General features: G+C 41.7%; 2 protein-coding genes across 3 annotated transcripts in view; both read right to left on the reverse strand.

Annotated features, from left to right (window-relative positions):
- Positions 1–2,529, reverse strand: part of mims2 (mitochondrial inner membrane scaffold 2) — a 10,165-nt gene extending 7,636 nt beyond the window's left edge. The window contains exon 1 of the mRNA XM_085777654.1: positions 1,809–2,529. Within this exon, the coding sequence (XP_085633780.1) occupies positions 1,809–2,369 (561 nt within the window). The 5' untranslated portion in view covers positions 2,370–2,529. The remainder of the gene's footprint in view (positions 1–1,808) is intronic.
- A 9,730-nt stretch (positions 2,530–12,259) lies between these two features.
- ppp1r16b (protein phosphatase 1, regulatory subunit 16B) lies at positions 12,260–112,395 on the reverse strand. Of its 2 annotated transcripts, none has more exons than XM_085777655.1 (11): positions 112,228–112,395; positions 80,030–80,466; positions 48,437–48,507; positions 34,042–34,187; positions 31,774–31,877; positions 25,208–25,332; positions 17,032–17,157; positions 16,853–16,928; positions 15,600–15,729; positions 15,219–15,366; positions 12,260–14,432 (listed from the first exon to the last, which is right to left on the reverse strand). In XM_085777655.1, exons 2-11 carry the CDS (start codon positions 80,295–80,297, stop codon positions 13,956–13,958), a joined length of 1,671 nt encoding a protein of 556 aa, XP_085633781.1. In that variant the 5' UTR covers positions 80,298–80,466; positions 112,228–112,395; the 3' UTR covers positions 12,260–13,955. The 2 variants fall into 2 exon arrangements, with proteins under 2 accessions (XP_085633781.1, XP_085633782.1); XM_085777656.1 differs by having other exon boundaries at positions 13,890–14,432; positions 15,225–15,366.
- Positions 112,396–113,870: the final 1,475 nt, after the last annotated feature.

The following is a 113,870-nucleotide window of genomic DNA, read 5'->3' on the forward strand; positions in this document are numbered from 1 at the left end:
GCAGGCCGGCCAACAATGGACAATAGAAAAGGCCGGAGTGGGCGAGGGAGCAGGCCTCTGCCTTTCAGAGGCGAGTCAGGCCGAGCTAAAAGTAAAGGCGGGCAGCAGCATGGGAGGGTCATGTGAGCGAGCGGCCAAAGGGAGTTGTGCCAGGGAGGGTGTATAGGAGGGGAACAGTGCTACTGCTGTGTCTGATAACAGCTTTTCAGAGGCATGGGAAACACATGCACACATGCCGAGTAACAGTAGCACGCAAACACAAAGATGCACTCACGTGCGCACAGACTGAGCAAGAGGCAAATTGTGAAGTGCTGAATCCCTCCTGTTAAAGACTCGAGCTGAAGCTAAAAGCTGTCAAACTGAATACAACAGTAACCTGCTGCAGCAGTTTGCATCATGCATCATGCTACAGAGCTGTCTAATTATTTGTCTTGGTTAAGGACTAAGGACTTATAGAGACAATCAGCCTGACTGGATTGGCCCACTTCATAATGCTTCAGCTCCTTGCTTACATGGAGGATTTTAATTGACATTTACATGAGAAGAGAGTATCGAGCACAGGATTACAGACAGACTTGTGACCTTCTCCTCTTATTCTTTTCATATCCGAGGCGTCGAGACGTTACATTTTTTATTCCCACACAGCTTTAAGTGGGCCTGTATGCAGCTGTGGACCGCCAACTTTTATTCTTTGGTCTTGTGACCTCAAAGCTGCAGGTGTTCTTCTCTGTACTCCTCACATTTAATTCTATGGGTGATTCATAACGGCCCTAAATGAACTGCAGCACCCACAGGACACTACCTGTCTCCATTCTTGCCTGCCTGCTCTTCTCTGTTGGCAGGTAGCCAGAGTAACAAACTGGGCCTAGACCATGGTGACTAAGACGAAAAGACAAAATAAGTATTTATTTATAGCAACATTTTTCATGACGGAGTGACTGAAATAATTGTCCCACTTGCTATAAAATTTTGTACAGATATGTAGGAGGCCAGATATGGTCTGAGTTTTAACACATAGTCTAGGCCCATCATACCAACTACATACATGCTACATCAGCATATTAGCACTGTCACTGTGAGCATGTTAGCATGCTAATGTTAGCGTTTGGCTCCAGGCTGCCACTGTGCCTATTTACAGCCTCGCTGAGCAGCTAGCATGTCTGTAGATGTCAGCCCTGTGTAATTATCCACGGTAGCAACTCTGCACTTTGGAATACGCCTCATAAAATAAAGGGGAATGCAGAAGATACGGCTGTAGTAGTGTTTGTTGTTGTGCCTTTTAAGAAATGCTCCATGCATCTGCTGCTGCATCACTATAAATATAGCAGGTGTGCTGTATTTATAGTGATGTCATGATTTGAACTGAATGACTCATTCTTACTATTAGTGAAGAAGCCACAGCACAGCGAGGTGTGTGTGTATGTGAGTCAGTGAGTCAGCAAGTGCTCTCTCAGCTCTGTTAATGGCTCTAAGTTGAGAAGTCTTGAGGTCAGATCAATAATGCATGGACGAGGGGTAAATTCCTGCAAACAGCCCGCATACTGTAGCTGAGCGCGTCATACTGTGTTGTATAACAACCCCACATGGCTGCTGCTGCCATGGTGGCTGATAACTGCAGAGAGCCAGGCAGTCGGGCAGCTTATTGCATATTTCATGGTTTAGTTTTCAAGCCTGAGGCAATGAGGACTCAGACTCAGTGTGTTCACCACCAGTTGATCTCGGTCGCACACACTCGGACCTGTGCGCCCCTGTGCACCGGTCACTGAGGTTAGACAAACACTTGAGCTGGATAGTTTAGTTGTTGTTACCCCTTTGTCGGTGCCTGTCGCCCGCTCCTGCTCCCGCTCCTCCTCGCTCTTCTTGGCGGCCGCGGCTGTGGATGAAGCCCTGGTGTGCATGGTCCTGGCGAGGCAGCGCCGACCGGAAACCCCTCCGTTACCTGTAAACAAAACAAGCCCCCCCGGCTCCCCCCTCCTCCTCCTGCAGCGCCTGTCCTCCTGGTCGGGCGGCGGGCTGGTGATATCTATATTACCGCTTCTTCTGAAGAGATTCACCGCTACTGCTGCCACCGGGTCCCGGAGCCCCCAGTCCGTGTTTATAAAACCAGACGACAACGACGGCGACAGAGGAGACGACGACGACGACGACGACTGGACAGGATGCGGGTCCGCTAATTGTTTGCCCAGGTGTGTGAGCGCTGAGCGGGCACAGAGAGCCCGGCAGCACGCAGCCGTGTGGCCTCTGGGTGATAGTGTCACAGTGTCATGCTTCAGTCTGTTTGCTTTGACTCGCACCAGAAACAAGCCCGGCGACTTGAAAGCCGGATCCAGAGCCGCTGCAGAGAGCCTCCCGGCGCGGCACAGAAACATCCTCGTCGACGTCCTTCTTCAGAGCAGTTTTGTTGAGCGTTGACTGATAAAAAAAAAATCAGATAAAGCGAAGAGGTCGTTCACAACAGCTAATAAGACTGAGAGTAGGCTAAAAACATACTGCCCCGTGTGCCCTCCTGTCTCCCTCCGGTGCTCTGTTGCCCGATTAGCAGCAGCAGCCAATGAGCTGAGAGACGAGGCTGGAGTGGAGGGAGGGGGCATTTAAAGGTGTAACTGTGTTATGACTAATGTTACGACACGTCTCTGCTCTGGGATTACTATCACGTAACGGAGCCCGGCTTGTTATCGTGGTGTTTTATCCTGTCGACTCACAAGTTAAAATGTGTAAAATGTTCACTTGTTCTTCCTGTGCCAAATTTGACTGCGCAGTGGTTTTGGATGATCTGTGGTCATATCAACGTCTTCTGAATTTGCAGCGCATTTGCATATTTGCAAATGTCATTGTGGGTTGAGCTGTCGGGGCCACCGTAGTATCTCATCTTCGGCACAGGTAATAAAGGAGGAGGCGCTGAATTTTTTTTATTTTATTTTATCTAAGGGGCTGGTTTCACAAAGACACACTTTGAAGACATAATAATAAATGTCTAAATTCATCAGTCACATAGGAGCAGTTCTTTTACCAAGCCAGACTGTGCTACATTTATTTATTTATTTATTTATTTTTACTTTTTTTTTCAAAAGTAAAAAAAAATAAAAATGGCCGACCAAGGTATCCACCAAACTATGTTTAAAATATCCATAACAAATAACATAATTAGCAAACTGCAAACTCTCTCCTTCCTCTTGGGCTAGCCTTCACTGTGTGGTGTGATGTGGCCACATTGCTATTTGACCTAATAAGCCTAAACAAACTATGTTGGGATTAATTTATTGACTCAGAGCAGAGCAGCCTGATAAACTGTATCTTTTTAAACCAGCCCCAGTGTGTATGAGCAGAGATGAGCTGAACTCGTTGTGGACTTGAAAATGTCCACTCATCCAGACAAGTCTGTTAAGGATTATAGCCTACTCATTAACTTTATTTAGCTAACCACGTGAGTCCTTTAAAAATATATTGTTGTTGTTAAACCAAACAATTAGGCTACAAGTTTAAAGTTTAGGATGTAACCCATAAAACATACAAAGGTAACAGTAGAATAAACAGTGACCTACATGGTAGGATAAGGTGATATAATATATAGCCTACTTAAAATAGGTATATTAGATGTAGCACATACTGTATTTTTTATTGTTTTTATGTAGGCTACTATTTACAGTTGATTATCTCTATTAACTGTCAGCAGTCTGGTACATTGTTGGTGGTTATCTGCGTCTTGAGATGTTATGTACTGTATAGATAGGGCTGTTCAACCTAAAGCAACAGTAACTGTTACGATGTTAGATTATCACAGACCCCACCTCAAGTGAAAAGCTTCTATTTTGTTTCCCTCCTATCTTGTCCACTTTCATGTCTCTCATGAGCAAAACCAGATAGACACGTCTTCCCCAAAAAGGAAGTGGTGGGTAAGCACAAGATCAGGGATCTAATTCTACATGAGTTTTGATGTTAAAAAGTGTGGAGTAGTTCCTTAAATATTTCTTTGTTTTATGTCACAGTATGCTGAATCAACTCTGCGGTCAAGGTTGCATAACGTGATGAACTTGATCTGCTTTTGTGTAAGAGAGTCATTTTTTCCTTTTTCTTGTGACCTCTTTAGAAAGTAGGAAAAAATGCAAATAAACACACAGGCAGAGAAAGGCGGAGTAGGCGTTGAGATAAAGAAAGAGGGTGGGATGTTTCTGGCAGGAAGCCATGAAAAACAAACCCAAAAAACTGCCGACTGTCAGTGCAGCAACTGAGCTTTTCTCAGCGACGCCACAGAATCCACATGGTTGTCTGTGAAATTTAGGCCTCCTCTTCACATTTATTGTTTGGTGATATACTCTTTTATCAGTTAAGATTGAATTAAACATTCATTTGTCTGTAAGGGGGGCAGCCCTGAATGTAAGTTTCCATATTAAACGTGCACCTCTGCTGCCTCCCACAGAGGGGAAATTCATGTTGGTTGGTAGCTGAAGATGGTACAGGCAGACGAGATGGAAAAGATGAAACATTTCAGGTTAATAGAATTGATAGCATAACACCATAATGAACATCAGATTCAGACACAGCTCACAGAAAATTAACTAACTTGATTCAGTGGTTTTTGCAGTTAGAAGATATTCCCACGCTAAAGGTTAAAATTAGGCTAAACATGAGTGGTAAAATGAGTATAGTATATGTACATGAGTTTTACATAAAATTATTATTTGTTTCTACATTTCGTTAATTGTTTTCCTTGTTTTTCCTTGTTGTTTTGACCATTTCAGACCTAAAATTAAAATCCTTAAAATCAAACAACCTCGGATAGAAAAACTACTCAGAAGTGTTCATAACTGAAGTCTGCATTTGGGCCATAACTGACGATATGGGTCAACGAGAAGACGGTTTCTTTATGGGGTCGTAAATGTGGGAAGCACCCATGCTACTGTCTCTCAACTTCACTTTCACTTTTAACTAAATTTAGCCGAATGATAATTTGGTGGTTTCTTGCTCAGAGACTGAACGACTCACTTTGCTTTCAGGATGACACCTGTTTCAACCACAGCGAGACACCAGTCACTGCTTGACTTTACACACATAAACAACACAGTTAGTGTTAGTGGATACAAAGTTGATAGAATCTATATAAAGCATATGTTTAACTGTGACTGTGTCAGTGAACTATCACTTAATCACCATGGACTGGATGAGGTCGGATTGTAATGTTGAAGTGGATTGCATTAGACCATAAATGTCAGAAGGTGACAAATCAAAAAGTGCAAATCAGCTTTTTCCACTCACAATTTACTACACTCCACTTGATGTAACCTCTGCCCTAATTTTTCCTGGGTAGAGTGACTCGTCAGTGTGGAGATTTCATAACCAGTGCAGCGACGTAACACATGCAGTGTTATACTCATCACCCGCCCTTCCTTCCTCTAATTGAGAGCTATTTAGTAACTGCATTTGACCATCTTTCTAGTGAATGATTTTACGTCACTGTTTAATCTGGAGGTCGTTCTGATCGTGGACTGAGGCAGAAGGAAGAGGACATGTTGTGCTAAGAACCCCACACACTGATGCCGGGTTGTTTAATAGGACACTTAATAGGTGAATATTGTTTCCTCTTGAAGGAGGGAGGTGTTGCAGCTTTGTTGTTCTGTGGAAACCAGTCATTCAGGTTTACACAAGCGAGCCTATCTGTTTGTGGATGGTGAAATTCCCTCCTCTCTTACATGAAACTTTTTCTTTATGAATGAATAAAATACACATTTCCTCAAGTCAGGTGTGCAATAAGTGTTAGCTCATGGTGGCAAATCTAATTTAATCTCTCCTCTTTTTTTGTGCTACTATTATGCTACATTTTAGTGTTTATATCATGAACCCTCCTCTGTTTAAAGGTACATTGTGTAGGAATTCTCCCATCTAGCGTTGCGGTTGTATATCGCAAGCAACTCAATCATATTTTTCATGCTGCATTCACGTGAAATTGGGCAGACGGCAGACGGACGACAGCCGCTGCACGTAACGGCATAAACAAGCCTTTATGTAAACAAGTGGTCTGTCAGCACAAGGCAAAACAATACACGTGACAATATGTTGTCATGGCGATGTCGTATTGTTTACCTGACCCACGTTTTACCAGCTTTCTCTCGACTTCTGTGACTAAAATGACATCTGGTTTGTTACCGACGGCCGTCCGCCCGACTGCAAGTGAATGCAGCCAGCACTGAGCTTACCCGCTCCATATATGAATGATATGAATGTCAAATTCAGAGCTTACCAGAACACTTCAGTTTGTTGATGGGGTGATTACTGATTAATGAAAAACAGACTGTGAACCAAATAATCGATTTTAGTGAATAGATAACAGGAGAAGTTACACAATGTCTCAAATTTAAGAGTGGAGTTATGAGTGCCTCATACCTCACTTTCAAGTTTTGATAGTTGAGATGCTCATAGGTGATTCATCTGTGTAGTAGCTGACAGGGTTGTTTAATCAAGTTGACATGTTCACCTGATGGCGGCGCTAGATGAAAAGTTATAATTCATTATGAATATCTGTGCAAAATTTTGCGCCAGTCCGTCCAACAGAGCCAATCGTCTAACTAACAGAGCTAAAAATAATTCTCATCAGGACAATGATTGCAAGCACATTGCCCAGCCTTAGATCAAAGTGTCAGGAGCTGTTGGCTTGAAATGCTGCCTCATGCCTGAGTGTGAGTAAGTGACTTCGATCTCTGAGAGTAAATCCCTCGCTCGATACACTTTTATCAGCGGTTGGACAGTCAGACGTTGGCTCATCCCACTTAGTCTTCTTAAATTCAGGTCAAATAGGACACTGAAGCCCAGTTAAGTCCAGCGGATCCTGGGAACCGGGCAGAAGTTCTGACCCTTTGCCGAGCCATTCCCTTCATCCTTTTGTTCTTTTTGTGTCTCTTCAATCCTTTTTTTCTGACAAATTGGCAGGATGGTCAGTGGTTGTGGCTTCCTCCCAGCGCAGGCCTAACATCCACCCTTCATTTGCATGCCTTCTTCCTTTCATCGCTGCAAACATGTCCCTCCTTCCGTCGAGTGGTCAGTGTCTAAGCAACGCCTGGCATCGATTCATTTTCCCGCTTTATCTTCGGCGCTCTCGACTGTTCGTCAGTGTCTCCCTTCACCATCCCTCCATTTATATATTCAGCAGAATGGTCAGTATGTGTCTGCATGCTCTTTCTGGCACTCATCCACTTCGCCCTTCAGTGAAGAGGACTGGAGGACTGGGACTAAAGCCAGCTGGCTTCCACTCAGTGTAGCTCAGGCACAATAGCAAAGCCAGGCCGCGAAGATGAGGTTAATGCAGTCTGGATCATGTGTTTTCAGTACCATTGTCCTCCTCTCTGTCTGTATGCCTTAGACATACTGACACGGCCCAGGGAGCTTGAGCTGAAAGGGTGATTTCTCCTAACATTTGCTCAAGACACATGAAGGAGCAGGGCCTGATGTCGAAGTTTGACAAATTAGTTGATGTGTGCTCTGCTGGTTTGTTTTTCAAATCCCTGAGTACACATTTCAGCCAGTGGGTGCAGTTTTAAAAGTACTTAATGTACTGTAAATAAGTTTCTCCATAAAAGACAGATAACTGTTTCCATATAAATAAATCACTACCCTATCATCAACAGCAGTGAAACAGAGATAAAGATGAATAAGCAACCATGCGACTTTCTGTAGTCTTTCAGCAGAATCTAAACTGAGGCGGTACAGTACAAACTGAAGAATAAAAAAGAACTGACAGGTAAAAAAAAGAAACTGTAGCTCAATAAAAGTTGTAAAACATCAAATACAGCATCACTCTTTGTAAACTGTGGTGAACTTGACTCTCAAACCCAACTGCTGTGTGTCTGAGCAACAACTGCTTGCTGGGAGCAGCCTGGAGAAATATTGACCCCTGCTGACCCCAAAGCTTATGAATGAAAGGAAGTAAAGAAAAAAAGAGAAATAGAAAAAAAAAGGAAGGAAGGAAGCAGTTGAAGCTGGGCCAAGACCCTGACAGCTGTGTGGTGAAGGACGGTGCAGGCGCTGCCTGTCTCAGAACAGAGAGGAGTTGTAAAAGGACACAGGCCAGAGAGCACAGAGCATGAAAGAAACTGTTGGTAACCTTCATACAGCATCATGCAGACATGAGCTGACTTCAATATTCACCTGACTTCAGCTAAGTGTCTGAAAAGATCTTTGAGTGGTGCCTTATTTGCACCATATTTGTGTTTCCAGGTTTCAGCTCTGGATCTGTTTGTTCCTCTCCCACTCTCTGTGCTCATACAGTCAGATTTACATTTGTTCCAAGTTCCAAGTATGAAACAGTGACTATTAATACAGTTAACTTGCAACAAGTCAGTGCAAAGCTGCTGCTCTTCACTGCTAAAACCCTGATTTAAAGGGATAGTTCAACATTTTGGTAAATTGGCCCATTGCCAAATCCCTGTAGTCATAGCAGTAGGTTTGTTACCTTTATTTGTCGGTGCAAGCTATTTTTAGAACAGCAGAGCAGAGCCGCAACGGAGTTGTTTTGTGACTGCTTGCCGAAAAACTGCCCTTGACAAGAACGCGCATCAGCGGTTTTGCATGAATTTACCTCGAAAACAACTCTGTCTCATAATGTTCTGATATTACCTCATAGCGTGGTGAATGTGCAGGTCACAACTTGTCCACAAGAGAGTTTTGGAGTTGTTGGATTGTGTATTTGATGAGTTTGATGAGGGAAACCAAGAAATCCCATACAGTAACTCTGAGCAGCTCGCGGCTCTGCTCCGCCGTTCTAAAATAACTTGCACCGACAAATAAAGGTAACGAACCTACTGGGATTATGGCAATGGGCCAATTTGCCAAAAATGTTGAAATACCCCTTTAATAACTATGACATCATCTGATAAAATCATTCAGGCGTCAAGTGAACAGGAAAGTGCTTCCAGACCTTAAGTACTGTAAGTTAACCCGAGGCTGAGCTGTGATTCCAGTTTCATTTACTCGTTCACTCAGAGAGAAAGTATGAAGCAACAGAATCGTTGTTTTAAATCCATCTGGGTAACAAACTGTTGCCCTCCCTCGTAGTGGTAAGTCTTGTATTTTTTGGGAAAGAATGGTTTGTCCAATTAGTTACAAGATTTGTCAAACAAAAAACCCTTGATAAATGTGTTAAGCTGGTAAAGCTGCAGGCTCCTGCCCCCATGCCCCTGCTAATGTGTCTAATTTATTCTGAATGAGCGACGACCAGTGGGAAAACTCCATCACACGGCTGGCTGATCAGTGGTGAAGCTTGATCACTCAACTCTGTCACTCAGACATTTATCTTTCTGTAAGGCCTCTGTTCTGGTCCAGCCTGAGAGGCTTGTCCAATGAGAGCCTGTGTTTGTGCAAATGTTCTTCAGCTTCCCTGTGTTTGATTCTGGTGAGCAACATTAGCAGAGCTCAGCCTGTCTCAACATGCAGGTGATGCCACTTCATGGGCTATGAATATGCAGACTAAATAATAACAAAAATACAAGAAATCCAATGTATCATTCATTGTGCAACACAAAGAAGCTTTACTAATGTATAAAATTCTCAAAATATACAATTTATTCAAAATATGTTAATGCAACATCAATATATTCCAGTAATTACAAAATCAGTAGTTTTTCTTCTTTTATAATCTTATCCTTATAGACAGTGAGGCTCGTAGTCACGCACAAGCCTTGATTTATATACCATGAGAACACAGGTTACTTTTAACAGGTGACTGTCCCTTTCTGGCTAAAATACTGACCAAGTCATAGTTCAAAATTTACAATTCAGTCTGATTTGAATTTTACTACTCTGAAATTTAAAACTCACGTCGAACGCAGCGGCCGGAACAGACGTGAGCCGGGGTGAATTTCAGCTGACCCACAATATGATTATGTCACTGCTGTGGGCTCAAAAGAGGGAACCAAAACCAAGGGAAATGGCGAATTCCTTCACTTAATTTGTATTTCCTCAAATCGGGCAGAAAAACAAAACGGCCTCTTATGAGAGTGCAACAAAATGAAAAACTGACCTCCGCAGAAAAACTCCACCATTCAGACAGTGGTGAGGAAACACTCAGCATCGTGATGACACCGGGGTGCACTCAACTTTCCAGACTGACTGCTGAATACTGAGGCGGGTGGGGTTTTCCCCTGAACAACCCTATGTCTGCTAACACTGATCATTTGTGTGGGTAATTGTATTTTCCTCTATGTTCCTCAACAGTGACGACACAGACGTGAGAATGCAGTTCATGGGGACAGACGGGGGATACTAATACAAACATATTTACAAATGCATCTGTACAAATATTTGACACTGTACAGTTGATATTATGGGGATAACGGTGGTAGTGGCATTCTGGGTAATCACATCTTTGAGGGGTTGGTCATTAACAAACAATGACGGCCTTTAATTTTCAAATGTCTATAAATTGTCGCTGAAATCACGGAAGACTCTTTGGCACTCACAAGGAGGATCTGTTACTACATGAAATAAAAGGAATAGTTTAACGTTTGGAAAACAGCAGATTCACTTTCTTTGCTGAGAGTTCAATCAGGAGACTGAAACCATTCCCTCATATTTGTCTGTTTTAGCAATAGCAGTCTGATAACGTAGCACAAAGACTGGGAACACAAGGAAACTCCTTCTAATTGAAATGTTGTATTTTGTTTGTTTAATCTGTGTGTGGCGCTGGACTGCTGCTTGGCCCTGTCTTCCTGGAGCCTCCACCGGTTGCCAGGAAACAGCCTGGCACATTACACACACGCACGACACAGATTACACACACACAGATTAAGCAAATAAGATACAACGTGTTGATTAGTGAGCGTCAGAGGTGCTGCTCGGTGGATTCTGGTTTTGTTTGGACACAGCCAAGCTTTCCTGCTGATCCCAGTCTTTATGCTAAGCTAAACTAGCCAGCTGCTTGCTGCCGTGACAGCCACTGTACAGACATGAGAACAGCATCAATCTCATCTAAGTCGGACTCTTGAGAGAAAAGAAAAGCCAATAAGCTGATTTCCCATAAGGTTGAAATATTGTACTTATTTCAGGGCTACAGTCGGCTCCATAAGTATCTGGACAGTGACACCGTTTTGACAATTGTAGTTTACCTCAGTACAGAACCACGGTGGATTTGGAACAAAGCCAGGATGTGAGATGTGACTAAGATGAATTCTTTTAGCCTAAATAAATAAAAGAAACTGTGCCATGGAGGACTATTCAGGTTCCTGGGCTGCTTTCACAGTTTGTTCTGGTCATCACTGTGCAGCACCGTCCTGTCACAGTGTTTAGCTGAGTCTGAGCAGACACTTCTCTCACCAACACACACCTCTGACATAATAAAACCCCAGCTCCATTGGCAGCCATACATTTCCTGCCTTCACAGGACTCCAGACTGCAAATTTAAGACAGTGCAAGTAAATTTTTCATCTACTTGCACATGTGCAACCAGTAAATTTGCCTATTTTTTAACACTGGTGAAATGTGAAAGGGGCGACTCAAAGTATCTGGAATCTGTCAGGTGGCAGGCCAATGCGTGTGAGGAAAATGAATAAAAAGGAAATGTGAATATTTGCTTTGCAAGTGGATTTACAGTGTGCGCCCCTAAATTTTCTGCTTGTGCTCCTGAAATAAGTTAGGGGCCACACTGCTCCTAATAAAAAACTGAGTCCAGACTCGGAGCCCTGCATTACTCTGCCTCCTCTGTGTTTGACCAATGATGTGGATCATGAGCTGTCCTGTCCTTTTTATGTGTCCAATCTGTCCTTGTGTGCCTTACCCGTGGTTTGGCACTGGTAACACACTTTGTGTACTCTTTGTATACATTTATGATGGCCTGTTTTGATTACACATCTATCCCCTTGAGGCTGGAAAGACTTCAACAATCATCCACTAAACTTGTCCTCCACTGTCCTGCGGTCTGTTTGGTGTTGCTGAGCTCCTTCTCTTTTAAGAATGTACCAAATAGTTGATCTGGCTGCTCTTTGTTCTGCTCTCTCAGACTAATGATTGTCTCCTTTACTTGCATCGAAAGCCCTTTGGACCACATACTGCGAGTTCCCATGAACAGCTACCAAGTGCTGATTCAAAGCTTGGAATCAAATCCAGACCTTTTTTAATCTGCCTGATCTGTCATGAGATAATGAGGGAACAGGCCATGAAGCCATCTATCAACTGTCAACGCACTTTTGAGCCTCTGAAAATAAAGGGACCACGGATCCTTTTGTTAAACCTATTGAATTAAAGCTAAAAGTCTGAAAGGCAATAACATCTTGCTGGCTTCGCTTCAAACCTTTATGGTTATGTATGTACATAGGCAAAATTATGCAAACTGTGTCGCTATCCAAATATGTATAGACTCAACTGTATATTTTGTGTTTGTCAAACCGGTGCATTAAAGGGCATCTGACATAATACGGTGGACTTGCTGCTACATACCAAATCCAAGTCTGGATTAATGTTAAAAACAAAAGAAACAAAATAAAACAGAGGCAAGCATTGAGTCCATGTGTAACCTCAGAAAACTCATACTATACTTACAGTAATTCATTACATAACATTTACAGTTTCTGTTAATAAGACAAATACAGTGACTGGGAGAAGATAAAGCCACACAATGGCCACCAGGAAAAAAAAAAAAAAACGACAAAAAAAACAAATAACACTGTTATTTGTAGTGACACAAATGTGAGTCCACCCCAGAGGGACGGCCCCATTTGTGTTCTGAAAACCATGTACACTGAGCACACATTAACCCTTAATTCACTGTATCTGTTTGATTTTTTTCCATGTCAGAAGGTGCTTTGCTGGAAGATTCTCCAGCTCATCTCATATTGCATTCACACTCTTCACACATCATCCAAATAATAAATACACTCAACTTAAGGAACCATAATGTTTTTTTTTTTTTGTTTGTTTGTCTTTTTTTACACATTACATTAATATCATAAATAAAGAAACGTACAGGAATTACCAACCATGTTTGTTTAAATCATCTGTACGCGTGAGAACAAAGTGGATTATGCATAAAACAGTTAAGACCTGTCAGTTTAGGTTTGACATGGGAGTACGGTGAGGAAGTACAAGGTGACAGAATATAGTGACAGTTTCAAAACACAAGTGCAGTACTATACTCTTCTCTGTTATCTATGGTAGGAGAAGTACACTTCACTTCCTGAAGTACACTTCCTGTTAATATTTTAACACTGTTTTATGGCATTCCTTCCCTTTACTTACACAGGCAGCATTTCAACACGAAAGGAGCGGAGACTTCAGAAGAGACGCCTCAGATCTCTTCTTGCTACGGTTAGCTTTTTCTGATATGTTGTAATACAACACGATGTAACACGATACATCTGGGCCACACGGGGATGGCCTTCTGAAAAATCACGAGAATATGGCGCAAAAAGCACAACATTGTGGTTTTGACGAAGGAAATGTTTTAATTACAAGACCACCATCTGTTTTGTAGGCTTTTTTAAAAAAGAAACATCTTTTCCATCTTCGTCTCAGTGGGCAGATCATTGCAGTACCTTCAGATCCTGTCCGCTCTCCTTACTCATCAACACTTTTGACTAATTCCAGGCGAAAAGCTTGAAAAAACACTGCCCACCCCTCTGCGCTCTCCTTCTATCTGTTTGGCATGTCTTGTTAAGAGACTCCATGTATGAAAAGGAATTTTCCTCCAGTGACATCTGGAGGAAAAACGGTGGCGCTGCTCAGTTTCTTCTACACTTCAAACTTGCCTCCGTTTGTTTTTTGAGGGGGGGTTTCTTCAATTTTCTTCAACAGGAGTCACATGACGGGGAGGTGTGAGGAAAAGTTTCTAGACCTTCAGGCCACTCGTCTTCTCTGGAAGAAGTTTCTAAGAAGTGGAGGAACAGGACGTTAAAAGACAGGAGCTCTCCCTCCCTCCCTCCTACGGCACATTCCTCGGTTCCCTTCTCTTTGTGCAAACAGTCGCCGTCACCGCGACGCTACGACACACAGCAGCAGGTCCGCGTCTTCGGATGCTCGTCCTCCATTGGCTGTTTCAGTTTGAGCAGGGGCGGGTCGCCGCTGGCCGGTGTGTAGTAAACTGCGCTGCCATTGGAGGAGACCAGCGGCATGCGCGGGTCCTCCGAGTTGGTTTTGGCATCGGTGAAGGAGTCTGTGGAGCCGTTGCCTAGGTGACCGTTAAACAAGGGGTGATTCAACAGTTTGGCGGCGGCCCTCTGTTTCTTCAGCTCCGACAGAGTCTGAGCGCGCTCTCTGGGCCAGGCGTCGTCCTGGGCCGGCTGGGCGGTCACCACCCCGCCGTTGTCCGACGGTAGCGTGCTGCCGTTGGAGGGCGGCTGCGGCTGCGGCGGCACGGACGTCGTCGTGGAGATGAGGCCGTTCTGTTTGCTGCCGTCTTTGAGGATGGTGGGCAGCTTGGGCTTGTCTGGCAGCTCCACAGCCACGACTGGTTTGACCTGCAGGGGCATCAATAAGAGAGATGCTTCAACAACCAGTGTAAGGCTTCTCTGGTAGATAATAAAATACACAAAGGCCTGAATCAGATGTCTGTGCTCTGCTGCTCCGGCTTTCAAGCTAAAAAAAAAAAAAGAAAAGAAAGATGTGATGCTAATTTAGCTGCTAAAAGTCTCTCCTCATAAACTAATGTTCAGTTAAAGCAGAAGTAAGCGATCCGGTTGTTTTGGCTAACTTCTTGTCAGCCGATGGAGTTAGCAGTCCCCGCCCTCGTCCCTACGTCACCACATTCACGCGCATCCCTTGGCTGCACACACAGAGAGGACCGCCCCTTTATGCCGTTCTCTCTCCTCATTGGATAAAGGTTGTAGGATACAAGGAAAGTTTTCTCCTCCTCCTTCTCCTTACAGCAGAGCAGAGTGACTGACCAAACACTCTATATAAGTGATTGCTGTCGGAAGATATAACTATTTAAGACTTATATTAACACAAATACTCTGCTTACTTCTGCTTTAATCCCAGGATTAATTTGTGACAAAAAGCACAAATGTCCCAGAAAATCTGAAGATTATGTGTCTGAACCTGCTGTACTCAGTCTGTTGGAGCTACACGGTGTCAACAGTGGAGACTGCATAGTATGAGCTTTTTTTTTTTCTAGCAGCACTAACTTTCCCTCTACAAATACTATGTTGTATTGCAGTTTTCCTCCACAATCAGACACACACAACAGAGGAAAACTATAAGGCATTGGTTCAGTAAGAATGAAACATGATAATCAGAAGACTGACATTAACCACTTGGATATTCTCCTGATCCGACTCCTTCTCCTTGTCGTCCTCCTCCTCTCTCCCTCCCCTCCACACGATGGCCTCCGTCTCGTACTCTTTGCGACAAAGGTTGTGTCTGTCTGACAGGCTGGCTCGCCGCACCACTTTCCTGTGGACGCAGGTGGATAAAGCAAATGAGAAAAGAATCACAACAGCAAATATGAAGGAAGTCTTTTCTTTTCCAAACAGTATAACACCTCCTTTCTAAATGATTGTCTCTCACTTTAAACCCTTTAGTGTCAGTGTTTTTTTTTTTGTCACACATCACAGGAGGCTGATGACTCCTCTGTCTGTAAACACAGGATGTAGCTGCTTACAGCACCAGCAGGTGTCAGCACTCACCCACGACTGCCGGCGCTGGATGTTCGCCTACAGAGCGAGGTCTTGTGTTTGAGCTGTGACTTCATGATGATGTCGTGTTTGTGTTTCAGGTCCAGCAGGATGGCTCTGAACTCCTCATCCTCACACAGATCTTCAAGGGACAAGGATGAAGAACAGGGAATGTCAGCTCCTTTGCGTGCTTGTTGATCTTTTATATGAATGACCAATAATAATTAGTCTTATATTACCTGTTCGCACATTTATTTTTTAATATCTCATAATTAGCCAATAATGTAAACTTGATAACACCAATACAAGAGTGTTTGTTTCCCTTTAAAGGAGTCATCACCTGTTTTTTTAACGTATCCAATCCCCCTTGAATTGCTTTGAAAACTTATTAATATTTGTTTTTAATTTAATCAAACATAGAGCTTGTTCTGACACTTTTTCATACGGCAACTTTCTCTTGTGAGAGTAAGTGCGAGGTTTTGACTGGTCCAGATGTTCACTGTATTAATATGTAATGAGGCACGCATTGATTGGACGCAGGAAGGACAGAGCCGGAATGGTGGCTGGTCCAGTAGGCTACATGCAGGAATTGCTGTATTGGAAACCGCATACTATGCTGCTCTCCTGCCGTGTACCGTAACCATGTTATAAAACTTAATAAAATAAAACGAAATTTAATCGGTTCATTGTAAAACATGTATTTATAGATGCAAATGTGGTGATTTCTGTACGTAGGCTACAGCGCCCCGAACTTCTGAACAGCCGTCATTTGGATAAACTAACCGCACATTGGGGATCTAAACCCTTACTTTCTCGCATGAAAAAATATTAAAACTTAATAAAGTGAGGAAATAACAGCGCTACAGTGGGAAATAAAACAACAAGTAATGGCGGCGCCGCGGAAGTCGGGGTGGTGGAAGAGAGGTGGGTTTATGAAAGCAGGCTCCTGTGGTGACGTCAACACAGGAGCAGAGTCAAAATCTGGTCATTTACGGTGTGCAGCCTCACGAGTTACTCTGTCTTAAACAAAGAACTCATACGAAAAAACTCAGCCACTTTCAAACTCCAGATTTTCAGGCAAGTTTCCAACACCAATATACATGTTTTAACAAGGAAAAATGCAATTTCCGGGTGATGACTCCTTTTAAAGATTAAATCAGTTTTATGTTCAAACTAATTCTTGAGGTAAAACTTGACCTCAACAAGTTGAAAGGAAGACCCTGTCAAGATGAGACATTTGACTTCGTGTTGTGTTACAAACATACCGATGGGAGTCTCGTCCAGGAAGGTCTTGGCATTGAGACTGGCTCCGTGAGACACCAGCAGCTCTGCCACATGCATCTGAAAGGCGCAACAAACAGTGGGCCAAATGTAATAATTGTTTCTGAAGCCCTTTGTGCTCGTGCGCTTATCTGTTTCCTGCTTCCTGTTGTGTTTACCTTACCTGACCCCAGCACGCTGCAGCATGAAGAGGCTGCCATCCATCTGAGTCTCTCAGGTCCATGCGAGCTCCCCCTTCCAGAAGCAACTCTGCGGCCTGCACGTAGCCGTTGGCTGCTGTGATGTGGAGCTGCAGGGGCAGAGCAGGCACAGCCATCACATTTACTCTCTGTGCAAAGGTACAGTGTGGCGGTTTCACATGATGACTTCTATTTAGATGCCTAGGAGACGACGTACTGCACCAGATACATGCAGTTGCATCCAAGTTTGTCGCCGTGCTCCGTCAGTCACTAATACTTTGTCAAATTGAGTCCACAACCTGCTGCTGCTAAACTGAAGGTCAGAAACCCACTTTTATCAAAACCAATTATAACAGGAGCTTTTTTTCTTTTTCTAAATTCTATCTATACTATCAGGTTGCTAAACCTGGTCTTAACCTCATTAAGCTCAGAAAGCCAAACACAGATCAAATCCACAGCTCTTTACTTTAAATTCCACAGGCAGCAGCAGGAGTTCAATAAGAACCCAGCTGTCATCTTATACACGTCTAGAATACATCAATTTGACGGATGGTGCCGAGCGTCAACATGTTTCACATGTTTAATTAAGAGCTGCACAAGCTGAAGCAAAATATGTGTATATACTGCATCTTAACAGCCTCGAAGATACTTCTCTCCCTCCCCCCAACTTCAATTATACAACATTAAACAGATGTAATGAAAGCAATTAAAATAAGAAATAAGTAAACACATTTATAATATTTCTGTTCATGTTTGATATAAATTTGATGCATGGGTCTACTTAAAATAAAGTAGATTCTCCCCCACCCCCACACTCACACACACACACAGAATATGAAGGCAGAGCTGGTTGTTGCTTCATCCGGGTCAGTGATGAAGTCTGACGATTTGCCACGCAGGGCCTGGTTGCTGTGTCAGTACCCTTAGACCTCACTCAGGCTCCGACTGAGTGAGGATGCATAAGTTCTTGATCTGAACATAACCGGCCTAAAATAACAAGCAGGTCAGAAAGATTTCCATCCGAGCAGAAGAGCCAGTTTGAGCGACCGGTGGTAATCTCTCCATGTGAACATGAGGCCTTCTGTATTATTGTCAGCTGTGTTACACGTGGGACTGTTACTGAACAGAGGGAGAAAAGCACACAATGAGATCCAACACTATTGATCCTCATGTGGAAATGAGGATGGAGGAGAACCAGTGGAGCCCTGTGCACTGCAGGGGTTCACACACACACACACACACACACATTGAAACGCTGATGCCTTTTTATAAAACATATTTTGTAATCACTCACTGACATAAATGACCTTTCAGACCTCACCAATTTCTAAACCCTGGCTACGGCCCTGGTTGAATGTTATATTTTTTATTTGTATTATTTTGCATGGATGTCTGCTTATAACAGAACAAAATATTTACATTTATGTTTGGATATGATACAGTTTGTTTAAATTATCCCCAATTTCCAGTCAATTCCCATAAATTCCCCATAATTCCCATGTAAAGTTTCCAATTTAGAATATTTCCAAAATTCCCCAGCTTAACTTCCCATGGAAAGTTTCTGGATATTTACTGAATTTATTTGATTAAATTTACTTAAAGTTTCTGGAAATTTACTCCCTTTGCAACCCTAGACATAAATGTAGAGGTAAGTTTGTATGATAAACTCGACATAGCCGCTCCTTTTGTTAGAAGACAGGTGCATTGGTTACAGTTTATTCATAAATCTATTCACTCTAATTCCTTTACATCTTAACCTCTTACCGTTCCTATAAATTCTGTAATATTCGCATATCCAAGGCGTACCCAAAGTAAATTGAATGCTGTTCTTGAACTGTTTGGAGAATATGGATGGGCTTGGTCTCTTGTGAAAGTTATCACTCTCTCTTTTTCCCCAAACTGAAAGAATCACTGTAGTGCTACTACCATTGAGTAGTTGGAACACACTGAAGTAGAATGTTTTTATTCTCGCCTGAATTTTTTTTTTTGCAATCAGATGCCTGCAGATGAGTGTAGCTGGGAATCTTAAACAGTTCTTGACATCCTTTTCCACCAGTTATCATCTCAGACATTCAACACAGCTTTTTGTTTTTGTTCCAGCCGTGGCAAAGTCCATCGCTAAGAAAACCTTCATGTTACAGCTCCCTCTGCCTGGAGTAATTTACCTGCAAATATCCCATCCATATCCTCTTTCATTTATTTCATTTGACTGTACTTGTCAGATATAACACCCCCACAACACTGTTACAGCTTCTAATCTAACTGTCTTTGTCCATAATTCTGTTTGTTTGTTTCTGATTCGTTGACACTAGCATTAAAGCAGAAGTAAGCGGAATGTTTGTGTTAATATAAGTCTTAAATAGTTCTATCTTCCGACAGCAATCACTTATATAGAGTGTTTGGTCTGAAACACGGGTCTGTCAGTCACTCTGCTCTGCTGTAAGCCGAGGAGAAAACTTTCCTTGTATCCTACAACCTTTATCCAATGAGGAGAGAGAACGGCATAAAGGGGCGGTCCTCTCTGTGTGTGCAGCCAAAGGATGCGCGTGAATGTGGTGACGTAGGGACGAGGGCGGGGACTGCTAACTCCATCGGCTGACAAAAAGTTAGCCAAAACGACCGGATCGCTTACTTCTGCTTTAACATTAGTACTTTACTTTACTTTGTTTTATCTGATTGATTTGTCCATTTGTCCATTGTCTTGTCTATTTGTGACTCTTCCCCTCGAAAAATGAGTTAATAATGGATAATTTCAACAAGTAGTGAGAGAGCAACAGGAAAAGAGAAAGAAAGACCGAAGGGGAAAAAGAATAAACAAATGAAAAATAATTACTGGTGTCATTGTTTAACCAACCACAGTAGACATTTTGGAGTGGAGCCGGTGCTACAGGTGAGGGCTGAGCTCAGGTTTCACAGCACGTTGAAGGTTGGTAGGGTTCATCAGCTCCTGCAGGGCTCAGCTGTGTGTCGCTTTTATGCTTTTTTTTTGGTTGCTGCCGAATATGACTGAGACCCGCTGCTACAGTACAGGCCACCAGCTCCAGGAATAGACTTTTATCTAACAGGATTTGTTGTTTTTCTTTTGTTTGTTTTCCAAAAGCAAACACCTCGACAATTTCAGGGCTGTGTGATATTTGACCCAACACGGCCCCTTTAGCAGAATCAAAGCCTCCTCTCCGACTTACAGTACTTTTTCGAGGGGGAACTCCGACGATTTCACGCCTCAATCTGTTTACGGGTCTCGGTGAAAACAAGCGAATCACTGAGCTGTCAGTGGTGCGGTTGAGTTGCATCGTGGGAAATGTGAGCATGAGTCTACAGCGGCTCGTTCATGACCAAAGCAGGGCCTGTGAAGACGTCTGAGCCCCGACCCAGGACCTGAGTCTCTATTGTAATTATTACTATTAGACTGTTGTTCTTTTCCAGAGTGGCTGCTTGTGAACCGATGGTTTTAGCAGATCCGTATCACACTGCAGCCAGTGTTTACATTCTCTCTCTGTTCAGGTCAAGCACATTTGGGATAAAGTCTAATTATCCTCCACTTTATTTAAGTTGGGTCTGACTGCACTCCCTGGATCACGTCCCTCTTTCTTTTTTTTCCCGGAAAATTAATTTACAGGTCAGTCAGGTTCAGGTTGGTTTTCCACACACGTTTCAGAGGATCTCTACCGGCAGGCTGTACTTTGTTGAGTTAACATTACTAACATCAGGATGATAACTTCAGAAAAGGGGGCACTGAACAAAGAGGTTTTGCTCAAATGGACCTAAGAAGAGGATACAACATGTTTATTCACCTCAATGTTACTATAGGAAAAGTCAGGGGATCACCAAAGTTGCTGTTTTTGTTTTTTTTGTCTGGTGCTACATCACAAACTTCATTATCTCTCAGGGTTCCTACACATTTGAAATTTCCAAATTCCATACTTTTTCCAGACACTAATTTCCAGACTTCTCGGTAAAAAAAAATCAAATTATTTGTGATATTTGAGTAAATAGATGTGCATAATATTTAAAAACGCATGCAATTTATCATTTGTTTTCATTATTCTGAATGTGTATGCCATTATGTAACCAAATAATCTCCAGGAGATCGTATAGGTACCATAGCGCATACAAAATAATGAACCCAAATAACTTCAGATGAGACCAAACCCAGATAAATATATTTCTGTACAATAGTTTCCATTTTCCATACATTTCCAGACCTGGAAATGTATAAAATCAAATTCCATACTTTTCATACTTGCATAGGAAACCTGACTCTGCAGCCTCTCACTCCTCCTCAAACAATACAACTGGCAGCTTCTCTAGCATGTATTACAGTATGTAGCCCCCCTCTTGCTCAAAGCATGCTGGGATATCCTCTCTCTTTCTACACCAGTGTGAAGACATGCAGGTGAGGTGCTGTGGAAAGTTTTCCTTTTGGACACTGCTGAGTTCATTGTGGTTCCTGCATCTTTTCCAATATACAGTGGTGTTGGTGCAGGAGCCAGCTGTGGTGAATAAATCTTCTGTTTTCCTACAAATAATCTATCCTTTTTTTCAACCTTTTCATCATCTATGATTGTATTTAAAATATCTTTTATAATGGCTTCTATCCTATTGGGCTTTCAGTGTTTTATGCTGCGCTCCCTGTTTAAATTTTAATGCATTACATAAAGCTCTTTGAAATGCTTGAACAAGCTTACTGTTAAAGCTTATTATTAAAAGCCTTGCCAAAAAATGTTTATTAAATTGAAATGAATGCAAGAACTGGGACAACAGCATTACAGTAGGTTTCTACCATCATTGTTGCTGTTTTGTTTTTCTTTCTACTTTACCCTGACATCATTTCATCATTTGACGGTGCTTTGTTTATTTTCAAGTGAGAGCTGAAGGTCGCCTCCACTTTTCCTCTTGTTTGGTGTTTTTTCATCTGTTAAAATAAACTAAACTTTCACTTCACATGAATAAACCGTTTTTTTTTGTTCTCCTCATGTTTTATCAGCCAATGCAGATTCTAATCATTGTTCAGAATAAGGACACAAATGTATTCCAGTGGAAAACAAAAGATTAACTTTACATAACTTCCTACCAGTTCCAGGTCTCTTCCTCTCGTCTTTGGCAGCGTTTTTAATAAGGCATGCTCTAGTTTGCTTCATCATGCTCGAATGAAGATTAACAGGACACATAAAGCAGGGGGACAAGCAGCTCAATCAGACAATCTGTGGTAAGACTTTAAAGCTTAACAGGGTTATTTTGGGCTACTACCATGTAATGTCCCCTGGCTATTTTCATCCAGTGATCTGTCACTGTGTTTCCCCAGCGTTGTTAAATCCCTGATACATAATAAAGACTTCATTAAGCCATCTGACATTAGACGCTGGGCTCAGGAAATTATACGCTTACGATTTTTTTGCTGCACCAGTGATCTGCACATCTTAAGAAAACAAACTTGGTGACCACCTCCACATCAATAAACAACTTACACACAGAGGAATGTGGCTGTGAATAAACCGTTAGTCTTAGTCTTGTTTTCATATGTAGGCACATCTCTGTCCTGCCTGATGCATCGACACAACATGTAAAAATGAAAAGATGAAAGCAATTAGCTCAGCATTAATATTTAATAGCCTGGGTGATGGAAAGGTTTCAACAGTCCTTATTCTTCTTCTTATTGTTGCACTTCAAACAGTGCAACAATAAGAACTGAGAGGTTTTTATTTAGGTTACCCATAAACAGCCTGCTCTACCAAAAATCAAAGAGGTAACTGAGTTTGATGGACTTAGGTGCATCTTCACAGTCAGTGCTCAATGCACCCTAAATGTTGTTCTACATAGTACTACAGTGAGTCTATAAAACATAACTGACAGATAATTGTTTGGTTTTTGGCCAAGTAAGAGGAAGAAAACAGGGCCAAGGCTGTGGCTATTTCCTGGAGACACTATGCAACAGTGTAGACAGTTAGTTTTTTCTGCCTCGGTAGAAAGTGCTGTTAAATGATGACTTAAAGTTATACAGACGGCTGAGTCATGCAGAAAATGAACAGCTGTGTATCCCAACTTTTCGTGGACACAACATATGGTTCATGTCAAACTACAAGAACATTTCCATCAACTGTTTTTTTCTGTCTTACCTGTAAACCTGCAGAGGTGTGTGTAACATTGTGCAGATGAAGTATCCCCAGTTTATATAATTTGTAAATGTATGAATTTATGAAAGGATTTCATCTTTTGTATGAAAATTGAGGAGTTACTTCTTTCACACTTTGGTTTTTCTGTACTAGTGAGCTGTTAGAGAGATTGTATTTCATCTCAGATATCTTTGAGCAAATCAGTCACCAGTAATAAAACTATTCATTTGGGCTGATTTCTGTATTCCTAGGTGAAATTTAACTTCTATGAATCATGGTCACTTCACATAGTGTATTGTTTCCTTTTTCCCTATTGCAAACATATTTATCATTCTAATCTATTGACACAGCATGTTGAAATCAAGACTGCAGGTGACTTGGTGCTTATGAACAGATCAGTTTTCTATCTGCAGAGCATTAAAAAATCATATAGCTGATTTGCCTCGAAGAAGATTATAATGAGCTTCTAAACGCCTGATTAGCCTTTGCAGGTACTGTAGCCTCATGAGCCAGTGTTGCAGAGCACCTCATCTTTAAAAAGGTGAATCTATAATAAAGATGGCCCTCTGGATATTTGCACACCATTTCCTTTTGTTTACTGTGAAGCCTGATTATCTTTTACACGTGTCTGTGCAGCAATTTCCCAGATGTTGCACCTGTAACAGCTTATAGTGTTTTTTTGTGGCTTCATCTTATGGTTTGGAAGCAGCTATGAGGAAGCCACAGACTTGTTTCTAGACTGTTGAGTAACATTTCATCATCACTGTACATCAGACTTCTTGACAAGGCATAAAGGGTTCATTAAATAGTGTCTCTAGAACAGCAAACAATATTTGGATCATATTCACCCTTCTCACATCCCAGCAGTTGTGATTTTAAGGGGTAAAACCTAAAAATTATGATTCATTACAAAATATTGAGAGACTCAAATGCAGATATCAGAAGGCCTAGTTTTTCTTTTGTTACGTCACACCCTGTTCCCCATCAGCCAGACTCTATGGTGTTTTAAGAGACTGCCAGGGAAGGCAATATCATTCAATACAGTCTCTCTTTGAAGCACAGGTATGAATGTGTAAAGAATGGATAAAAAAGAAGCATGAGATAGAAGTTTAATTCTTTCTCAGCTCACCACCTTGACTGCGTGTCTGTGGGTTAAAAAGAAATTTAGAGCTTTCGCCGACCTTTTGAATACCACATAAATGACATTTAAGATGGTCAGAAATCTTCCCTCAAGTTTCAGCCAGTCCAGTATGAATGAAAATACCTCATTGCAAGTTCAAGTCCTGCATTAAAATTCATCCTAGTGGATAAGTACATACTGTAAGCATTAACAGCAAAATGTACTTCAAGCAATAGTTCAACATTTTGGCAAACTGGCCCATTGCCATAATCCCTATTGTTTTAGTAGTAGGTTGTAACCTTTAATTGTCGGTGCAAGCTATTTTTAGAACGGCAGAGCCGCGAGCTGCTCAGAGCTACGCTACGGAGAGGCTAATGAGATTTCTTGGTTTCCCTCATCAAATACACAATCTAACAACTCCAAAACGCTCTCGTGGACAAGTTATGACCTTCACATTCACCACGCTATGAGATAATAATGGAACGTTACGAGACTGCTTGCCAAAACCTGCCTCCGATGGCAACGCGCATCAGCAGTTTTGCATGAATTTACCTCGAAAACAACTCTGTCTCGTAACATTCAGTTATTATCTCATAGCGTGGTGAATGTGCAGGTCACAATTTGTCCACAGGGGGTTTTGGAGTTGTTGGATTGTGTATTTGATGAGTTTGATGAGGGAAACCAAGAAATTCCATGAGCCTCCGTAGCGTAGCTTTGAGCAGCTCGCGGCTCTGCTTCGCCGTTCTAAAAATAGCTTGCACCGACAATTAAAGGTAACAAACCTGCTCCTAAAACTATAGGGATTATGGCAATGGGTCAGTTTGCCACAATGTTAAATGTTTAAATCCCTTTAAAGAATAATTCTAGTTCAGCCCTTAAGACTGGAAGCTACAGCTACAAAACACACACACAAAATCAATCTCGTACCAGTGTTGCTCCCTGAGAGTCCTGCTGGTTGACCTCCTCTCCCTGCCTCAGCAGCTCCTGAATATCTCCCAGCATCTTCCTCTCTGTCGACGCTCTTGTCTCATTGATCATCTCCTGGGTGATGCCTGTCAATCACACATGTAGGAATAAGAGGGTTAATCATAAGGGAGACAATTTATTTTCACGGCAGCTTTAATGTACGACCACTGACTGCTGGCGGGAACAGTTTATGAGCCGAGGCACATGGAGGGACATTACACCTCAAAAGAGAGAACGCTTCATCTTCTGGATTTAAAAGCAATGGTTCAGGTTGACCTGAGGGTGTGTGAGGTTATTATGCATAGTCAGTTTTAGATACCAAGAACAATCCGTCTAAATGTATATTTCATGAAGAATATTTTCAATTTAAGGGAAAATACATTTTACATAAACAGATATTGGATTACAGTCAAACCTGGGTTAAAAACTGGATGTTTTCATGAGACAGCAGCATATACTGTATGAGCAACTTATAACATTTATGAACAAAAAATAATAATATAAAATTGATGCTCAGGGTTTTGAGAAATTAAATTCCAGATGTTCATTTTCTGGAACAGAGCTGCTTCCAATCTGGATTTGAAACTTTTGAAATAAATAAAAAGATCTTCTCTTTGTGGCCACCAGTAGGTTCCTACCATGTGGGCCTCCCCCCTGACTTTTGGCAAAGTTTTGTGCTGTTTGGCCTGGGGCGAGGCTCAGGTGATTGTGGCTGTCACAACCACTCTAAATTCTTCCGTTAATCCATCACCCCGCTGCCAGGTAGGACTCAAGACCGTGACCGTCACACTTCGGGGAAAAACTTATCCTTCCACAGCTCAGCAGCAACGCACTGTCCAGGAAATTTAAACTAGTGTCCTACTATGAGAGTTTAAAACAAAAGAAAGAAAGAAAGAAAGAAATGAACTAGGCCTATTAGGTCTAAAAGCTACAATAAATTTAAGTGCCTTGATGCGATTACATTCCTTCCTCAGAAAAAGAAACAAACTATTATGACTTATTTGTCAGCAGGAAAAGGTTAATGAGCCTTAAATGATAGCAGCTGGAAATAAAAAGCTCAAAGCTGGAAAAGTCACACAGGTTGGTGATTTGGTGTTTTTGTTATTTGGGGGATTTTGTGGAGCATGGAGGATAATCCCCTGAGAGTGGCCCTTTGCTTTCACATAAAATAAAAAGTCAAAGCAGGCAGGCATCACCTGAAAGTGAATATTCTATTGTCAGTATTTACGCTTTACGACCTAGTATATTATGACACTGACTTATAAACTGAGCCGGAGGCGCGAGTGAAGCTTAAAGCAAATCTATCCACCCATCGACTCCAACCTGTCATTTTAAAGTCAAATACCTGCTTCACAGTCCTCGCACAGCAACATGATTGTGATGGAGGTGCTGAAAAATAGTGAGGAAGCAAAGTGGTATTTCTCTTGATTCACAATCAAAATCACAGCCGGAGGGTGTTTGAAGGCGCAGGAATCGACACGACCACAGCCTCCTTTTGTCGACGTAAATGAAATGCAGCCTTGCAGCAATGATTTTTTTTCCTTCTGTTGTCTCTTCCTGCAGGAATCAGTCTCACTGGTATTGGTGTCACACGTTGTGTTTGCCTTGTTTCTGGCACATTTTGCAGAGATGCCCAACAGATTGACAAGGATTTAAAAATGTTAAGACAGCGACAAAATCTAATTCTAATTGTTGCAATGTAAAAAATGTGGTAAACAGATAAACTGCCCATATGCTGTCACGTAAATAATGAGGCATGCAGCTGATTGTGGGGTGGGCCGGGGAACAAAGATGGGTCTGTAAACTCAGAACTACCAGCTGATTCCTCACAATCTGTCACCACCAGTGTCTCACACTGGATGTCTGCAGCTGCAGTTTGTTTTTCTGAGCTAAACCTCCAGTATGGGTTTGTCTGCAATGCCAAAATCTTTAACACTGACTCACTGACAGATTTGTGATGACCAGTAAAGTCTGACCTATCATAGCCTGCGCTTATCCCATTTTTTTTTTTTTTTACCACAGATTGTATTCCAGGAAAAGCCAAACACAGTGTCAGTGAGCAGTAGATCTAAACTGAACTACACCCAATTGTGATATCATTCACTGATGCGGTGATTGCTTTTCCTAGTTGTCTTTCAGTCTATAAAATGTCCGGCAAATGAGAAAGATGTACGCCGCTTTCCTGCAAATCACAAATCAAACAGGGCTGAGGTCTGTGTACAAAAATCTTATCGTAAATCGTATTTTTGTGCTTTATTGAGCAAGTTTGAATTTGTTTTTAAACTGATCGGTCACGCAGAAGATCAGCGGACGGATAAATGAGATACTGTTGCTTCTGTTGCTGAATGAAACCTTTAGCATAATCCTGCAGAAACCCTATTTCCCACCCCTCCGTCCGTCAGCGTTTGAATTTGATTCAGGACACAAAATGTCGTCAGCTGTGTCTCCTGTGCAGCCAATGGATGTACGACTTTGTCTACATTGACGACTCTCTTTCACCTGTTCGGTTCCAGGTAGAGACACTCTCCTCTTATCACTGCGGCTCATCACGGATGAACCAGGCTCTACAGGGGAGGATCAGGGAGGGGTCGGATCAGTCGATGGCTGCTACATATCAACTGCTGTGAAAGTCTGTGTGTGTGTGTGTGAGAGAGAGGGAGAGAGAGAGAGGGGTAGGGAGAGCCCATGTGCCCATCCCTGTGGTGTCTGGAGAGAGGTTTTATCCAGCAGTACAGTGCAGAGAACATTATGGGAGCAATTAGCAGCGCCGCTCTCTTTGATCGGGTTAATAATCATTCTTCTCACCTAGTGTAGCGATATCTGTATTCTGCGGCTGGAGAAATCCTTTTGTAAGCTGAGAACCTTATTTTCCAGCTTCTGTTTTCTCTCTCTGAGCCCACCCTCCCTCTCTCCCTCCCTCCCCTCTCACTCTCTCTTCAATATTTGTCTCACATTCAGGATCCCGCCCACACAATGGCTGTCATGTGTCCTATTTGCACTGTTAAAACTATCAAAATCATCAACCCTGCGCTTGTTTACAATGCGCTACTTATCATAACAGGGATTTCCTGACCTTTAATTATCCGGGGGGGGATATGACTGAGCTCTGGTGTTGTTGCTCTCCAGCACCGTGCTGCCTCCACACGGCTTTCTGCTGTTTACCGTAGAGCGGCTCCACTCAGGCATTTTGGGCTTTAGTGTAATATTGAAGGTCACCTTCACCAAAGGAAAATTCCAGCACTTTTCAACCCCCTGTTGTTTGCTGCAACCTCTCCAGTATGTGCACATGCTAAACCTACAGCAACCCCACAGCCTCACACACAGGCACTTGAGTATTGTACATGAGGATATTTTCCACTATCTGTGCTTCACTTGAGTATTATTGTTGGTGAACTTGTGACTTTTATTCCAGCATTTCACTTTAAAAGACAAATGTACTCCACTACAAGTGTGACAGAGTGCTGCGAGAAAAACCAATCCGTCAACGCTGAATCATCAGTCATGTTTGAACGGCTCAGTTTGAACCTGACAGTGGCCCAATGATGACGACCACTGACCAGATAGAGACCAGGCACAAGATGATTGGACTTAATGCGTCAAGTTTAATTGAAGACTCCCTTTGTTTTAAATGTTACAGAAATTAGCTGCTAAACTTTAGCGAGCAAATGAGTTACTTAAAGGGATAGTTCAACATTTTTGGCAAATTGGCCCACTGCCATAAATCCCTATAGTTTTAGGAGTACTGTAGGAGGTAAATTCACTGCTAACCCGCTGATGCGCGTTCCTGTCGGGGGCAGTTTTTCGGCAAGCAGTCTCTGCATTTGCCTCAAAAACAACTCTGTCTCGTAATGTTCTGTTATTGTCTCATAGCGTGGTGAATGTGCAGGTCACAACTTGTCCACAAGAGCGTTTTGGAGTTGTTGGATTGTGTATTTGATTATCTTGATGAGGGAAACCAAGAAATCCCATTAGCCTCCGTAGCGTAGCTCTGAGCAGCTCACAGCTCTGCTCCGCCGTTCTAAAAATAGCTTGCAACGACAAATAAAGATAACGAACCTACTTCTAAAACTATAGGGATTATAGCAATGGACCAATTAAACTAACTATCCCTTTAATGTTGTGTTGTGTTTCTATAGCCTCATCTACAGTTGTTGTTTTTTATCATATACTTCAAGCTGTTTGTTCTACAGCTTTTTCAGTAAGTCAGTTCATTAAGTTGTTCCACAGTCATTAGATTATTTAACAGTGCAACAATGTACTGTAATATTTTTTAAAACCAATTTTAAAATTGTCTGAACAACTTTCACTCACTTTAGTCATATGTGACCAGGAGGATCTGCACTTTGACTCGGGTAATGCAGCTGTATACCTCGTCCCCCGTGAAGAGAAGCAGCTAATCTGTCAACGGGACTGTGAACATACGTCTGTGTAATTGATTGGAAGGTTTAAGGAGGCTTGTCCGCCCTGATGTAGCAGCTACTGTCCATCGACGAAAGCCGCAAAGAGCCTAAGTGGGCTGTTTGTGCAAATCCATAATCCATACGAGTGCTGACACTGTATGTTTGAAACCGCAGGTACTGAGCGGCGATTGTTAAAGCGCAGCAAGGCGGTCAATAGAAAAATCCCAAAGCCTACTCGCCCTCTTTGTTTGAATCCTGCCTCACAAATAAACAGGCAAATAATGTGAACCCACCATGTGCCTCCAACGCCAGAGGTGATAACCAACAGTGATGTGGGCCGCCCAAACAAATCATAAACAACACAGGCAAAGCACACAGTTTGGCTCCTACATACAGTATGATGTAGTTGTTTTTGCTGAGATCAGTGTTATTCCCTTTGTAAAACAATGAACTGTGGTTTCTTTTTTCTTTTTTCTTCTGAAAGCATGTTTTGATCTTTTTCAACCAACTCTGCCAGGAAGAGAATAGGTAACAATTCATGTTCCTATAAACCAACCGCATTTCAGCTGCCGTTCATACGAGGAGACTTCCTCTAAAACTCGCCTGCAACCACAGATTTAGCTGGCTGGGCGCCAACCACGCTCGCACACTCCCATTTCTGTACATGTAACTGTTGACTGGATAATAAAAACAAAACAAGAGCTTACGTTAAGAAGGCTGAGTGTAAATAACATCACCGCCGCTCTCTTTGTGTGTCAGTGTTTGATTGTATCGCACAGAACACAAATGTAAACACGTCGGAGAGACAGCGCCAGCTTCCTCCTCCTTCATCATCACTCATGCGCATCTATGCGTGTGCCAGCGCTGATCTCCTTGAACTGGAGTCGCACAGACAAAGTGAGCAGACTGCGGCTGTTTACAGTGACACAGCAGGAGAGATAGGCTACAGTATTGTAATCTGCATCCAGAGCACTGTGAATATCTCAGAGCTCCCCGAGGTGTCAATCCTAAAACTGTGCGGGACGCTAAAGTGATTTCGGAGGTCGTGACCTCGCCGCCATCCTCCTCAGCAATCTGTTCCTCTGCCAAATGCTTCAAACACTCTGATACGCCGCTGCATAGGTTAAGTAAACTTTATGTTGGATATTTCAAGAGAGGACAATGCATATGAGACAAAGACAACTGTCTAATATAATTGTGGGACATTTAACTTTAGATAAACCTCTGTCCTGAACAGACTTGTGTGTCACCAGTGTACAAGGAACCCTACTCCTACACTGCAATACATTGATATATCTTTAATACAGCTCATGTTAAAGGAATAGTTCACCAAAAAAAAAAAAAAAAAAAATATATATATATATATATATATATATATATATATATATATATATATATATATATATATATATTACAAGGATTTTGTTGGACTATGAACCCCCCCCCCCTCCCGAGTATTCATCAGCATGAGGGTGAGTCAATAATGACTGAATTTCATTTTTTGGTGAACTATTCCTTTAAGGATGCTGATGTTATACTCCAGACATGAGGCTTTGGTGCTGCAACGAGAAACACTGAAAAGTTGACTGGAGACTGTGTTTTCAACCAGTCTGTGGAGCCATCATTAGCGCAATTAGGTGGCTAGGTAAATCTGCTAGCAACAGTTATTTCAGCCACTTAGATGAGACAGCTGCTTTTGGCCGCCACTGCACCGAAATCAAGGGCTCATTGTTCCGTCAAATTAGTGAGAATCTGAAATGGTAATTCTGGCATTGTTCGTAACCTGCTCATGTGCCAGAGTGAAAAGCCTGGACAAGTTGTACTGGATCTGTAGAACAGCAGTCTGACTCTCAGCTCCACACAAAAAAACATCTTGTACAAGAACTGCGAGGGTTTTAGTTAGAAAGCCTGAGACAGGTTGGACTGAAATGAGATGATAATTACAGAAGGTAGACTCTGTACTGCACTTGGACGTAACATTGTACCGTTTGCTAAGTCTCTCTGTGGAGCCTGCGAGACCGATCAGTTCCCAAACTCGTCAAAGGAAACACAAACGCATCCTGATCCGACAGATTCTCAGTGTCTGTGGATCTGCCATCTCTTTAAAACATTCATGTACTCATGTACCTCTGTTGGCCATGGCTGTCTCAATGATGTCCAGTGTTGGGTCGTCTTCACACAGATCGTAGGGCATATTCCCGTCAGAGTTGACCGCCAGCAGATCTGCACCGCTGTGGGAGACAAGCACGTGAATACACATCTGGAATATTAATCACACAATAACTGGAGGAGGCTGGACAGAAACATCACAATAAGTATCTAATTGATGGAGTTTCTTGAAATTCTTTCATCCCAGAACACGTTGACATGCATTATTCACAGGCTGTCACATAGCGCTACGTGTAGTTTCCAGTTACTGCATAGAGGTTCTAATGCATGTCTATTCTGTATGCCTACAATATGTGGTACTAACTCTATAAATAAAATGGATGCAAGCAAATGAATTTACCTATTATTATTATTATTATTATTATTATTATTATTATTATTATTATTATTATTATTATTATCATTATTATACTCATTTTAAATGCGCAATTTCAGAAAACCTTGATCAGTGTTTGAAAAATTTGAAATGCATGTATAACTCATGATTAATAACAACTCATTTTGTTCATTATGTAAATCATTCCATCTCCTGGGGCCTGAATCACATCCTGATGATATGATCATACCATGTTACAGCTTTGTCAGTTCTTAATCTAAACTAATGATTCTGTGGCAGAGATTTGAATGGTGGATGACTGAACTTGTCTGATGTAACACATGCCAATGACAGGAAAGTCACGAGACAGACCAGGGCTAGCTGGTTAGCATGCTAAACTTCAGTAGAAGAGAAGCTGTGACAGAGACTAAAGGGAAGACACTACAGGTGAATAGGGTAAAAAAAAATTAAATAACAGATATCACCATGAAACTTCCCAAGTTTATCACTGACATTAAGACAAATATTTTTTTGATTACAAGTTTTGTCAAATTTTATGTTTAAATATATAAATGAGGCAATATCTAATGAAATATGTGTTATGTTGCATACATTTCCAGAACCGAAATCTGAAAAATGGATAAAGCTACTTTTAAAATTCTTATTTTATTTTGTTGACATATTAGAGTCAGAGGTTTTTACAGAGGAGATTTTGGATATATCTTTTTATCACTCTGTAAATGAGAAAATAGTGTCACCAGCCCCCAAAAATCTATTTTTGCCATGTTTTTAGGAATAAAATGTTGTATAAATCAGGCTTTGAATGATATATCAACAATCCCCTCTGTAAAAACCTTCAGAACATAGACAGGAATAAAACCGGAAGGTTTGGTGTTTCTAAGTGCTGCTGAAGTGGAGATTTCAGGTTCAGAGTCTGAGGAAAAACTCATTTTGAGAAAACGGCCTTTACTTGTACTGTAAAACTTCATTGTTCAGGAGAGAGAGAGCTTTACAATGAAACCTGATATGACATGGGTCAGACAACAGGCACAGCACAGTATGTCACAGTAGCATGTTAACTTTTGGCAAATTTAGGAGAAATCTACTGATGAAAGAGACAAAATGAAGTAAATTAACCTCCTTAATGTGGTTTTCTACCATTTCTTTTGACTTTTCTGAAAGAATACATGCCAAGGAAGAAAAATAGGCCAAAATCTCAGAATTGATCAGTGCATGTAGTGTCTCGCCTAAAGTTAACATTAGTGTTGTTTTCCCCTGGAGGCTCTCGTCATCACATCATCACACACTGCACACCGACATCAGACAAACATGGAGGATTATTGTGATAATCTTTGACCACAGGGGGAAAAACGGCAAACTAGGCCATTTCTTCATCGTGGCTTCAAACCCATTTTTCAATCTGTGACTTTGTAACAAAAAAAAAAAAAAAGTATGCATGTTTTCTCATGCTACTGCTGTTAGTGTGGGCTTGGCATTTCCTCTGCTGCTGGGAGCACTGCCATCAATCTCTGCTTCTCCAGGTTGCATCCTCTGTTGTTTTCGTACTGGAGAAAAACCTCATTTCTCTTGCCCAGTACTCAATTAAAAAATAATTCATAGGTTCCTGCAAATTGCCTGCCGAGGCCCAGTGGGGACAGTGGCCGCATTTATACCTGAATATCTGAGAGTACGGCCATCCCTGTTGACTTGAGACTGGGTAAATGTGCACTGTGTTTTCCTCAGGAGATTGTTTGTAAATGATGCCCATCTCTGAATACTGATCAACTTTGATTTGGTTGCTATCCCTTATTGAATATGTGGCCTGACATTTCCCCTAATGAACCTACTCTTGTATTTCATAAAAACAAATGAAACTCCTCTGACATTCACCGAGCGGCTCTTCTACTTACTGTGCGATGAGGATCTTGACCAGGCCTGCGTGGCCACAGGTGGCAGCAGCGTGCAGCGGCGTCCACAGCTCATTGTCCTGAGCGTTAACACTGGCTCCTCGGTCCAGCAGGATCTTCACCATCTCCTCGTAGTTATCTATACAACACTGTATATAGACAGAGGAGAGAAGACAGGAGAGAGAAGGGATGTATTTAATTTTTGATACTGTAATACTCTCCGGTGTGAAATCTTAAAACCCTGGAGCGGACAGGGAGGAAATAGAGTAAGGAGAGATAAATGAAATGTAGAGAGGAGGACAGAAATAAGTAAGGAGGAAGAAGAGGAGAATGGAGCACAAGGCAAAGGTCAGATGTTGTAACCACTTTGTGTTTATCTGTTTTTAACTGCAATAATGCCTTAACTCTGTGATACACTGAGATTCACAATTTCCCCTTGTTTGACTATGCAAGTCCAGTCACTTTTCTGCTGTTTGTCTAACCCTCCTCCCGGCCATGTGCATTTGTTTTCAACAAAGCCAGCAAGAAAGCAATCGATGGAGCGGTGGATAACATTATACATCATATACAATGTTACGATGTGTATTTGTGCAGTCTTATCAGTCATAAACAAGAGACTACGGGTTACGGGGCGCATTTGTGTTACGGTGCGGCAGAGACAAGAGCCGAGTCGGTGGCTCTGATCTTTCAAGGTTGATTTTCAGCCAGGAGACGCTACGTGGAAGGCAGAGAGCCTCCACTCTCCCTGTAACAAGTTACAAGTCATTTATTAAACCATCACAATTACTCCGAGTCCGAAGCTGTTTAATTAAGGTAAAAATGTAGCATAGTTTCAGAAAAAAAACCCTGCACAGTTCCTCTTTAAAGAAAAATTTAAAGTCTAGCGGAAAATGAGCTTTTAGTCCGATGTAGCATTTCATTCACAGAGTGAATCTTCAGCTGTGCTGCACGGATGCTGTATGCCTCAGCACCTTCATCACTGCAAGAAAAAAATGAAGATAGACTCATTTGTCACCAGCAGCCCAGACGAACGAGGAGTCCATAAAGAAGTCAAGCCCTATCTCTAGCAAAGTCCTTTAACAGAGAACCGCAGAGTGCAAATCTGAGAGCACATTAAGCCAATTTGGAAACAGTCAGTCTGACATCCCAGCCATTGTGTGGGTTGTTCTCTGGATCCCAGACAAAACTGGAAACGCAGCCATAACTCACACCCATCTGCAGAGACGGAGACAAAGACACACAGGGACAGAAAGTATTTTCCTTGTTAAACTGGGTGTGATTATAGGGTGGTGGAGAGGAAGGAGACTTTTCCATGAAACCATTCTCCAGTCAAAAGGCTGTCAGAAACAGCAGTTTTCTCCATCACAGCCAACTGATGTGAGCATGACACATGCACAGCAAAGACAAAGAAGACCAAGAAGACAAAAGGAATACTATATTTGTAATCTAGAGAGAGAGAGGAGAGAGAAGAGAGACAGGGAGAAAGAGACAGCAAGAAGCAGACACGGGGTTAAAGAACAGGATTACTTTGTCACAGTAGGAAGGTCAGAAATAATCAGAAAGGATTCAGAGCCAAAGCCTTGTGAGAGGGGCATCTCTGGAAGCATGTTATTATTTTTGCTGATGAAGTCTTTGGGTTGAATCTGGTTCATGACATCTGTCCCATCAACCCCCCCCCCCCCTTCCCCCCATAACTCCAGGGTAGGATATTTTTTTAAGATACTTTTTTTGTTAATGTTTTTTTGTTTCCTGAACCAGCCATGTGCTCTCACCAAAGAGCACCTTCACTTTTTGTGAGAAGCCACTGGAGCGGTGTCACGTCTCTCTGCTCCCTGCTTTGAAATGAAAATGAGACATCTGTCATGATGAAATGCAAAATCTCTCCTGACAAAGTGACTGCTGTTATTCCCATTACGAAGCCTCAAAGTACTTTACCAAAGATTTAAACAACAAGAAAAACAAACAACTATGGCGGGAAATTGGGGCAAAACAGAGAACAAAGAGCCAAACGCATACAGTCATTTAAAAAAAAAAAAAAACAGTACATCTGTGCTGTTAAGGGCTTTGGAAAGCAGCGGCCTATCCCAGAATGCAATGTGACTGAAGCACGGACTGTGTGGACCCAGATAAGTCGCCTACTAGTCTATCCCAGGGTAAACGCATATGTATCTGTTTCCAACTTTTAAATCCTTCATTCTTACCTAGCAAATCATTAAAGGCATATTTCAACATTTTGGCAAATTGCCTATTGCCATAATCTCTATAGTTTTAGGAGTAGGTTCTTTACCTTTAATTGTCGGTGCAAGCAGTTTTTATATCAGCGGAGCAGAGACGCGGGCTGCTCAGCTAATGCAACGGAGGCGTTAGCTATTTCCCTCATCAAACTAAATACACAATCCAACAACTCCAAAACACTCTTGTGGAGTTGTGACCTGCATGTTCGCCACGATATAAAATAATCACATATAACATTACGACACATGAAGCAAATACTACCTGCACTTTTGAAATCACTCCACCCAGCAGCTGTGTCTGGAATGTAGTTCCAGCTATGTATTTGCCTCAAAATTTGATATTTGATGAGTTTGATGAGGGAAAGGCGAAAATACCGTGCGCCGTGCAGAGCTCACGTCTCTGCCCCACCAATCTAAAAACAGCTTGCACCAACAAGCTACTCCTAAGGCAATAGGCGAATTTGCCAAAATGTTGAAATATCCCTTTAAAGCACCTGTGCAGAAAGGTTTATGAGACTATTATTTTGATTTAGATTATTATAATATGTAACAACAGACCAATAAATGAATTTAAAAAATTAAATAGTAATACTGGGTCTTTTTTGTCCTAATAAATATGTTTCTAGGATGAAAGTGACAAATACAAGTACCATCAGATCTGCTAACTGGTACTACTAGTAGTCCTAGTAAGTCTAAGTATTTGAGTAACAGGGCCTAATCAATAACCTGATCACTGTCCCTGCAGAAACATACATGGATGAATGAATAAATCCACTGTAGTATTTTCTAATCTCAAGCTACACCTGTCTCTTGCAGTTGTAGCGCTGACAGAGTGCAGCTCCTCTCAGCTGTGAAATAAGTGACAGTGCTGCCTTCACCTGCTGCAGCCTCCATGTTAATAAGAGGACATCAGATTCAGAGTGGCACTGTGATTTTAGTGTCACAGAAATATTGGTGTGACAGATCGTCACTTGGGTGGATTTGGTGTTAAAGTGCTTATTCAAAAACAAAAACCAACATGCAAAAGTTGACATCACAGGGAGCTGGGATGTCTGAGAGGAGCTTCTGATGGATTTTCTTCCCATTGTGTTGGGTGATTTACCTGTATTCAACAAATTCACATACAGACTCTCACACTGGCTGAAAAAGAAGCTTTATGGGATGTGTACGAGTCCAGAGGATGTCTTTAATGTCTGTTATACTGAGTGATTAACTTTACTAAAACAGAGGTTCTCACCCTTCCCGTTGTCTTTGAACTGTCCAGCTCACTTTACATGCTCACCATAAAGTTTGAACCTTGAGAAAGTGAAGCCATTTTCTAGTCTTACTAACCACTAAAAGCACTTAACAATACTTGTCACATTTCTCCCATTCAGTCACTCAGTCATACTTCACACTCAGCCATCAGCGGCACACAACCTGGAGGAGCCGGGGATTGAACCACCACCTTCCTTGAACCTTCACTTTCATGGATTTACACAGAGGATGAGTTTTAGTGCCACCTCTAAAGCTTTATGGCATCTGAGAGAAGAATCGACAGCAGCTCAGACAGTAAAACACAGAGAGGCACAAGCATGGGTATAAACCAATAAGAGGGGAAACTCAAGAAAGAGAAGGAGAGTCACTCTGGGAGATGGAAACAATAACAACAGCAGCAGCAGCAGCAGCAGCAGACTCTCCACTTGAGCATCAAATTCACATAATTAGAGCTAGGCTACGCTTTCAAATTATTTTAGAAGGATGAATGGGTCGGCAGCACCAGTAATATGCCTGTGAATTTAAAAAGGAAAGAGTAGAAACAAACTCCTACCCAGATTTGAACACACTTTTCTGAGAATAAATATATTCTATATATTCTCCTTAATCGTTATAATAATCAGTTTCAAGTGTAATCCAGCCAAAAAGTCCATGTACATCCCAGCTGATTTTAAAACAAAACCCATTCTCTCTTCTCAGTAACCTATATTCCATCTGCCTCTGCCTCCTCACTGCCTGAAAAAGCCCTAAATCTGAATACAACAATAAATAAATAAAAAACAGGATAAGACCACATTTACATCAGGAGAAATGAGTTTTGTGCATTATCGTGGGGTTTGTAGCTTTGACTACCAAGTCTGCTCAGATAAGAAGTCTCTGACAAGAGTGTAGGGGGAGTACATAAATTAATGTACAACGCACTGGAGGAAATGAAATTACTGCACAGATGCGGAGGACAGATAGCAGGAAGACGGATAAGAGGTGAAATAGATGCATAGAAAACGCCTGACTGACTGGAAACACAACTGACTGACTGAGAAACATGTCCTGTGACTAACAGTTTAGTTGAGTTATAAAGATGTCTGGTCGGATTTTAGATCCATGTTGTTTATGTGCATTAAAAATCTAAAAAATTCATATTCGGTCCCGGGGCTGTTCACATGGTAATTTGAATATGTGGGTGCAAGACTTAGACTTAGAGATATTTTATTGGTCCCAAAGGAAATTCAAGTATCCAGTAAAGCAGACATAAGGGCATAGAAGAGTAAAATAACACAGATAAGTTAAGTAAGAAAAATATACACTATATGTATAATCATATGACACTATGTATGTTATGAATAAAATACTAAAATAGAATAAACAGAGAAAAAAAGAAAAATCTGTGCCAAATTAAAAAATGCATAATGTATAAATGTTGTGAATAAAGAGTTGTTTGTTATTAATGTTTCTCATGCCGTACTGTAACTGGGCAGTGTTATGCAGTCACATGGCCAGGGGGACAAAAGAGTCCTCAAGTCTGTCTGTGCAGCAGGGAAGTGACAGTGAGAGCGAGAGTGAAAGCTTGTGTTAAAAACAAGACAGCAGAAATAGATTGAAAGTTGAACTGGAAAAAAAATGCAAATTGAAATTTCTCTATTTTCACAGAGGTCTGGTGTTGACTCATTGACTGATGTTCTCCTGCTGCAAAAAACAACTCAAGTAGAGTAACAACAAATAGTCACGTTTAACCCTTCATGTGCCTTTAAGTGAGGTGAAGATAGAATAAAACTAATATTAAATAACATATTCTTGCTCTTCCAGTGGAATCTTCTATCTCATATGCAACAAAAAACACCAACTCACTCAACGGTGTGGTCTGACCATCTGATCTCAGATCTGTGGGCCACTTCCTGAGTCTCATGAATCCTCTCTAACCCTTCACACGGCGAAGTCTGCAGATTATTTCCATTACCGATTCATCTAAATTTTATTTCCCTTGATTAAACAGAAGGTAGAGAGTCTCACCTCAACTACAAATGAAAGTCCTGTTAGGGACAAAATAGCCACTACACTAAAACAGAAAACTGCCAACATGAAGATTAAACTAAATGGTAATTAGGTCTAATTTTCAGGTTTCGATTACACGGGTGATTCATCAACCTCTGGTCACACTCTGCTCATTTATAAGTTAAGCCTCCTATAATTGATCTTTTTTTAAAAGCCAGGGAAGCTGAAGATTGGAGAAAAGTTTCTGCAATATGAAAATGAGAAGAAAGAGTTCGACTGATACTAAAAGCAGGCAGGCAGCATGAAAGGAATAAGGAGTACATGAAAGCTCTACTTTGGAGATCTTGGTCTCAGCCAAGGAGCACAGCAGGAGGTACATTTAGAGGTCTCTGTTTTTTTTTCTGATCCTAATTTTGCTCTGAAGAAATCTGCACCGGGCTTGGTGTGAGAGAACCGTGTGCTCATCGTATTTTTTAGAGATATGAAGTTGGTCTAATATGAAACGGTGTGAGACGAGTAACAAACAAAGTATATGTGTGACCCAAAAGCAGAAGTCACAGTCTCCAGAGACTGATTTAGTCGTGCCAAGTACTTCCGGGATCAGCTATGTCATAACGCTTGCTGCGAAGAAAAAACTGATGCACAGCAAGCGACAGAAGAGAATGAGTCATGCATTTCCTAATTTTACCATGCATGTCGGTGTGTGTGTGTGTGTGTGTGTATGGAGATACTCAGCTGTAAAGTCGCTCATCTAAGGTGCTAATTCACAGAGCACAAAGTTTTTTCTGAGTCAGGTTAACCGGAAAAGTTGAAGATATAATTCAGGGGATGAAAAAAGAGCGGCGTCACAGAGCTGACAAGTGTAAGACTCTGAAGAGACACACAAGCTTGTCAAAGGCATCCGATACACTGATGGATTAGCTGACATCTAAAGCTCCAGCCTGCAGCAGTGGCATGACAGATGTCTTCAAAAAGACCCAAGACACTGCAACCTACACGACTATAGGCTAATCTCCCTAACCTCCTTCTGAATGCACCCACATATTCATACACAGCCCACCTGCTTGCTGACTGCTCGGCTAATCTCTTAGTCGTCCCTCTGAGGGAAAACACATATTTGCACCCACGAGCGAGCCACCGAGCTAAACTCCTAGCCTTCCCCCCTCTAGATCTGTTGTTTACCACCTCAATTCCCTCTTGTCCTGGCAACAGGACAATAAAGCAAGCATGAAATAATGTGGCTTTCATGAAAAACTATTCACACAAGGACGGGAGTGTGGTGCGGGACAAAGGCCCAGATTATGTCTGTGAGGCTGGAAAACAACGGCGACAGTCTTGCCGGGATCCGTCAGTGGGCCGACGGGACGGTGGCTCGGGTTGGGGAGCAAAATGACAAGGAAATAAGGCTGAGACTTTGAGCGAATGGCCGAAATCTGACGAGGGGCCAGTGCCAGGAGGAGGTCCGCCGGTGACAGGGCTGGCAATGAAAGCGAAGCACTGAGGTGTTACAAGTGAGCAAAACCAGGAGCCAGGTGGCTGAGAGTACATGCAGCCGAGACTGCAGGGGGGTTAAAGGTTAAAAGAGGCTTTAAATTTTTATGAGAGCTGAAGGGACTAATGCAAATCATGAAGAGTGAAGGGGTCTGAGTGTGGAAACCTGAGGTGCCAAGTTCAGCTGTTGAGAATTAGACCTAAAAAGGCTAAATGAATTGAATCCAGGCCGTGACAAGCAGCTGGGACATCAGTGGAGAACGGCATGTACCCTCTATTCATGGTTTCTGGGCTCCTGCCTAATTTAAACCACTGTTGCACATCATCTCCTCTCTTCATCCTCCCCTCCTGTCACTCTCCCCTCACATATTGACGGGGCACCAACACTAAACCGTATCTCTGGAAAATAATTGAAAGCATATTAATAAGAAGCTGTGCAGGTGCACAGAGTTAATAGACTGATAATTCCTCTGGTTATTGCTGAATTTGGGGAGCTTATGCCACAGCGACATCGTACTCAGAAGTTGGCAGGTCTGAGTCCTCGAAGGCTGAAGTGATGAAAGAGGAGTGATGAAGGTCTGGAGCTCGACACAATCAAATCCCGCAGATGATCATCACAGCAGGAGTTAAAGGGATAGTTCAACATTTTGGCAAATTGGCCCATTGCCATAATCCCTATAGTCATAGCAGTAGGCTTGTTAACTTTAATTGCTACTTTTAGAACGGCGGAGCTGAGCCGCGAGCTGCTCAGAGCTACGCTACAGAGGCTCATGGGATTTCTTGGTTTCTCTCACAAACTCATCAAATACACGATCAGACAACTCCAAAACGCTCTGGTGGACAAGTTGTGACCTGCACATTCACCACGATAATGACAGATAACGGAACGTTCCAAGACAGAGTTGTTTTAGAGGTAAATTCATGGAAAACTACTGATGCGCGTTTCCATCGAGGTCAGTTTTTTGGCAAGCACTTGCTGCATTTACCTCAAAAACAACTCTGTCTCGTGACATTTCGATTGTGTATTTGATGAGTTTGATGAGGGAAACCAAGAAATCCCATGAGCCTCTGTAGTGTAGCTCTGAGCAGCTCACGGCTCTGCTCCGCCGTTCTAAAAGTAGCTTGCACCGGCAATCAAAAGTAACGAACCTACAGTACTGCTATGACTATAGGGATTATGGCAATGGGCCAATTTGCCAAAATGTTGAACTATCCCTTTAAAAACTCACCTCAGTCATCTCTGCATAAATATTTGAGTGACTGGATCACTGAAGTAAATGCTCCTAAAAAATGTCTCCAGCAGTTTGTTGATGTTCTGGGTCACGGGGCCCGCTCAGCGACACCGGGGTCCCAAAGCAAAACCAAGAGCCAGACCAAATATGGGACAACATGAGGCCGGTACGTGTCACCCCACCCCCCCCCCCCCCACCCCCCGTCTTGTAAGGAGATCATCTGTTTCCACCTCAGAGGATGTTAAGACCAAAAATATCCCTGAGAACCTACAAAACCTCAAAAGCTGAACAAAATCTTCAGTTGCATCCCTCTTATCAAATTAGAGACGGCCCAGTAGCCGTGTGGTTTGGGCGTGCACCACATGGATGTAAGAAGAACCCTGAGCAACAAGTCCCCAGTTCAACTCCCCGCTACTTGGACCCTTCACTGCATATCGCTCCCTGCATTTCCAGTCTACCCAACCTGCCACTGTTGAGTAAAGACATAAAAAAAAACATATAAACCACTTTCCCAAAGTGGTCTCAGTCTTTTGTAGCTCACTGCGAGTACAGTTTTAATTGCAACAGGCAGGGTTGTATTTTACTCTGTGAATGTTTGTGCTTTGTCGTTGACTGACATTCAATTCTGCTGTCTTTTCAAGAAAACGTCATTCGAGAACAAAAAATATTGAATTAAAAAAAAACTAACGGCTGCCCACAATGTTGAACGATTTTGAAGAGAGAAAGACCTGAGACAAAGAAAACAAGGGACACTTCCTTTGTGTTGGACATTATTCTAAAGTGTTGTGGTAACTGTCTGAGTGGTGCTCACCCAGGGGTTGGTCTGGGTTTTGGGAAGACAGATGGTGAGCTTCAAAAAGAAAACATTGCTGCGTTTAATGTGAGGAAAAATCCATACGACCCCGGTGGAGAGATGAGATTAATTTGTTTGTTTTTTTAATACGAATCAAAGACGACTGTTAAGTAGCTGCAGCCGACTGCTGACTGAAGATTCATATTTACTAGACAGACATGAGAGTGGTATTGATCCTCTCACCCGGCTCTCAGCGAGAAAGCTAACAGGCTTCTGCTCAGGTGCCAACACACCAAAGAGTAAATATTACAAGGTTTCAGTTTAATCACGTTGCACTCAGCTATAAACACAAAAGGTGACAGGAGAAGTAATGATGTGAAGAGGAAGTGGGCCGACTTGGAAAGTTTTCATTTTCTGGAGACTGATGATCCAAAAGAAGCACTTAATACTTAATTTGAAGCAAACTGAGGCCATGAATGTTAAAATCTGGAAAGTTATCATTTCATCTTTCATGCCATGGACTGACTGAGCTCAAATTTGTGCTTGTGAACACAAAACCAACAGGCTGATGATGCCAACATGGAGTCAGATGAAACGGCTTCTTCCAGCCCGCCCTGCGTTTTATTACATTACAGCACTGGAGAGGAGGTTGTGTTTTATGCATTTATTATAGACGTGCAAAGTTTGGTGAATAAACGGGGCCCATTCATCCATCCCATCATCATCTCAATATGATCTCACCACCAACCTATAGAAAATTATACACCTCTATCAGAACTATAACTTTGAAGGTGCTCTCTCTCTCTCTCTCTCTCTGTGTGTGTGTGTGTGTGTGTGTGTGTGTGTGTGTGTGTGTCCTGCACGTCATTTATTGATGAATGTCCCGTCTCAGTGAGGTGAAGCCAACCCTAGATAGGTATGACATCTCATTTAGAGAAACATGGCCACCGCATTCCTTCATTTATCTCCCCCACTGTCTGTCACACGGCGTGTGTGTGTGTGTGTGTGTGTGTGTGTGTGTGTGTGCATGTCTTTCTGTGGCTGTGTGGACATTCAGGCCTGGTCTTCACCACTTCAAAGGGCTGTTTGATGTTGAAGACTTGGTTTTAAGGTTCAGATTAGAATTAGCATTACAGCCTAGGGAGAGCGTTATGGCAATGAATGTCCTCACTAAGACCAACACTACAGTGTGTGTGATTGCGATCATCTGTTTTGACTGTCTGGAACTGGACTGCAGCTCTGTACTACTATGCTGTTGTATCATGTTATGTTGGACTTCATGTCAAAACAGGAACATTTTGATGAAGAGAATGTCTTCTGAGGGTAACGGGGGCGGGACCAGATAAGCTTCTGCTTCTCCCGCTTTCCCTTTCGGCCATGTTGCTGTATTACTTAAACTGAGATGATGATGAAGTCTGATTCAACTAACATGTCCGAAATGAATAAATAAATGAATAATAAATAATAATAAATTGTGTGTGAAAGAGTTAGAGACGCATCTCTTCACTCATTTTCTGTCTGTCTTCCCATCGTTCATCAACCTCCTTCCAGCAGCGCCGTGTTTGTCTGTACATTTATGTATTCCCTTTGTGTGCATCTCTATTGTATCCCTCCTGTCTGCCTCTGTGTGTGTGTATATGTTGGTGTTTGTCAAATTGCAGCACAAGTGAAAAGGTCTCATCTCGAAGACACTGCTCAGGCCGACCCGTCCAAATAGCAGATTATCAGGCGCACTCACATTCAAAGCCGAAAGGTCAATCTGATCTCTGGGCAGCCAAACAGCCCATAGCTTTTAAAACACCAGCCGCACCGGCGGTGACTGATGGACTTCAATTTTCTCTTTCCCTGCCTCCCAGCAGGAGCCGTCCAATATTAGGCTCCGAGCAGCCGAGAGGGAAAGAGATACGGCCATGTTATTGGAGGGAGAGCGAAAAGAGGCACTGAGAGAGAGACGGGACATAAAGTGTGAGATGTACAGTACAGCTATAAGAGAGAGACAAATGAGAGGAGAGATGGGCAGGAAGGAAGAGGAACAAATATAACACTGATGTAATGAATTATCACATCCTTTTGAAAGATGAAAGCTCGGCCGGATCAGTTTCATTTTAAAATGTGACTCCACCTCAGAACTCCTACTGGGTAAACAACAACCAACAATGAGACCAGGCTTGTTTGTTGTAGCTACTGTTTAGAGGTCGTCCACAGGTCAACCTGCACAACAGCATCTTCAAGTTAGGGCTGCCTGCAACTAACTAACTATTTTCAGTATCGATTAATCTGTCGATTATTTAAACGATTAGTTGTTTGGTCAATAAAATGTTAAAAAAATGTTGAAAAATGTCAGTGTTTTCCAAACCACAAGATGACGTCCTCAAACGTCTTGTTTTGTCCACAAACCAAAGAGATAATCAATTTATTGGAACAAAGAAACCAGACGCTGAAATCAGAGAATTTTGACTTTTTTTCTTAAAAAAACTTCTCTAACAGATTATTTGATTATCAAAATAGTTGATGATTAATTTAGTAATGGATTATTGTTTGATTAATCGATTAATTGTTGCAGCTCTACTTCAAGTAACCAGCTATTTATCCTGCAATGAGCATGTTCATGTGAACCAGACAGAGCTGTAAATCATAAGCAATGTCATTAGAATATTCTGCAAGTTGAAATTTAACTACAGTATACTGTATGATCACAACTTGAATCAAAGAGCACTTGAGATAATTTCTAATTATTAAGGACAAACTATGTAAATTAGTTTCTAAATGAGTATTTTCACTCCTTGATCTGATAATGAAAAAACTGTTGTGAACATGACGACAAAGTTAATATCAGATTGTTTCTGCTGCAGAGAGGAAAGGAGGAAGTAGTTCACATCTGATGAGTCAGTCTGACTGAAATGTTCATTTCTAATCATGGAAACATTTAACAGCATGTGGATCGTGTTTGAGATAAGATGCTTGGTTTAGCTCTTTTGTTCTTGTAAAGACTGTAGGTTCTGATTGGTCAGTATTTATGCTGTTGATCCTCTGAAGTTAACTTGTGCCGAATAGAAGCAGGTTAGGAGTTTAAGAGAGGTTACCATGGTGATTTAATTGAAAGAAGTTAACTGTTGTAAGACTGAGAACCAAGTTCCAGATCCTGCTTCGTGGTAGATCTCTGGTCTCGTCTGAAAAATGTTTTAAAGTCAAGGAGAATAAAAAAACTTCTTCAATCAAAGTTTATTTGATTTGTAAAGGAAGTGCGACGTGTAATAATCCATTATTTACAGAGGAAAATGATTTGGAGCGTCAGTTTGGATGAGGTGGATGCTTTGATTATTATGGCAGTAATGGCTGTAATTAACAAGTGAAAGTAGGCCTGATCTCCTCTATCAAGCTCTCACATCAAAACAGACTAATTTCCCCAATACTGAACTCATTTCCTCACGACTCAAATCATTTTCTCAGTGTCAGGAAACCTCAACACCCTGTTCTGCACCAGGCCTTTAATTCATCCGCCTGCAAACTAATTACACCAGCACGTGATTTAATTATATTTTAGGACACAGAGATGCTGATGGTAAAGTTAGACTTGACTAATAAAAGCTTATTAAAAAAGACATTAGTTTTAATGTTCAGCGAAGAACCAGAGGCAAAACAAGGATGTGGAATAAACACAGCAATTAATAAAGCAGCACTTACATGACAGTCTTCAGGATTTTATATAATATGGTGACTGCATTTTTCTATTGTCCCTTCAGAAAGCCCACACCTCAATATTTAGCCGAGTAAAAATTAATTTTCAAAATGGATTTTCCTGTTCACATCGGAAGCTTTTATGTTAGTCATTTTGAGAACAACTGAGGAGATGGAGAAAAAAAAAACAATTCTATTATTATTATATCTTTTGTCCGTTAACTTCTAAATGTCATGTTTAACTCCTTCAGGAGATTATAATTGAATTGAAATTGGCTTCAGCAACTGAATTTAAGTACAAGTACATTTCTTTTCTTGACAATAACAAGGTTTCCTGACAAAAACTGAAAATACTTTTATGTCCTCTGGCCGGGAGGAAGTCAGTGTATACTACCGCCACTGTGTGACTCACAAGTGATAGATAGTATTAATTCATTTCTCTATATAAGTATATAAAAAAATCCCTGAAACCACAAGTTACAGGACCAGAACGTATCCCAAGACGTCACCGTCTAGTACGGTCTCATGATCCCCACAATATATCACCAGTTTTTCTCTTCCATATTTCCCATAACACTTGCTGTGTCTTTGAATATATTTCACATCTTAGTGCTGAACAAGCACCGTGGCTTAATTTCATCCTTGTCCAGTTCCATCATTTTAATTAATTCAAATTGGAAAAAATGAATAATTTTTACAGCCACTTAGGGGCAGTGGAATTATCTCAGTTGAGAAAACACAACTGACATTATATTATCACCTTTTTTATTATAACCATTTTACTGTATGATGAACTCAGCAAAAACATCATCCATTTGACCACCTGGTGAATGTGAGTCGAGTGTCTGATGCTCCTTTGTGACCTGCTGGTGGGAGACATGTCTGCCTCTTCAGCTGCTACATGCTCCATATGTTCAGCAGACCCACACGCTATGATATAAAATATTAATTACAGCTGCTTTTAGTCCTCAAGCATTTATACAAATTTTCCGTTTGCCTCATTCGCCCATTCACACACTCCATTTGTATGTGTGCTGCTCAACAGAAGCAAACCCTGCAATTAGTGGAGGACCTGCTGCTGGTGTCATTAGAAGACGGCTTGCTGTACTTTTAACATCTGACATTAAAATTAAAGGAGAATTCCGGTCATTTCTGACCCCTGAATCGTTGTCCTGATGGTCACCCAGTGTTGGAATCCTTATAAGACACCACTGAACTTATATAGTGTACAGTATAAACAGTATAAACTTTGTGTTTTTGCATGTAGTCACTCACCTCAGACAGCCGAACTCTGAAACATCCTGGAAAGACATTACTATTCGATCGCAGAGCGCCTGCTCTCCCCGCCACAAAAACAAACACTTTTTCCTTGTTGTGATGATTTCTTTACAAAAATAAACGGTCGAGCAGTGCAGTGGTAATGTCCAAAATATCTCCGACCGTTTATTTCGATTGTTTTTTGAGTGTTTGTTGTGGTTGAAAGAATTGCCCCCATAGGTTAGCGTTGTCTCTATCCCTAGCGCCGTTCAGCCATGGTGTAACTCTGGTTTGCCTGCATCAATTTTAGTCACGTTTTTTGCTCCCCTCAACACTGGGTGACCATCAGGAAAACGATTTAGGGGTCAAAAATGACCGGAATTCTCCTTTAACGATGTACGGTTTAAGATGAGACGCCAACTTGTCAATCAGTGCTCCACAGAGGAACAGAAGCCACGCAATCTTACCTGATGAAGGGCGGTGAGGCCGTCTTCATTGCAGAGGTCTGGACTCACATTGTTCCTCAGCAGGTAACGCACTAGTGGAGAGAGAGAGAGAGAGATGGAGGAGCATGAATTAATGTCTCACATACATATGGGCACTGTGTCTGTTTAAATACAGTACTAAGCTTTCCTCAGCTGAACAACAGCATTTCCATTTCACAAATTAAAGCAGATTTAGAGGTATCATTCCACTGCATGCTTCAGCGTATTCCTGTTCCTCCCGTTCAGTTATAATCAATATTTCAGAGAGAATGAGACGTTCCGGCTGATCCAAACAAAACAATAGATGCATGGGGGGTGATGAGCATGATGAGATTCTGCACCGACCAATTCCTCTTAATTGCTCACACAGCCTACAGGTGCACCTCAACTTAACCTTTTGTTACCCGGTGACATCACCGATCAATCTGCGATCCATTAATCATCCTGCATCATCGTGACGCGCCGTCCCTGCCACAACTCCAATCTCTCAAATTATCAGCCCCCGACCGGATGTTACTCAACCGACCTTGGAAATATGGATGGTTGAGGGGTGAGGAGGGGGAAGGGTGGTGGGGGGGGTTAGTGATGGAGGATGATGTAATGATGCTTGGGATTACACTGTTTGTCTGTCTCATGGACCGAAAACAGATAAACCCTCCACCCGGACCCTAATTCGGAATATATCAGCTATCACAGTGTGCACATTGGACAGCTGCCTGGCTGCTAACACCGCTAAACCTGCTGGCCTGAGCAGTTAGTGGCAGCGGCACACAGGACTCTCCTCTCTCTCCCCCACGTCATCATTATCCCCCCTGTTTTTGGCAATGCTGCCACCTGCTTTTATTTTACAGAGACATTCAAACAACAAACACTGAGAAGATGAATCGGGGTATGATGATGAGAGCTGAAAGGGAGATGAGAGCGATGTGGGATGATAATAATCACATCTGTCTGTTAGACCAACAGAAAGAGTAAAAAAAAAAACATGGACTATGCACAGTCGGTTCTATGAGCTACACACACCTGCACCTCCATGCAGCTGGATAAATATGTGCTTAAAGGGATAGTTCAACATTTTGGCAAATTGGCCCATTGCCATAATCGCTTTCATAGCAGTAGGTTCATTACCTTTATTTGTCGGTGCAAGCTATTCTTAGAATGGCGGAGCAGAGCTGCAAGCTGCTCAGAGCTAATGGGATTTCTTGGTTTCCCTCATCAAACTCATCAAATACACAATCCAACAACTACAAAACGCTCTGGTGGACAAGTTGTGACCTACACATTCACCACGCTATGAGATAATAACGGAACGTTACGAGACAGAGTTGTTTTAGAGGTAAATTCATGTAAAACCGCTGGTCACAACTTGAGAGAACAGAGTGTTTTGGAGTTGTTGGATTGTGTATTTGATGAGTTTGATGAGGGAAACCAAGAAATCCCATTAGCCTCCGTAGCGTAGCTCTGAGCAGCTCATGGCTCTGCTCCGCCATTCTAAAAATAGCTTGCACCGACAATTAAAGGTAACAAACCTACTGCTATGACTATAGGGATTATGGCAATGGGCCAATTTGCCAAAATGTTGAACTATCCCTTTAAGTGCGGTACAGTGTGTAAAATAAAGGGTGTTGATATGGCTTCAGAAGATATAAATCAGATACACAGGGAGAATAACATGATAGAACTGCGCTTTCTGTAATAATGGCAGTATACTGTAAGCAAAAAAAATGACAGTCTGAGTAAACGACCAAATGATCCAAAATGAAATATTGAGGTTAGGTAGGTTTAGGTTTTCCACCTTTACTTTTCACTGTTTTACCTTGTATTTAAGTTCTACTCTGTCCTCAGGGCAGTTTGAGACAGAGTAATAACACTGAATGATACATGTTCAAGAAAACATATTAGTTTTTCTCTTTTTTTTTTTAAACCTCGAGCAGTGGCTGTAAGAGTTAAAGGAGGGGAAAAGTGAATAATGGCAGTGAGTGCCCAGAGACCTGGACTCAAGGTTATACGGTGCGAGCTCAGTGTGACCGTAGCCAATAAATGTCACACGCCGTCTCTGTGTATTTAGAGTGCTGTGTCGGATGTGAGCGAGTGTACAACCTGGGTTGTAAACAACATGTGTCAGAGGAGCCGCGGCACTATCATCACAGCTGTAATTAGTTACCGACATCTCCTACTGGATTCCAGCACCTTATGAGGACTCTCTAAATGTCACGTTTAGCTGCCTGAGGAGATTAGAATTGAAATTAAATTGGCTTGAAAACTGCATTTGAATTAAACTATGTTATAGGATGTATATGCACTGGCTTTTCCCCAAAAAATAAGGAAGCTGTCTCTGCTGGAGTCACTTTTTTAAACTCCCAGTGAGTGGTCATGGTAATATGAACATATTTGTTCTCATAAGTGAAGAACGATGGGAAACCTCAAGATGTGTTTTCAGTCGGATCTATTAAAATGTCAGCTCGAGAGAAAACGCTTCAGTCACATCATAATATCTTCTACATAAAATTTGTATGTCACAGCGATACAATTAGGCAGCACCATAACTAAACAAACTCCCCCACTACATAACAAATTAAGCAATAAATGAATGTTGACACATGCACTATGTGTCTGCTCTAATTCTTGAGGCCATGGAGGAGAGAAAATAAACTGAGTTTTGACTGCCAAAGCATGTCTGTGCCAGTCAAGGCTAAAAACATGTGGCTGCAAAATAATTAGATTAGTTCTGAAGAGGTGCTCGGGAGTTTGGCGTGATGACAAAGCCTGACGGAGCTGTGCTGGCATCATTTCTGTCATTTTTTAAAATATCATTTACAAGGTACTGTAAGAAAAATAAAATCCAGATACAAATGCATTCAGAATCAAAGTAAGATCTTATCTTATCTTATAAGTTTCCACTACACACAAATGCTGCAACTAACACCAACAGATTTAACCAATTAATCCAAATTAATTACTACACCAATGAGTAATTGATTTCTCAAAGCAGGCCTTCACCTTTTGTTCTTAGCCCTATAAGCAAAGATCAGAGCAACACTGTAGCTGGTGGGTATACATTTACACAAACATTTGATATAAAAGCTTCAACAAAGCCTCCTGGTTGAACATGGTACACCTGTTTAAGTAAACAAAGTGATTCAGAACCACTTGTAGAAACTGAATATTTGCAGCTTTTAACATGTTTATATTGAACAAGGTGAAAATACATGAAGCATCAAGGCAGAATGATTTATTATAGATGTTGTACATGAACCAGCACCACACACACAACCATACACTTTACACTCTACTACATGCTACTGACGTCTTAGCAGACAAGCACATGTAAAAAAATAAAATAAATGAATGAATAAAAACATGTCATCAGTGTGCACGTCACAAAAACAGATCAATCATAGCTCCAGATGCATCCTGCCTGCATTTCCAATGTTTCCACTGATTGGTGTGTGTGTTTACAGGGTGTATAAAATAAAACCTGCAGTTGACTTCTGTGCCAGCACTGCACTGCACCTGTCGAGCTAATCGGGAAAGCAATTCTTTGACTTTAATGAGCATTTGTAGCCAGATAATAATCATTCTCACGGTATTGACTACTGTCCCAAAGATAAGCTGAGCTCGCCCTAAGCCTCTTTCCTGACTGATCGACGGTTTTGTGGGTGGCCTTGCTGCAGCAGAGGAAGTTACACAAGTCTTCACTCCTTGTTTTGAGGCTCAGTTTTTGAATATGGGCTGTGTGCATTTCTCTGTGGACTGAGTGCCTCCAGATTTTCACAGTATTAATATAGAACCTTGAGCTGCTTTATAATAGATAAAAACATCCAACTCACTTCAATCAATAGGGGACCTTTAAAAGGTTTGAAAAGTGCTGTTTTCCAAAAGAGACAACACAAAGAAATAAAGTGAAAGGCACTGATTTAAGTGTGAGCTTTACTCTTCCTGGAGATCGTGTGTTGTTTTATACTACTGTAGGCAGAAAGCTTTAGTCAGCAGGACATTTAAACAACACAAAATAGTGAATAATCAGACACAGAGATGAAAAAAAAGAAATGAAAAACTCAACAAGTAGTTGGACTTTTTACAGCAGGAGTTAGGTAGAACTTAAACCAATCTGACATCACACTATGGAAAAACTGAAAAACAAATAAACTCTAGTCCTGCTGGAAGACATGACTGTGAATAAAGTGAGAATTTAATTTTCCTCCAGCTCTGACAAACTGCTGATCAGATAACAGAAAACCAATTTCTCTTGCATTCAGCTCGAACAAAACTATATTTTAGGATGACTGAAAACAATCCAGAGGACGGCGGTTTCATGATAAACAATGCAGTGGCGTGAAAACAACAAAAAAAAAAACTAAAATCAGGATGAGTGACAGTGTCGGTGTTAACACCAGCAGGAGATAAACACCACCCTGTCTGCTCACTTCCCCTGCTGGAACACCCTGCTATCAAATACTGATGTGCTGGTGTTACATTACACAAAGCAGCGCTGCAGTGTGGGCACAGTTACACCTGAAAGCAGGTCTGAGATCAGAAATGACCGTGTGACCTCAACCTCTATACATGAACAGAACTTTACGTTTTTTCACAGAACTTATTACACTCCTGTTCGCCTCCAGACAATGTTTCCTGATACTTCCAACCTTTGTTATAAATGTAATACACACAAAGGTACATTTATCCATTGGTTTTGGTCATGTGACCACATCCAGACTTTCTGGAAGGGGGTTCACTTTGTAATCCAGGAGGAGCTCTTGCTGACCTTCTTTCTGTTTACTTAACCATGATGCTCCAGACATTTTTTTGGACACAGACACCAAATCTCTGTTGATAATTCTTTTGTTCCAGACTAAAAAATATATCTTGCTGCGGTGGTCAACTCCCCAGGTCCCTACAGTCGACAGGTAGCCTAGATATCACAGATTTCTGCTCTCATTCCTCTCGAGAAGTTGACTCATGACCTTAATCACAAATCGGACAAGTTTTGGAGGATCTGGGAACCATTGCACTCCTTCTTACAGAAGCTTTAACTCATCATCTGTCCCTGGAAGATGAGGACCGTCTGCTCTTTCATTTATTTCATGTATGTTTACCTGTCTCCTGTCTTTTTATTTACTTATTTATTTTATGTATACGTATAGCGCAGCGCTCACTGTTGGTTTGGGGTGGATTTTTCTTTTTTTTCCTTCTTTTTTTTACTGTTCTGTTATCTGTCTTGTTTTGTTCTGTTCTAATGTTTGTACTCATAAAATTGAAAAAACAATAAAACGAGTATTCAAAAATAGAAATGACCGTGTGCACGTCTGGGCCCCCTCCCTCATGTGTTTGTGGCTTGTCCTCGACAGGAGAAAATTTGTCGTGAACTCAACACATTTTGTTTTCCCTGTTGTTTTGGTGTGGAAAAGGTGAGAGTTGTCCAATGGCGTCTGTCAGAGGCAGGGGTCGGAAAGCTCTGCTCTCTCTGGGCTGCATGGGTTTTAAAATAGCTCCCACAAACCTGTGCGAGATGAACAACACACACACACACACACACACACACATACACACACATTCACGTCCATTGAGCAGCCTGATGCTTGACTGGGTCTTAGTCGGCCTGTGCAGCAAAAATATATGCATTGGTGCTGAATTGCTTCCTCGTGAGCAGGGGCAGCCACTGATGCATTACTTAAGATGAAATGGATGTGAGTTATGGGCTGTGATGTATCTGACGACGTGAGAGAGCGAGGCGGAGACGTGTAAACAGCCAGAGGTAAATGAGAGAGAGCGATGGCTCAATTTGAGAAAGGCACTTTCATACATTTGTGTTATTATGTTTATGAATGTTTCTACTGCTCTGTTTTGTTTCTACTCTCTTTTAATGCATATTTTATGTGGCCTTTTTTTTCCTTCCATATCTGCATAGAATATTTATTAGTCTTTGTTTTCAGTCCTCGGCCCGTCTGATCCGATCTGTGTAAACAGTGTTCAATAACATGTTTATGAAATTCAAATGATCACACTGTTTATGCAATAAGCTGGAGTTGCAATATGGAGCCGGTGAACATACTGTACAGTAGATGTGTGTTTAGGTGTTTGCAGAAAGATGATGATGATGATGGGCTCATATATCATGTCAAAAACACAGTTACACCACAACTGAATCAACTCCTGTAGGAGAACCTGAAACATGTTTATTACTTTTTATTTGTTAAAAAAAAAAGATTTTTCATGCATTATTGCTATCATGTATTGTAGTTGTAGTTACACAATGTTGAGTGTATCTAAATGGGTGTTATGTTCTGGGTGACAGAAGCCTTCAATCACATGAAAATCTGTAAGAGAAATCTAAAAAGAAAAGGTGACTCAGACACACACAGACAATAACAAACACAATCCCACCCAGGACATTTTGTCTTTCAAGCTGAACATCGAGAACAGAACACATTAACATGAAAACCGCAAACAAACGAAATTCCCTTTTTAGGGACATAAACTAATTACATGCAATTAACTGGTAACTTAGTGGACACATTCATTTACACAGGGGATACACAAAATAACGTCAGCACCTAATGCATGGGACGTTATAATTACAATTACAAACACTTGTAAAATGTGAATTAGCAGCTTTACTCAGCTGAAACACAGGTGTGGCAACCCCACAAAACAAGATGAGTCACCTGACAAACCTGTGTCCAACCTGAATGTACAACCAACAACTTCTTATTATGCATTCAGCAAAGTTACTTAAGTTAAGTCACCTCATTACAGTATAAAATAAACACACTCAGGGGCGCATTTGTTATTTCAACAATATGGGCACTACTGGAATTGGCAAAGACCCTTGAATTACACCTGGTTTTTAAAAGGAATAGGAGATGGTACTCTGATTAGTTTTATTTCTTGTAACGTCCAAAACATTTCCATTATGAACCCACACCTCTGTTTTTTTCACTGATGATGAATGTGTACATGAATGCACCTGAAATGCCACCACACCATACGCTTTACATCTTTAAAGGTACATTGTGTAGGAATTATTCCCATCTAGCGTTGCGATTGTTTATTGCAAGCAACTCAATCGCATTTTTCCTTCTGCATTCACGTGAAATTGGGCAGACGGCAGACGGACGACAGTTGCTGCACGTAACGGCATAAACAAGCCTCTTTGTAAACAAGTGGTCCGTCAGCACGAGGCAAAACAATACACGTGACAATATGTTGTCATGGCGATGTCGTATTGTTTACCTGACCCACGTTTTACCGGCTTTCTCTCCACTTCTGTGACTAAAATGACATCTGGTTTGTTACCGACGGCCGTCTGCCCAACTGCACATGAATGCAGCATCAATGTAACACTCCATTCCTCCTCACTGCGTTACCACGGTGACTTTTCACAGACGCCACCTCGACCTGAGCCGACAGCTCCGGTGTCTCCAGTGAAATGCTATGAAAGCAGCATTTTATTGCAGAGGCAAATATTAGTCACATTTTTTTGAGACGGAACCTTACTGGATGTTTTACAGCCGCAGTGTAGAACATGTCGAGATAATTGGAATGAAATTCAGAGACAAGGGTCACACACTTGAGTCTACTCGTCTCGCAGTGATTGTTAATTTCAAAGTCAATTCAAATTTGAATTCTCCTCTCTTTAATCAGCCACCGGCTATTATGCATATTTTTAAAGTTGATTAAACCAAATCTTTAGGAACAGCATTGAATCCTTGCCATTTACAAAGGCATCAGTTGAAAGGATAAATAACTGTCACCATCAGAGTTTCACCACTGACCGAAGAACATCATGGTATCACTGCCCCTGATTCTAATGAGGCTCAACCTCTTTTATATAAAGTCTATGGGCTCAACACAACTCCCAAAAAACATAGACCTCAGGACAAGGGAAACGCTAAATCAGTAGTTAGTAACAGCTGAGTTTCCGTGGTTTCCTACCGTCACGCTGCCACTGAACGTAAAAACATGGCGACACGACATGACAGCCAGCACCGAGCTTACCCGCTCCATGTACGTATATATGAATATGAACGGCAAATTCAGAGCTTACCGGAACACTTCAGTTTGTTGATGGGGGGATTACTGATTAATGAAAAACAGACTTTTGAAGGATATAATCAATTTTCGTGAATAGATAACAAGTTACACAATGTCCCTTTAAAGATGTCGAACTGTCAGCAGCATAAACAAAAACTGGGACATGATAAATATAGGTAAGACACCGTGAACTGTGTAGTGGGGGCAGAGCTGCAGAGCTGCTGTTCAAGGCGGAGGAGCTGTGTAGAAGACATGGGAAATTCTGTGGTACACAATAGCAGTGTTGCGATAAAATCTATGGTGTTGCAGAGGTGCAAAGGAATTAAATAATTTTCACTCAAACATCGTCTCTGAAGCCGAGATCCTTTGTTCTGTCTTCTTTCAAGTTTATCTCGTCACTTGTTTCAAAAACTTTCTTGAAAACGGTTGATTTTGGTCAGAAGAATAAAAATGATCGAAACAGACTGAACAAATCTCTCACTTTGCAGGAACACATAATTATCACAGTTCAAGTTTCATGTTTACTAGGATGAAAATGCTGCTTTCATAGTATTTCACAGCATTAGTGATAAAAATGTAATAACATAAAACAGCATACTTATTGTACTGTAATGTTGACAAAATTTGATTGAAGTATTTTCACTCTGTGGTACTGATTCTTTCTGAAAACCAACCAACTGGGGCGCCGCAGTGACTCAGGAGAATACTCACAATGAAAACAGAAAATTCCCGTGTTTGCAAAGCTGGAATCAAAATCATACATCATGCAAATGTTTGTCTGATTAATACTAATTACTAAATACTTAATACGACTAATCGATAACCTGAAGAACAGCTGCCACACAGCATTTGTAACGGTGCTTTAGTTACTTCAAAGTTGAAGTACTGTACTTCTTCCATCTCATTAGCAGCATGTAGACTCAAACTTAACGAGTTTTTGCCTTAAAAAAATGTGAAACTTCTTTACTTTTATCTCACCCATGGTGTGACTTTTAAGATCAAAGAGGAAAAGGGATCTTAAAGGATATATGATCCAAACTTCAACAGGGTAATGGTAAAGCATTATTCATCACACACACAGACACTGTGGTGCTAGTTGGACGCAGAGAGACTGAGGGAGGGGAGTTGAATAGAGCCTGGTTCCTATCTGTCTGTACCACCACCACCCTATGGGACCGAGCAAACACACGCAACGCAAAAAAATCTTTTAAAGCAATCCATAACAACGAGTGGTCACCATGGCAATTATCTACCAGCCCACAAGCCGATGCACTACACAATGCTGCACAAATCTCGTGCATGTCTTCCTGGGCAGGTCCCATAAATTCCCATTGAGGGAGGAGATAGAGCTGGACGAGATGCCTCCCAAAAGATAAAAGTTACATTAACAAACAGCAACACAGGAAGAGAAGCCCGCCCTTCCTTCCTGTTATCTTAGAGTGCCTCCACAATACTGTGTGTCTGTGTATGTGTGTTGGACTTGGAAACAAATCCTGAGTTTTCTCTAATAGTAATGTGGGTCCAAAGTGGAACAGGAGTCAATGTTACTTGTCCATTTGCTCTCACTCTTGGTTGCACTGCATATCAAACAAAATAAAAGATTTGAGGAAGTGTGTTATCATTGGGATACTGATAAGCAGGAAGTATCTGTACAGTTTCTGGCTCCAGCCAACAAAGGTCAGGAGTTTATCGTATTTGGAGAAAGAAGAGATCAAAGTCTCAGTTAACTTTTGTCACCATTCCTCATATTCCCAAGCAAAGTCGTTCCACCTTTTGCTTACAGTAATATCGCCTTTTGGTACATGCAAAAATGTAACACGATTACACGAGACGGGTGTGACAGTGTGTCTGCCCTGTGGCCAAATGGTACAAATGTAATTGGATCTGAAGGGCAGCTCTGCACCAGATGTTTACTGGGCGCTCTGTTTGGAGTTAACAGTCCCCCCTCTCAAACGTATTGCAGAGGATGATAGTGCCGCTCCGTTGTCGATTTTAAATTCAACAGATGTTTCCAGCCACGGCGGCAGAGTGGCTCCAGGGATGGCCCTATTCTGTCTGAGGTCTGAAATATCTCAATAACTCTCGGATGAAATTTGAATGACTCTGGTGATCCCCAGACTTTCACCTCCAGGACGTTCTGTGTGAAATGTCTCCACAGCTATTGGATGGACTGCAATGGCATTACTGTACCTTTATGTTCACTTCACGATGAACTCAAATTATTTTGGTGATACTCTCACTTCTCCCCTAGTAGTGTATCACCAGACTAAAAAACACTAAATAGCTAGTTAAAGATATATGCTTTGTGTTAATGAGTATTATGTTAGTATGTTATCTCAATAACTGAAATAGTTTGGAAGGCATAAAAGCATTATGACATTAGCATGTAATGCAAAGCACTGCTGTACTTAAATACATCCTTACAGAGCTGCAGACTTATATTAATCAATATGTTATTGTTCCAGAATGATTGACTTGACGTGATCAGGCCCCTTTGAGTCAATAAAAATGTAAAAATCCTCATTTTGTTGCATTAAAACTAACAAATAATCCCAGCTGCACCACTCTGTGGTTAAGGATCAGCGTTAATTAGCCTAACTTCTCTTGTTGACAAGAAAATAACTGGTAATAACAATTTCAGCAATTTCCAAGACACAATAGTGTAAACAATGCCACAAATGATTAGGTTCCCGTTGCTAAACAACACGTTCTGCTTCCCTTTGTCATCCATGATGTAAACTGAATACCTGTGGGTTTTGGACTGTCATTTAGACCAAACGATACACCCAACCTTGTACTCAGTAAAGTTGAAATTGTTTTTTTTTTCCCCTCCCCCAATTTTATGACCATAGATTATTTGATCAGTAATGTAAGTCGTCATTATAATCGTTAATGTGGCTCTGTGTTGTATTTTAAGTGTGTTACATAGCTTTTCTCCACCTTCAGGATTAGTACAGAGATTGAATTATAAATTGCTTCCACCCAGTCACACCGTATGTAGAGATTTCATATAGATCACACAGTAAAGTAAAAGTGAAGCTCTTTCAGAAGTGCTCTAACCTGTCATGTTTTCAGTTATACCGATCATAATCTCACAGAGAGTTCAGTTTGTGACTCATCTTTATGAGCCTACTTATTCATGTTCAGGAAACCCCTGGCTCATAATTGATGAGGAAGCCGTACATCACAGCATACAGCGCAGCACAGAGGCTGTGATCTAGGAGATCAGTTGAGAATTTTTAAGTTTGAAACTTGCACACAGTATGAAACTGTGGACGGCACTTAAATGTCTGCTCTGGTGTAAAAAGGAATATTTTGTGTTGGAGCTGAGTGAATTGAACAGTTAGCAGCTTGGATGCTCTCTTGCTGTTGAGGTTTAGCTCAGGATGCTGACTCATACTCAGACTCATCAGATCACCCAGTAGGCCCACATCGCACAGCCAATGATCACTGATAATGGGAAATCACCAGTGAAGTGAGGATCAAGTATTGTGATTTGAGAGGGAGCTATGCAAGTTCAGGAAGAGTGAAAAGTAGCGAACTGGTTTCCCTTCTAGAGTTATATTGTTTGTCATATTGCAGAGGCAAATATTAGTCACATTTTTTTGAGACGGAACCTTACTGGATGTTTTACAGCCGCAGTGTAGAACATGTCGAGATAATTGGAATGAAATTCAGAGACAAGGGTCACACACTTGAGTCTACTCATCTCGCAGTGATTGTTAATTTCAAAGTCAATTCAAATTTGAATTCTCCTCTCTTTAATCAGCCACCGGCTATTATGCATATTTTTAAATTTTTAAAGTTGATTAAACCAAATCTTTAGGAACAGCATCGAATCCTTGCCATTTACGAAGGCATCAGTTAAAGGGTAAAAAACTGTCACCATCAGAGTTTCACCACTGACCGAAGAACATCATGGTATCACTGCCCCTGATTCTAATGAGGCTCAACCTCTTTTATATAAAGTCTATGGACTCAACACAACTCCCAAAAAACATAGACCTCAGGACAAGGAAAACGCTAAATCATTTTCAGGTATCCAGGTTCATTGCGGCAGCCTCTCAGCTCTATTAATACTCAGCAAAACTTTTTCAGAAGTTACAGGAGACCAAAAACAGAGCTAAAAGAGTAGACTATATTTTGAAGATAACTGTCTGGCTATTGTGTTTTCCAAGTCACCTTATAAAGTTATATATGTTGGTGTCGAGTCACTGCTTGTTTCTTAAAAGGTGGGGGAAAAACAGACTGGTAGTGTGGGGATGGACCAGTCAAACAGTCAAATCCTCATTTTAAAACTGTGTCATCCACTTACAAAAATCACCAAACGCAAACGTTAGACTGTGTCTTACATTTAGCTTTTTCTCAACCTCCTTATACATGTTATGATGTAATATGTAATTAAAAGGGGAGACTCATTGTATTGGAAGTGCTCTTCCACCTCCCCACAGTTACTGAGCAGCAGGGAGAGCAGCTGGTAAGCCTCAGAGTCAATAGGCTACTGTGACTAGCGGTAAAGGCCTGCCTTTTATCTCTGTTAACTTAATATCCAGTCATTTAATAATGATTAAAAACCTGGTTAGTTGAAAACAACCAAGGTGTAAAACGTGTACGTGGCTTCGGATTAGAAAAAAGTGAGTCTGACAGGTACTGTAACCACAATTGTAACTCATGCACATAGGGGATATGACCTGGACAAATGACTAAATGACGCAGAGTTCCATGTCACTTAGTCAATGTTATGTAGGCCTAACTGTATTTAAGTCACCTATATATGATCAGGTTGGAGAATTGATGGATAATAGATAATAGACAAGAGATAACATAGGTCTAGTCAATTCAGACATGTGATAACTAAGTTTAACTCCAGTCTGGTGCTTTACAGTGTAGCTACAGGTAGAAATACATCTGTTCAGAGGATACACGGGATGATTTAAAAAGGTAAAAAAAAAATTCTCATTCAGCTCACAACAGAGGTAATTGATAAACACACTGCTAGTATTCATTTCTATTATCATTAGGTTCTGCCACGACCTCATTTCATTCATTTTTTACTAATCTAGTGCAAATGGAAAAAGGTCGGCACAGCAGACCAACTCATAAGTGCACATCAGTTCCCATGAAGCAGCGCAGCAGTTTTCAGAAAATAACATAATTATGTTCCACATGCTCTTCAGGCAACGCTGCCTTCTCCGTCTTCTTGACGGCTGTGCAGAAAAAAGGCCATTCGGCACGTCCATAAGTAGCAGCTAAATGACATTGGTTTTAGTAGGACATTATGAGAGAGGATCATTGATATAATTAGTATTCCACTGTGTGTTATAATTATCCTCCACATGATGAGCTATTAAGGGACTTAATTGTATGTTACGCTGGTTTAACAGATGTAGCTTGATAGCACAGCAGGTGCCGCCATTGGAAGACACAACAAACTGTGGATTGGCATGCAGCAGGTGTTTTCTGGGTCACCACTGGCAAATTAAGAACCATGGTAGAATAAACATTACATACCTGAAAGATCTCAGGTCTCTATTTGGAATGATGATTGGTATTCATCCTACAACCTTGGCAGAGTTCAAACAGACTTAACAATGTAATTAACAGATGAATCTATCAGGTGAGCCCACTGACACCGTCGACACACTGACAAATCCCAGGCACTGTTTTGCAGTCAACAAATGTCATCTGACACTATGAGGAAATGAATCTCGTATCAAGACAAACATCCCATCAGATTAACTCAGGTCCATCAGCTCCGTCTCCAATAATGGAGCCGTTCCACATAACACGACAGTATCAGGGTTCGTTTTCCGCCTTGAGACACAGCATTTAATGTGCAATCAAACTAGTTAGGCTCAATATATCATACCAGCACCATTATTGATAATACAGTTTTATCTATTTTTAAACTTTATAGTTTAAAGTTTTATGTTTAAAGGTCCAGTGTGTAGTATTTGTCAAGGTTTATTGGTAAAAATCTGAATGAATATATTTATATAAGTGTACAATCACTATAAAATAAAATCTGTTTAGTTTTCATAGCCTTATAATTCTTCTTATGGGTGTCGCCGTCTTGCGCCGCCATGTTTGTATGCAAAATCCAGCCAACCAGAGACCACATTTCGCGAGTTTCACTTTCATAAACAATAGAATTATTTAATCGATAAATAATAGAATCAGAATGCTAGATGTCACTGTTTTCCCCTCGTTTTACACACTGGACCTTTAAGCCTTACATTCTTGAAAATTATAAAACAAACATTGTTTTCTTACAAACGCATAGTGGTGCTCTGAGCTACACGGCAACATCAGCATGCGCTGATATGCCCAAAGTGACAATGCTAAACAGCCAGTAGTAACATGTTTACTATATTACCATGTTACTTTAGCATGTTAGCATTCAGATTTAAACCAGATGATGGTGCTGGATTAAAACTTCAGGGGCTCGCCAAAGTTATGTGGATATACAGTGTCATCTGGGAGCAACGATCATGGTGATCCAATCACACAGTTGTCGAGATATATCGGTCTGAATCAAAGTGGTGCGACTATCATAAATACATACATATATATTCCTGACCTGTAGCAGACTTCATATGCTGCGCTGAGCCCAGGAAACAAACCTGACTTCATAATCACTCAGATCGGTGCAGAGTCACATCACAAACAGAGAGGCAGAACCATTTCAAATAATACTCTACCACCTTCTAACAACTTCCCAACCATCCCAAGTCCAAGATGTAAACAGGTCTACTCATAATGATAACAATCAAGACACTTTGTGCTTATGCTTTGCTTATGATCTATGGGAGTGGAAAAAAGAAAAGTGGAGTACATAGAATTATGAAGACAAACATCAGTATTGTTTGTGTCAGTAATCCTCTGGATTACATTGCCCTGTTCCATCCAATTAGATGCAGTATGTTTGCTAAAAGGCATTAAGATAGCAAGGCTTTCACCGATTACAGTGAAACAGAGGAAATGATGAAATGGGAGACAGACTGTGAGGAGAAAAAACTGCAGGATGAAGAGGCAAAGCTCAGTAAATCAGCCAAAGCCCCAACAGGAGGACCTGGTCTGAATGTGGCCTGACATGTCTGAGTCAAACAGTAACCAGCACTGCTCACATCAGTCAGTGGTTCTGCAAAATTACTCCACACAAATCTGCTCACAATTTGGTTCTAGAGACTTGGTGATGGGCTGGTGGGTGATTTTGTGTCACTGACAAGCCATCATCAACTCATTAGTGCTTGTCATTCCCTTTTTTTTGAACCTATATTGTTCCCCCATGATTTTGTTCAACACTGTGCACCATGTTGTTCAATTGGAAGTTAATAAGATGACAAATTAAGTTCTGACAGCTAACAAGCTTGCAGTGAGTAAACTTGTTTGCATAGCTCGGTCTCAACACAGACAATTCACACAGTTAGTTCAAGATAAATGTCTGCAAACCAATTCTCCTTGGTGGAACAGTTGGTACTCTGACAGGAGCCGTTTAAAAAAAGCTGGATGGTGAAACACAGATAAAAACTTTCAACGGTTTCCTCTGTTATGCACACTGTTGTGAACTGGAGAGGTTAGAATTTGCACTCTCACAATCTCACAAGTGGAGTTATGACCAGGCCTTTAAAGCCAATGATTGGGAGTCTAATCAATGTAAGATTCGCTTGATGCTGGGTCCAAAACAAACTTCATGATGTTAATTCTCCTAAGGTGTCTGTTGAAAATGTGTTGCATGTGGGGTTGTATTTTTGGCTTTGCTGTTTGCCTTGATTGACAGCTCCTCAAGCTATTAAAAGCTGCTGTGGTTGCCAGTTGGTTCATCCCAGCTAAGCTCCACTAAACAGCCCTAACTTGGATTGAATAGGTTCAGTAACAATTTAGCTACATTCATGTCTTCACTAGGGCTGTTTTCGAATTAAGATTTTCATAGTCAAATCTGATTTGTCAGATTTTGCCGTAGTCGACTGATTGTCAAACCTTTTTTTTTCTTTCTTTCTTAGATAGCAGCAAGATCTTATATGCGACTTTTTCCCGTTTCAAACAAAAGAGCTAAAACACTCAAAAAACATGGTAGGTAGAGAAAATTGCCTCGTTACTTTCCTTGATTTTAAATTTTGGCGGCTATGTCTCTCGTCTTTTTGCCACTTAGTGAGCGTTCTGCAGTGATTTCTGAGTACTGTGACGTCCTGTTTAAACGCACACATCATTTTGAACTCTTTATTAACAGAAAGTAGGCAGATTTTGTATCAAAATAGGCTTTTTATAACGAAAAAAGACATCCTATGTAACAATTTATGCTCAGCAGCCGTGGGCACCCCATATAGTCAGAATGGTATGGTCTTGGTTACATAACAACATTTTCCAACGATTCGACTACAAGGTTCATAGTCGAATCAGACCTCTCTGAATCGAATCGTCAAATAGTCGACTATTGGAGGTGAGCCATAGTCTTCCCTACCTCCAAGGTCTCAGTTTATGTAATTTACAGTCATTCATCATCATCATACTTGTGAAATACACACTAAACTAACTGTTCAGTTCAAGATACTGGGAGCTGTAGTTTGGGAACATTTGCTTCAGGGTGTTTTCACCTCACACATGAAATAACATCTCCTCAGGTTAATTAAACACTTGAAACCATACTCATCCCCGCGGCATTCAATACACTCCCAGTCCACAAGTGTTGCCAGAGTTTCAACACACACAATTAAAAGGTCACTGACTGTGCATCTAGAGTGTACTATTATCTATCAAAGTGATGCTAATGACACTGCCCCTGTTTGGTTTGACGAAGCCTAATCCTCACTGGATAATCCCGAATCCTATTGCAGGATTTATGGTGGGGGGGCTGTTCGCTCACTATGTGGGGGTAGGCGGGTGGGCCGGCGGTGGAGAAACACTGAGATGGTTGAAGATGGTTTAGAAAGAGAGCGGGGGAGCAGCAATGGTGCTGAACAGGCACTCTGAGGATTGGCAGCGGTGGATCAAGCCCGGCTCACTACGCCACTTCAACGCCTCCGACAGGCCGGCACGCTGGCAGGTGGGCTTCAATCACAAGGACGTAGGAAGGTTGACAAGCTTCTTGAGATGTGGACATGAGTCAAAGCGACCAGGACGAATTTCAAAGGACCTGATTAGTAACGGTGTGTTTTTGTAACTATGAGCAAAGCCGTCTCTCCGTTCTTTCATAATTAAAGGGATAGTTCACCCAAAATTCAAATTTCACTCATTATCTACTCACCCTCATGTCGACTAATAGCTGTGAGAATTTTCAGAGTCCTCCGTGCCTTCTCTGAGTTACGGGGGGGTCCGCGCAGCAGTATTTGTATTATGGTTGTGAATGGATACCAACTTTCTTCATCCAAAAAGACACACCAAAATCCATCCAAATACCTCCATACTGCTCGTCTGTAATGTCCCTTTTGTATTGAAGCCCCGACATGAGAAATTGTTCCGCTGGTAATTGCAAATCACGCGAGATTTGCACGGACACAGGAAGAGCAGTGAACCGAGACACTGGGAGCTTCCGCTACAAACAAGCTTAAAATATAGACTTATTTAATTTTTTTCGGAACAATTTCTCATGTGTCTGTAGATAATGAGTGAAATTTGAATTTTGGGTGAACTATCCCTTTAAAGAGTCTAAACTGATCGTTTTGTCCAACTGCGCAACTGGAAGGATTCCACCAGATCTAGTTTAACTTAGAAGTGATCTTGATTGCTGGAAATGAGAAAGTACACAAGATCAATAAATGCTCTTTCGGCATTACAAGTATACCCAGGGCAATTTTGTTCCACATAAACTTTTAGTGGCAAGAGATTAAACAGCATTAAAATGTAAAAATTGAAGTAATCCTATCAATGGATTCACTTGCAGCTCAGTATGGATGTTACAGTTTTAGTCTTGTATAATGGCCATTTTCCTTCCTGTCTGTCGTGCCTCTTGTTGTCAAGATATGAGTCAGCTTTTCCATTAAGAAGATTTCTTCAACGATTAGTAGCCATTAGTCCTTTACTGGAGCCTGTGCCTTTCCTAATAAATGGCAAAATGTGAGTTTTGTCAATGCCCTGTAGTACAGCACGTAGAAGAGTTTTCTTATCATCTGTCTGAAGCCCCTTTTGTACTGGACAGACATCCCACTAACGCTTGCTAGCACCTGGCTTCTTTCATCAGTGTCAAAGGGTACAAATGGCATTCACTCCCTTTTCAGATGAAAGCAGTAGTCACAGGTATTTATTGGCTCCAGTGATGTAAACATGACACCCTGATTGTCGCCTCTTTTTGTGCAGACGTCCATCAGAGCGCACAAACACTGCAAAAAGACTGCTAAACCAGGGATACAGCAGGGAGGTGGAGGCAGCATCCTGGGAAAGAGAAAAGTACCATACAACACATTGGGAGGATCTAAATATTGGTTTTGCACTTTCAATTAGGGCTGAAACGATTCCTCGAGTAATTCGAGTACCTCGATTACAAAAAATGGTCCGAGGATTTTTTTCTGCCTCGAGGAATCGTTAATTTAATTGTAGTTCAAGCGGCCGCACGGACTTTCAATGTGGCACAACGTGCGCCGTAACGTAACCTATGAACGTAACCGTGCACGCCCCCCCCCCCAGCGCGGCCGTTCGCCGCGGATGACGGCGGAGATGCGGAGATGGGGAGGGGGGCGGGCGGCGGCGGCGAGGCGATGGCCGCGATGACGGGGGGACGGTGGCGAGTGGCGACAACACAGCAGAACAATCCTGCCTAGGAGCTATCCATGGTTAGGCTACTTAACCAAAGTCTCTTGAAATATCAGACAAAGAAAAGGACTATGGACTGTGGAAGTTTGAATGGCCAAAATACTTAAGTTATCATGACGTGAACCATCTGTTGCGGTGAGACCGTTGATTCGGTAGAAACCTTAACGGGGGGGCGGACGTGGGTGTTTGACTGAGGGAGGAAAAAGGCGACAAAAAGACAGAAAATGTCTCTCTATAGGCACTCTAGTTGTAACACGGCCCTTGCATACCACAGCAGCACGTCTTCCATGTTGCAGCATCTCCACAGAAAACATTTTTGATATCTTGAAAGTAATTTAATTTTATTTATTTTTGATATCTTGAAAGTAATTTAATTTAATTTATTTTTATTTGTGTTTTATTTATTCTTATTTATGTTAGCAGCAGTCGCCTCTTTAGTAATGTTTCAAGACCAGAAAATACTTGCTTGTGAATTTAAGAAATAAAAACAGTTGATTCTACAAAAGGAAACCAATTGGTCATTCATTATTGAGTGAAATATGTTATTTTCTCTTGTGTATTCATAATTGCTCTTTAACCAAGCAAAAATACGTTTTATCCGATTACTCGATTAATCGATGTAATTTTCAGTAGAGTACTCGATTACTAAAATATTCGATAGCTGCAGCCCTACTTTCAATAACTAGATTGAGTGATCTGATCATCTGAAATCTCAGGAATAAACTCCCTCTGCCATTTCATGTCATCATCATTAGTCTTGTCTATTTTCTCTACATGCACCGATTATGATGAGGATCACAGGGTTCACCGCCCTCCATAACAGTTTCTTTACTTGAGGCTAAGTTATCCGAGCGGCCACAACTACATCATCGGTCCCCTTCATATTAACCCATGTAGCAGCAGTAATGGCGATGCACAGTTTGTGCCTTTTGCAGCTGAGTAGCTTTGGGCCATGGCTGCCTGGAGCTCTCCATGTCTGCCTCAGTTACCATGGAAATAGGAGTTAACTTGAGAGTCGGGGCTCTCCCAGGAGATGTGACTGATGTGGAAGAGAGGAGAGGGAGAAGGACATCTCGGTGAACTCGACAAGCTACCGATTAGCGCCGTACTGTTCACTAAAGACTGCATCTGAGCCAGCAAGTAATAATAATAAAAAAAACAACAAGAATAATGAAAGGAAATGGATGAAAGCACTTGGGACCATGCAAATAAAAGGAAAAATATGAGTGGTGCGGTAAAAGTAGAGGACACAATGGAGCAGAGATAGTAAATTAAGTGTTGAAGTTCAATAAATGAGCCTTTGTTGTAGTCTAACAGTAACACAGCCAAGAAACTATGTTCAATTAAGAATCTAAAGAAGCCAAAATTCTGATACTGCCACGGCCCAGTGAATCCTATTCTTTCACAACGACTGGTTCATCCAGCGAGGCTGTTTCCGTTTATGTATTTGTATTTTTTTTTTTTTATCTAAATGATACTACATGACCAGGATGAGTCAGTCCCCTCTGTCCAGGGCCGAGGCACGTGAACTAGCATGGCGGGCCAGGAGACAGCAGTGTCAGTGTGTGCCAGGCAGAGCAGCAACGCCTGGAGGAGCCCAGTGTGACAAGCCCATAGAGGAATGTTAATTTAGAGAGACGGAGCAAGAGAGGGAAAGCAAAGGAGTGTGACAGAGTAGAGATGAATAGAGTTCTGTTGACCTGAAGGCTGCCTGAGATTCCACGAAGACTATCCCGACCGCAAAAGGCTGACAGTATACGAAAGGGAAAAAAAAGGAGAAGAAAATGCACCGAAACGTCGAAATCTGGCAGAAAGCAAGGACAAGGACGTTTTTAAAAACTCTTTCTAAAATCCACTGATGTCAGGAGAACAAGATAAGTCCTCCTAATCACAGAAGCATTCGGTAGTGTACTGTAGATGCCGCCCACACAAGGATCCATTTTAACTGTGGTTCTCAACCCTGTCATTGTCGCAGCCCAGCTCGGGGCATGAAATGTCAAATCCCACTTAAGTAATCAACCGCTCAGAAAAGTCAGAGAGAGATCACACGAGTGGAAGAAACAAGGAAAAAAATAGTGAAGAGTTGTTGGTGAAGGAGCCTCAAGTGAAGCGTGTTAATTTTGTCACCAGAGAGGGTGGGATGCAGGGATTGTAAAAAATGACCACACTCATCCCCATGAATAAATAAATGAACACGGCCTGCAGAGAACGCCATGTGGCATTTTATGTTGTTGGCAGATGAGATGCAGTAAATGCTAAATTTTTGCTTGATAGATTTTAATTGAGATTTGAGTCATTTAAAATATCAGTGCACATCTGAGCTCACAGCACATAGACACACTTAAATCTGTTTGGCCAGTGGCCAAAGGTAAGCATCAAGTGAGTGGCTTTATTTATATTACAGTATAAGGTATCTGAACATTTACAACACCCATAATGCAGCTAGAACTGAGAATTCATCAGTTCATTAAAGACCAAAGCAGTTAACGCTCACACTTGAGCTGGAGAGACAATAAAGTTTTGGTCAAGAAATGACTTCAAGGACTGATAAAACAAGTAAGAGTATAAATAACTTGTTTTTTTAAGTGTTAAACTTTACCCCACTAAAGAGTTGTAGACTGTGATCTGATAATTCTTCAGATCTATTCTACAAACATACGTGTATGCAAACAGACAGCTCACCTCTGTTTTTTGTCGTCTTGTGACACATGATGCACAACAGAGATCAGCCATCCTACACTGCAGCTGTCAAAGGTCAGAGGTCACATCGGCTTAGCTGAGCTTGTGAGTAAACAACCTCCTGTTACAGAAAACTAGTGCTAAAAATGATCTCATTGTTAAAATCCTTCATAAAATAGCGTGTTTACACAATATGTGAGGCATCATAACCCACAGTCATATTAAATATTCCACTATGAACCAGGAACCAGTTTGGGATATTTTATTATCTTTTTTTTAGTAATTAAAAAAAAACTCCTCCTCATCCCTATTCTTTAATAGCAATGACTTTTGTCTAAGAGCTCTCCATGGTTTGTTGTTTTCCATTTTGGTTCCTTTCCTCTTTGATTCCCAGCCTCATTCAATATAGACTCTAATGCATGCATTTATTTTTACCCAACAGTTTTATTGAAAACTCATTGTGTAAATTACCATGTTATGATGCATGAAGTTACTTTTATTTGAGTAAAGCTGTATACAGCATGTGTTATTGGTGGGAAACCTGCTGTGCAGAGGGAAAGGGAGGGGAAAGGAGAAAAACACTAGCGGGAGAGGCTAAACATCTGTAACTGTACTTTGAAGGAACAACAGACCCGGTACATATTAAATTCTGCCCGACTGAAATCTGAATCTCCTCTTCTCCTCACATCAGATCCAGTGTTTTAAGGTATTTGAAAGGAGTGGCGGATAACAAGCTCCAGGTGGCTTTTACTGCTAAATCTAGTTCAGAAGTCCCCCCTTTTCATGTCTCCCGGCATAAATCGTTTGAAGTTTACCAATACATCTTGATCCAAGATTATCATTGGAACGTAACCCGGAGAGAGCAGCAACGCTGGGTGACCTACATCATCAGCGAGCTGCACCGTTTATCTTTCACAGTACAAACCTGTGATTAGTTAACTGTGCTCATTAGTCTGACGGCGTCTAATGAGCATAACATCCAAGTGGGGCTCGCTATCAGAATTACACCATTATCACATAACATTATTCATGTGGATGACGCTTTTCTTACCAAGGTGACTAATATGAAATGCAGTCAACCTCCATAAGAACACAAGGAACTTGTTAATACATTCCCCCTGATCACACAACGTCTTTGCAATGACACATGGCAAAGTGTTGCGAGGTAGAGCCTTGTATTTGTGACAACCTTAATTGGCTGCTTTAGTTTTTTTTTTCCACCATTAAGCTTTGCACCAAAGCTTATTTTGTTTCCACACCCAGCTCTAATGAAAAGCAGCTCAGCGAGGTTCTACTTAGACACAGGGTTGCTTTGAGCTAAACGTTAATATGTCAGAGCGAACAGGCTCACAATGACAATGCCAATGTTTAAAGCCCCAGTATGTAACTTATTTGGCTTTTTATTAGCAAAAATTTTATTGGTTTCATAAATACGTATTTCACTGAAGTCGACTCACACCTGCATACTGTACAAATGAAAGCTTTCTTGTACCTTAGAATGAGTTGTTACAAGTCGTTACAAATACATAAGGCGGGGGGGCACCGAACCGAGGCGGCCATGTTGCATCGCTTTTTTACGTTGAGTGGCAGCGTGACCGTAGGTAACCATAGAAACTCACCGGAGATGTCGGCTCAGGGAGAATGTTTTCCAGGTAGCGCCTGTTAAAACTGTCACCACTGTGTAGTGTGAGGAAGGACGGAGGCACTGGTGTTGCATTCAGGTGCAGTCAGGCAGACGGCCTCGACGAGAGAAAGACGGTAAAACGTGGGTCAGGTAAACAATACGACATCACCATGATAACATATTGTCACGCCTGTATTGTTTTGCCTCATGCTGGCGGACCACTTGTTTACATAGATGCTTGTTTATCCTGTTACATGTAGCGTCTGTTGTCTGTCTGACGTCTGCCCGATTTCACGTGAATGCAACATCAATATGTTCCGATATGCAACCGCAATTTAACTAGAATAATATTTACCATGTGAATGATTAAAGCAGGGATGTCCCGATTGATCAGCGTCTGGTCAGAATAAATACTATAAGTTGTCAATCACCCTAAAACCAATCAACTGTGTCTAGTATCTGGTGTTTGTGTGTTCTGTTAGTCCCGCCTCCCGACCCTGGTCAATGAACCAGCTCAGGACAGGGCACCAAAACAATATGTCAGCTCTGTGGAACTTTTATCAACAGTATGACACCGGCTCCAGCCTTAATTCTGCTCGATATCTTCTCTCATTGATCAGTGGATAAGACTGTCACTGTCACTGTAATGTGTAATTGGGTTGTAACAAAGTGCAGTCCTCTATACTGTGGAGCAGTGATAGTCTGGTATTCTGTGTTAGTCTAAGTCCTCACACTCGCCTGGATTCAAAATACTGTACTTCATCCTCATAGGGAAGATCCAACACAAAGATCCAGCTGACAGTCCTGACTTTCCCATCAAACACCATGAGAGGAGGTGCTGAAATCTCCCCACTGACATTTGTTGTAAATGTTAACTGTCACACACACTTGATGTGTTTCCTCCTATAGATACAAAAAGAAACAAAAAAAACAGCCAGACAGGAGCAAGACAGAAGTTAAAGAGTGTGGAAGAAAGAAAGAGAACAGACATCACTGTCAAAGGCCGGAGTTTTTCTTGAAAATCACATCCGAGCAATGAGATGTTTCTGTGTTTGTGGAGCATTTTGTCTCCTTTTTTATTCTGCTCTTGTGTGTCTTTTAATGCCACTCTGCTGCTGCCATATGCCAGGGAGCAGCTAAGCCTATCTAAGGCCTCTAAGGAGAAGGCCTTACCACTCTAATAAGACAGTAGAAATAGACAAAAGCTCCTCTGAGATCTAATTTGCACACACATGTAAGAAGAAATAAAAAATAAAAAAACACAGGAGACAAAACCACACGTGAATTCTCCTTCCAAGAGGCTTCTCTCGTTGCTGGAGTGTTTTTCGATCCTGAAACGCAGCTATGCCTCCTCTGTATTTTCATGGTGATGATATGGCAGAGAAAAAGGTGGTGAACCAAAAGCAGAAGCCACACGACTAAAAATGGAAGGTGGACTTTTCAAGTGTGGCTTCTCTGACATCAAGTTACAAGTTAAGGACTTTCAATGAGGAATAAGTGGTAATTAGTGCGCTGGGTGTTTCCACGTGTGTGGGTGAATAAATACAGTCCAGGGGTGGGAAACACTGTCAAGGTTCACAGAAGGGTAACACACAACTGGGGCATGTCACAGCTGGTGTTCAACATGATCCCAAACAGACCAAAGACAACTTCCTGCCCCTTTATTATCCTCATTGTTTGGTCATTTCATTCCTATATGCTTAAAATTAAGTCTCTCTTTATATATTCTGCATGTACTGAATTACATTTGCTTAAAGGGATAGTTCAACATTTTGGCAAATTGGCCCATTGCCAATATCCCTATAGTCATAGCAGTAGGTTCATTACATTTAATTTCCGGTGCAAGCTATTTTTTAGAGGAGCAGAGCAGAGTCGCAAGTTGCTCAGAGCTACACTACGGAGGCTAATGGGATTTCTTGGTTTCCCTCATCAAACTCATCAAATACACAATCCAACAACTCCAAAACGCTCTGGTGGACAAGTTGTGACCTGCACATTCACCACGCTATGAGATAATAACTGAATGTTACGAGACAGAGTTGTTTTAGAGGCAAATTCAGAGACTGTTTGCCCAGAAACTGCCCCCAACGGGAACGAGCATCATCGGTTTTGCATGAATTTACCTCTAAAACAACTCTGTCTCATAGCATTCTGTTATTATCTCATAGCGTGGTGAATATGCAGGTCACAACTTGTCCACCAGAGCGTTTTGGAGTTGTTAGATTGTGTATTTGATGAGTTTGATGAGGGAAACCAAGAAATCCCATTAGCCTCCGTAGTGTAGGTCTGAACAGCTCACGGCTCTGCTCCGCCATTCTAAAAATAGCTTACCGACAATTAAAGGTTATGAACCTACTCCTAAAACTATAGGGATTATGGCAATGGGCCAATTTGCCAAAATGTTGAACTATCCCTTTAAGAAGTAATTATCCTATTTGGATTGTATTTAACCCATTTATTTAAACTAGGAGCAACATGAAGCATTGTAAGGAACCAACATATCAAACAGCTTCAGGAAACCCCATCGCTTTTCCAATTCAAGATTAGCGAGAGAAGTGTCTGTAACTTTCCAAAAGTGAAAGTCCAACATTCAAGTCGTGACGAGGTGTGATGCCTTCACATGTGGAGCTGACTGGCTCTTCTTCTTTTTTTATCACAACAGCTCGGGGTTTGGTGCCTTGTTTTAAAGGACACTTTGAAAAAAACAGCTGGGATTAGTCAACAACTTTGTTTATCTGTGCCACTTGCAGTCGGCTAATCACTGGGATGATTTGATTGCCACCAATTGTTTACCATGATTTGACCTGATGGCGTTGTTTTTATCATGAATACTGAGCAGCTTTGTGAGACTATCTGGATAAAATCATTAGCTTATGCCATGAATGTACTATTTTATCTTTTTCTATGTGTAGAACCCAGCTCTTTACCTCACTTGAACTGCTTTCCCCTTCACCACAGATATTCTTGACTCCTTTCCTTTGTGTCTGAGCTGTTGGACAACTGTATCTGATAACAAGGTGATGTTAAGAGGGGATGTCAGGTCAGGCCGTACTCTCTGTATGTGTATGTGTATGTGTAGACTGTCCTGTTTGACCCCCACTGTAAGATAGCAGCTCTCTGGAGAGGAGAAAACCTATCAGTCTCAATAGCTGGGGAGCTGAGCAGAGAGAGAGACACCGAGGTGCTTCACAGTAATTTCACAGTCATCAGCCTTCATCACTGAAAGGGGGCAAAGGGTTCAGAGCAGTGGCAGCTAGAGGGTAAAAGAAATAGGCTCTCTCCCTCTCCGTCCAGTCTCCTCCTACCTCTTCTCTTCCCTTTTCATCCCCTCATATCCGTGCCTCCTCAAGACGGACACACTCATCTTTGCAACCAGACACACACACACACTGAGAATTTCATTTATATTCATGCAACTTCAAATATCTATACGACAGGGCGGTGTTTAGCTCAGTTGGTAGAGCACCCGGCCCATGTGTTGAGGCTATAGTCCTCACTGGAGGCGGCCCCGGTTCGAATTCTGCGCCGAGCAGCCCTATCCTGCGTGTCATTCCCCCCTCTCTGCCTCCTATTTCCTGTCTCTCTCTGAACTATCCTGTCGATTAAAAGCCAAAAAGCCCAAAAATATACTTTAAGGAGTCATCACCTGTTTTTTTACATATCAAGTCCCCCTTCAATTGCTTTGAATCAATTCTTAAAACTTATTAGAAAATTTAAAAAAAAAAAAAATTCTGACACTTTTTCATACGGCAATTTTCTCTCGTGAGAGTAACCGCAAGGTTTTGACTGGTCCGGATGGCGCGGCGGAAGTCGGTTTATGAAAGCAGGCTCCTGTGGTGACGTCAACACAGGAGCAGAGTCAAAATCTGGTAATTTACGGTGTACAGCCTCATGAGCTACTCTGTCTTAAACAAAGAGCCCAAACGAAAAAACTCAGCCACTTTTAAACTCCAGATTTTCAGGCAAGTTTCCACTGAGGTCCAACACCAGTATACATGTTTAACAAGGAAGAATGCAATTTCAGGGTGATGAATCCTTTAAAAAAAAAAAATCTGATTCAATACGACCACTCTCTGGCTCCCTATTCGTCACAACCTCACAAACACTCACACAAACTTCAGCTCGGGTGCACATTGTATCCTCTGCGGCTATACTATATCTGTATCTCCTCACGGCCTGGTGAGTCTGCTCCCACAGCTTCCAGTGAGGAAGTTATAATGACAGGGACACTGAAGTTCAGAGAGGAAGGAAAACACACACACACACACACACACAAATACACACACACACACACGTGATACACACTTTGATTTGAGCACAGAAACAAACACACCTGCACATACAAAGATCTTAGTTTCAATGACACCATCTACTGTTCAAGATCCAGTAGAGCTCACAATGTACACAAGGAAACCCATCTGAAAAATACATGCCAAAAAGTACACACACTCACACACGCACACCCAAGTGGTAACACACATGCCCTCCAGTTAACCCCATGACTGCACCCACAGAGGGACTTACTCGTCTGTCCTACCAATCAGGGATTAAACAGGAGTCAGCCCAGCCAATCCAACCTCTCATCTCATTACAGGCAAAGTCAATCTCAATCTCTCTCTGTGTACACTTGTTTTTACTCCTCCCTTCCTCCCTCTCTCTCTCTCCATGTCCTTGTATTCAATACAAAAAATGAGATTCCTTTATTTTTTTCTTTATCTGTGTCCCTATTTGTAACTTTCACCAGTCTTTGTGTGTCTTGAAGAACAGGGTTCTACATTTCACCTGCAAAGCTTTTATTTTATTTTTTCCACTGATGCTTCAAATGAATCCCATTGTGATCCACACATTTCATTTTCTTTGCTCTGTCTACATGACCTTCTTTTAAAATGGCTGCACAAGAGAATCCAGGAGAGTTTCAAATAACATTTTTTAAAAATATATATATAAAAGAGCAGCTCGGAGCATGTGAGCAGCGTAGCATGTGGAGTCATGATGCCTGATCGAGCATTTGGGGACCAGAGGGAATGAGAGAGGAGATTATCAGGCTCCTGAGCTAGCCAGCTGCCACTGGAGCTGTGTGGGCAACGCACTACATCCTGCCTCCTTTTCTGTTTTATCTCCCTGCCTCTGTCATGGTCACCCTCATTAAACAGAACTGATAGTGAATGTGTCTATGCCCAGGCGCTGTCAGCAGTAAGGAGAACTGACAGAGCTTCTGCATATCAGTGATACAAAAAGCAAAGTGAAGCAGAGAGACGATCTGCTTTCCATGTGTCCAAACAAACAGGCCGGTGCAGCTACCCAGATGTTTGCAAATTACATACAATGTGTACAGTCATGTCAACTAACAAGTTACATGCATGGGCTTCACGCTACAAGGGCCAATTTTTTTTTTTTTTTTACTTGACGACGGCTTCAATTCTCTTGTTTTGCACAAATCATTGAGGAGATGCTCTGCTGTTCTTTCTGCTGCTGACCTATAAGGATCTTAATGACAAAGCTCCATCTTAATTGAAAGACCTCATCATTCCTTACTGTCCTGCCAGAGCACTCTGCTCCCAGAATGCAGGTCTGTTAGTGACTCCCAGTACCTCTAAAAACAGACTGGGAGGTAGAGCCTTCAGTTAGCTCCTTTACTGTGGAACCAGCTCTCTCCATGGGTCAGATAGGCAGACACTCTAACTACATTTAAGTCCAGGCTTGAAACCTTCCTCCATGAAAGAGATTTTAGTTATGGGCTGGTCCAGGTAGCTCTAAACCATTTTATAGTTATGCTGCTTAGACTACTGGGGGACACATCTGGTTACCCTCTCCTCTCCTCTCCTCTCCTCTCCTCTCCTCTCCTTCGCACATTTTGAGTTGTCAGTATCATTATCTGTTGCACCTTGTAGTTTGGCCTTGGTATCTTGCACTCTCTCTGTGTTTCCACAGATCCTCCAGAGGTCCATCCTTGTGCACCAACCGCCGCCTGCACCCCCCCCCCACCAGTCTGCCATCCAGCCCTCCCATTAAGCTGGCCTGCTCTCCCTGCCTTTCCTGCCCACCAGAAGCTGCCTTCATCAGCTCTTGTTAACATTTCCATGTTTTAAACTGTTTTCTTGGGTGAGGGATCCCTCTTCTGTTGCTCATCCTGAGGTTTCTCCAAATTCTTTCCCGTTAAAAGGGTTCCTGGGAGTTTTTCCTCAGTCGATGTGAGGGTCTAAGGGCAGAGGATGTTTTTATGATGCTATGTAAAGCCCTTTCAGACAAATTGTCTGTAAAAATGGGCTATAAATTGCCTTGCCCTGCCCTGCCCTGCCCTGCCCTGCCCTGCCCTGCCTCGCCTTGCCTCAGCGGTTACCCTGATTTATGCCTTTAAAGGGGAACGTAAGTCCGGTCTCTTTTATGCTGTTTTGCTAACCCCCCTCCCAGCCAGGTGCATTTGTTTTCAACGAAGCCGCCCAGAAAGCAATCCATGGAGCTATGGATAACGGTTACTTATCATATACGATGTTATGATGTGTATATTTGTGTAGTTTAATCTGTCGTAAACAAGAGGATGTGTGGAGACATTAAATGAGTAAACATTAAGGATCTCTGCTCTGAGCCTCAAAGACGATGTTGTGTATGGTTGCTGCCGAGACTGCTTGTGGGAGATCATGTTATCACCACGTGACTGAATCCTGTCTGCTGATTGGCAAGGAGGCAGAAATTCAGACTTTCATGCACCGCTCCTTTACAGTCTATGCGCCTTCTGTTTGTTTTCTTTTCTAAATAGTATATACTCAATTATATCAAATTGCACATCGTCAAAACAACAGTTACAATACTATCATAGGCGATATATATTAATATATGATATACAATTACTCCAAAGCTGTTTAAATTAGGTGCAAATGTTGCATAGTTCCTCTTTAAATACACCAAAGGTTTTATATTATTGGGCAGGTCATGTGCGATTTGTGTGTTTGGGATCACTGTCGCAGTGGAAAATCCTTCTCCCTTTCATCTAGACTCATCTTTTCATTCAGTATTTTGGATTCACACCTTATGCTGACTTATGTTGCTCATAAATCTGAGAAACCGCTTCAGGATAAACATTTTATTTTTGTGAAACCATCCTAAAATGACAGCATACATCATTGCTAAATACATATTTCCTGCTGGCAAGAGAAGGGATGAGTAGATGTTCAGTGTCCTTGGCTGCCTCTGGGTTTTTCAGACCAGGATAAAAACACTCCCATGATCCCCAACAGCCACAACATCCATGTTCAAAGTCTAAGTGGCTCAGCAGACTTTCTGGTAATTACACTCAGCACAGCCATGTACAGCAAAAACCTTTTAATGCTCTTCAGACCATTTCTAAAAAACCTTTCACACAACAACACCTCTATCTGTGTGTAATGGAGCAGCAACAGAATCAGCAAAAGCAGCAGTATAGCTGATGAAACTTATGGATTTTTTTCCTAGTTTGTAGAGAGTTTTTCCTTTTTATCCTTTTTTTTTTAGTTAGTTTAGTTAGTTGTGATGTTTTACTGCAAATCTGTAACATGCCAGTAGGACAAATGACAAACAGGCCATGGAGACAGCGCCTTCTTCCACTGACTCTCACACTCCAGCTGGAGCTTTTACAAGCCAGTTCACAGCCCATGTGCTTGTGCATATGTGTGCATGTGGCCATGTTTATATGCAGCAAAGAGCTGCTGCTGCTGCTGCTGCTGCTATGTAAGAAATACTAAGAAAATGCATAGCCTCTGTGGTCGTTTCCATATCTGTAAAGACAGCTTGCACAAGCAAAGAATGTACAGTAGCAAAGCCATGGCTGTATTTGTCATGATAAAAAAAAGAGAGTTCAATCCAATTTCAAGTTAAAGTGAACTTAAATTAGACGCCATATCTAAACAATAAGCCGCCTGTTATCATTCCTGCATCGCTGACACACTGTTAGCACAGCCACAGCATCATGGGACTGTTTGTACTGGAGGAAAACAATCATTATCTCCAAATAGGAGGGGCTCCATCCGTAGAAATTTTAATTAAAAGACTGGCAGAGTTTCATCTCAGTGTGACAACTCCATTATTTCCCGATGATAAAACAGTCCTCCAGCAGAACAAATTCGGTTCGAATGGAGTGACTTCCTCTGGCAGTTTAAGTGGGCAGGCCCGGCTAATCGTTTTCCTGACCTTGGCATTTTGATACCCGGCTGAAGTAGTGAGGTGAGGCTGAAATTAAAGTAATTATTCAAATGTGGCGTCACTGAGCTTTGTGGCCGAGTTTCACTCTGAGCTCATGAACCAAACCACGGCGCATATTTTTAGCCCGTTGCCTCGTTACAATGAGAATAAATCCAACGGTGGTTGTATATTTAGTGTGCCCATTGGTCATGTGTGTCAGCTGCCCTTGTGTAGCTCGTATCTTTACTTTCAAAACACTAAGCCCTTTACCCATGAATCTGGGCCTGTGTGCTTTCTCATTTGCGCACGTCATAAATATCCTTTACTGCCGCTCCTACCTTCATCTGGATCGTTCCTGGCCGACGCCTCCAGGAGCGCCACGCTGGCGGCGAACGACACATGCCTCTTGGCCTCGGCCTGCTGGAGGTTGTTTGCGTTGCGTCCCTTCTTGTCCGCTTTCCGCTTCTTGCTCTGCATCTCCTTCTCGTACACGGCCCATCGCTTCAGCTGCTGCGTGCGCCGCTTCTGGGCCGCCCGCAGCCTCTCCAGACTGGGCACCTTGTCCAGCTGCTGCAGCTCCTGGATCAGCTCCAGGTGGTTGGCCATGACGCCAGGGGGACGGGACGGGACGGGCGGCGGCTGAATTGCAGGTTGGATTTAGGGGGCCCGGGGCGGGCGGGGGGTGGGGTCGTATTTTTCCTAGCGAGGGTTGCACCTTCGGCTGTGGCCTCCTCCCGTCATCGTCAGCATCATCCTCTCAGCTGCGGTAAACTTCCTGAGCGAGGAGACAGAAAGAGAAAAGCTGAGCCGCTGCTCGTAAAAATATCAGCCACAATCTTTTACTACTCTGAACTTAAATAAATACGTCAGTTAATAAAATGTGGAAGTAGTTGATGCAGTGTAACACTCGTAGTAAATCTTTAGCCCTGGGGAAACATTGACATTTTAAAGTGAGCATGGCCTGATGCACCACAGAAAAGTGCATAGAGATGCATTTTGGTGGCCTAGTTGAAAAGATCCAAGTTCAGGCTGCAGTGGGGGCCGAACTGTTTCCTTGTTGTCTCACCATCTCCTTACAACTGTGTTAATAGTAGGCATGGGAAACTTTTACTATCTCACGATTAGATTCAATTCAATTCAAAATCGATTTCTGATTCAAAACGATTTGATTCATAATGATTTCTGCTTCAGTCTATTGGTGTGCAAAGGATCCTCATGATCTACTCCAGTCTGCTTTGCAAGACAGAATGACTAGTGTCTTTTTTGTTGAGTTTTAAACATTTATCCATGCTTAGATTGAATTGTTGAAACTGTTGCATAAAAGCAATATCACATATTGCTTAAGTAACAAAATTAAAAGTGCCTCTTTATTTTTTTTTAAATAGTGCAGTTAAACATGCCGCTGATGGAGATGGAGGCCAACAGCCAGCAGATTTGTTACATTTTTTTTATTTTTAAAAATTTGGGACATTTTATATCGATTCTGAATCGTGTTACAGTAAATGAGAATTGTGATTCTTATGTGAGTCGAGTTTTTGGCACACCCCTAGTTGACAGTACATCTGAATAAATACAAAAAGTTCACATCAAGGTGTCACAAAAGCGAAAGCTATATTCAATCCTCATAAATGCTCCAATTTCTTCCTCCTATAAAAGGTGCATGATTCTCCAACCATCAAAGACGACGCTCCTCCAGCTCCAGTTGAGAGGACAGATGCACCAGAATGGAGGCCAGTTTCTCCATTTTTATCTAAATAACTGAGCAGGGGGGGGTTGTAAGTGTCAATTTTCCATTTGCTTCGTGAGCCGTTATAGACCTCTGTCTACCATCCTGCACGAAGGTTAACCGCTTCCTGAGTAGACAGCAGTATGTTAAGAAACTGATAAAACAGAGAGAGACAGAGAGACAGAGAGAGACACCCGGCCAGTGAGCTGTAGCGGGGATTTTTCATGTCATTGTTACCTTGATGTACTCAGGCCGGCTGTTCACAGGAACAAAAGCCGACTCAAAGCTACATCGCCGCTGACGTAACAAAAGAAGAAAAAAAAAAAAGCTTCTCAGCTTCTCAGCATTTTTAGAGCTCTTCCAAGAAAGCAGCAAACTGTGTGTTCGGTAATTCTACTGAAGTCCACGAAGCATCGTCAACATCTTTTTATCAGTGTGTGTGACACAGCAAAAGCAGAACCACTCACTGTTCAAACTCAACGGAGCAAAAAATACACAGTACTGTATGTCACATTAAGCACAAGCATGTTGTATTTTGCTGGTGTGACTAGTGATTGAGCTTAAGCACTGAGTGATTGAGGCTACTTCCTCTGAACAGCACTCTTAACAATGTACGGACATTTGAACGCTGCAGCCAGAAAACACTCTCCTGATAAAAAGTCCAGCCCTTCCTAATCGGTCAGCACGCACACACACACACACACATACACACTCACACCCAAACAGGTTCCATTTCATATGATCTCCTGAGCTTTAACAGAAACAATACGTGCATGTTTAGAAGTGCAACATGCTGTTACTTACTATTTCACACATGCTGATAAATGTGCGTGCAACCTCTTCTCTAATGAAAGCCTGCAGGTCCAGCAGCATCGCCCGGCCAGACGCAATTGTGCAATGTGTTTTTTTACGTCTCGCGTGCCTGTCACAGACCTGATATAAAACTATTTCCTTTGCAGCGCGACAAACACCTACCTTACCAGCTACAAAACACGGGACAGGAAACAAGCACTTCCTACAGCATCACTTTCAGTCCTCAGCTCACCAGCGATGTCATATGCACCGTTGTCAACAGGCCAAGCCGAGCGTGAGGGAGTCCAGACACTGACATGAAACTAACCCGTTTCAATTGTTTACTCTAAAATCTCTCAGATTCATGAAGGTTTCCGGCGCCGAGGTGCGTGCAACATCCTCGACTCCCAGGTGACGAGCGAAGATGCCGAGTGTGAAAGAGCAGCAGAGAGGTGTCTGTAAACGCAGCAGATTGCTTTACTGCAAATGATTTGTTAAGACTGGGTCAGGATCCAAAGGTCGATCACAAGAGGATTAGCAGCATGGTCTCAAATTATCGTGAAGGAATTTCAAACTGAAGCTGTCAGCTGTTTTTTTTTCTCAATTCTTTTTTCCTCCCCGTAAAGTGTTTCAAGGAAGACGGACGGCAGATGCAGAAGTGCAGAGTGCTGAACGCTCTCTCTACCACGGTTTCATTTAGTCGGTCTGAAAAGGAGTCTGGAGAGATTTATGATTATGGGGGTGAGAGAAACAATCTGAGCCGTCAGGAGCTACAAGTTCAGCTCTGGCAATGTGGAAATGTTTCACGACTAGAAATTTTAAGATCTTTCTGAAGTCTGGCATCATGTCAACATTGTTTCTCTTCCCCCTCCCCACTCTATTACACTACATACAGTAGGACTCTGAAAGGTGTGTTCTTCATCTTTATGTATGTAGTTTAGGGAGTTTACAAATTTATATCAATTAGGGCTGCAACTAACGATTTTTATTATCGATTGATCTGTCTATTATGTAAATTATTACACTGCAAAAACTCAAAATCTTTCCAAGAATATTTGTCTTATTTCTCGTCAAAATGTCTCATTTCTAGTCAAAACTAATCTCTTTCCACTTGAAAGAACATTCATCACCTAAAAATGTACTTGTTTTCAGATCATTTTCACTTGTTTCAAACTAGTTTATAAATAAGCGGGATAATGCCCTTCGAGGTGTCCGTTATCAGAAATTAATGGACTTCGCGGAAGCACACCTCCATGTCCTCCATTAATTTCTGATAATGGACACCTCGTCGGGCATTCTCCCTTACAGAGATTATTCTTCCATTAAAGCAGATAACAGCGGCACGGCCGTTTCGGCTAATGCTGTGTTCAAGGCAGGCTTTTGAAACCGTAAGTTACAGCTTCAAGTCACAACTACGACTTGGTAGCGTTCCAGGTAACCCGTAGCTCGTGTTTTTACCGTCCTGTTGTCTGTGAAAGTTCCCTATAACGGCCACTCGTAACTTCCGACCCGTGAACTCGTACCAGATCGAACTGGTATGACTTCACAGGAAGGAAAAACACAAAGTACGAGTTTCCTTGAACGCACCATGAGTTAGCAGCCCCCGCCCTTGTCAGGCATCAATTGGTCCTCGTGCTACGTCACCACATTCACGCGCATCCCTTGGCTGCACACACAGCCCTTCATGCCGTTCTCTCCCCTCATTGGATAACACTTGTATCCCACAAGGAAAATTTTCTCCTCGGGTTACAGCAGAGCAGAGTGACGGAGAGACTCGTGTTTAGGCTGAAATACTTCATGTAAGTGATTGCTGACGGAAAATAGGACTATTTAGGACTTATATTAACAAAAACATTCCACTGATATCTGCTTTAATCGATTAATTGTTGCAGCTCTAATATCAGTGTTTTGAGTAGCAGTCAGAAAACCCTAATGGTTCTGCTTTTGGCATCTATTTCACTTGTCAAGATGTCAAGTTAATGTTAAGTGCTGAGTAATACAGGATGTCAACACACTTCAAAAGAAAAGGGAAGAAAATTACATAAATATATATCAACAATGATAATGATAACAGCAGAGTTAAATATTAATTTGTGGAAAGGGGATGTAAATGACAAGTTACACAACTACTCAACACGATCAGTCTTATTGCTCCAATTTGAGTCTTGAGTCTCAGATTTGAGGCAACATTACAGGTAAACATTGCAATCGTTTAAAGGGACAACGAGGAGTTTTGGAAAAGCGAAGTGTTTTCACACTACATTTATGAGCCTCCGCGCGCACCGTAAAATTCTTTGACCGGCGCAAGACAGACTCATGTTTTCATTCATCAATAATTAAAGTCAGAGGTTCAAAGAGGTTCACATACCGTCGTAGTTCCGACCATAAACGGCGATTTGGCTACGTTATTCTCATGACTCGCCACGAAGGAAACATTTCCGCCACCACTAATAATAACAAAATAACGATAGAGACAGAACGATATACCGTATTGACCCGAATATAAGACGACCCTGAATATAAGACGACCCCCCTTTTTCAAGACCTGTCTTTGGAAAAATACCTTTTTCAGACAAAATCAAAGAAAAAATTAATCTTTTTAAAATCATGTTTTCAGTATCTGTGAAATAACGTTCTGGTAGATTGTAGAACCCGCTGATCTCTCTGAATGTGTGTAGGTGTGTGTCCATCTCTCTTGCGCTCTGTTTACACAAAAAGGCACACGCATCAATTGCGGTGTTTTATTTTGAAAATTGTTTTGATTTTGAAAGTTGAGCGGATTCTCTCGTGTTTCTTTGTTTGACCTGCCCGGCTTGACGCAATCGCTCGCAGCTCGCGCACAAAATAGACCAGACACCGAAACGATCGCTGCAGGACGTCTGGTGTGAACGACACAATCGTTTAACATGAGCCCCGAAAGGAAACTCGGCGCTTCGCAGCTATTCGGCGCCTCCGCGTCCGGTGTGTCCGGTGTGTCCCTGTCCCCGGTGACAACGCGGCCGTAGCCGCTGTGATATGACGACCCCGCCCCCGGAGGAACTGTGAAGGAGTCAGCTGTGATTAAAAGGACCTAAACCGAGTCGAGTTGAGCTGTAACTGTGTGGCAGCGCTCTGCTGTGTGGCGAAGGGGCAACACACACACACTTGGCGCACACACGCGCGATCATCCTCTCAGATGCAGCTGCATCTCTCCAGGTCACTGGTGTGTGTGAGTGTGAGAGGAAGAAAAGCCCTGACTTGCTTGGACAGACGTTGTTTGGTGTCACCCGCCGATTTGCATATATAAATATCTAGACCCCGAATATAAGACGACCCGTCTTTTTCAGACTTTTTTTGACGGAAAAAATATCGTCTTATATTCGGGTCAATACGGTATTTATCAAAAATGGGCCCATTAACAAGTGTGGGTAGCGGAGATTCATCCACATTAACGTGAGACTTTTTTATAACCGAATAGAAACTCTTTGTTGTCCCTTTAAATTAGCATTGATTTTAAGAAGAAAAAAAAATCTGAAGTTTATGAATTGTAAATTGTGAAAGCACCATGATGTCCAGAACAGTTTGACATGATAAGGTCATAAATAAGGGACTTGTGTCAGGGCTACATGACCGGTTTACATGATGTGAAAAACTGCAATCAAAGTTTAAAACAAGCTCCAGTGCATGTCCATGTCCATCCACAGTGTACATTTTAAACTAATTGTAATAGCATTTACTTTTGCTGAGATTATACTTTACAGACTCATATGAATAAGATTTGCTTAGTTGGAAATGTTTTATCATCTTATTTAACAGGTCAAATAAGAGTTTGTTCAGCTGAACTGAAACCAAAAGAAAATCAGCCTCTCGTCTCTGGTGTAGAAGATGACTTTAGTGAAGGGACTGACATGATAAATGCTCCACAACACCGAAAACACACACATTCATAAGTTAAAATGTCTAATTGGACGTCTGAGACCCAGTTGACAGCTTGACAATAATAATATTTGCATTGTTGCCCCTGCCTTGTCCCTTATTTTCACATGTCAGGACATGTCAGATTGCTTTATTGCTGAAGTGATTACATTAAGGCAAATTACAAAATAACTGCACAACATTATCAGACTAAGTTCCCCCTCAGGCCTCATATGAGCAGCACACAGGAGCCAGGGAAAGGCCAACAACCAACCCGGGTCTCAGAATCACTACAGCTCCAAGCGGCTGACATCTATAAAACATTTTTCATCACAAGGTTTATTTCACAACCTGCTGTGATTGTACAGGGGTAAAAGGTTCCTGTGAATGGACCAGGACAAGATTCACCCCCCCACCCCACACACCAACCCACCCTCCCCCGTTTTTCCTCAGAGATGTGAGCACAGCATGCAAATCAAATTAACTTCAGATAGAACGTGTGACAAACAAGAAACATCCAGTGTTTTTTTTAGCCGCCTTTGATGGTCAATGGCATTAACTCTGGGAATATGAAACCCAGGAGCTGCTGCAGATTGAATCAGGGGAATCAGAGGCGAAGTAATGACATTACTCATACACACACACACACACACACACACACACACACTGGAGTGTAAATAAAGCCAGAGACAAGGTCTCACCATATTCTGCTGTCAAGGACTGGATGCTTGTAAAAGTTTACGCATTACCAGATAATGAGCATTTTATTATTAGTATTATTTCCAATCGGCATTATTTTAGCGATGCACGATAATTATCGGATGGTGGACCGATAAAATATCGTCCGATTTGAGGGAAAATTACGTCATTTTTTAATCGAAAATATGAATTTATCGGTTATCGGTATCGGCAATAAGAAGCAGGAAATTATCGGTTATCGGTATCAGTTGAAATTTTTCATATCGTGCATCACTATTACAAGCCAGCGTCACAGATCAGTCTTTAAAAATTGAGAAAATTCCCCTCACCTCAGTTTCACAGGGCCCTAATGATCAAATGTCTTTTATCCAACAAAAAGTCTAAAATCAGAACATAATTAATTTACAATAAAGTAAAAAGAGGCAAAAGCAGAACATCCTCCCATTGGAGAAGCTGGACCTAGAGAATATTTTATGATTTTGCTAATAAAACTCCAACAATAATCAAATAATAAACTCTCTACTGCATCCTTGTTTTTTCTGCAGACCCTCTGACTGCTGTGTGACCCCCCCGGCCCCCGCTCTGTAGGCACGTACATACAAACAGTACAGTAGGAGACCGGGACTATTTTGTCGCTGACCTTCCTGTGCCCTGCCACTTTGTTGTAACTTTCTGATTAACTTACTTAATTATTTCCCACTCATGGAAAACAACAATCAAGAAGGCCACAGATCTTTATACTGATATCCACCTTCTAACTCACCCGCCGGCACCCAAAACTACATGGGTAGATAAAAGACAGGATGATGATGAGTTAGTGGGTTATCACTCTGCAGGCAACACAACGGTTTCACTGTTTATCACGTCTTGCCAGCGAAAGCCGTTATCGTGGGGGCATAAAGAAGACTTTATTTGGCTGTTTGACTGACGGCTCTAATGAAGCGCATGAAATTTAAAGAGGGAAGCCGGCGTTCTGATCTGTCGTCTTGTTTCTGTAACTTTTAACAACAGGTGAACAACGGAGCAACGCGAACGCAGCTTTTGGCGTCTTTTAACCAGCCGAAGATGGAAGAGAATAAATCATTCGCAGGCCCCCAAGGGGAGAGAGAGTCTTGCCCATTAAGAGCTTCAGCGGTGCACGAAAAAAAACAAACAATGCAAACGCTCTCTGAACTTGATGTGACGTCCTAGCAGGAGGCAGGAGACGGAGTGTTTGAAGATATGTAAAAAAGCACGGGGGAGCTGCGAGCACTGTAGTATAAGCCCTCTGGTGATATCACAACCGGTCCCCGGAGCCAAAGGCTGCAAATCACAGATTGACCTCAATCAGCTCCCTGGCTGCAGATAAGAATGTTACACTTTGTATTTCACATTTTTAGGGAGAAAAAAAAGGGTGCAACCTAAATTTTTACAGCGATTCTTTGGAGAAAAAAAAGGAAAAAAAAGCAGGTCAGATGTTGAAGCGCTGAGCAGCTGCTGTTATCAGCGAGCTGTCTTTACGCCTGGAGCAAATCACAAATGCTGTGTAACCATCACTAACGATTGTTCTTCTAGTTTTCTCTCCCATTTTTACTCAGGTTGTTGTTGGCGTAAATTGCCGGCTGCCGACATGAAACCTCTGCTTTGTTGTGATTACAACACAAAAAGAAAAAGAAAAAACGCAACCCGGCCTTCACACTGCTGAATAAAACACAACGGGTTTTTTTTTTTTATGCATCAAAAGACAAAAGACGCAGCAGACTCTCTATTAAACCTCTCAGTCTCCATGCATACTTGACATCCTTGTTAAAAGTAACGTGCAGGTATCCTCTGCAGAACTGACAGACCAGAACATTATATTACAAAAGGTGGAGACACAGGATACATACACACTCATGTAAACATACATTACAAATAAACAGCCTCCATTCTCCGAGTTAAATAGCTCAATAAGCAGTTGTTTTCAGCCTGAAGCCATTTTCTCCACCACATCTGACTGGGCTGACACTGCAGGGTGGTTTGAATATTTTTACTCATCGTGACCACCTGATGGTTCAGCACAAAGACGGCTGCAGCATTCAGGGCATCATGATCCATCTTTCCCTTTTCATCACTGACAATTATAACGAGCCTTCTAACCAGTTGTTCCACACAACATGTCCTCTGAAGGACGGACAGCTACAGTAAACCAAGGTATTTAACAGGTGCTCCATCGATTAAAAAGGAGCTAGACTGTAAGGATTTAAAGTGCGTGTGTGCACGTGCTTGTGCGTGTAAAGCGGTGCTGACATCAGCTTAAATGCGCTAATATCTCCACAAACCACATGGATTGAGGTCATTCTGGACCTTTCATCATCATTATGAAGATGATTTGGCTCAGAGGGCAGAACGCTATAGATGTATAGATAATGGCAGGACACCACGGTGCAACCCATAATGCACCACAGGCGGAAATTCATCACCAACCCTTCCTATTAATATTAATGCTGCTAGCTTTTTTCCTCCCCTTTCAGTGGAAATGTTTCTTTCCCCACAGAGTTTCTGTTCCTCATCCTACAGGTATGCTGATCAGCTTGAACATTTAGTTATTCAACCAGACAAAGCCACTCCAACTCAAGGTCCAGTCACTATCAAAACAGAGTATGTTTTAACAGCTGTGACAAGATAACGAACACGTTCACAGGTACATCTCCATGACAACGGAGCAAACTGATAATGCACCATTTCCCAGGTTGGGAAGTCGTTCCTCTGAATTCATTGAAAACAAGTTTTTTGGGGGGGTTATTTCACAGCTGAATGAATGTATGGTAGGTCAATAACTAAAAAATAACCCTCACTCAAGAATCTAAAGATAAAATCATTACTGAGCCCGTACATCACCAGATCCATCCCCATGACAACTGAACAAACTCCAGTTACTGATAAAGACTGGTAAGGTTGAAAGTGAGAGGAAAGGGCTGTTGAATGGAGCTGGAGAGGCGGGGCTTTGTCAAAGTACTTTTTTCCAGTGTCAAGCATGAACTTTGAAAGTTTTACGTTTCAACATCCATCACATAGCCTACTGAGGCAACCTGTGTGACATTTACTGGGCATGTGACATTTACAAACACTCTTCTTCTGTGGGGTGTCTTTCAAACTCAACTCTGTTCTCCAGTCTTAACGATAATGAGGGAGGGGCTCACAAACCTGGATTTTATAGGCCTATTATGTAATCTAATGCAGCCCAAGTGTAAATGGTGATAAAAGTAATACTATATCTGTGAAGCAATCACAGAAACTAGAATATTCTTTTCACATTTCAGTATTACTATCAAGTGTGCATTTTCAAAAAAAGAAATGACCTTTTCTATTTCTTCATCAGTATGTCAATTTCCAAATTTAGGACGACTGAACGGAGCAGCCACACTGAGCTTCCTGGAAGCAGATACACCATATTTCTGACTAGTACTTAAAGGTGTTAGCTACAAGTTTTCCTCCTGGTAAGTAAGTGTTGCACTCACACTCGCCTGCTCTTGTTCCAACCTTAAATTGTACTGGTTGCCAGGTACGCCTAGCCTAGCCTACACGGCTAGTAGCTAAAGCTAAGCTAACGCTAACCGTATTTAACAAGCAGCAGCTCCGGTGTTGACAGCGGACTGGAAACACATCATTCCACACCACGTTAAAACGTTACAGTACCAGCTGACCGTTAGTTAGCATTAGCATTAGCATTAGCACGATGCCATTTCTCCAGAGCTATCATGATCTGGCACCCGCTGAGCTCCGCCTCACGTGACATCAACGTACTAATGCTGTTGCCGCAGAGACAACCAGATGTAATTATTTAGATATTTTGGACCCATCAAAATGTATGAAACAATTTATAGCCTACTATTTTAAAAAAAATCTGTAAAATTAATTATATTCTGCACCCCTCTAGACATTCTGTGGATGTATTGTTTTTGAAAAATTAATCGTTTTGATGAAAAAGTAGCTATAACCTCCTATACCACATTCACTTTAACCAAAGGTGCACAGCAAATCAACCAAAGACTGAGGTCTTCAAGGTTAGGTCCTCAATAACCATGATGCACTGACATTGTGATTGACCTAAGAAAACAGCAGCAGCAATTATATCAGACACCCACTCCAATTGGATGTTTTATCTACCATTGAAAAAGAAAATCTTTCCACTATCCAAATCCACCCAGAGAGCTCACTGGCAATTTATGTGAGAACAGTTCACACAGAGTTGAACAAGTCAACAGAAAGTTCATTCCTCATTCATGAAAGCAATGTAAGGTAACCAGTCTTATCCTTCTTCCTATTCAAAACCGCATTTGAATCCATTTCAATCTCCAGGCAGAAGTCGAACATGATGAATGTTTTTCCAAAGAGTGCCAACACAGTCAGTGTCTGGAGAGAATACATTCATATCAATATCTTTTCACCTCCATCCTCTCTTCATCACCTCATCAAAACATTTTCCAGGAGGCTTAATAACATTCTTCCACCTAATTCGTTTTAAGGGAGGAGGATATGAAATCCATGGCTGGAAAAAACAAAACAAGGTGCAGGTCAAAAGGCTTTTAAGTAAAATATTAATGTTTTTCCTACCGAGAGCAGCACTTTTTTATTATCATGCCAAGTATGCAAATGTATCAGCTCAACAGCTAATAAAAGACTTTTAATAACACTTCAAATGATGATCATATCTTTTTAAAGGCTTCCAATTCAGTCACTTTTAGCCTTTGTGAATGTCTAATCTCTTAAAATGTCCCTGCATTACAGATGTGATTTTCATAACTAGAGGAATAATTTTCCTCAACTGTAATGAATGGCAGGGGGTCGTATGGAAAGCCCCACCCACTGAGGCTGCGACCCCCGTCGATCAGCAGCTCGCCATGCACGAACAAGGCCCGGGAACATAAGGCTCAGTGTGTTTGTGCTGTGCTCCTGTGCCTCTGGTGAATCTCTCTGGACTTTAACAGTCGCCTCTCTCCTACTCACAGTTTCATCTTACAAGGAGAGAAGTTAATGCCGTTATCAGTCTCTGCCTGGCACAAGCAGATGAAGAGACAAATGCGTGCGCAGGAACAAAGGCAAAGGAGAAAACACTCCTGGGAGAAGAGGACGTCCACGGTGCAACTAATGTCGACTAGAAGATAAATCAGTAGCCGTTTCTATGATCTGATCCTTTTTCTGGCAATTTTACACAAAAACTTTTCTACTTTCTCTTTGGTCTACTATCGGTGGTCAACCATTTGAGCTCTGTGATTATCAGTTTCCCCTTTTTTTCTGGGATTTTAATCTCCGACCATGCAACTCATCACAAACAATGACACAATTTGAAGTTTCAACACTCATAAAAATAATGTTGTTAAAATAACTGCTTGAAATAAAGGTACGAAGTTTTAACAATGTGTCAAAGTTATTCCTGAATTAACAAAAACTTCAATAATAGACTGCTGTTGAAGTCAATGAAAAGAAAACCACTGAAAGGTCCCTGTACAATATGGCAGCTATGAATAATTACAAACGGGTCTAAAAACCCAAAGATACTCCGACGGCATTGTTTTCAAGCAGAGACAAGCTGAAGATAATCACCTTTCAGAAGCTGGTCCTTGAAAACACCAGGCATTTTTGCATAAAACTCAGCGCAAATGATCCTCATTAGTCGCAATTAATTTTCACAAGTATGCTGACGCAGACAAAAACACACAAACACACACACGCACGCTGCACTTTACATCACCAATAATGTCAGTATCAGTGCGTGACATTTAGCAGCGAGGAGGCGTGTGCTGTGTCAGGATGCTCCACATGGAGACACAGTGGCGGCAGTGTCACACACAATGGTCCAGTGTGTGTGACAGAGTCTGTCTGTGTGTCTGCGTTTTATCTGCATGTGTGTGTGTGTATATATCCCGTGTGAGTTGTACAAATCCCTCTGTGTCATGCAAAAAAAAAGCGTGTGCACACTGTGTACGCATGCCTGCTTGTGAAACGGTGGCCTCAGCCGGACATAAACCCGTGCCCCTCCAGTAACACCTTCCTTACCGCACCCCCAACGAGTGTTCGGACCCTCCGTGGCCCCCCCGGAGCCCGGAGACCCTGCGTTCCGGACCAGCGCTCATGTCTCCAGGTCCCACTAATTCATTTAATCACCTGCTAATGCCAAAGGCGGACCGAGCTGATTAAAAAGACCCACCGAAACCATCGAGCAGGAGTTACAGCTGTCGCACGGATGGCTCAGACCATCATTCACTGCACAGATACAAGCACTTCACTCCAAGGTCCTTAATTGCTGGAGTGACTTGGTTTCATGGCTCTGAAGTATTGGAGACCATTTCTCTGTTAATCACAGTGAGAAAAAGGGAGCCTTTATCACAGGACTTCCTCAAGGCCCTAATGTGAAATAAAGCATTGACTGCTTTATGGCTATGCAAAGTTTCCCTTTCAATCTGCACTAACTTTTTTTACACCACTTTGCTGGATTACAATGGAGCTATTTTGTAAAGACATTTCCAGTGAAAGAGCTTGATCCAATTTCATATTTAAAACGAGCAGCGTAGCCATTTTCGCAATTTTGGTTCAACCATGAAGGCTTCTGCGAGGTGAGGGCCTGCTCCGACTTAATTACTGAACCTTACAAAAGTGAAAGGGCATCAGAGACGAGAACCAAATCCACAACATGGGACCTCTGCGGTAATTGTCAAGCAAACTGTGTCTGTCACTGGTGCTGATGAAGGTGACGACCTCACATGATAAAGATGTACCTCACAGTATCCAATTGTTCAGAGTCTGTGCGTCTTTTTTTTTTGTTTGGCTTCAGAAATTCACCGCCGGACCCAAACAGAGCTGATCAGGATTTCATAATGTTTCCGGTCAGTCTTTTTTCAGATCTATCCAACTCTGCTGTGGTGCCGTTAAAAGAGCTATGGGCCTAAAATGATGACTTCTGCTTTTGAGGTTAAGACAGTTGGTTTCTTCTTGTGTCTCTTTTCTAAATTCAACCATAGTTGACATAGCTGACACCACTGTTCCTCACACACCCTGTTTTTCAAGATATGGAGACAAATAAGAGCAGTCAGTCAACAGTTTACCAAGGTTATCTAGATCACTTATGTATACCCAAATGTGAATATACCCAAAATATTAATGATTCCTCGGTCCAGCATTGAAACCAGAAGGTCAGCCTATAACTTGCAATGCAATGGATCTAAATGTCCATAATGTAGACATGTTAATAACTGGGTCTTTGCAGACTCTGCTCATACATACTTCATGAAACGCCCCCATGATGCATTTTAAGATAAAAAATGCAAAATACGCCTTTGCATCTTCTTTTGTTTCTTTTTAGCATTTCTTTTTTTTCTTCAACATATCCCTCATTATTATCCAACTAGATTTAATTTCTACAAGACACTTTTATCTTATACAGTCATCGATTACAAATATAAACGCATCACATCCACATGCATTTTCTGGGCAAGTCATTTTAACTAAAATGAGATTGGCAGAAAGTTCACTCTCATCCCATTGTTGACTTGATGAATCATGGATTTCATTCCTAAGTGTTGATGAGTGAGGACACTTGGATTTAGCCAGTAACATTGGACAGTGGACATTTTACAGAATAATTCTGTCATTCACATTTAAAAAATATTTAAAAGACATATGATCAACTGACTGCTCACCCTTCTTTGTGTTTTCTGCATCTTTTAAAGCAAAGTTACCATGTTCTCGCATCTCAGTGTCACCTTAACTGAATTGACAGCCAAAACAATGACAATGACAATGACAAAAAAAGTTATAATAAAACTAAATTATCCCCTAATGATCAGACAGTGACAGTGTCTCCTAACCTTATCACACAACAACCTTTAGTTTCACCGCAAACTCCTCATTATAATACACCAGCAATTATTTTGGGCCCAGAGCCAGCATTGGAAGAAACACTGCACAAAAGGCCACTGACACAGCACATGGCCATTAAAACAGGAAGCAGTTGGTTGTGACTGTTACACTGAGATTTGACATCTGACCTTTCTGACAACCGCAGTCATTAGCCCAAACACGACCCCCGGCCATGTCAGACTACAGTCACTGGAGTCAAACTGACAGGACCCAGGTCTGTGTTTAAAGTATGTTTCTTTGTCGGAGCCAGTACCGATACCACAGCTCAATCTACACACAGTACCTGCTGTACATCTAAACTTCATCCAGAAGTACTGTATACTGTATTCACCAAGTCTGTATTTGATCCAGTAGCTTTGAGCGAGTTAATGAAATCATGATTGATATTTAACGCTGTATTGTTTCTTTCATTGTGTATTCCTATTCCAGCATCATAAATAATAACACCCATTATTTGGGTTGCGCGTTCAATGGTGCTCTAATGTGTCTAATGCTCTGATGTAATGTATTGATGCAATACAGAGACTAGACCTTTTAACCTAATTATAATCCAGTACGTTAATCCGTTGGTTGTGCATTATCTTCACTTTAATTTATCTACTGGATGGTTTTCATACATCTCTCATCTATGTTTTCTGGTTTAAAGGCATTTTTTTCTATTGATGTGCAAATTAAATCCATTATTTCAAGGAAAAATAATATTATAAAAATGCCAATTGCATAATTTTAGATTACACTAAATCTACCTTTAGTTCAAACAGGACTGCCTTCTGGACATTATGCAGTGTACTTCAGACCAGTCTGTTCTTCCGTTTTCTCAATGAAATTTCTCTCTGATGGTAGGAAACAATCTGTCTGTGTGTTTCAGGTTGTGTTGTGTAACAGACGTCTGTCTCGGCTCCCTCTGCAGCAACAGCAGGAGTTTCCTTTTTTCCAACAAAGAGAGAATGAGGAGGAAACACAGTTACTCAGATGGCAGACAAGTGACAGAGAAAAAAGGACAGTGGCAGCTGTTGTAAACAGATCAACAGAAAACACTTCACACACACATGTGATTGAAGATTCAGATCTTAAAACTTTGAAGTAAATGCCTCGATTGACGTTTTGAGTCCAATGATGCAACAGGTGGCCGCTGGGTTATAGTGGCTGGCGGGAACACCGCAAATGGCCAAGTCCAAGAGTCTGAGCACACAAACATATAATTACACATTTTATATTGTGCTATCTTCAACCCAGACCCTGGGCAGCATTGACCTTTTTTCAGCACTTGTGATGATGCATTGTAGCATATGTTTTTACAGAGTTTTTTTTGTTTTTGTTTTGCTGTCTTGCCAAGAGCTAGATGCAAAGGTTTGATACCACCCTCATGTCTGTACAATACAAATACAGAGCTACAATACAGGCAGCAGCTGGTGAAGCCTGGCTCAACACAAAGACCTGGAAGCAGAGGGGGAAACAGACAGTCTGGCTCTGGACAGAGGTAAGAAAATCCATCTATCAACGCCGCACAAATTTACATTTAAATCTTGTTTGTTTGAGCCATACAAATTCCTAAAAAAAAACTAAAACTTATAGCTTTTTGGCCAGATGTTAATCATTGTCAGATTTTGATTATTCAAAAAGAGGAGTAGCCTACTACTAGACCTGCACATTCACCACACTATGAGATAATAACAGAACCTTACCAGACAGAGTTGTTTTCAAGTAAATTCATGCAAAACTGCTGGTCACAACTTGTCCACCAGAGCGTTTTGGAGTTGTTGGATTGTGTATTTGATGAGTTTGATGAGGGAAACCAAGAAATCCCATGAGCCTCCGTAGCGTAGCTCTGAGCAGCTCACAGCTCTGCTCCGCCGTTCTAAAAATAGCTTGCACCGACAATTAAAGGTAACAAACCTACTGCTATGACTATAGGGATTATGGCAATGGGCCAATTTGCCAAAATGTTGAACTATCCCTTTAGTCCAAAATAATTGTTTCACTCAAGAACTGTCAGATCAGTTCAAGTACCGAAGATAATTGCAGTCAAGATTTCTGAACAGGAAGCTGTAACAACTGTAAATATACAATAAAAGAATGGATGCAAATGTTGTGATGTCTCATGTCGCTATGTTTTCTTGGCAGTCCACCCTTTCTCTATCCAGTCAACAATCCAACTCCTCCCTCCCTCCTTCTTCCTTCCTCCCTTCCTCCCTTCCTCTCAGCTACACCAAGCCTTCGCTCCTCCATCCCTCTCTCCCGCGGCGTCCTCTAAGAGGACGTTTTTATTCTGTCTGGATTACTTGTCCTAGTTGGCGCTAGGCGCACTGGTGGGGAGAGAATTTATTTCCTCCAGTGGAGCCTTGATTTAAAGCACTCAGGTCAACTTGATTCTGGGTCATTGTCTCCCCTGTCGTAATGAACCAGGGCAGTGTTAGACAGCTCACTGCATATCGACAAATCCAAGGTGTTGTGGTGGCGGTGAGGATGCCACAGCTGGACAGCTGCAGTCAGGACTGAGCCAAGATGCATCAACACATATTTTGGTGGCTTGTAGCCTCTAAACTTCACAAACGTAATTCAATATTCCTCAGTGAAAAACACGAAGCAATGTGCTCAACTCAACTCATAAGCATCTAAATTACATTAGCTACTGTCCACATAAGCAGTTTACTTGATGCTTGTAAATATTAAGCCAGCAATCTTGCAGTAAATCTGTGTTTCTTTGCCAACACTGATCCTGCAGGGCCTACTGACCAACATGTTAGTGACCAACATATTAATCACTGCTACACAACACTGCTGGTCCCTATGCTCATGCACAGTCCACACTGTAATTCCTGCTGACCTAATTCATGGTTGTACTTGGTTCTGCCTGACACAGCCAGGTCAGTGCTGCACAGAACCATCCACCACTGAGTCGTCTCCAATCCGGTATTTAGCCAACAGACGAAAACCAGAACCTGCCTCAAAGATTCAACCAAGACAGTAGATGCAGATGTCTCCATCCTTAGACACATATCCAAATAATTTTTCAAAATGTTCTCACATATTCAGGGCAGCATTTGATCCGAAAGTAGAAGTAGTTTGTTTTTTGTGTATATCCATTCTCTTTATTTGGTCAATTCCATTTCGTAACCTGCAATGACCTGTGTGACCTCATTGTACCTGCAGTAAATGTTTTCCCTTTTTCCTTGTTACAGCATGTTTCTATTAAAAAACAGACTTTTTGTGATCTATAATAGGTTTCTGTTGTTGCTCCACCTTCTGTCTTGTCTTGTTGTGAGAAGGCAACACCACAAACACTGCTAAATATACCTCATAATAAAAACAGCTATGAAAAAAGGGGGGGGGGGAAGCCTGAATAAGTCTAGAGACTTTGCAACTTCACTTTCATCCAGTCTGGCAACGCCTCTTAAGATATGACAGCCCTCTCTAAGGACACATGCAGGTGTCAGCAGTCATTACTTGGACAGGAATCCAATGTTGCGCCTAAACTGGCACCGAAACAACAACAAATTATTGGACACATTCACTTAATGGACAAATGGTAGCTGAATCATGGAGGAACAAAAAAAAAAAGATTTAAAATGTGCAACATCATATGCATGGATAGACAAACTCAAAGTGAAGAACAGCTGGCCTTTCTCAAATACCAAGGCGTGCAGGGATACGCCATCCATCTACTATATTGTTCTTGTGTGCTGTGAATGAAAATGAATGTGGGAGAGGAAAACAATACAAAAACACTGTATGAAGGCTCTTAGTGTGGTGTTGGGGATTCATAAAGGATTCAGAGGATGGTTTTATACCAGTTCTCGCCTCAGACAGACTCATCTTCCATCTCGCAACCGTGGATCTGCCCAGGATGGTAATAATGTGAGGAATGGACAGAGGTAGGGAAACGGCAGGCAGACCAAAAACCACACAAACACACAAACCCACTGTTTGACCTGCGAGGGCAAAGATTCTGGTTTTGTTGGTATACACTACAGCTAATCCTCCTAGAACTACTGTAAAGCCAAACAGAGGGGTGAAGAGTGGTACTTTTTCTTTTCTTTTCTTTCTTCATACACATATAAACAATAATTTGTGAGCTGAATAACCGTTTACCAACCACTAGATCTTCTATTTGTAGTGTCAGAGAAACAAAAATATGTGAACAAATACATACACAAACATTTGCCATCCCTGAAAAGGGCACAAACCACAGCGCCGTCGACAGCAGGTCAAACGCAGGCCAAAGCCTCAGATTACTCAGCAGACAGTGTGCAAATGTAAGGATTTAAAGCACTCTTACTGTACATCATGTAAGCCTCTTTGTTTATCTTTGCCCACGTACACTGAAGGAAAAGCCCGATCTGCAGAGGAAGCCTCTGAAATAACTTCCAACTTGCAATTTTTCAGCGGTGCTTGCCTTTCTATCACATAATGTACCTAAAGGAGATCCACTTCAAACAGGGTGTGAGTTCAGAATCAGCTCTATAAAAACACAGCGGATTCAATCTCGCTGGAGAGAGAAGAAAAGAGCAAGACGGTGAGCGAAATCCAACTCGCACAAACCCGAGACAATCAAACAGATAATCATGGTCCTTATTACCATTTGTAAAGACAGTTCTGTTGATGATTCTGAGCTTCATTCCCGCTTGCACTTAAAAGTGTTGAGTGATTTGTTTTCATATTTGCTGTGGGAGCAAGATCTACATATATGAATATAGAACAATATGAATATAATATAAATATACACACTATCAGTCATACGTTTGGACATACCTTCTGATTCAAGGGTTTTTTCCTTATTTTTATTCCTTTTTTCATTGTAGACTCAAATGAAGACATCAAAACTATGAAGGAACGCATACGGAATCAAACAAAAAAGTGTTGAAGCAGGATTTGTTTTAGTTTTTTCTTTCAAAGTAGCCTCAATTTGCTTTGATGCCAGCTTTGCACGCTCCTCACATGTGTCTCATCAGCTTCATGAGGAGCGGCTCTCCAACAGTCTTGAAGGAGTTCCCAGAGGTGCTGAGCACTTGTTGGCTGTTTGGCTTCGTACTGCAACCAACACAGTAGGTGGTCAGGTAACAGATAACACTTTGATTTACACTTTTGTGTTTACTACATAATTCCATATGTGGTCCTTTATAGTTTTTATGTATTCAGTATGAATCTCTATAATGTAGAAACTAAGTAATGACAACAAAGAAAAACCATGTGTCCAAACTGTAGACTTTTTTCTTCTTCTTCTTTGTTTTCTTGCCCTATTTTCTTATAAATAAATAATAATGAATAATAAAATGTATGTTTGTACGTATGTCCTTTAGAGAAACAAGTGCTGTTAATCGGCAGTTTCCGCTGCTGATTAATCATTTTTCTCAACCGTCATAATCAATTCACCAGAAAACATTTCCCAGAGGTGATTTGTTTTTAAAATGACAAATTAAATGAACAATGAGTTTCTTTGCTGCCAATCCACTGACCGGTTGATTTACTGTACCATACAGCTATAAATAAAAGATTTTGCAAAGACGTTTTAAGAAAATACTTCATTAGTATTGGTATTATCGAATTACACACTGCTTTGCGCATTACTGCCATAGTCGGTCACGGCAACATGACAACACTGAACCAGCAGCAGGCACGTGCGCTGCACCACCAAGTTGCCCATGTAGTCAAAGACTCTGAACATGTGACCTCACACCTCGCCTCATCTTGCTCAAATCTTGCATAATCTATCCAACACAGACAAGTGGTGTGGTCAAAGCTGTGACACAAGCTGTTTCCATGTACAGTACAACAGAATACATGTAAGACTTCCTGGACTTCCTGTAAAGGTCTAATTTCCTCAGATAATTAAACCAGAGGAGCTGCAGGTTGGTTGTGTGTAAGCAGCTTAAAACCTGCTCATCTGTATTCCTGTCTTACACTCCATTAGACCAACTTTGAAGGAATATAATTCACCTCTTCTCACCAGCTGGCACTTTGCAGTAAAGATTCATGTCCTGCCATGCCCAAAATATAGTTCAATTATTCTCCTTTGCTTTATTGTTATGCGCGTCGGTACTCTCCATTTGCTTGTCATCTTCCTCATTGTGTGATGGCTCTTGTTAATCCTTGAGGGTTTTTCTCTATTATAAATGTATGGCTTTTTATTTCACCTGCCTCTGTTACATCAGCAGAGTGGTGTTTGGATCAGAGGTGGCAGAGGAGACAACAGTGTCCACGGATTTTCAAACAGGAATCCTAGATCCTCTGGCAGAAAATCCCAACACTGATCGGCTTCCCGCAACACCACATCAGGGCGGATGGTTGTTTTCTTCTGATTTTCCTGTGTGTGGGAGACACCGACCTCCAGTGCAGGAAAAAACCTGGCCTGCAGCCTCTCTGCACAACAGCAGCAGCCCAGTGTCCAGCGCCTGGTGTCCTGTCCCGGTCCTGGGTGGGGTTAGTCGCCCATCTGCTCTGCACTGACATGAGCGAACTGTGTTTATTTTAGACCAATCTGTCTGTTTATTTATAAAAGGGTTTGACCACAGCACGCCCTGGCCTCCAGGTTCGAACTACACCCCCCCTCCCTCCCTGCTGCAGCCATCCGGTTCACTCTATCTCCAGGCAAATTCAGGAGTATCTTTCTTTTTATGTTTCTCTTTCTTTTCTTAAAGGGATAGTTCACCCAAAATTGAAATTTCACTCATTATCTATTCACCCTCATGTCGACTAAGGGCTGGGAGAAGTTTCAGAGTTATCCGTGACTTCTCTGAGTTACAGGGGGTCTCGGCGTAGCAGTGCATGTCCATATAACGGTTGCAAATGGATACCAACTGTCTTCGTGACAAAAAGACACACCAAAAAACATCCAAATACCTCCATGCTGCTCGACAATTTCGCATTTCGGGGCTTCAATACAAGACGGACATTACATATGAGCAGCATGGAGGTATTTGGATGTTTTTTGGTGTGTCTTTTTGTTACGAAGAAAAGTGGTATCCATTTGCAACCGTTATATGGACATGCACTGCTACGCCGAGACCCCCTGTAACTCAGAGAAGGCACGGATAACTCTGAAACTTCTCCCAGCCCTTAGTCGACATGAGGGTGATTAGATAATGAGTTATGAGAAATTTCAATTTTGGGTGAACTATCCCTTTAACTGCTCCTCCTACTGTTTCTCCCTCATGGTCTTCTCTCTCTCTCTCTCTCCCCCTCTCCCTGTCTGGACTGGAGCTCTGTCCCACTGTTGAGTCATTTTTCTGCCTAATGATGGTTTGCGTCCCCGGCTAAGACCCAGCCAGAGTAAACAAGGCTCAGACTCAGCCAGCCTGCAGTAGTGTCACTTCTAATCCACTACTAAACCAAGATGGGTGCATAGTGAGGCCGCACTATCCCAAGTAACCGGGGGGACATGGGCAGAATAAGAGCTGTACATGCTGATTTGACATTCTGCTACACCGCAAAACAAAGATCCGCCTGCGTTTGTCAGATTAAGAAAAGTAGAGACGAACAAAAAAAAAGGATGAGAGTACAGTTGGTCTCCGCAATCTGTTCTTCCGGCTGGACAGTTTGGTGAGTTGCTAGTGTGTCTTTTGAGGTTGCTGTTACTGTAACTGCAGTTTCACAAAAGATACTTTACTCTGGTCTTTATATGACAGCATTAAGAGCTCGCTGTGCTTTCACACTACCAATTTAGTTTAAATCTGAGCCAGTTTCCCGCAAACACGAACAATTTTTCCATCCTCATGTGCGAAATAAGATACTGAACGAGGTCGGAGATCAGCTCCTGTTAAGTTGCGGTACAGTTTGCATGATGTCAGAACAAACCCCGTCTCCTACAAATTATGTTCAATAGCAACTTGCCACCATATTGTGTTTTCTGTTAATACAATTAGTGTAAAATGGCAAATGTGGCCAATAACCATGTATTTGGTAAATAGAAAATACAATAACACTGAACGTATATTCAACAACAAATTTGTTTCCAGCCAAAATACCTGGTCAACTTTTTTTTAAATAATAATAACTTTATTTATAGCACCTTTAAAAACACAAGTATACAAAGTGCTTGACAAAAACAACACATAGAGACCACAGAGGACAAGTCACAAACAAGTGTCATAAAACCATAGGAGACGGACCGCCCAAGCAATACAGCGACACAGGCAATATGAGAACCTAACAACAAGGAGTCGTCAAATTAAAATGCAGGATGCCGTTAATTAGATAAAATAGATAAAAGGGGAGTATACATGAAAAAGGAGATGAAATTTGGTTTATATGGTTATGTAAAACACTCAAAGCTCTTGGTTAAATCAAGTGGAAGATCGCAGTCTGATTTAATTCACAAAAAGTTCACAGCAACTTGAGACACAAGTTTATAATCAATATTTAACTATGATAATGAGGGTATTAACCAACGCAACTGTAACCAAAGAGCTTTAGTTGCCTTGGTCTGATCAGAGACAGAACAGTGGACTGGACTCTGGTCTCTGGTGGGACAGTTGTGCGCTCCGTACGCCCTCCATCAATCCATACCACCTTCTAATGACTCCACGGTCATAATAAACGCAGCATTTCATAAACTAATTCCTTCAAAAATAAAAAGGAAGCTGCCTTTGAACATAATCCCGAGGCAGCTTCTAAAGACAGAACCTAGTTTAGTAGTATAAGGTATTCCCAGGGGGGAGACGAGATGTGCGTATAGGTCATGATAACATTAGTCATAGCACTGTTCGCATGAAGATTCTGAGCTTACAGCGACATGCAAGCCCCTCTTCATGCCATGCAGTAGCCAGCCTTCCCTTCACTCATGCTCACATCCTGTACTCTGTGGTCAACTCATGTGCATGTTCCTACACAGGCAACGGTGAAGTGGTGGTTAACGTCTGCACTTGGATAAAGAATCAACCGTACCAACCTATCACAGACTGGAACAACAGAGTAAAAGACAAGCTTAGATTTGTTGAACTATTTCAAGTAAATAACAGAAAACACTGTATCAATTAATAATAATAGACTAGAAAGCACTCCAAGAGCACATGCCTTTACCAAGTACATTCTTTGCTGCCAATTTGTCATTTCAGTTTTAGAAATATTTAGAAATATTTTTAATACAAGTTTGGATTTGTGTCACTGATAACCGTGGGATTGATCTAGTACATATTATTCATTTAAGGCCTTGAGCTAGTTGATGATAAACAGGGGGAAGGCTCAACCTTTTCCATAAGGCTATAATAACCCTTTCAAAAGAAATAAGGGATCCTCTGCAATAAACAAATCCTTCATCCATTACACAATTTGTTTTGAAAGCCGTTTAGATGGTTTTTAAGCCATCGGGGCTGGCAAACAAACAAACAGCAGAGAGAAAAGCACAACTTCCTCAGTGGAGGTTATCAGATCAGCCACAGACTGAAACCCTGAGGGAACTCTGCAGTAGATAGATGACCGTGCAGTACGAGGCCTGTGTGTGTGTGTGTGTATACGGTACGCTGCTGTTCCTCCTGTAAATTAATGTTGCAACCGCTGCTTAGTTCAGACACATCTGGGGGAGAGGGGGGGGGGGTCACCGAGCATCGCGTCTAGACACTTAAAACATTCGCTCTCCTTTGAGGATTCCTAAAAGGAGGCTTTCAGACAAACTTATGCTCACTCATCAATATTTCAAACGATACAACTGTTAACACTTTGAAGGGATTCTGCACTGGAGGAAATCAGAGCGCAGGAGCACCAGTTATCACCAGTTTATGAGACCTTAAAAACCCCTTAATGGATAAAACATTAGTGGTTAACAACGTGTGGAATGTGTGTGTGTTTGTGTGTGCCTGTGTCTTCACTATGGTTATAGATAGGGGTGTACCGAACCCGAACCCGAATACGTATTCAGAAGTACACAAATAATGCTTTGATCCCAAATAGTTTTGCTGTTGATTGCGTTGCCAAAAACAACTTTTCTCATTGACAATAATGGGAAAAGAAGCGGCTATAAAACGGTGGATAATTTTTTTTGAGTGTCACAACCCCTGCGAAACGACTCGTTTCACTACCAGAATTTGATCCATTCAGTCCGATTATGTTTGTAAAGTCTAGAAGAGCACCACGATTAAATTATTTTATTCCCGTTCTAGTTAGCCTTGAGCTAAAGCGAAGGTTAGCCGGCTAGCTTGGCGTAGCACCAGCTCGGCTGAAGTCAGTGCGCCCACATCCGGTTTCTTCCCGAATACGAATCCGAAGTTTTTTTTAAAAGCCTGAATCCGAAAACGAATACAAATAGTGCACTGGCTGTACACCCCTAGTTACAGATACATCTTTGCAATCTTGCATATCCAAAAAAGACCTACACAGAGATGGAACAACACTGGGGGCATGAACCACAAAATATTGAGCCACCCACCCACACACACACACACACACACACACACACTAACCACAGCCTTGGTACAACCAGACACCAGAGTGTGTGGTCAGTGTTAGACCAGTGGGTGCAGTGGAGTGCAGACAGAGACGTAGGACAGAGCAAAGCAGACATTAAAAGGGCCCATCTCAAACAGTAGAGAGAGAATTCATAAAAACAGTCTTCAAAAAGCACACACACACACACACACACACACACAGGAACTGTTTCAATAACACTTCCAATGTTGGCTGGATTTTTCCTTTGAAGTTCAACAGCTGTGTTCGTCTAATGTAAGAGGCATTTTGCCCATCAGGAGAGCAGAATTAAAGCCTGACTCTTTATAGACAGCAGAGTCTTTTTAAACACCTCATATTCAGAAGTTGTTTACTACAGACAATATGAAGAGAGCAATGTTTTTGATGTCGAGATGAAAAGAAAATGCATTATGGAGATGCCATCGAGAGGACACCAGGAAATCCAAGAATTCTCTTGTTCAAATAAGGAACCGTGTGGCGAGGTCAAGCTGGACCAAAGAGGCTTGCTGTGCTTTCTTCAACAATGTGAGGAAAAAACCTTCACAATGCCCCCGCCCCCCCACCACCTCCTCCTCCCTGGTCAAACGTCTCTGAGCTCACTTCCTGTTCTCAGTGCTTCACTGTGCTCTGATTGGTTGGTCTGCTAGTGTAGGTGCCAGCCATCTGCAGAAGATGCTGGGCTTTAACCGCAGAGACGTGCAATGAGCTACAAATACATCAACCCAGTAAGGGATGTAAAAAAAACAAAAAAAAAACAAAGCAAAACAAAACACAGAGTTACAGAGGTCACTCAATGCAGGAAGGTCGCTAAATACAAGTTTTGCTTGGGTCGGACTTCAGTGTGCAAGAGCACAGAGTGACACAGAGGTCAAAACTCAAAATGAACCATTATAATCTAAGAAAAGCTGCTTGTTATAAACTTTAAAAGTATTTTTGAAGATGATGTCATTCATTTTTACAGGCTTGTCCAAGCCCAAATTCCTGGTCACATGGTGGTGCAGGAGGTTTGGTGACATGGTGCCTATTAACAGGTTACATAATCTATATTACTGTGATTGTTCTTGTAAATTGCAATTTAATCATTTGAACAATTGTGAAAGATTTATGGAAAAACCTCTTAGTAAAACTAATGAATTTTCTCTTTTAGATTATTCAGCACACCTAATTCACCTTCCTGACAACATCTTTTAAAAAGTTTGATAATGCTGCTTCAGTTGATGCAGTATAAGCCCAAGTGACCCAATACATTCAGAAATATGTCAACAATTAGCTACTGGTTTTATGATTTGCCAGCTAATGATGGTATATTGTTGCATAACCTATTAATAAAGGGAACAGGGCAGTTCAGCAGTTTACATAACCAAAGTAACTATAAGCAGGAAATCTTATGTGCCACAATAAAAGAACAGGATTCTGACTTATATTAGTCAGACTTAACAAAATAAACCAGGATTTTGCTTGCTCAGCCTTGATGGAATAGGCCTCTGGTGGTGTGGTGCCAAAGCTCCTCTCTGCACTACACCACAGTGATGTTGGTGGTTTTATCCTCTCGGCGAGCAGTCACGCAGGGGGCTCAGATATCCCAGCATCCCTCGGCAGGGGATCCACTATTATGTCCACTGATCACTTAAGAACCTATGCAGCCAAAAGCCACCACTCCACGGACAGACTGGACAACACTATAATCTAGACATCCACTTGTTTTAGTTTGGTAGTTTGGTCTCAGTTAATTCTGCACTGAAACTTGATATACTCAGTATTTAATAGCACAGACAAAACCATACTGCAGCAGAATAAACAAAGCCAACCAACAGAAAATGTTGTAATAATAGAATAATTAAAAGATGAAAAAACTCAGCTGTAGCCCTAAAATTTACATCGGAGTAACCGTAGGAAATCACATCCCTCTAGTTGCCGCTCATTTTTAAGTTTCTTTATCTGACAAATACTGCCGGAGAAAACGCGTATGAAAAATGACAACTATTCCAAACTTACACTTTCAAACTAACAACAAGTGTGCATCACAAATGGCCAAGTGATATGGAAGTGGGCTATGGGGGGTCCGTAAGTAGCCTTGATACTGTAGCTGCCCCGGCCTGTCTCCATATTAAGACCACAGATTAGCAGCCAGCGCCCGGCCTCTCGCTGTAATCAGAACACTGATCTAGTCTAATCGCTTTTCGATAGTGAGCAAGCAAGCACACAGGTTTCGGGCATGGCTCAAAGAGGACATCTTAAGCAGCAGGAGGTCAATAATTCAAACATAAGACACTGATTTCCTATGAGTATTTCCTATGGTAAAGGGAAATTGTATAGTAAAACAACAACAACAGAAATCCTCTATGATTGTGCGTTGGCGTTGACTTGCTTTGACGTCGGTGACAGACAGTGCCCGGCTCCACTCCAAGTTGTATTTAAGGATGAAGCGAGGCCGGTGTCTTTCAGCGAGCCTTCTGGGCCTCTTCTGTTTCAATATTTCATGAGTAACAGCCAAATCACTCTGTCAAATAATTAAACATCAGTTAGGGTACAAAACTACAGAGAGTATGTTATGGCGGCAGCTCATCAGTGAAGAGGGAGTAGTGAAGGAGAGCAGTGGGGCTCCTCAGACACTCGGAGAAATCTTATTCTGCCATTACACCATATACCGCCTAATGATTGATGGTCTGAAATAGCTGAGGAACTGCTGGTTGTAATATGGAGGGCTGCAATGCACAAGTGTACGTGTGTGTGCAAATGTGGATCACGCTGGAACAGCAAGGCGCTGTGCTATTATGTTTTCCAACAAATTAAGACACATCTGATACTGTATATAATTCCCCCACATGTGCAGTTTAGCTCCATGTGGAAAGAAGGCATCACACTTACAAAGATCTGTCTGACTTTAGAGGCAGAACAGATATAACAGACAGTTTATTTTTCTGGTTGATGCATCAAAAAGACAATTTCAGAAAATACAACGTATCAACCAAGGCCACTGTCAGCACAACAACTACAAGACATCTCATCTTTGAATGGTAGAAGCAAGGTTGGTGAAATCACAGATGGTTTAGTGAAGCTGTCCTCAAGTTTAAAACTATATGTTACCCTGTTAAAACATTTTTGCTTTTAATCAAATTTATATTCAGCATCAAATCCAAATGTTTTCAAATCCCTGACCAGATTTATTCCATTAAACAATTTGATGAAACAAGCTTACCTCTTACTTAGCAACTTAAAATTTGAGCATTCAGATTTTGTGGGTCTGCAAATATTTTCAAACTAACTTTCAGCGTGAAATAACTTTTTGCTTACTTTCTCGGTTAATCCATTCATGGTCTACAGGTTTTCAGGATACAGTGGAAAATATCTTTTCTTCAATTTCTAAAAGCCTAAGTTCATGTCATGAGATTACTGATTTTATCAAATCAATAAATCCTAAACATACTGAGTTTGCTTCCACAGAGGAAACAGAAAAGCAGAAAATTGAGAAGGTGGAATGAGAGAATGTTTGGGTCTCTTTGCTTGACCTGAAAAATTCATTTGTATCAGGGCTTTCCACAAGCGCCGGCTGCCGGCCACATAGCCGGCTACACGATTAAGTCCAACCAGCTACTTTAATGACTATTGTTTTTATAGCTTATAGGCTATAAATATTATTTTTCAATTTTAATAAAATCAAATGTTTTTCTAAAAGACTGATAATAATGTCAAACTGTAGGCTACCACACTCATTAAAGTTGTTATTCGCTCTGCTTACTTACTCTGATCACCGCCGAATTCATTGCTCACAGGTGAGAAACTCATCATGTGGTGAGTCAGTGTGTCGGGGCCGTCGGAGGCAACAGAAGCAGAGCTCACCACAAGATGCTTATTTTGTCACCATAAAAAAATACGTCCTTACTTACTCAGTGAATATTAAAAAGAGAGACGCCAAAACAAAGCCTAACCGCATCGCATCATTTAGCCCAAAACGATGTCCTATCTGTAATCCAGTCTTTTCTTCAAGCGTTCAATTAGCACCACCTGTCACACGTGCTGGCATCAAAAGACACTTGTAACTTGTAAGAATGTAATTTCATTAGCTACGTGGGGAGAAATGTACGCTGAGTGTTTCTGTTGGCGTTGTTAATTCACAGCATACTCAGTTGCATGACACCGAAGATAAGAGATTTACAAGCCCAGAACACCTCATGATGCAATACTTGCTTGCGTGTAGCGTGTAAAGCCTATTATTTATTAGAGCACAAATCACAGTTTTCATTGGTGAATTAGCGTCTGGCGTACTTAGTTACACTAATGAATAAAAGAAGATGCAATATGTTGTTGTAATAATAATAATAATATGAGAATAATAGAGTAGATATTGATGGTGATAATAATAATAGAGCAAATGTCTGAGAAATTAATATAGCCTGCCTATTATGCAGGCACACTTAGGCTAAAAATAATAATATGAAAACAGAAGATGAATATGGTGTTATTATTACATTTAAGACTAGTGTATATAAAACTGTAGAATTTTCTTAATGACTGACCTTAAGTCAAACTTATTTGTTAGATGTGTTACATATACAGACCAATATCCAAAAGATATTCAGGTTACCATCATGTCTGACCAGACTTTGGCTGATTATTGATAATATTTTAATACTGTGATATTTGCCGCCATTTTCAATACTTTTCCTAATATCAAAAAAATTTAATTTGCAGTTTTACATAGTGCACACTGCTGCCAAGCCTGGAGTTTATTTCATTATCAAAACAGCTGCCAATGAACTTTCTGGCAATTAGCTAATGAAGTTATCAACTGTTGCAGCACTACTCTGCACAGACACTTTGCACCGGTGTGAACTCCTGTTTTCCTATAGAGAACAAAAACCATTAAACTTACAGGCTACCGATCCTGCATTCCTGTTATTCTTGAAGTTCGATAAGTTTTAAGCTTGACTGGTGACCTTTCAATGCAAAACCAGCGAGACAATCTCGTCTGCAACACAACTTGAAAGCAACACATGATGGATGACGAAGGTTTCATCCTCCCAAACACTTCATGGTCGTTGAATTTTGCTTAGCTATAGTGTTCTTCTTCTTCTTCGAGTGAGAATGACTACCTCAACAAAACAAGTCTTTGCCAAGCTTGTTGTTTTGTTTTTGAAATTCCCTGGGGCTTTCCTGCTGCGTACCACGCGTCGGTGACAGAAACCTACGCTGCACCCAGTACTGCTGATCATGTGTAGACAGGCAAAGCCTTTAGGTTGAAGGACCTGCTTTGTCTTTGCATTGACAAGTCCACCAGTAAATGTCACATGTCAGAACTGAGACAAAAAAAACTATATGATGTGCAGAAAACATAAGGTGCACAGCAAAATGTAATCCAATATTGCAGTCTGGAGGCACACTGCTGATGCACTGCAGACCTGCACATCCATTTTCAGATTCTCATGCTTGCATGCTCAGATATACTCCATCACATCTTCCCTGCATCTGTGTGTGTATACAGTATTGTGTGTATGCATGAAGGGAGATTGCACCGTCACTCACTCACTCACTCACTCACAGCCCATTTCTAACATGAGGCGACGGGCGGTGCAGACGCTGAGAGGAACAGCAGGAGAAAGCGCTCAGGACGTCTCTGCACATCAAACATTTAAAGGCCAACTCAGCCAGGCAGGGATACCACCTACCTTAACAAAGTGTACATCTGACACAAAGTGAGACGAACACAGCCGACAATGTTTTCCATCTTTTTTGTGTTTTGGTCTGTGAACGTGAGACAGAGCTGTTAAACGTTCTGTTGCCTCATAGATTTTTCATGTGGCCTCGTCTGTCCTGTAGAACTGATGTGATCACCAGTCGCCTACTGATGGTCATTACATCAAGCTTATAAAATATGAGCGATTTCTGTTAATCTCTGTTTTACTATGGTAGGTTGGATCTTTTTTTTTAGCTATTGGATGATAGCTTCTCACTGAGCTCTGGGAAACTGTGATGGAGGTTCTGACATCATGAATGGATTAAATGATCAGAATATAGCTACACTATCATACAATTAATTTATAATATACTGATATGCAAGTTGCTGCTTGTTCCAGCTTCTGAAATGTTATATTAGGCTATGTCTTTGTAAATCTGGACTGTACCTTAGTCAATCCACAGAGTTAATTAGTGCTATAATAATAGATTGAAGTCATTGATTAACTAAAAATGTCAAACGTTTCCTGGTTTTAGCCTCTATCCTGTGATTTCCCCTTGTTTACAAGATTTTACAGTGAATATGTTTTGAGTTTCTTGAATTGTTTTTGTTTCTGGCTCACTAACATCTTACTAACTGACTGATTGATTGATTGGACTAGTGGAATAATTACTCAACAGATTAGGTGAGGATAGAAATAAACATTGGCAGACTTTATAAAACGCATTCACGGCCCCACACACATGACATGGGGGAGTAACTTCAAAGCATCAAACAAACATGTTGCTCAGTAAAAACTAAAGGGGGGGAAAGGAAGGTGTGGGCATATTTTCCATTCAAAAGTTTACACTAAGACAATGATCCTCTTCAAAAGCCTCCGTTTACACAACCTGAACATGGCCAGCCTGGGTGAGCTCTCCTCTCTCCTACACAGCGACTTATAAAGTAAAAAAAAAAAACTAAATATAAAAGAAAAAGAAAAATCCCTGCAGCCTTCAACCATTTGAAACTGTGTCCAAGTGTCCCAGGCTGTGGAGACGCTGTTGTAGGGGAAAAGCCATGTGTAACGTTACAGCGGTGTAATGGCAACATCCTGGAGAGGATGTTGAAGCAGCTCTGCTAAATCACAAACCGTACAACTCAAACCTCCGGGCAGCAGCGGCGGAAAGGAAACGACGGTTTTTCGCCGGGTTTCGGTGCAGCTCGTGGAGCCGTGTGGTGAGTGACCCTGTGGAAAGGCGGTAAAGTGAGCTAGCTAAAAAAAAAAAAAAAAAAACTGTTCCAAGAAGAGTCGGACATGCCTCTCCTCCTCCTCCTCCTGCTGCTGCTGCTGCCTGTCTGCTGCTGCCGCTTTTTCCTCTACTGACAAAAAAAATCTCCTTCAACCCCCTCGTTTAGCTACTTACAACCAGTCCACAGCTCAATAACCAGCCAAAAGAAAAACTGTCAACATGTCTCTACATTTCTGCACTTACCTCACTCTGGGTCGAGATGTTCACATGGAGGAGGAAGAAAAGCGGAGAGCCGACAGCGATATCCCGGAGGTTTAAACTTGTCCCGTTAGTGAAGACACACAGCAGGGTTGGTAAGAAACGCTTAGTGTGTGTGATTGTGTGTGTGTGTAAGTCTGCAGAGTCTCTCTCTCTCACTCCTATCCAACACCAAGTCACTCCTTGAGGGCGGGGCTGAGAGGGGGGAGGAGGCTGGAGGGCGGTGAACACCAGGAGTGCACATGGTGGGGGGCCCACAAACAGCCACGTTCCTCAACCATACACTATATAGGAGACTGTAGCCCACTCCCCCAGAAAATGAATCCATAGGTCGTATTTTCAGCAGGTTATTATGCTCCATAGTTAGGCTACTTTTTTGTAATAAGGTGACATCTAGTGGCCACAGTGAGCATGGTGACACACACGATCACCTGTAAGGATGTGATTTGACTCTCACATGGCACAACCACTTTACACTTTAGCTGTTTATGCAGTCTGAAACAAGTAGGCTAGTACATGAAATGAGTAATTTAGAACAGTGGTTCTCAACTTGGGGTCCCCAGGGGTCCTAGAGAGAGTTGAAGGGGGTCCCCAACTTTTTCTTTAAATTTTACCAGTTTTTTCTAGAAGGTTTTTTTTTTTTTTTAATTTAAGAAATTGTACCAGAAATGTTTCTATAATATTTCCAAAAATTCACGCCACTGGCACCTAATTTAAATGTACAAAAAAGTAACGTTCTTCAGTCTCAGAACAAATATGCGTATTTCTGGTGTTTACTTCAACATTTGGTCCAATGGGGGTCCATGGTAGCCTGACAAGCCAGACTATATCATTAAAATGTATAGTCTGGCAACGACCAAGGGGGCAGTTGTGGGTCTGAGAAGTGAAGCTCACTTCCACGTTCAAAAAACTGCAATCCCCCCGGCTTCCTCTGGGGGCTGGCTCCAGAAGGGAGCAACTCCAATTGAGCCCCATGTTAAAATAGCCGATTTTACAGCTTAAAAAAACATATTTACAGCCTGGTACATTTCATTTTTTTGGTCTCAACCGATAGTTTCTACCCCCGCACACACTCTGAGGGGGGTGAATTTTTTTTAAACTCTACCGTTTTACTATTATTAGGTTTAAAGTTCTGGCCAATTAGGGCGCGGAAACGTTGAGTGACAGGTCCGGAGACCGCTGCTTCGAGGCCAGTGGGCGGGCTCTCGGCCGGCCAACGGCCGCACCGCTCCAAATATGGCAAGTAGAATCCAACATGGCGCGGTTCAAACCCCCGTAGTAGCGGCACAAAACAGACTCCCCCAAACCAATGGGTGACGTCACGGGTGCTACGTCCATTCTTTTTACAGTCTATGGCAACGACCAGTAGACCTCCAGCTCAATCCAGGGGGCGGGATGAAGGGTGTCTTTCAAACTGCCTCTGCATGCAATAGGGTAGCGCTTGAGCGCTACGACTAATCAGAGCAAAGAGCAGGATGACGTTAGCCTGACAAGCCAATTAAAATGTATGTCGTCATCGCGTTAATCCCGTCGAACGGTGTTCGAGACTATGGCTCGTTTCTAGACCCACCTATGGAGCAAATATATTTGCTGCCGCTATGGGTGTGTCTAGATTTCTAGGCTAGGTC

This window comes from Trachurus japonicus, chromosome 5 (assembly GCF_045865225.1).
Source record: "Trachurus japonicus isolate A0001 chromosome 5, Traja_1.0".
Taxonomy (NCBI): Eukaryota; Metazoa; Chordata; class Actinopteri; order Carangiformes; family Carangidae; genus Trachurus; species Trachurus japonicus.

Coding starts and splice junctions, on each gene's coding strand:
- ppp1r16b (XM_085777655.1), bottom strand. CDS start 80,297: ATGGCCAACCACCTGGAGCTGATCCAGGAGCTGCAGCAGCTGGACAAG. Junction 25,333..31,773: donor GACAGCCATGGCCAACAGAG/GTACATGAGTAC, acceptor TGTGATTGACAG/GCATCACCCAGGAGATGATC. Junction 15,367..15,599: donor TCCAGCGCCGGCAGTCGTGG/GTGAGTGCTGAC, acceptor CTGCGTCCACAG/GAAAGTGGTGCGGCGAGCCA.